Source organism: Hemiscyllium ocellatum, chromosome 21 (genome assembly GCF_020745735.1).
Source record: "Hemiscyllium ocellatum isolate sHemOce1 chromosome 21, sHemOce1.pat.X.cur, whole genome shotgun sequence".
In the NCBI taxonomy this organism is placed as follows: Eukaryota; Metazoa; Chordata; class Chondrichthyes; order Orectolobiformes; family Hemiscylliidae; genus Hemiscyllium; species Hemiscyllium ocellatum.
In genome coordinates, this window is record NC_083421.1 from 51827123 (window position 1) to 51971301 (window position 144179).

The 144179-nt window shown below is 43.2% G+C and overlaps 3 protein-coding genes across 3 annotated transcripts in view; 1 reads left to right on the top strand and 2 right to left on the bottom strand.

Annotated features, from left to right (window-relative positions):
* Positions 1-16218: 16218 nt before the first annotated feature.
* Positions 16219-66540, bottom strand: stom (stomatin). Its single transcript, XM_060841470.1, has 7 exons — positions 66364-66540; positions 56309-56412; positions 54610-54682; positions 30818-30900; positions 30486-30689; positions 26864-26998; positions 16219-19860 (listed from the first exon to the last, which is right to left on the bottom strand). The coding sequence occupies exons 1-7, from the start codon at positions 66509-66511 to the stop codon at positions 19666-19668; spliced, it is 942 nt and encodes a 313-aa protein (XP_060697453.1). The 5' UTR covers positions 66512-66540; the 3' UTR covers positions 16219-19665.
* Positions 66541-100986: 34446 nt separating this feature from the next.
* On the top strand, positions 100987-136318 carry LOC132825700 (torsin-1A-like). Its single transcript, XM_060841097.1, has 5 exons — positions 100987-101154; positions 111993-112258; positions 114020-114195; positions 128612-128739; positions 133827-136318. The coding sequence occupies exons 1-5, from the start codon at positions 101004-101006 to the stop codon at positions 134069-134071; spliced, it is 966 nt and encodes a 321-aa protein (XP_060697080.1). The 5' UTR covers positions 100987-101003; the 3' UTR covers positions 134072-136318.
* Positions 136319-138523: 2205 nt separating this feature from the next.
* Positions 138524-144179, bottom strand: part of LOC132825756 (tetratricopeptide repeat protein 16-like) — a 36257-nt gene continuing 30601 nt past the window's right edge. Inside the window, exons 11-13 of the mRNA XM_060841220.1 lie at positions 143363-143487; positions 139563-139695; positions 138524-138688 (exon numbers count right to left, since the gene is read on the bottom strand). Coding sequence (XP_060697203.1) covers positions 138524-138688; positions 139563-139695; positions 143363-143487 — 423 coding nt within the window. The remainder of the gene's footprint in view (positions 138689-139562; positions 139696-143362; positions 143488-144179) is intronic.

Sequence of the window (144179 nt, forward strand, 5' to 3'; positions counted from 1 at the left end):
ATTACAGGAAGGATGTGATTGCAGGCTGCACAGGAGATTTACCAGGATGCTGCCTGAGCTGGAGGGGCTGAGCTCTGAGGAGAAATTGGAAAGGCTGGGATTGTTATATTTGGTGAAGGTTGAGAAATGATCTGATGGAGAGGTATACAACCATGACAGGTATACTTAGGGTGGTTAGGAAGGCAAGTTTTCAATAGTAGAGCAGTCAATAAACAGGGGTGTAGATTTGAGGTAAAAGATGGAAAGCTGAGAGAGGACATCTCTGCACCCAGGAGGGATGGGAGTCTGGAACTCACTGCCTGATTACATGGTTGAGATGTTTTCCTGGGGTAGAGGAGTCCAGATCTAGAGGGCATAGGTTTAGGGTGAGAGAGGAAAGATGTAAAACAGACCTAAGAGGCAACCTTTTCACTCAGGGTGGTATGTGCATGGAATGAACTGTCAGAGGATGTGGTGGAGGCTAGTGCAATTGCAACATTTAAAAGGCATCTGGGTGGGTATATGAATAGGAAGGGTTTAGAGGGATATGGGCCAGGGGCTGATAGATGGTACTAGATTGGGTTGGAATATCTGGTCAGCATGGACAAGTTGGACCGAAGGGTCTGTTTCTGTGCTGAACATCTCTCTGACTGTGGCACTAATAACTCTTTGCACCTGCCTGGGGCAGGGACGTGCACTGCAGTGAAATGGTTTCATCGATTTTCTCCTGTGTTTGTTGGAGAGACATTAAGAATGCTGTTCATAATTCCCCGCCACCGCAAATGCTGGAGCAGTAATCCCTGGGGTTTGCCGTCGAACTGAACATGCTGATATGTCTAAGGGTCTGCGTCACACAAACCTTCCATTGTCTACTTGTAATAAAACAGCCCAACCCAGCAACTCCCTGTCTTTTGTTCGTTGCTCGCTTACAATCCTTCAATGTACAGCAGGATTGATCAGTAGAATCTACCACTCCACAGAGTGCGGTGAGTACTTTTCAGGAGGAGCAGGACAGATCTTCAATTGGTGATGGGTGCAAGGATTATGGTGAGCAGGCAGGAAAGTGGAGTTGAAGTTGAGGTAAGATTAGCATAATTGTACTCAATACCAGATCACAGTTGGAGATGTGAATTGCCTTCTCCTGCTCCTACTACTGTTCTTTTACATGGAGGTGCAGACAAAGATCTGTATCTGAGTAACGTCCTGTGTATGGGCTGAAAATGTGTTGCTGGAAAAGCACAGCAGGTCAGGCAGCATCCAAGGAGCAGGAGAATCGACGTTTCTAACGTCCTGTATCTGTTCAAAATATGACACACAGGTTGAAGGAGAATATTGTAACTTTTTTTGTTGTTTCAGCCACAATGTATCCCCTCTACCCAGCATAAACAAAACTGATAATGCAACCATTTTCACATTGCTACTTTTGGGATCTTGCTGTTTGTAAATGTGCTGCTTCACTTTTCCCTTTTGAAACAGTAATTACGCTTCATATGTACTTAGATTAGATTACTTACAGTGTGGAAACAGGCCCTTTGGCCCAACAAGTCCACACCGACCTGCCGAAGTGCAACCCACCCATACCCCTTCATTTACCCCTTACCTCACACTAAGGGCGATTTAGCATGGCCAATTCACCTAACCTGCACATCTTTGGACTGTGGGAGGAAACCGGAGGAAACCCATGCAGACACGGGGAGAACGTGCAAACTCCACACAGTCAGTCGCCTGAGTCGGGAATTGAACCCGGGTCTCAGGCGCTGTGAGGCAGCAGTGCTAACCACTGTGCCACCCACCTAGCTGACTGTAAAGTACATAAGGGCCTTAATTAGCATGTCCCAAAGATGTATCATACAAATGCAAGTTGCTTTTAAAAATATTTCTATATAATGCCTTATTTTCAAATCACTGTCACAAGATAATTCCCATGATGGAAAAGAAATCAGCAGAACACCACGTCTGATGTGAGAAACATTCTCCTCATTGCCAAAGGCAGCAGGAAGACCTTTGCATAACTTCAAACAAAGTTTTTTAAACTGATGGAGTCAGAGATTTCCAGCCCAGAAAATTGGAAGTAGTTCCTACACTTGGGTGGTAAAGCTTGCAGAGACAAACACGACAGCTGCTTAAGAGTTGGGCTCATTGAACAGTGACATGTAAATACCACAGCCATTGGAATTCTGCACAGCCATCTCTTGGTAACCAGACATTTTGTTAAAACAGTGACAGAAGGTAGCTCTGTGACAAGCCTAATTTAACTAATTCACCCTTCCCCAGTGTTCAGCACATTACTTTTGGAACTGCCATATGTCACAAATGCATTTAAAAAATGTCTTTTTGCCATGACTGTATAGGGGATGAGCTATAGTGTTGATATTAGTGCCATCTCTGTCTTCTGTTTAAAATGTGAAACTAGTGAATTTGTAAACATTCTCCCCATCCCACACACACAAAACCACCACCTTCCTATTTTAAACTCCAAAGTCATTCTGTCAATTGTTATGGATTTTAGCAATTACAAACATTTGGCTATGTTCAGATGGGTATTGAGGGATATCTTAAATTACTGTGATCTGATATATCTGTAAATATTCAGCTAATGCTGAAGTGCGTGGGTGTTCTGATTTCATCTGTTGCAATTTCATTCAGAAGACTATCCAAAATTCCCCAGATGGTTGACCTGATGGCATTGCTTTGCATGAAGAAATCTGACAACGTTACGAATGTGCCAGGGTGAGCGGTGCCAGTTTGGCCGATTTTCCTGGCAGAATTGGCTGGAGGCCTGGTTCCGGGCAAATGGGTGTGGGCCTGAGCGATGTGGTTCGAGTGAGCCTGAAGTGTTGGTGAGGTTGGTTCCCCCTGTACCTGCAGCATCAAGAGCAGTAAGGCCTTGGATTCTCGGAGAGCGGGCCAGAGCAGAGCAGACTGAGCCCTTGCAGGGAGTGCACTAAAAGTCTGTTCGACTTTAACCATTATGCCATTAGTTCCCAGTTAATACTAGGAAAGACTGTAATGTTAACTTCTAACTTTATTTATTTTTCTGCTTACACTAAGAACGGTAAAATCTTACTTTTAACTTTGATTCTCTACTGGTTGTACCTAGATCCTTTCGTAACTGAGACAGTGCCATATGTGGTGATTTTGTTCACTTTTCACTGTGCTCCCTGAGTACATCTGACAACAAAAGTTTAAAATCTTTCAATTGATAAAGAATTCAGTTTAAACAAGTTTCCATTCACCCCTCAAATCAGTGGCACTTACTACATTACAGCTTGATGGGCACCACTGATTCCTCGTCCAAGCTGTCTCTAGGCTGCAAGCATCTATCATATATTTAACAAAAGGAGAAGAAGAGGTAGAACAATCGAGTTCTTATTCCTTCTCGGTTAATGGCTGTACATTGTGGGCGGCACGGTGGCACAGTGGTTAGCACTGCTGCCTCACAGTGCCGGAGACCTGAGTTCAATTCCCGACTCAGGCGACTGACTGTGTGGAGTTTGCACGTTCTCCCCGTGTCTGCGTGGGTTTCCTCCGGGTGCTCCAGTTTCCTCCCACGGTCCAAAGATGTGCGGGTCAGGTGAATTGGCCAGGATAAATTGCCCGTAGTGTTAGGTAAAGGGGTAAATGTAGGGGTATGGGTGGGTTGCGCTTCAGTGGGTCGGTGTGGACTTGTTGAGCTGAAGGACCTGTTTCCGCACTGTAAGTAATCTAACCTATTGTGTCAGCTCGAGCTCTTTTCTGCAAGCCAGAATGCTGTGGACTCCATCTCAGAGACATGAACACTACAGCTTAGCACAATGCTGAGCGAATACTGTGGTTTCTTTCAGATCAGTCATTGACCTGAACCCCCAACCTGCCCTCTCAGTTAATGTCAAAGTTACATGGTTTAAGTTGAGGTGAAAGATAATATTACTCTTGGTCTCCTCTCTCATTAGGGATCAGTAAATTTAACCTGAGTGTCACTACATCTCAAGTTCTTTATTGTAATCTCAGCTGGTATAGGAACTGACTCCTTGCAGCCCCACCCCACACCCATGCTGTAGGCATTACACTGCATCAGCAAACCAGCTGTCCAGTCAACTGAGCTAACCAACCCCACTCCTATAAACAGTCAAGTTTGGCTGGGCAATCAGTATTTCTCTCACGCAACCGAAAATCAAAATAAAATAATCCAGATGTTGGAATTCTGAAACAAACACAGATTGCTGGAGCAACTCAGCAGATCAGGCAGGATCAATGGAGCAAGAAGCAGAGTTAGAATCCATGCAACACAGAAAGAGGCCATTCAGCCCATTGACTCTACACCAACCTTCCAAAGAGCTCCCAGCTTCCCCCACCCTATCCCCATAACCCTGCATTGATCATGGTTAATCCACCTAACTTCCACATCTTTGGACTGTAGGAGGAAACCAGAGCACCCAGAGGAGACCCACAGACACAGAGAGAACATACAAACTCCACATAGTCACCTAATACTGGAATCAAACCTGAGACCCTGGTGCTGAGAGGTGGTAAGGTTAACCACTGAGCCAGCATACTGCCCAAAGTCAATATTGTCAACGCTTCAAACAGCTGAACTCCTATGATGCCTTCAGAACTGTCACACCAGACTCGAAACTTTAACTCTGTTTCTCTCTCCAAGATGCTGTCAGACCTGCTGAGTTGCTCCAGAATTCTGTGTTTGTTTCAGATTTCCAATATCCGCAGTATTTTAATTTTATACCTGATTGTGTGAGTGAAATTCTGGTTGGCCAGTCAAATGTTGCCTGTAATGAGAGAGGAATCCCTAATGTCTGATCATCCATTAACCAGGAGCAGGAATACTCTTTTGGTAATTCCCTGTCTGCACTGTGTCCCACACCCAGGCAGTCACGCAGACTGTGAGGCAGCTGACCTGAAATACCCTAAGGCGATTGGTTAGTTGTAGTTTTTATTGCTGCAGCACTTACGTGTCAGCTATGGCGGCTGTGACACTCTCCAGGTTCACTTCAGTCAAAAAAATAAGTGAATGATTGGTTTTATTGTCACATGTATTATACAGTGAGAGAAACAGTAACATACAGTGAAACACGCCTCCCCTGTCACCATGATCTGGTGCCATCTTTTAGAATAGAAAGATATAGATTAAAAAGAGTCCATTAGTTCTGAACCAGCTCATCACCAATGATGCCTGCACCACCATCCCTCCTCTACCTCCATACCACCGTGTACACTGGTCCCAACCACCAGTGAAGTTGCTGCTCTTCAGGTGCCATCTTTCATCACTGGGGCCCATTCTCCTCTGCTGCTTCCTGCATCAGACTCACCCACATCAGAGCTGTATCTCTCACTGCTGGGCCCACCTTTATGTCACTCGTGATGTCCTTCTGCCGGCAGTGCTGGGCCCAACTAACAACCAAGTTGCTGATCCTCAGCTGCCATCTGTTGTCACTGGGCCTACCTCGTCAATGTGAAAAGTGAGTAAGGGCTGACTCGTTGCCACCACAGGATTTGCACTGGGCCCACTCGTGTCTGTACTGGGATTCCTTGCTGCTGCCTCTGGTTGGGGAAGTGAGTCAGTAAGTAAAATTAAAAAAAACAAGAAAAGAAAAAACAGTTGGAGCAAATGAGCCCAGGTTCAGGAGCCCCATTCTGCCGCCATCTTGATGACATAAGAAAAACCTGTTGGCGGTCAAAGTCTAGACCAGGGGCTCACAACATCACTCCCAACAGCGGGAGCAAAACACAAGACCTTGACACAGCCCAAACAGTACTGGAGAACAAACCAGAAACCTCACTAACCCACACAAAGTTACACATCCAGACCTGTCTCTATGTATAAACATCTAGAATCCCTATAGTGTGGAGACAGGTCCTTCAACCCAACAAGTCCACATCAACCCTCTGAAGAGAAACCCACCCAGGCCCATTCCCCTACTTCTTTACACTTCTCCTTAATTAATACGCCTAACATCCCTGAACACGATGGGCAATTTAGCATGGCCAATTCACCTACCTGCATATCTTTGGATCGTGGGAGGAAACCCACGCAGATATACGGCAAATGTGCAAATTCTATACAGTCACCCAAGGCTGGAATTGAATCCAAGACCCAGGCACTGTGAGGCAGCAATGCTAACCACTGAGCCACCATATCACATAAGTGGCACAATGCATCATGAGCAGCTACTATGTAGTGTTATATCCGGGCCACCCATTACTGGAGGTGATAGTGTTGTGGCCAAGTTACTGAGCTAGTAATTCAGCAGCCTCAATTGTTATTCTAGTGGTGGGACGGGGTCATATCCCGCCTTGTTGGATGGTGACATTGGAATTCACTGAACACCTGCCATTGAAAGCTAGCCTAATGGTGACCTTGTAATCACTGTTCATGGTTTGTTCATCTCCTTCCCAGCAGGAAATCTGATGCTCCAACCTGGATCTGGCCAGACTTTGAGCAATGGACTTTTAACTGGCCCTCCAGCCAATTAGAAATGTGCACAACACAGCAGCACCCAGCAAAATAAAATGATGGTTAATGTCTCAGATTATTGTGGGTGATTCTACCACATTTCCAATTTTTAGAACATTGCAAATAAATGTGTCTTCCTGTAGTATGAAATGTTTATAATATGAAAATGTCCATTTTGTTATATCTGGCAAGTAACAATGTATGTGTGATAGTTTAAAAAATGCACGTAATTGTATTGCTTTTAGCAAAATAAATGATGATTGTTTCCAAATGTTTCCCATTAATTCGGAACATTGGAAATCAGAGCTGGAGGAATTCATTCAGCCCCTTGAGCCAGTATCAACATTCCATGAGTTTATGATTACTTTTGTAACTTGAAGCCATTTTTCCATATTATCTGCATCTTCCTTGATATCATTGATGTCTAGAACTCTATGGATTTCTGCCTAAAACATTCTCAAAACTGAGCCTCCACGGCCCTTTGGATCAAAGAACTTCAAAGATTCACCACTCGGCAAGTGAAGAAATTTCTCCTCATCTCGATGCTGATTGGTTCCATCCTTATTCGGTGTGATCTTAAACAGGCTCCACTCAAACCAGGCGAAGCATCCTTCCTACATCTACCTCACTGAGTCCATAAGAATATTATATGTCTTAATGAGATCACCTCACATTCTCATAAACTCCAGATAATACCGACCCAGTGTCCTCAATCTCCCTTTCATTTGGGCATTCCTGCTAGCCCATGGATCAAGCTCATTTCACACCATCTATGGTCAGTAATTATATCCCTCCTCAGTGAGCCGGCTGTGGTTACAGTACAATGGGAGTGTCCTTACCTCTGAATTATCAAGGTCTAGTATCACATCCCACTCACTCCAGAGGGGCTTTGTCATTACTGAGCAGATTGGTTAAAGATGCCTATCCCTCTTTAGGAAAACTCTGATGTTTTTGTTTTCACAGTTGTGAGTCAAAGCATGTGTAGCATTTTCTGCATTGGATATTTTACCCCATTTAGGTGATCCATAATTTAAAATAAATGCTTATAATATGAAAATGTCTATAATTTTTATCTGGTATGAAGAAATAATGCATTTATGATAGTTTAAAACAATTAATGCATGTAAATGCATTTAGCGAAAAATATATTTATAATTTCCATTCGTTCTCCTTGCTTAGGACCATTTTTGATTTGGTCTATTTATTGTAACAAAAATATTACAAGTACAGCGTAAAGTGTTGTAGCATTGCCACTCTTTGGCGCCAACTTAAAGCACAGAAAAATAAACCAAAACATAGAATATAAAGGCAGAAGAATAAAGAATTAAAGTTCATCTTTGCAGTCCTTCCTGCTAAGTGCTCAGCTTTGGACTGGAGTGGCCAGCCAAGAGTCCCCTCACCTTCTTCCAGAACATGTCACTAGTCTCCATCTTGCCTCCACCAGCGCTGCAGCCACTGTGACTCCTCGCTGAAGCTCCCCAATGCAGCCACCACTGATGCCTCTGGGTCCCACACTGGCCCAAACCCAACTCCACCATCAATGCCAAGAGCCTCACCAAAGCAGCCACTGCCAATGCCATTGCCATGATCAAATTCTTCACAAGTGGTAAGTAAAAAGAAGAAAAAAGGAGAAAAGGGGGGAAAAAAATCAGACCAGCCCCACTCTGCCGCCAATTGGATAAGCTGTGTGAGATAGGAGCAGAAATAGACCATTCAGCCTGCACCACCTTTGGTCTGGAATTTCTTTTTCCTTATTCTTGTTATGGATGTGGGCATCACTGGCGAGGCAGCCATTTGGTTTCATCTCCAAGTACCCTTGAACTGATTTGTTCTCTGGGTCTTTGGGAGGGCAGTTAATAATCAACCTCAGGGTATTGGTCAGATCAGGTAAGGACAAATTTCCTTTACTGGATGGTTTTTTATGACAATTGACAATGGTCATATGTTGTCATTAGACTATCTTTTAATTGCAGGTTTCATTTAAAAAAATCACCATCTGCCACAATGGGATTCGAGCCCTTGCCACCAGAATATCCTGCTAGGCCTCAGGATTACTAGCCTAGTGACGTTACCACTGTGCCACCACCTCTCTACAAATGAAATAAAGATGATCCAATAATGATTGGCTCCTTGAACAAAGAGGGTATGGGAGACACAATAACCTACAGTGAATCTCTGTCTTACAGGGTAAGATTGCTGTGCATTGCCACCCATTCCTGGAGGTTTCATCTGACACATGTCCCACCCTCCAGTCACTAGTTGTCCAACACATCCATCATTTTGACGAACCTCCTCCTTACGCAAATCGGAAAGCAATATTACTCCATACCCAAGAGAAAGTGAGGATTGCAGATGCTGGAGATCAGAGTCGAAGAGTGTGGTGCTGGAAAAGCACAGCCAATCAGATAGCAACCTGAGGAGCAGGAGAGTTGACGTTTTGAGCATTCCTGATGAAGGGCTTATGCCCGAAACATCGATTCTCTTGCTCCTCGAATGCTGCCTGACTGGCTGTGCTTGTCCAGCACCACACTCGCACTCCTCACCCAATTAAACAACACCAGACAGCCGGCAAAGAGCTGCTCCATCCATTATTGTCAATGTTCTTACGTCTGGCAAAGGGCAATGTGAAAGAAAATGACAAAATAAATCTTTCTGTGGTAGTATTTTTCCGTGGGATTGCACATAGCAGTTTTTGAGTCTCGATTCCTGGAGACTCCAGACCATTCCAAAAGGATTTGGCAACTTTGGAATATGGGATTCTGCAGTTTGATCCAGAGATTGCATTACCCACATGGAAAGTTCATTATCCCAACCAGACCACTGGGGAAGCAATGCGACAACAGCTACTTAATTAGGGAGAGAAGTCAGGAAAGTTGGGAGGTCACCGAGTTGAAATTCCTCTGTGAGTACATTGGTGCACAGAGTTATTTTTAACCAGCGTACAAACACTGCTGAAATACTGGACACATGAACTTGATGTGAATATATTAAATGATGCACTAAAAATAGGGAAAGGAATTCAAAACTCCAAGTTACGCCGGGCTGTTCAGCATTCAAACCTCTGTCCACTTCCAAAAATATGTTGTGGGATCTTCCAGGTCACTCCTGACCAGGCAACAAATGAAGGAAATGATCAAGAAAACAACACAAACATGGAGGCCAGCATAACGCATTGTCAGATTAAACTCAAGTCATCTCATTACAGCCACAGGAAGTTAAGCAAAGTAGATCAATGCCAGAGATTTGTCTTGGCTAGCTTCCAGCTCAATTATCAAACTCAGATTCTGTCAGAGCCAAGAGGGAGGAACACACGGTTAAAATGAGAGTTTTTCAGCTTTGAGTGCACTGTGTGTTGCTTTTTCTGCTCTGAGAGGGGGACAGGGAGCTCTGAAACCTGTAGACAGAAAGGCCACCTGCGGATTAAATGTGTTAAAAAAAAAGCCCATGGTTTCTTGCAATCCAGCTACTGGCAAGCAGCAGCAAGACTAATGAAGAGGAAGCAGACCTGCAATCTAAATCATAATCACCGTCTTGTCGTCCCATGCTGAGTCATATTCAAACACCATACTGCATGCAAAATCAAATTGGGAGAGAGAAATACTCATATAAAGAGACTCAATAATAGGACTGGGTAAAAACAATGACTGCAGATGCTGGAAACCAGATTCTGGATTAGTGGTGCTGGAAGAGCACAACAGTTCATGCAGCATCCGAGGAGCAGCGAAATCGACGTTTCGGGCAAAAGCCCTTCCGAAACGTCGATTTCGCTGCTCCTTGGATGCTGCCTGAACTGCTGTGCTCTTCCAGCATCAATAACAGGACTGGCTTAGTTTATAGCTAGACTGTTGTGTGCCAGGTATGAGTTACAATGCAATGCCTGCGGTTAACATAATTAGAATGCAAGTACAATAATTAGAACAGCAAAATGAAGTGGTAGAATGCAGAACATTGCATTGTAACTCATACCTGGCACACAACATTGATCTAACCAAAAGTTAATAATGAGCATATGTTTAGGGTTGAAGGTGAGAGGCAACTTTTTCCGCACAGAGAATGGTGCATATATGAAATTAGCCAGCCGCCAGAGGAAGTGGTAGAGGCGAGTACAATTACAACATTTAAAAGATATTTGGACAGGTGGGTGGATAAGAAAGGTTTACAAGGATACCGGCCAAACACAGGCAAATGGAACTCGTTCAGTTTAGAAAACCTGATCACCTTGGACGAGTTGGGCCAAATGGTCTGTTTCAGTGCTGTAGGATATGACTCTACAACACCCACTATCATCAGAAGAGGCTCCACATTTACTGTAATCTCTTGTTTAAAATAAGATGTGCCAATGATGTTTCTAATAAGATGAACATTAAAGCAAGATGTGCAGGTAGATGGGTAATCTCCACCATCTACCAGTTCTCTTGCAGGTCACACACCATCCTGCCTTGGAATTCTCTCACTCTTCCTTCACTGTTACTGGGTTAAGATCCTGGATCTCCCTCTCTAACTGAATTGTGAGTACCCCCACATCCCTTGGACTATGGTGGTTCAAGAAGCCTGATTACCACCTCCTTCTCCAGAGCCATCAAGGCTGGGCAATAAGCATTAGCCATATCCAGCGACACCCACAACCCATGATTGAGAAACATTCTCTGCTATACCATTCCAACTTTCTTCAGATTGAGAAATATTGCAATCAAAACGGTCAAATGGAGTCACTCAGAAGGATCACTCCAGTCTGAATTAACTTCTCACCATGGCACATCAGCATTAATTTGAGGAGCACACCCCTGGTATTTTCTAAAATACCAAATTAATTTCTGAACACTCAGGAGAAACAATTGGTACCATAAAAATGGCTAGAATGTGGAACCTGACAGTACATAAACAAAGAGGACTTGAAGCATGGTAGGAGGAGGCTTGGTAGGTGAAGTTGCCATAGTCTTCCCAGACCATATTGCTGCTCTGTCAATACAGACAGTATCTGGTGGTGGTTTAACCTGAGGGACACTATGCATCAAATGTGGGGGAAGTAGAGAAGGAGAGTCCTTCATGGTAAGCTCAGCTAGTGGGGACATTGTGAAGATCACGGGCTGTAATATTTAAACCTCACACTATGTCAATCATCAGATCAGCATAAAACCAACACTAATTCTGGGCCCTCTTTAGGGGTGCCATTGTCTTATGTTTTTCTTTACTCATGGATTAGCTAATCCAAAACTCACAGGATGCAGAAAATAAACACACACAAAGCTTTAATAGCAGGAAACCCAACCAAGCTTTTAATTTTCAAACATCCTCGTTTCCAGAAATGTGAGGTCAACATGCCGAGAAAAATATCAAAACAGTGGAAACCCATCTGCTATGATGTCTCCAGCAAAGTGCTGCAAAATGTGGTCCGTGTAACTTGTGATGCTTTAATCCAATACTGACTCAAACATTGAGTACTAGTTGTCAATTCACTTGAAGTAATAAATTAAACAGGCATGACAGCTCCATCAGTAAAAGAATTAGTCAAAATGGGAGGAAAAGATATAAACTCATTGAACGGTGACTGAGAGATCACAATAGCCCTTGGTTAGCTTGGTCTGTCACACAGAAGTCAAAGTGACATGTCAATCACCTGAAGCACATTGCAACTCATCTCTGACTGTAATAACTTCGGTAGTCATAATTTGGAGACGCTGGTGTTGGATTGGGGTGTTACAAAGTTAAAAATCCAGGTTACAGATGAAGGAGCAGCACTCCAAAAGCTAGTGCTTCCAAATAAACCTGTTGGGGTATAACTTGGTGTTGTGTGATTTTAAACTTTATAATAACTTCAACCAAGCTCAGACTGTTTTGATCGCATATGGTTCCAGATTCTCTTTGGAGGTGGTTCTTCTTTCAGAGGGTTGTGAATCTGTGTGGAATTTTTTACTGTAGAAGGCTATCAAGGCGGGGGTGGTAAGGTATACTCAAGGCTGAGATAGGCGGGTTTTTAATCAGCAAGGAAAGCAAGGATTATGGGGAAAAGACAACTGAAGCAGGCTAGAGGGGCTCAATGGCCTGTTTCTGCCCATATTTCTTATAGTCTTATTGTCTTACGAGGTCCTTTAGCTCAGATGGTTTCCTTGCTTCCTTTCCTTAAAGTACCTCAACATTTTGACACTAAATATCAGCCTTGATACCTTTTGCAGTTCTGCTTGCCCCCAAATGGGTCCTGTGTGACTAGAAGTATCACTTATGGTAGTGACTGACATGGATCCACAGCCACTTCTCAATGTAGCTGAACCTGTCACCTTACATACTGCTTGGGGCAAAGTAGCAGATGTAGGCAGGCAACAGGGAGAGTTGACTTATAAATGGAAATAGTACTTGAAAGTGCTTACTCCTGTCTGCAGAGAGGCTAAAAGAAGATATTTCTTACTGCTGCAGTTACAGTCCCAGCTGTTGGTGCAACTGGACAAGTCAGATCCCAGAATGGAATCTGAAATGATTGCTTTTTTGTTGTTATTTAATGCAATTATTAGTCAGAATCACTCCGGTTCAAGACAGAATGGCTCAACCTGTGGGTGTGGACGAATGCTCCAGCTCCATCTTTAATTACACACCCACTTGCACGGTTGCAACAAGGTTAATTTCGAAAGGCTTACTTCTCATGTGGATTCTTTTCTCCCAGATCCAAATTAAATTATGTTTTAAAAGGAACCAATTTAACCAGGTTTTCTTGAATTAACAAAACTAATGAGAACATTCATTCATACATGAGAATGAATACTAAAACAACACGAAGAATAAAAATGAGGAGAGCTGAAGAGATAAAAGTTGGCAGTGCAGTGTGATTTTCTGAAACAGCTCATTACAGGTTCAATAATGGCAAAATACTGCAGGATACAGCTCAAAATCATTCAGCATTTGCAGCATTTTTCTTTTATTCAAGAGTGTAATTTACTGCCACACCTCTACCTAGTGTTCTCAACTTGAATAAGTTCTGCTCTTCTCCCAACAGGATTTTTGCTTTCATCTTATGGCTCGTTCGCCCTCATTGTGCTTTGTATCTCCTGCATAGTATTGGATACAATATCAACCCCTTCCCCCCACCCGCACCATCCCAAACTCCACCACCTCCCCCCCCCACCCGCACCATCCCAAACTCCACATGCAAAGGACCGACCTCTGCCATTTCCGCCTCCTCCAATTGGATCCACCACCTTCCCCTGCCAGCATTCCACAGGGACCGTTCCCTCCATGGTCCCCTCTTCCATCACATCTTCCCATGCAATCTCTGAAGGTAGAACACTTGCCCATTCACTTCCTCCCTCCTCACTGTCCAAGGCCCCAAGCACACCTTCCAGCATTTCACTTGTACTTCTTTCAATCCAGTCGACTGTATTCATTGCTCACAACGTGGTCTGGGTTATACAGCGTGGAAACAGATGCTTCAGACTAGCCAGTCCGTGTCAACCATGACTAGTCCCATCTGCCTGTGCTTAGCCCATATTTCTCCAAGTATTTCCTATTCATGTCGAGAGTGTGGTGCTGGAAAAGCACAGCAGGTCAAGCAGCATCCGAGGAGCAGGAATGAAGGGCTGCCTGATCTACTTTGCTTTTCTAGTACCACACTCTCAACTCTGATCTCCATCGTCTGCAGTCCTTTATTCTAGTTGATTTATTTCCTATTCATGTACTTATCCAAGAGTCTTTTTAAGGTTATAACTGTACCCGCATCCACAACTTCCTCTGGAAGTTCGTTCCATACATGAACCACCCCCTGTAAAACAAGTTGCCTCTCATATCCTTTTTAAATCCTTTTCCTCTCACCTTAAAAATATGGCTCTTAATCTGGAGCACCCCCATCCTAGGGAAAAGACACCTGCCATTCACCTCGTCTGTGCACCTCATGATTTAAAAAAACCTCTATGAGGGCATCCCTGAACCTTCTATCTCCAGTGAGAAAAGGTCCCAGCCGATCCAACCTCGCCCTATAACTCAAACCCTCCATTCCTGACAACATACTGATAAATCTCTTCTGAATCCTATTCAGCTTAATAAGATGCTTCCCATAACGGAGCAACCAGAACTGCACACAGTACTCCAGAAGCCTTAACATCGGTGAGACCAAACACAGACTGACTGCTTTGTGGAACACCTCTGTGCTGAGTAGGCATTATCCCAACCTTCCTATTGCTTGTCATTTCAATAAACCACCTTTCTCTCAGGCTAACATTTTATCCTGGGCTTGCTGAAGTGTTCCAACGAAAGCTCAATACCTCATTTTCCGCTTAGACACTTTACAGACTGACTGAACATTGTTTTATTTTAGTTTCTCGAGTTCCTGAATTCAAAGAACTGTGGATGCTGGAAATTTGAAACAGAAATTGCTGGAGAAACTCAGCATGTCTGGCAGCATCTAGGGTTACAGGACTGGAGATATTAACTCTGATACAGATTCTGAGTTTCTCCTGCATTGGTCACATTTTCAAGCTCTACTTCAAGTTGAGTACATACGTTAGGCTGACATATATATGAAAGGTGGTAAGGAGAAGCCTTATAGGTGAGTGAGCCTGACCTTGGTGGTGGGCAAGTTGTTGGAGAGAATCCGGAGGGACAGGATGTACATGTTTTGGGAAAGGCAAGGACTGATTAGGGATAGTCAACATGGCTTTGTGCGTGGGAATTCATGTCTGACCAACTTGATCGAGTTTTTTGAAGAAGTAACAAAGAGGATTGATGAGGGCAGAGCGGTCAACGTGATCGATATGGAATTCAGTAAGGTTTTCGACAAGATTCCCCACGGGAGACTGGTCAGCAAGGTTAGATCTCATGAAGTACAGGGAGAACTAGCCATTTGGATATAGAACTGGCTCAAAGAAAGAAGACAGAGGATGGTGGTGGCGGAGGGCTGTTTCAGACTGGAGGCTTGTGACCAGTGGAGTGCCACAAGGATTGGTGCTGGGTTCACTACTTTTCATCATTTTATATAAATGATTTGGATATAAACATAAGAGGTATAGTAAGTTTGCACATGACAACAAAATTGGAGTTGTCATGGACAGCAAAGATTATCTCTAATTACCTCCGACTACAGATGGGCCAATGGGCTGAGAGGGTGGTACGTGTATGGAATGAGCTGCCAGAAGAAATGGAGGAGTTTGGTACAATTGCAACATTTAAAAGGCAGAAGGATGGGTATATGAATAGGAAAGGTTTGGAGGGATATGGGCCAGGTGCTGGCAAGTGGGACTAGATTGGGTTGGGCTATCTGGTCGGCATGGACGAGTTGGACTGAAGGGTCTGTTTCCGTGCTTTTTGTCTCTATGACTTCATATCAATGCAGTGCTGAGGGACCAGGTGTGCTAGACTTTAAATGTGTATTACACAGAACCTCTTTTAACCCTTTTAAGGTAATGCATCCATAAGCATAAAAATGCCATAGCACTACAAGAAAGAAATGCAGAGGAATTTTTTCGATTGCTCAATTTCATACAAACAATACCTGGACAGTTATGTCACTGCTTTTTACAGAATGTTGCTGCATACATTTTGGTCACAATGTTTCCCGCAAACAGTGACTGCCCTTCAGAAATATGACTGCCAGAAATGTCACAATGACTGCCTTACAAATGCAAAGTTGTTTGTCCTGATGTCACATTCATTCCCCCCCCCCCACCAGAAAACATTTCAAGCAGCTTGTTGAAAAGTACTGCATTGTACCGCGATTGTGACTGGGTGCAGCAACTATGTGATGGCTGCAGGCCTGTGTGCATTCCACATTCAGCATCGAAGGAACACAGTTAGAAATAAGGAAAGCAAGCTTGATTTAATAACATTTATTAAATGCATTGCAAGCTTAATTATAAAAGTACACTACACCAGTTATTGAACATGCTTTCCAAAACATATAAATGATAAAATAAAAGCAGATTAATTTCTGGAAGGTCAGCAGTTGGTTATTACATATTGCATACATTCTAAGTTGTTACATTCCCAAACTTCAGCAGGAAAATTATACAGTATGTATAATGAGTTGTAAGGCCTCCAAAACCCTGCCTTGGTCAATGATACCTGGGAAAAGTCTATGCTGATTCAGCTGTCTTGGTTTCTTGAATAGTGAGCTATGTCTTGTTGTCATGCCCAATTCGCACTCAGGCCCAATTTCCAACCAGCTAAAGATTTTACATTTAAAAGACACAAATGAATTGGCAATTTTAAGTGACTGAAGGAAAACTGCTTCTGCAGGGGGTGGGCTGTTTCTGACTCAACAAGTGAACCACAAACAGTAACAACGCAACTATGTAAAAACAATTTTCAGAAATTTTGTTCAGTCAAGTTTTGTTTTTGTACATTTCCATGGTGAAGAATAAGCCAATTCTCTTTGCCAATATTATGTAGCGTATGGTCAGATACAGTTCAAAGCTCCCTTCGCTCTGCTTCAACGATATGGCCCAATTTCCATTTCAAAGCAGCATTTCCCACAATACCAACGTAACTTAGTCCACATGGAAGATAAGTGGGCAACGGAGACAGTGAAGCAGAGACTGCATTTAGAGCAAAGTGATCCAAATCATGTTAAACGCAGCCAGTTACTTTGGTCATAGCCAGCACTCTCAAGTTCAAAGCAACAGTGCACTATGTACAATGCTGCATCCTGTACCAATACTTATTTACCCCATGCCAATACATTTGCTGCCTGTTGACATACACATGATCACACACCATGGCTGAATGAGCTTCAGCAGAGGAGAGTTAAACCAGTGCAGATTGGATCTATTTCAGACCATTAGCACAAAAAATGGTTAGGATCGGAGTTGACTGGATTTGATGCGATTTGACAATTTCCCCTGATGAAAGGTCCACACCGATCTGCCAAAGCACAACCCACCCAGACCCATTTCCCCTACACTTACCCCTTCACCTAACACTATGGGCAATTTAGCATGGCCAATTCACCTAGCCTGCACATTTTTTTTGGTTTGTGGGAAGAAACTGGAGCACACGGAGGAAACCCACGCAGACATGGGGAGAATGTGCAAACTCCACACAGTGAGTCACCTGAGGCGGGAATTGAACCCGGGTCTCTGGTGCTGTAAGGCAGCAGTGCTAACCACTGTACCACTGTGCCACCCACCGCAGGTTACCTTAAGCAGTAAGTTTTTAAATAATGATTGTGTTTTTGGTGCAATGATATAATAAGCCTCACAGTGAAACTGTGTTTACTGTCAGTGAACAGCAAATGATTAAAACCACAAAGTTTCTACAGCAACATTTTATACTATAATTAACAAACAGTTCAAACAGATTTAATTTCTCGAATGAAACTATTAAATGAGTTTCTTAAAAGAAGCAATTCTCCCTTTTCAGTCAGGTCACTGTCTAAGCTTTTAAACTTTCCAAGCTTGACCAAGAACCCAAATAGCTCTATTGTACCATCAACACCTCCACCACACCCCATCCCCTCACAACTGGGCATGGTTGTTTGGTTGTTGTTCTGGTGTTTGCTGAGCACTGGGCAATGCATTTCCCCAGGTACACAGACAGCACTAGTGATGGCAAAGCTGTCTGATGGAGTCTGCTTTGAACTCTGCAGTGTTTATGTTGCTACAGCCTGCCCAGAATTCGGTCAATCCCCATCAACTCAGGGCAGGCATTATTCTGCTCAATGCACAGGCCCATAGGTAGACACCAGTGAGACACTGGGACTTGTTTTGCAATGCATGAAGACCAGCAGAATTGCCCCTACAAAACACACAGGCAGAATGGTGATGTATGTACCCCTTGGAGTGACATTTCTTTCAAATTTCTGCACGTGATGAATTCAGCAACAAAATTTAGATTCTGATACAAAATATCTGACAGCAATTTTTAACATATGTGATGTTTACTTTCTCATTACAACCAAAGTAACAAGAAATAGGTTTCTTGAGCAATGATTTAAACAAATGTGACTTACTCATCAAATTCAATTTATTGTAGCTTGTGTAGATGGCCGGGGACATGTAAAGGGTTACTTTCCTTGTAGAAAGAGTCAGGAATATATAGCCGCAATTTGAAAAGAAGACAATTCCACTTTTTGAACAGACTTAGATTGGTGGGGCGGGGTGGTTGCATGTGGAATGAAACCATTTTTTTTTAAATTGGAGGGTGTCTCATTTGGCTGAGCTAGTAACTGCCCAGTCTAAATCATCAATGAAGAGGCACACAACTGTACTTGATAACTGAGCAAGTGGTCATCCACCAGAATTGAGTTTTGTCAGAAAGTTTAAACGGATAATCTGTTATGCATTTATATTGTGGGTGGGTAGGAGGACCATGATATGATATATAGATCATTTTCCACTCTACAATTCTTTTTTTTTAAGAAAGACCGGAAATACTTAACATTGAAGGCTACAAACATAACTGCCCTCAGGTTGTAAATTTGTGTAGTTTACTTTTAGGATCCTTGGTGCTCCTGCTGGTTTAAACTTAACCATAGTGGTACAGGTACAATAATGGTCACACAATTTTAACACCTCCAAGTTCAAAACAAGTATGTTTTAGAGAATACACATAAATTAAAATGGATTAATACAAAATGATATGTGATACAAGTCTTCTAATGATAAATGTTGCAAAATTGAAGGCTTTTTCAAATGAACAGGAGTACAGGTAGGGGTGAGAAACACCAAATGTAAAAAAAAATCAACATCAAGACATAATTAAATCCTTAGTCAAAGCAGCAGTCCTCACGAGGAGTTTTAACTGCAGAGCTATTGGTTCGATTTAAATTGGTGTAGGTTTTGCTCGGATTGTGGTAGCATTTAGAGATGAAGATTTGACAAAGGCTTCTCTACGTCACTGAGCTACATGAAGCCAGTAAATGCGCAGAGAACATTACTGGCTTCACCGATGAAATTCTAGCAAGCCGTTCTGTTTGGCTAAAAAAAACACATTCAGGCCGACACTACAATGACAGAACTGCGCAAAACACAGTTTGTTCCAGGACTAGTGCATGCATGTCATGAATTTGCCCATCATGGTGTACATGCTATTGTGAATCATTGCTTTAACAAATACAATCAAATTGTTCAGACGTTGAAGCATTGACATATAGTGAAATATTAGTTGATGGAGCTTCTTTGTAGGTCTAGCTGTTAACCCATCGCTAATGTAAACCTTGCTTACTGTTATTACAATGTGGAAAAAAAAGTTATTCTAACCAAAATTGTCTATCATTGGAAAACATACGTAGAAACTGTGGTCAAGATTGGTGTTCAGTAACATCACTTCTTAGCCCCCATTATATTTTGCACCAGGTCCATTGGCAGAGGGAATACAATGGTGGAGTTCTTCTCTGCAGCGATGGTAGTGAGGGTCTGCAGGTAGCGAAGCTGCAGAGCCGCTGGAGATTCCGAGATCACAATAGAAGCTTCTTTCAATGCTCTGGATGCATTCATTTCTCCTTCGGCTGCAATCACCTGCAAGAACAAAAAGGGATCAGTGTTCCGGAAAAGACATTGTACGACCAAGGATGTGCAGGCTAGGTGGACTGGCCATGGGAAATACCCCCTTAGTGCCCAGGGGATGTGCAGGCTAGGTGGATTGGCCATGGGAAATACCCCCATAGTGCCCAGGGATGTGCAGGCTAGGTGGACTGGCCATGGGAAATACAGAGTTATAGGGAGAGGGTAGGGGTCTGGGTCTGATGGGATGGTCTTTGGATGGTCTCTTTATGTACTGTAAGGATTCCAAAACCACGAGAAAGACAAAATTCATTCATTGTTAAAGAAGAAAGCAGAAAATGTGGTTTGGATGTGTTTAGCTGGGAGTACAAAAATTCAAGGGAAGGGGGTAGGAGAGAGGGAGAGGCACAGGGACATTGGGGGAGGGGAGGGTGAGATAGTGATGGTGGGGGGGGAGGGGAGGGGATGATAGTAATGGGAGAGGTGGGGTGGGGAGATAATGGTGGTGGGAGGGGGAGCATGTGACAGGAGGTGGAGAGGAAGGTAGTGATGTTGGGGTGGAGAGAGGGCAATAGTGAGGGTGGGGTGGGGAGGGATGGGGAAGAGTGTGATGGTGGGGGGTGGGGGGGGGGGAAGGTAGTGATAATGGTGGGAGAGGGGCAGGTGGGATAGTGATGGCGAACTGGGATGGGGAAGAGCACTGCAGTAGGTTTGAGGGAGGGAGAAGAGAGCAACAGTGGGTTTGGGGGGGCTGTGGGGAGAGTGACTGTGGGTTTGGGAGGGTGGGGAGAGAGAGTGACTGGGTTTGGGAGGTGGGGGGGAAGAGAGCGACGGTGGGTTTGGGATGGAGGGAGAAGAGAGCGGCGGTGGGTTTGGTGGGGGGGGGGGGAGAAGACAGCGACGGTGGGTTGGGTGAAAGAGAGAGCGACTGTCGGTTTGGGAGGGAGAGAGAGCGACGGTGGGGTGGGGGTAAGGGGGAGGGAGAGCGCGACGGTGGGGTTGGGGGGGGGGAAGAGAGAGAGAAAGAGACGGTGGGGTTGGGGGAAGGGAGAGAGCGACAGTGGGCTGGGGGAGGGGGGGGGGAAGAGAGCGACAGTGGGCTGGGGGAGGGGGGGAATGATGGTAGAGACAGTGATGGCGAGAGGGAGATAGTAAAGTGGGGAGGGGAGATAATGATCATGGGGACAGTCAATGAACAATAAACTTCAAGATGAAGTTGCATCCTCCTTGGGAAAGGATGGGGTCGGGTTGGTACAGATACAGAATGACTAAAGAAGTGACAATGGTGACCAGGGCCTCAGGATATAAAACCTAACACTGACTTCATTGCCAGTGGATAGAACCGAAATGTAGAGATGTGGTGTTAAACATCAAAAAGACCGTACAGAGTATCAGGAATGGCTTTGGCCTTCATTTTATCCTAAAAGCGTATGGAGACATTGAAACGGTACAGAATGACACACTAAAGAATTGACAGGGTATACACGACACAAGATAGAACAGCCTGCCACGTCTTTATTCTAAAGGGAAGGATGGAGGGCTGCAGGTTTCTCCAGGAGTTGGATATGGCTGGACTGATTGAGTATTCAACCCTGAGACTGGAGTCACATGTTGTGGGCAATGGTGATCCCTATTCCTCCTATAGTCCAATTCTCCGGGGCCTACCTCAAATCACTGGGCAAGGCCTGGCCATGGTGACTTCAGGAGTTATACCAGATCCAGAGACTGGAACAGAGCGGGTACCCACAACGCAGGATGATCCCATCGCATACCCACAGGGGAAGTTGGCACATACCACGCAGCAGAGCTGCCAGCAGTATAAGCACAGACGATGCCCAGCGTGGCAGACACAGTGAGGTGCTAGGAGAGGCAGATGGGATGGGAGCCTCCTCCTCCTCCCTCCTACCCGTGGAGAGGCTGCTGAATGGGGTGGCAGCGAAGGGAGGGGATGAATGGAAAACAGACACAGCCCCAGCACTAGCCCATATGCCTCTGGACTTGCTGAGTGGCACAGTGAAGGGCGAGGGCGTGGTGATGCAGCAATAGCAAGGAGGCACAACTGAGGACAGGTCATTCATATGCCTGACACCAAAGAGGCTTTTGTTAACACAAGGGTCTCTGGCTGGGTCCAGCATTTATTGCCCATTTCTAGCTGCTTCTAGCTTCTTGAGAAGGTGGTGGCAAGCTGCCTTCTTGAACCATTGCAGTCCACCTACCGTAGGGTTGACCAGCAATGCCCTTAGGGAGGGAATTCCAGGAGTTTGACCCAGTGACAGTGAAGAAACGGCAATATATTTCCAAGTCAGGATGGTGAGTGGCTGGGAGGGGAACTTGCAGGAGGTGGTGGCCCCATGTACCTGCTGTCCATGTCCTTCTGGACAGAAGTGGCCATGAGTTTGCAAGGTGCTCTCTAAGGAGCTTTGGCGAATTTCTGCACTGAATTTGATATGATCTTAGCTGTGGCTCAGTTAGTAGAAACATAGTTGCAGCTTCACATCCCACTAATAAATCAGTTATCAGTCCAGCAGATGGACAGTGTGCTGTCCTAGCTCAATATTGCACCACCTGAAGCAAATGCTCTACTCAGATGCACAGGTGACTCAAGAGGATAGTGGAAGCACTTTGTGGAGGTTTCTTGCTCCTGTTGAGTCCCTGGCCTGTCATCGACCACAATGCAGTTGGTTCATTTGAGAAGCCACCAAATACAATGAAAAGCTTCATAAGGATCATCTTAACATTGAAACCCTGGAGAAACTATGCAGCCCTCTAAGAGACATTTAGAGGAAAGCTTGATAAATGTGTGAGAGAAGTATGCTGTCTGTCTGCATTCAGTAACTGCAATGGTAAAAAGATAACACTAGATTAAGATGTATCAAAGATACAAGAAAGTGCAGGAAATACACTTGCCAACCCATTCCCCCATTACATCAAATGCCTCAGGCGCTGAAAGTTCTGACACATCAAAACCAAACGCTGCAACATTTCCTCCATTTATAGGGTTTAAAAATTCCTTGTTCTCAATTCTGGAATTAAAATGCTCCTCACATGATTGGCAGACACATTTTTCTCTTGGTTACCAAAATAAAAACAAACCTCTCATTTCTATCATGTTATTCACCACCATAATATCTCTTAGTGCTGTCAGTTACATACTGGTAAAGCTCAGGCACAGTTTTACTGGAGACAACACAGCACCCATTTATGCAAAGCAGACTCCCACAGTCAGCAGTGTGTTAACCTGCATTGCAATGTTGACTGATGTATAATTATTGTCCAAGACTCTGGGGTAACTTCCCTCAGCTACAAAACAGTGCCATAGGATGGTTTACACCCACTTGAGTAGATTGAGGGGACAGGGGGTTCTGGGTTTAATGGCAACTCCAACAGTGTTGTATTCCATCCATACTGCTTGGAGGGTCACGGTAGTTTTGTGCACACACACCTCTGGACTGGAACTTGAACTTACAGCCTTTGTACTTTGACATGAAATGCTCCTGTAGGAGCTATGGTTCATACACATTCCAGATTCAGAGTGTGTGAAATCTCCTTGGCAGTCGTGCTGTGGCTCACTTCCCCACATCCTTCTCCCACCACTTTCAGCATCCAAAACATTTTTGGAATTAAAAATAATTGAGATTTTCTAAAAATCCTTTAGGGGATGTGGCTAGACCGGTGTTTACTATCCCTCCCCAGTTCTCCGGGGGCAGTACAGAGTCTATCACATTACTGTTGTTCTGGAATCACACAGACCAGGTGAGGATGGCAGTTTCCTGCCCTCAAGGAGATGAGTGAATCAGATGAGTTTTAAAACGATCAGTTGACAATGGTTACCTTCCACTGTTCAGCCAGATGTTTACTGAATTTAAATGTCACTGCCTGCTCCAGCAGGATTTGAACCTGTGAACTCACTACCATTAGTTCTGGATCCAGTGATTTCATTACTCCGGTTTGAGACATGACATATGCCGAGTGAAGCAATGGAGGAGCTACAGGTGCCTCAAGACCATTTGTTCTCCAAGTTGAGGTTTGCTCATGTGGTATCTGGGTCAGCTGCAGATTCACATCGAGACGGATCGACGGCTGTGATTGGGCAACCACTCATTACCGGGTGGTGCAGCAGCATGTGATTTCACTGGATCTTTGTCTTTTCTCATCTAGTACTTTCGGTGTTTTATTTAGACTGCAAGTTGGTGTTTGTGGCTATCTATTTATATCCTGCAAGATACTAGAGCAAGTACAGACATCTTCACATGCCTCCCGAATTCAGAGACAGCTTATTAACGAGGTTTGATTTGCTGTCTTTACATCAAAGCCCCAATTAATTGCACTTCATGAATCTATCAAATGTATAAGTGGAAACCAGAAACTCAAATTTTTCATGTCTGTGATATCAAACCTGGAAAAGATTACAAGTGAAGGGTTCAACACAATAGTTTTTGTTATTTGTAGTATACACAAACATAAGTACCAGGAGCAGGAGTCGTCCACTTGGCCCATTCAATGTGATCATGGCTGATCATCCAACTCAGTCCCCTGTTCCCGCCTTCTCCCCATTCTCTTCAATTCCTTTAGTTTCAAGAGTTTCTAGGAGCTACCCTCCTCAGTCTTCTAAACCCCAGGTTATAATCAAATGATTTACACTTGAACGTAGGGGGATGAGAGTAAGAAGTTTACATACAATGCCATGTGGTTGATAAGGTGGAAGGAAGTTATAGACTTGGCTGGGTGATGCACTGGATTGGTGGACAGAAAAAATAGCAAATTGAAATCAATCTGGAGAAGTGGTTTTCCATAATTTGTTCCTGGGTTATGGACAACATTTACTGCTCATCCCTAATTGCCCAGAGGGCAGTTAAGAGTTAGCCACAGTGCTGTGGGTCTGAAGTCACCCGTAAGCCAGACCAAGTGATGACAGAGGATTTCCTTCCCTAAAGGATTGCTAGTGAACTCGGTGGTTATTTAAGGGCAATCAGCATTGGTCACATGTTTTCGTTGGACCAGCTTTCCAGATATGCCGCGGTGAGATTTGAATCCCAATCCCCATTAGGCTGGGGTTCTGGATAGCTAGGCCAGTGACACTCCCACTTTGTCACTGCCCACACCCCTCCAGCCACCTTGTGAAACAGTGTGTCTGGGCGTCAAAGGTAAGGTAAGGGAACGCACAATAAATAACAGGATTGAGAATGGAAGTGGAATAGAGGGAGCTTGATGTACATGTTTACAGATCCACGAGGGGGAACAGGTCAAAGCAACTATGGGATACACCCCTTTATAAGCCAGGGCCTACAGTATACAGCCTGCAGGCTATGCCGATATGTACAAGACACTAGTTCGACCACCCCAGTTACAGTATTATGCCCAGTCCTCATCAGTGCATGACAGGAAGGAAACCATCACAGAGCGAGTACAAGACATTGATGAAGATGTTGCCAGAAGAGGAGAATTCAACTGAAGGAGGAAAGAATGGAAAGGCTGGGGTTCTTTCCTTCGGCAATAAAAGCAGAGGGGAGATTTACATCAGGTTATAACTTGATGAGGGGCATAAAAGGGTGGACAGACTGAACCAATATCCACTGGCAAAGTGTCAATAACCACAGAGCAGAGATTTAAAGGTGTATTGGGGAATTGAGGAAGAATTGTTTTTCCACGCAGAGGGAGGGAGGATGAGGGAATCACTCCTTGAAAAGGGCAGTTAATGCAGTAACCCCACTGCATTTACTGTCCCCTAGGATGTGCCTGTTATGTGCCGTGATCTACAAGACTAAGAGTTGGATACTTGCGTTAGGTACAACAGGCTTGTTTTCACCAAGGACACCATCATGGGACAAATGGGTGCTTTCTGTATTTTAGATTAGGTTAGATTCCCTACAGTGCGGAAACAGGCCCTTCGGCCCAACAAGTCCACAGAGACCCTCCGAAGAGTAACCCACCCAGGCCCATTTTCATCTGACTAATGCATCTAACACTACGGGCAATTTAGCAAGGCCAATTCACCTGACCTACAAATCTTTGGACTGTGGGAGGAAACCGGAGCACCTGGAGGAAACCAGACACGGGGAGAATGTCTATGTGGAGTTTGCACAGTTGCCAGAGGCTGGAATTGAACCCAGGTCCCTGGCGCTGAGAGGCAGCAGTGCTAACCACTTATTGTAATCTTTTTCCATCAAACCGATATTTAATTATTTACCATCGCTTTTTCTACTCTGCAAGTAATCTATTGTGAAATAACTCCTTTGGGCAAATATTTTATCATGCAAATGTTTAGAATTTTGAGACTGGATCCTCGTTAAGGTCCACTTTGGTGATGAGCTACTGTAGAGGGTTTAGTTCTGCTAAGCCAGCACAACCTTTTGTGCAAAACATTGACAGTTCCAGGATCTATTAGCCCTGAACAAAGTTACACCAGTGACTGACTAAGATCTCACCCAACTCCACAGGCAGCAAGAGAAGGCAAGCATTTCAACAAATCAAAACATCAGCATTGACTCCACACCACCTAATGATTTGGGACAACAACAGACCAGCTAATATAGACTGAAGATAGCCCAAGTCAATACAGATATATGATAGTCCTATCAAGTAACCTTGGTGTTAAAGCATCAGCCGTCAAAATAGATTTGCTGATCGCACGCAGACAACTGGATATCCAAATAGAGTATGTGTTATGCAGCAGCATTTATAGCAAGAGAAAGGTTTACTGCAACAATCTGGGATGCAACTAATCACATCTCAGCATTTAGGTGGAAAGGCTGTGTCAGTTCCGGTTCTACCCTTGCTGTTGAGTGTCAGCGCCCACGTACAATCCAACTTTTACTTCACTTATTTATATTAGTGGGAGAAATAAGATGGGTAATTGGTTTCGAAGCTACGCTAGTTTGGAAAGGGTGTTCGATGAAAGTGGACGTGACCTCACCAAATGAAGAGGGCTCATTTAAAACAAAAAGGAGCCAAGTTAAAAATAAAATAAAAAGCCGCAGTATTTTGCCACTTTGGTCCATTTGCTCTGGTTCTCACTGACCTTGGCTCTGGCCTCCCTCGATGCTTCAGCCTCAGCTGCCATGGCTCTCTGCAGTTGGACTGGCAGCTTCACATCTTTGATCTCCACACGCTCAACCTTAATGCCCCATTCATCCGTTGCAACATCAAGCGTCGTCTGAGAAAATTAGTGACAAGGGAAAGTGAGTATCTCCTGATACGTAAGGACCAAACCTTCACCCTCCCCATTGCTCCCCTTCAAAAAAAGATACAGGTTTCCAAAAATATCACCATGTTCTTCCTGATTAGGCACATCAAGGGAGAAGAAAAAAGTGTAATAAAATAAATCAACACGAGTGACTCCTCTTGAAGTATAAATTACACATGAAGGAAATGTGCGAAAGAATCACCCATGCAATGACTGGAAACACATTTGATATGATGGGGATACACAGCAGGAAAAAGCAAGATCTCCTCATCTAAAGGTTACTATTGGAAGTGTAGTTCCTTTACCTAAACACAGGCCAAAGAACCCAGAGCATTGGTCAGTCTTCCCCAGTGCCAAATGCTGGCTGTATTATTTACAAGTTTTGAAGGAAAAAAAACAACAGACGTGAATGAAAGACAACAAAAATAAAGGGAGGATAAATGCAGCTGCGAATAAAAGAAAAGTGATGAGGCAATGGAAAATACACCAGCTTCTTTGGAGAATGCAACTGATCGATCACAAAGATTCTGAAGGCTGCTTGCACAATACAAATGGCAGGCCCAACCTCAAAATACTCTAGTCATAACCAATAAATTCCTACAAGGTCAATGATCAGGGTCAAACTATATGACAAAACTTCTGAATAAAAGTTTTCCATTGCAGGAAATACCGATGTAGCTGCCAGCTAGAAGGTGACATCACATGGTTGTATTCTTCCAGGAGCAGTGTTTCAGCTTTACAGCAAATTTGTTAATGGCATGGATGAAGAATGAGGGGTGGGGGAGAGAGAGAACGAGTACAAGAGAGAGAGAACGAGCGCAAAAGCGTGCGAGAACGAGAACGGGTGAGAATGAACACGAGAGAGAGAGAGCAAACATGAAAGAGTGAGCGCGCGAACACGAGAGCGCGAACACGAGAGTGAGCGAGCGAGCACTAGAGAGAGCGAGCGTGAACACAAGAGCGAGCGAGCACGAGACAGAGAGAGCAAACATGAGAGAGAGAGCGCGCGAGCACGATAGAGAGAGCGGACACGAGAGAGAGAAAGCGAACACGAGAAAACGAGCACGATCGCGAAAACGAGGGAGTGCGAGAAAACGAGCGCGAGCGCACGAGCGCGAGCGCGAGATAGAGAGAGCGCAAGAACAAACGAGAGAGCGTGAGATCGAACGTGAGTGCGAACGAGAGAGAGCGCGCGAATGAGAGAGAGAGAGAACGAACGAGCGCGCGAACGAGAGAGAGAGAACGAGCGCGTGAACGAGAGCGACAGCGGGAGAGAGAGCGAGAAAACGAGAGCGAGAGAGAACGACAATGTGAACACGAGAGAGAGTGAACGAGCGCGAGAGCGTGAACGTGAACAAGAGAGAGAGAAAACGCAAGAGAGAGAGAGAGAGACAGAGAGAGAGAGAGAGAAAACAAGCGTGAACGACAACATGAACACGAGAAAGAGAACGCAGGAGAGGGGGTGAGGGGGGGAGAGAGAGAGAACACGAGAGGAGGAGAGCGTGAGAACGAGAGCGAGAGGGGGAGCACACGAGAGGGGGAGCACACGAGAGCGCAAGAATGAGCGCAAGAACGAGAGCGAGAGAGAACGAGAGCGAGAGAGAACGAGAGCGTGAACGCGAACGAGAGAGAGAGAAAACGAGAGAGAGCGAGAGAGAGAACGAGCGTGAACGACAACATGAACACGAGAGGGGGAGAACACGAGAGCGCAAGAACGAGCGCGAGAACGAGCGCGAGAACGTGAACGAGAGAGAGAGAAAATGAGAGAGAGCGAGAGAGAGAACGAGCGTGAACGACAACATGAACACAAGAGGGGGCGCACGAGAGGGGGAGAGAGAGAACATGAGAGGTGGAGATAGAGAACACGAGAGCACGCGAGAGCGCGAGATGGGGATAGCGCATGAACGAGAGCGAGAGAACGAGAGCGTGAACGTGAACGAGACAGAGAGAGAAAACGAGAGAACGACAATGTGAACACGAGAGAGAGAGAGAGAGAACGCGAGAGAGAGAGAGAGAGAGAACGCTGGCCTTAACGTTGTTGGAACTTGAAACCAAGGAAACTAAGGAAGTGATGCTCCAATTGCACAGACCTCTTGGGAAGCACTATATTATTTTGACATTCATAGGATGAGAGGGCATCACTAGCTCGGCCTGTATTTAAATCCCACCCCAGAGGGCAGTTAAGAGCCAGCCACATTTGCTTGGGTCTGGAGTCTCATGCTGGCCGGACCAGGTAAGGATATGAATGAACCAGATAGGTTTTACCAACAATCCACAATGGCTTAACAAGGCAAGTGTATCAAGTGATCTGCAGCAGTATATAGAGCACGTTCAAGGGACTAAATGGATACTTCATCCTTCTCCCTTAATCACTGCCACTATTTTATTGATCCATCTCCCTTATTGAAAATTCCAAATTGTAAACATTCAATGCTTCCCTAACATATAACACTGACCAGTCTTTCACAGTGTGGCGTATTACTGAAGTGGTCATATTTGGATAGATCTCTCCAAAGGCAGAAGCAAGTTCTAAATTCTAAACATTCTGTAAATTACATGCAGGTAATTTTTTTTATTTGTGGTGGTATTGGGGGTGGAATGGATTGTGAACTGAAGACTTGTGTGATGAGTTTAACTAGTGAAGTTTAACTTTAAAACAAAGACTTGAAATGATGGGTCACAGCTGGAAACAAATACACATTGAATTATTTCCCAAACATCAAGCCAGCCTGTTCGATGTACAGATATGTACAAGCATGAGCCAACCACTTGCATGATAAGTAATTACTTGTTTGGTACAACTGCATCTGCACTTTGGCATTACTCAGTACTTGGAACTGATAACTGCCTTCAAGCACAATTGAGGACAATGATTAACAGGAGAGACTCTCTGAAAGGGATTAAACTGACCAATTCTCTCTTCCCCCCCCCTCCCCCCCCCCCACCCCACCCCTCACAACCCATACCCCAGTGCCTTTATCCAAAAGAAATGCACAGAAATGAAGCCAAATCTGCAAAAACGTATGGGAATAAGAAATAGGACAACACCTAAATGAGGTTAGATGGAGAAAGGGGCTTGAGTGGAGTAGAAATAAGGCCAATGAGGCCAAACAGAATGTATAGCATGGCACAGGCATGTACTCCACAACACGTGTAACACAAAGAGCTGCTGAGGCCCACTTCCAGAGGGTGCACTAAAGCTTGGGATAGCCGCTGCAAAGGCTCAGTGGAAACAGGTCACCCAGCTTCTGCTACCGTACTACACTCCGATCTGGAAAGTGCAAACCCTCCAACGCTACAGGTTTGACACGAAAATAATATGTCACAGCCTGTAACTGTCAGTGTAGTGGGGAACCTCAGAGCACCACACACTGCACTGAAATAAAACGTGTTCAGGTTTTACGCTTTGCGGAAGGTGAAAGTTTGTGCAGCATTACAAATGTGATCTGGTGCACACCTGCATGTTGTGGGCAATTTCCTCACGGTCAGACAGAATCTGAGCCAGATTTTTTGTTCCGAGCACATTCCTTAACGTGGTCTGCGCCAGGAGTCGGGTAGCGGAGTCTGCATTCGTGATGTTCGCAACCGCGAGGATGGCATTCTGAACACGGTAATACACAACCCCATCGACGCTGACCGTCACAGAATCCTTGGTGAGAATCTGGCCAAAAAACAAAATTTAAACAAAAAGGCACATTAATAAATGTACTGGAAAGGGTGCAGCATCTGACAGCTCAATCTGAAACACCAATGTACCAGATGTAACACTGAACATTTCAAACATCATACCTCTTGAGGTGGAATGTCAAAGGAAATGGTTCTCATGTCTACTTTAACAAAGGAGTCAGTGCAGGGCAAGATGAAAAACAGCCCTATGGTAAAAAGGATAAGAAATCCATTAGAAGAGATATGGAAACTTTTCAATTAAACATAAAGCAATAAGTACCGTAGGCTTCACTGGCTAGCACAGAAGTCCTGAAATTGCTCAAAAGGTGAACATTGTCAAACAAGGGTGGGTGTTAAAAACATTTTATTCAGATTCACACTGATTACAGTGACAACTCCTACATTTTTAAAGAAAAGTACACAACTTAATGTTTGCGTTTTTAGTTCTAAACTCTGCTGGCAGCTGAGTATGTTCCTAGTGCCAACTGGTCTCAGCTATTTTTAAAAGCAGAAGTTTTCCCCTCCCCCCACAACACACACATACACAACAGCGTTATGAAACAGACTGGCTCCTACATGTCACTTAACAGTTTGACAAAATAGCCAGAGATAACAGGAGACTGCAGCTCAGAGACTGCAGTCCCAACGGACAAGGTGTCACAGAGAGGTCTCTCTCAGACATGGCCCTCAAACCATCATCAGTTTCGCAAAAGTTTGTTTAATTGATAACTTTTACAAATGCACAAATGTTTACCGTTCCCCTTGGAGCTGCGGAGATTGAGGAACGATTTGATAGAAGCGTACAGCATTATGACAGGTTTAGATAAAAGAAACGCTAGACCTCCACACCAGCTGACTGCATAAGGAATGGAGAGCCCAGATTTACAGAGTTACAGAAGAATGGGAAGATAATTTTATTCCAACATTTGGCCAGAAATAGGAGCATGCTCCTCAGTCCCTCAACTCTGCTCCACCTTTTGATAAGATCATACAATTTCTAAAGGAATTTGGAAATAACACTGCAGGGCTTCATGAAGGAATGGGTTTGCCAGCTTGCTTTGCGAGGTGCCAGAATGGACTCAGTGGGCTGAATGGCCTCCTGCTGTGTTGTACATTACTCTCCCTGGGAAATGTAAGTGCCACAGTGCACAAAGGGTCAGAATGCTGTTCCACAAAGAGACAGCTGATGCTAGATCAATTTTAAATTTTAAATCAGATGACTGTCAGATTTCTGTTCACTAAAATGATTAAAGATAAGGAGCAAAGGCAGACAGATGAAGTCAGGCCAAAGGTCAGACAGGATTTCACTGAATAGTCCACTTGCCCCAGAGCCATGAGGTTATTACTGAATCCCCTTTTGCCCACCTTCCTTCCAGGTATTACACAGCTCTCTAAAATCAGCTATTCACCCTATTCTCTCTCTCCTGGCCCTTCTCCAAAACAACATGTCCAAAACTCCAAAACAGTTTGCAACTGGTCGTGATCTTAAGAGACATCTTATTCCATTTATCTATCTTTAGATACTTCAAATGTGTCTCATGTTTGAAAAGCAATGTGCCTGGAGGCGAATACTTGGCCTGATATATACAGCATGTTCCTTCTTGCTCACTTTCAAGTGCACATCCTTTATTTACATAAACCTCGGGGTCCCCTAGGCAGTGCTTTTACTTAGATAACAGATACGTGTGAGAGAAATGATGCTCACGAGAGTGCACGCGTGACAGTGTGTATGTGAGTGTATGTGTGCACGCATGTGTGAATGCGAGAGCGTGCGTGGGAGAGGGGCGGAGAGACACAGAGAGAGAGAGAGAGAGAGAGAGAGAGACAGAGAGAGACAGAGAGAGACAGACAGCGAGAGACAGACAGATAGCGAGAGACAGACAGATAGCGAGAGACAGACAGACAGAGACGGAGAGAGAGACAGAGATATTAAGGCCCCCTGTGCCCTCCTGCCTCCTAGCTTGTCTCTTCTCTTTGATGGAGAACAGGAAAGAAAGTGGTCAGTGTAGTTCAAATGGTCAGCTCATTTTCACCATGGCCTTTTTTGTTGCTGGCATCACATCGCTATGGTCGTCAAAATGAAGTTGTTAAAAGAGATATATCCCCCTCCATAATAAACAGGACAATCCCCTGAAATGAAGTCATCCGGTGGAAGGGAATATTTCTCATTCAAATGGAGGGGTGCCCATTAGATCCGAATCACTGACATCTTATTCCCATTGATCAAGCCTTCTCCAACCTACACCATGAAGTGCCACCTCGTCATTCCTGCATTGCCCAGTATGCCCCACACTTCTGTCCCAAAGTGAAAGACTTTCAGCTTTAGAGTCAAGTCTACACTGACTAGAAAAAGACAGTGGGGTGAGAGAAAGACGGTGAACAGACAAAACTGGTGACCATGGGTCAAAACTAAAAATCTGAGTCAGACTCTTGGGGCATTGCGAAAACTTACCATCAAAGCAAAATCCATTTTGTAAAACCTACATCTTTCAAAATGTAATTTCTGTCCTGGTTTTACAGGCCAGGAAGCCAGGACCACGCGGCCTGAAAATGAGGAACTGGGAAATATGAAAGCTGCTATAAATAACGGCTTCCCGTGGTTTGAACTGGCAAAAACTGCACAGTTTGTGATAAGAATTCATGCTCAACAGTTGCTAAAAAAGACAAGTGATTTGAAAGTCTGGAAATTTGTGGATAATGGAGCAGAACACTGCCTGCCAAGACTAGACAATTCAGGAATGGAACCTGGCTGTGGGGTGTTTGCATCTGAGGTTTTCTAAAGGGAATCCATCCACCTACACTAATCTGATTAGGGTATGTTTAACAAACCCAATGAACGTAATCAAATCACGACCGGCATCTGGGATCAGAAAGTTATCTAATCCCTTCCAGTTCTCCTTGCGTACTATTTACCCGCTCAGCCTCAGTGCAAGGGTGAGGCAAATTTTGAACACACATTTTCCCTTCCCTTCACATTCAATCAAGAATGAGTCAACAAGCCCGCAGAGAGGGCTAACAACGTCACCCCGGGCTGCTTATCAAAAGCCACTCACAGACCAGGAATACAGTACAACCTGATACAAGAGAAAACAAAAAGGGGAAAAGAAACAAATTCACTCTCTCCAGCTTTTGGGCCACGTGAGCACTACTTCGAGCGGGTCCACCCTGCTCCACACGACACGGAGTAGAAGGCCTCAGGTTAACTGTCCAAGATCACTAACAGCTACACTTTGTTCTCTCCACAACATTTACAAATCAAGCTCAGTTCAGAACGATGATATTAAAAGCTGCCTTTTCACGGCCAAAGCTGAGTTGGAACCAAAGAGAGTGAATCTCTCAGGGTGGCGAGTTTTAGAGGGGCATAGTTTTAGAGTAGGGAGTAGGTTGAAGAGAGGATTTGAGGAATTTCTTTTTATCCCGAGGGTGGTGGGTAAGTGGAACTTACTGTCTAAGGGCAGGTAGAGACAGGAACCGTGAGGACATATCAGAATTATTTAGATGAGAACTTGAAACTCAGTGTGCAGGGGGAAGGGACAAATATTGGAAAATGAGACTAAAATGGATGGATGCTGAATGACTGGCATTAGACTGTGGGCTGAAGGGTGTCAGGCCATGCTGTGAAAACTCTGACTCTTGTATCACCAACTATCAGAAATGTACATTAATTTACAATACATTTGCTCAGGACCTCCATCCAAATTCCTCTAGAAATCGTTGCTGTCTGCATTGTCACCACTCTCTCAGGAACTGGCATCTAGGTCATTATCACTGGCTTCTCTCCATCCCTCCCTCCCTCGCCATTAAAATGTTTTAACCTCCACAGATCGGAGAGATTCGGCAATGGATCGTTCGCAATGCAGCCTCTGAGTCCAGCTGCCAAATGGAGGCAGATTAGGACACTCGGACCGGTGTTGCATTAACAGTGCAATTACGAAGTGAATCTCAGATTAATGTTTATTAGCACAACGATCACAAAGTGAAAGATCTGTGGATGCTGGAAATCGGAAACAAAGACAGAAATTGCTGGTTCTGCAGCAGGTCTGGCAGCATCACCATAACACTAACTGATTTCTTTCCACATATGCTGGCAGGCCTGCTGAGCCTTTCCAGCAATTTGTGGGCGGCACGGTGGCACAGTGGTTAGCACTGCTGCCTCACAGCACCAGAGACCCTGGTTCAGTTCCCTCCTCAGGCGACCCTGTCTGTGTGGAGTTTGCACATTCTCCCCATGTCTGCGTGGGTTTCCTCCGGGTGCTCCGGTTTCCTCCCACAGTCACAAAGATGTGCGGGTCAGGTGAATTAGCCATGCTAAATTGCCCGTGTTAGATAAGGGGTAAATGTAGGGGTATGGGTCGCTTGCGCTTCGGCAGGTCGGTGTGGACTTGTTGGGCCGAAGGGCCTGTTTCCACACTAAGTAATCTAATCTAATTTGTCTTTGTGATCAATTAAAAGAGGACAAGTAACAGCCACAGTGATTCTCTCAACAACAGAAACTTGGGTGTGGTGCCTGTATTTGTATGTCCTCAACAAACAGGACATCTGTTGGGCCTCAGTAGGACTGCGGTGCTTCATCACAGGAAGGTTGTGCATGCATAGGATAGAGAGAGCAGAACTGGTTTACAAGTACGGTTCCAAGAACGAGAAACTCCAGTAGGTGAACAGATTGAAGAAGTGGGGGCCCGTTTTCCTTGGAGGGAAGGCAGCAGGGAGGAGCTGTGTCAGCTCAAAATCACAAACAGGCTGGACAGAGTTGACAGGAAGAAGAAAAAAAGAGCGAGGGGGCACGTGATGTGCAAACAAAGCAAGATGATGGGTGGAAAATAAAACAATGCATCCAGTGAGTAGCTAGGGGTTAGAATACACTGCTTGGAAAGGCAACAGAGCCAGGTTCAATTGAGGCATTGAGGGGGGTACGGGGTGATTCTTCAGCTTCATGGTGACTCAGTGGTTAGCACTACTCTCTCAACGCTAGGGACCTGGATTCGATTCCACTTTCAAGCGACTCTCTATGTGGAGTTTGCACATCCTCCCCGGGTGCGCAGGTTTCAACCGGTTTCCTCCCAAAATCCAAAGATCTGCCAGTTAGGTGGATTGGCCATGTTAAGTTGCCCGGTGTCTCGATGTGTAGGTTAGGTGGTTAACCATAGGAAATACAGCGTTATAAGGCCGGATCTGGATTGATGGCCTTTGGATGGTCAGTGTGGACTCGATGGGCCAAATGGCCTGCTTCCACACTGTAGGGAATTTGATGAAAGGATTGGCGCTGGAGAACAGAACGGGAGCAGGTACAACGTGTGCCTTCTGCACTGTCACCATTTTGTGAAGCTGTGAACTTTAAAATGCTGGACGATTCCGGCACATATCCTCTCCGCTCAAAAACACAACCAGCTCGCTCCCAAAGTATTACCCAGCTGTCCAGCTCCTGGCACACTTCAGACAAGTCAACATGAAGGGGTGTGAGATAAAGACATCAAGATCCATTTTGTAAATACCCAGTTATAAAGGCTTAAGGCTCATTTATGATTGGAAGCAGGTGCTTTTTTTATACACAAAATTGCCAAATGTCCTACCGCACCCCCACCCTCACACCACCCGTTTCAAATCCAGGTTAAGCAGAAACTGGATTTTCTTGCTGCTGTTCGCAGTGGAACCAGTTTTATTGCCTGGGTCAAACATTAAGCATGAGACAGCATAAAACACACGGGGAATACTCACTCACAATCATACCCATGACGGAGCTCAACTTGAAACACCTTTAACAGTCCTGGTCAGAGGCTGCGAATTTACTCAAAAAGGGAGGTTGTTAATCACTTGGGAACCAATGCCCTGTTGTTTTATGGAGGCAAATCTAATTATCAAATTGCAGGGTGGAGCTGAATTTTGGTCAGGGTGATGTCAGCCTGCAAGGGCCGGAGTGGAGATAGAGTAGTGGTAACGTCATTGGGAAACGGGGCCTGAAGTCCAGACAAATACTCCAGGGTCACGCGTTCAACTCTCACCACAGCAACAAGCAGAATGTTAATTCAATCAATTAAAACAGGAATGAAAGGATAGCCTCAGTAAGAGTCAAAATATTATAGAGGAAAAAAAACTGCAGATACTGGAATCCAAAAGGAGATAGGCAGGAGGCTGGAGGAACACAACAGGCCAGGCAGCATCAGGAGGTGGAGAAGTCGGCACTTTGGGTGCAGTTATCAAGGGTCATAAAAATCCACGAGATTCACTAATGCTTTTTAGTGAAGGAAATTTACCATCCTTACCTCATCTCGCTTACATAGATTAGATTAGAGTGTGGAAACAGGCCCTTCGGCCCAACAAGTCCACACTGACCTGCCGAAGTACAACCCACCCAGACCCCATTCCCCTACACTTACCCCTTTACCTAACACTATGGCCAATTTAGCATGGCCAATTCACCTGACCTACACATTTTTGGACTGTGGGAGGAAACCGGAGCACCCGGAGGAAACCCAAGCAGACATGGGGAGAATGTGCAAACTCCACACAGTCAGTCGCCTGAGGCAGGAATTGAACCCGGATCTCTGGCGCTGTGAGGCAGCAGTGCTAACCACTGTGCCACCGGGTTCATGTGGGAGGCTGTTCTCTACTTCCTTTATTCATTCACAGAATGAGGGCATCACTGGCTAGGCCAGCATTTATTGACCATTCCTAATTGCCCAGAGGGCAGTTAAGAGCGAACACATTGCAGTGGATCTGGAGTCACATGTAGGCCATGCCCGGTAAGGATGACAGTTTCCATCCCTAAAAGACATTAGTGAATCACAAGTGCTTTTCCTGATCATTGATGACCATGAATCCACAGTCATCGGTCCCCAGAATGTTATCTGGGTTTCTGGATTAACAGTCCAGCGATAATACCACTAGGCCATCGCCTCCCCCACCACAGGGGAAAGTTATAGGGCAGGAGGTGCCAGGGTATGCCTCCCACTTAAAGCTGCTCTGTCTCACCCATACACACACACCATCTCGCGCTCACTCGTACTCCCACCCACACACACACCCCTTTGCACGTCAAGAAGAAAATAATCACAGATGGGAGTCACAGAATCTCTCCCTAATCCAAGTCAAGGTTTTTTTTTAAAGCATTCAGCAATTTTAAAACTTCCTGCACATCTGTTAATGTAATATTTAGGGTAGTCCATGATAACTTTGTAGCTATGGAGGTTCACCCCCACCCCCCCAATTCAATATCATGAGCACTAACATTCGCTCCTTATCCTACAGGGGGCATTCTGCTATGGGGCAGCTCTCAGCCCTGGCGCCAGAATGGACGACATTCGGATATCGGGCGGAGTACAATCTGGGAAAGCCTCGTTCAACTGTCAGGCTTCCGGTCAAACAGTGCTGCTGTGTTGGGAGCTGCATCTGGTTTAGCTTTTCTGTCATGAGCTGGTGTGCTGGCCCAGTTACTGAACCTGGTTAAATCCGTGCTGACCATGAACAGCACGTACCTCTCCCCGGTTCAAGTGTCAGATCAGGGCCCAGAGCAACAAGTTCACCTCTCGGCTTGGCTCCTTCCTCACTCGGATTCTCCTTTTCCTCTCCCAGTTTAGACACTGGGAGAAAGTCCTCCTCCTTGTTGCCTTCGATCTCTGAGCCTCTCAGCTCCAGGCTTCCATCCCACGTTCCCCAAAAACGCTTCTTGGGTACGACAGACCTAACAACGCTAACCCACAACAACTCAAGGTGCTCTGCTTGCAATGATCACCCTCTGCCTGGACTCCAAACCACAATTAAACCAACCCCCCGATCGATTCTCAACCGCTCCTGCACGTTTCCTTCTCAAAGACCAGCACAGTGGCTCAGTGGTTAGCAGTGCTGCTTCTCAGTGCCAGGGATCTGGGTTCAATTCCAGCCTTGGGTGACTGTCTGTGTGGAGTTTGCACATTCTCCCAGTGTCTGCGTGGGGTTCCTCCGCGTGCTCCTGTTTCCTCCACAGCCCACAGATGGTTAGGTGAACTGACCATGCTAAATTGCCCATAGTGTTCAGGGATGTGTAGGTTAGATTCATGAGTCAGGGGAAATGTAGAGGAATGGGTCTGGGTAGATCACTCTTTGGAGGGTCAGTGTGGACTGGTTGGGCCAAATGGCCTGTGTCCACACTGTAGGGATTCTATGATAAACAAATGGTGCAGTTTAAATTCCATTAACAAAAGCTCAAATCAGTATGAACCCTGAGGACAAAAGTCAATCTGGCTCACAAATGTCTCTTTGGAAAGGAAATCCTAAATAATCTGGCCCACCTAGACACCAGGCGTAGAACAAAGTGGCTGACCATTAACTGTCCTCTAAAAAGGATTCACAAGCTTCCCAGATTCAGGGGCAATTAGGGACAGGCAACAAATCTTGATCCTAGGTGAATTGGCCATACTAAATTGCCCGTAGTTTAGGTGAAGGGGTAAAGGTAGGGGTATGGGTGGGTTGCGCTTCGGGGGGGGTCGGTGTGGTCTTGTTGGGCCGAAGGGCCTGTTTCCACACTGTAAGTAATCTAACCTAAAAAAAACCTTGGCAGAGACAAGGTGATGGGGTGTGTAAAAAGTATTGAAGTGTTCAATCAACCATGATTGCATTGAAAGGCAGGGCAGGTTTGATGGGCTGAATGGCTTATTGTTCCTATGATATACCCATGTTCCATAAAAGAGGTTTTAAACAATTCTTCTAGATACATTATTTAAATGCCATTCTGCTACATATCCTGAGCAACTTACTGAATAGAATGGAGCAGTGCAAGGATTAAATAGATTAGAAAGATAGGGAGAGAATTTTTAACCCATGAGTCATATTACATAGGCATGTTGCCATATCTTGTTTGAAATTCTTTTAATTTTATATCAAAGACACATTATGTAGACATGGTCCATTAATCCTGCCTTATCTCACCTCTGTGCAGGAGCTAAACCATTAACTTGATGTCACAAGGAATTAAGGGCTACGGGGAGAATGCGGGTAAGTGGAGTTGAAGTGCCCATCAGCCATGATTGAATGGCGGAGTGGACTCGATGGGCCGAATGGCCTTACTTCCACTCCTATGTCTTATGGTCTTAACTTCTTGCTGAATTATAAGCACAAGAGTTTAACAGTGACCAGCGAGCTGCAGCCATTGAATTGAAAATTATTGGGGAATCTATGTGTAAAACAATAACAAACACAATTTGTTGTCATAGAACATAGAACAATACAGCACAGAACAGGCCCTTTGGCCCACGATATTGTGCCGAACATTTGTCCTAGCTTAAGCACCTATCCCTGTACCTATCCAATTGCTGCTTAAAGGTCACCAATGATGTTGACTCTGCCACTCCCACAGGCAGCGCATTCCATGCCCCCACCACTCTAGAGATGTACAGCATGGAAACAGACCTTTTGGTCCACCCTGTCCATACCAACCAGATATGCCAACCCAATCTAATCCCACCTGCCAGCACCCGGCCCATATCCCTCCAAACCGTTCCTATTCATATACCCATCCAAATACCTTTTAAATGTTGCAATTGTACCATCCTCCACCATTTCCTCTGGCAGCTCATTCCATACATGCACCACCCTCTGCGTGAAAAAGTTGCCTCTAAGGTGTCTATTATAACTTTCCCATCTCACCTTAAACCTATGCCCTCTAGTTCTGGACTCCCCCATCCCAAGGAAAAGACTTTGCCTATTTACCCTATCCATGCCCCTCATGGTTTTATAAACCTCTAGACGGTCACCCCTCAGCTTCCGATGCTCCAGGGAAAGCAGCCCCAGCTTATTTAGCCTCCTTCTGTAGCTCAAATCCTCCAAACCTGGCAACATCCTTGTAAATCTTTTCTCAACCCTTTCACATTTCACAACATCCTTCCAATAGCACGGAGAGCAGAATTGCATGCAGTTTTCCAAAAGTGGCCTAACCAATGTCCTGTACAGCCGCAACGTGACCTCCCAACTCATGTACTCAATACTCTGACTACAAGGCCAACAACCCCAGAAAGACAATTTCATATTCACTACTTCTCTCTCGGTCAATCACCCCCCAATATAAATATGAAATTCTACACTTTGATGTGAAAAACACAAAGGAAGGGTACTATTTAGTGATGATCTATTGGGAAATGTGTTGATGTCCTCTTACACCAGATAATTAAACAGGCAGGTGCAATAAGCAATTAGGAAAGCCAATAGTATACTGGCCTTCATTGCAATAGGATTGGAGTTTGGAAGTATAGATGTCTTACTGCACTTTTACAGGGCCTTGCTGAGACTGTACCTGGAGTACTGTGTGCAGTTTTGGCCTCCTTCCCCAAGAAAGGTCATAGCTGCCATAAAGGGAGTATAGTGGAGGGTCACTAGGCTGATATTTTCCTGCTCCTCGGATGCTGCCTGACCTGCTGTGCTTTTCCAGCACCACTCTGATCTCAACTCTGATACGAGAGATGGCAGGAATGTCGTATGAGAGTAAAATTAATTTGACTGGGCCTGTAGTTTAGACGAATGAGAGAGAATCTGATTGAAATGCATAAAATTCCGACAGGACTAGGACACACTAGAGGCAGAGAGGATAGTTTCCCTGGTTGGGGGAGGCGAGAACCAGGGACGGAGTCTCAGGATAACAGAGATACCATTTGGCACGGAGATGTAAAAAAGCTCTCTTCACTCAAAGGGTGGTGGACCTGTGGAATTTACCAACACGGAAGGCTGCAGAGGCCAAGTCACTTCTCCAATTCAAGGAGGAGCTGGGAAATTCTTAAACATAAAAAAGCACAAGGGCATCAGGTGAAAGCAGATATTTGGTGTTGAGATAGAGGATCAGCCATGATCATAGAATCCCTACAGTGTGGGAACAGACCCTTCAGCCCGACAAGTCCACACCGACCCTCCAAAGGGTGTCCCACCCAAACCTATTTCCCTACCCTATTACTCCACATTTCCCCTGACTAATGCACCTAACCCACACATCCTTGAATACTATGGACAGTTTAGCATGGCCAATTCACCTAACCTGCATATCTTTGGACTATGGGAGGAAACCAGAGCACCAGGACAAAACCCACAGACACACGGGGAGACTGTGCAGCCTCCACACAGACATTCAACAGAGGCTGGAATCGAACCCGGGTCCCTGTGAGGCAGCAATGCTAATCACTGAGCCACCATGTCAGGGTATCATACTGAATGGCAGAGCAGGTTGGAAGGGCTGAATGGCCTGCTCCTGGTTAATACAAGAAATTTGCCATTGAAAAGCCCAGACCAACTGTCACAGTGCAACATTAACAGTTAACGTGGTTGCCTAAAATACAGAGGCCTTGAGTGGGAAGCACTGGCAGGTGGCAAAAAAGACCCAATGCCCAAGAGTAATGCACATGATCGTCCGGTCACACGGGATTCTGCAACGGCCAAGGCTTGTTTTCGCATCCTCCAGAATCTCAGCTTCACTTCTTTCAGTTGCAAGCCCCAATTTGCCCAGTGGTTGCATAACAGCACAAAGCAAGTGGCAACAAAGCCGACCCTCATTAAAAATAACTGCAACAGCTGGTGCTAAACCAACTATGACAGGCCACAGAGAGAAAAACAAAGAGCTTCGGTGAGCTAATGCTCTGAGTAAAGAGGTGTCTTTGTGCAAAGAGTGGGTGCAAATATGCGGTTATGCTCCCACAGGGAGAGTCTGGAGTCAGCAATAACAATGCATTGAAAACAGGAAGTTAGACTAAGCATTTGAGAGGGAGCTACTTGTAACATTGGATTTTGAGGAAACCTGGAAGGACAGTAGACACCAGTATAAACTTATTGGGCTGAATGGCCTGTTTGAAAGCCCTGTATTATGTGGAACCCTTTGTGTAATGAAGTCCACCATGAATACACAATCTGCAAATACACTGGGGGCCATTATTTAAAATCTATGTTGCACCAGTCAGCAGGGGTATGGGATTTTCTTTCACTCATTTACAGGAATATGAGCACCTGAATCATCATTCATTGCCATCTTCAGAGTCAACCATGTTTCTGTGGATCTGGAGTCACTCACAGGCCAGGGTAAGGGAAAGCAGACTGCCCTCACCTCAGGAACGTTAGTGAAGCAATGGCTTTTCCCTCCAAACATTTCACGGCCATCATCAGACTCTTAATTCCAGACTTTCATCGACTTGAAATTCACCCTACCACGGCAGGAATCCAATCCAGAATATGACCTGGGTTTTCCAGCATAAATAGTCGAATGATAATACCACTAGGCCATTGCTCGAAACTTGCAATTTGTCCAGCTGTCACAAGACGTCACAGAAAGTTTCCCCTCCCACACAAAAACCTTAGACCTGACCACAGATAATGGGGCTTGCAGTAAATTGGCCTCAGATCCATACTGTATACTCAGAACTACCAGATCCGAAAAAACTGCAGTGGGGTTTCCCAGACTGCCTCTCTGAATACAATGAGCAGAGGTAGAAAATTACCAGCTTTAATATCAAAACTAAGGATCAGCTGCTGGGAACTGCTAGCAACCGACTTTCTTTCAGAGGTTCGGTCAGGGAAGAGTGATCCACTTGTAAAATCTGACACAAACTCCACATTTTATTTTGATGATTGCACCGATTTGTACATCGCACATCAAACAATCATGATTTTTCTTTGTCTTAAAAAAAAGATTTCTCTGCCCTCAAAAGGAATGGAACAGTTTCCAAACCTAGTTGTAGCGAGGTCAGGTATAAATGTGGTTAGAATCAAGCGGAGGTTATTTCTCTCTCAGTCCTAACCATAGACAAATATCATTTCCTGCCTCATTGTGATAACTCACATCAACCACACAATTCAGCTTCGAGCTAAGTTGGAGATTTAGTATCAGGGTTATGCCTGGTGTCACTGGTGATTCACAGCTGGGCAAATAGTGTCCCTAAACTGGTGCCATCGTAGGAAAATCCTTACAGTGTCTGCAAAACTTGCTATTATTTCGGCCCAGATTTACTCAGTCCCACCAGTGACAGTCTGGAATCTGAAGCATACTAATGCTCAAGCCATTGGCAACACATATTTTGTTTTGAAGTATTTTAAGGGACAGACGTATTGCTTACAATAATGACTCGCATTGGCTCCTACAGACTCTGCTCTGGAATGAAGTGAGATGCTATGGGGGAGGGAGGAGAAGCAAGAAGATGGGGAGTGGGTAGCCGGCTCTCAATTCCATAGAGTCTCCAAAATAGATCTTTAAAAGCATTTTCAGGGCATTTTTGCAACCCTTAGGCATTTTATAAAGTTGTGCACTTGTTAAAATATTGGCGACCTTACATTCAAGCGCCATTTAAACTGACTGGGACAGAGTCCATGTACCTGTGCATGTGGGCCTGCACAAACATCTCCAGGTTGTTAGACTGAGCTTCAGAGTCAGGCTGCGCTATGCGAGATCATTGGTCCAATCAAACGCAGATCAGAAGTTGGAGGCGGAATGTAATTTCAACTTTGCCATCGTTATCACAACTGATAACATCTTTTCTTCAGGAAGTCTTTGATTCTCCCTGCCAAAGGAGGCCTGTTTCTGTTCAGATTTTGCAAACTAATGGTTTAAAACAAAACCAAACATATGAAGAATTTGTCCAATCCCTCCTTTGCCACTTATGGCCAAGTTGCCATTTATTTTCCACCTCTGCAATACTTATTCTACCCTGTCTCGCTCTCTCTCTCAATCTCTGTAATTCAAGGGAGCAACTTGCACAATACAGACCCAGGGGTGCTGGTCACCCGAATGTACCTGACCCTAGGTAGTCACTCTGCATGTGAGCATTAACCCAGTGAAGGGCAGCACACTATTTGACCTCAGAGGCATCACAACTACGTCCAATCAGACATAACAGAAGGTCAGCACTTCCCAGCGAGACTCCTTGGGTAGAGTTTGGAATCAAGATGCACCATCTCTGGGTAACATTAAGCACTCTCCCACTGGCCTGGCATTAACCTAAGATATCCACACTACATAATACAGTAACCATCCTTGAGCAGACAAGTGCTTTTGCCAAAACAAGTTCATTTGTCCAGACTCGGTAAGATTTATTTTTAACACAGAAAAGGGAGCCTACACCACCATGGAACAAACTTTCACTAAAAAATAACCACCACAGGTGAGGGGTACAGGAACACAGTGGAAATGTTACAGGACCAGTGATCCAAGCAGCTGAACTAACGGTCTAAAGACACGCAAGTTCAATTCCTACTATTGAGGAAGTTTAAATTCACTTAAGTTCAAATCTGGAATAAAACACTGAGTTAAACTGACAATGATCGTGAAGTGGTGTTAAAAAAAAGTTCATCTGTTTCACTAATGGACAGGGAAGGAATCTGCCGACTTTACCTGCTCTGACCTACATGTAATACCAGACGCACAGTAACGGGACTGATTCCGAAACACCTTCTATAAAAGGCAAGAAAGCCAGCAGTTTTATTTTTTATTAATTTGACCAATTTTTCTAATCAACCTGTTCAGTGATGCTATTTCACACCTCTGGAGCAGGTCGGACTTGAACCTACCTCCCAGTCCATGCGTAGGGACCCTCCACTTAACCCCAGAGCCCTCTCTTATCAACACGGTACAGGGGAACAGAAAAACCTCTGTTGGCTGCACCTAATCCACACGGACTACAACAATTCAAGAAAGTAGCTCATGAACATGTTCTCCAGGGTAATTAGGACTGGAAATAAATGTTCTCATTTCAAGAATGAACAATAAAAGAAAGGCAGGACCATTAGCCACTGCTTCAGCATAGCAGCTACACAGACAGGGGAAATTAAAGTAAATTAAAATCAATTGTGGGAAAGTGAGTGGGATGAAGCAGCTGCTAGAGTTTGAGAATGCCTGGCAATTTGCCCATTTCCACTGCTTTTCCAATGGTTCTTCGAATCTAGTTTGCCTCTTGACAGTCAGCACTGAAACCAATGGTCAGTATTTATTGTCATAGTGAGGAAATTCAGATCATTAAATCAATGACCAGGATCACACTGAACTGCAGAGCAGGCTTGAGGATCCAAACAGCCTAGGCCTGTTCCTAATTAATCTGGATGTAACACCATTGACTTCCATGCCTTCAGTTGCCTAGGCCACAATCTCTGGAACTCTCTGCCTAGGTCCTTCCACTCAATCTTACAGACATGCCATTGAATGTGAAGGGTATTACATTTCTGAATTGCCCCACTGACCAGGAAGTAAATTGGACTAGTCACAAACACTATTGCCACCACAGCAGGTCAGAAACTGGATATCCTGTAGTAACCAACTCATCACCTGATTCCAAAAGCCTTCTCACTGTCTACAAAGCCTAAGTGAAGGCTGTGTTGCAATACTCTCAAGTCACCTGATGAGTGCAGTTCAAGTAGTTAACACCAACCAGGAAAAACAAAATCAATCTCTTTGACTAATTTTATTTTATTCTAATGGTGGCTTAACCAGTGTCCTGTACAAACTCAAAATGACCTCCCAACTCTTAGACTCAATGCACTGACCAATGAAGGCAAGCTTACCAATCACCACCTTCACTATCCTGTCTACCTGCGACTCCATTTTCAAGGAACAATGCACCCACGCCTCAAGTTCACTTTGTTCAGCAATACTCACCAGGACTCTACCAATAAGTGTATAAGTCCTGCCCTGACTTGCCGTACCAAAATGCAACACCTCACATTTACCTAAATTAAACTCAATCTGCCTGTCCTCAGCCCATTGGCCCATCTGATCAAGATCCCATTGTATTCAGTGATAACCTTTTACACCGTCCACTACACCATCTATTTTGGTGTCATCCGCAAACGTACTAACAATGTCTCCTATATTCACAGATAAATCATTTATGTAAAAGAAGAAAAGCAGTTGACCCAGTACAGATTCTTGTGACACACTGTTGCTCACAGGACACTGTCTCCTACATGTAAGCTATTTTTATATCTAAATGGCTAGCACCCCATGGATTCCATGTGATCTAACCTTGCAAATCAGTCTACCATACAGAACCTTTTCGAATACCTTGCGGAAGTCTATATAGGCAATGTCTACCGCTCTGCCTTCATCTACCTTCTTTACCATTTCTTCAAACAAAAACTTCAATTAAGTTAGTGAGACACAATTTCCTGTGCACAAAGCTATGTCGACTATCCCTCATCAGTACCTGCCTTTCCAAATACATGCAAATCCTGTCCCTGAGAATCCCCTCCAACAACTTGAAGGGCTTATGCCCAAAACATCGATTCTCCTGCTCCTCAGATGCTGCCTGACCTGCTGTGCTTTCCCAGCACCACAATCTTGATACTGACCACAGATGTTAGGTTTACTGGTCTACAGTGCCCTGGCTTTTCCTTGCCACCTTTCTTAAATAATGGCGCCACATTTGACACCTCCCATTCTCTGTCACCAGATGAGCTGCCAGAGGTGGTGGAGGAGGCTGGAACAACAGTCATTTAAATGGCATCTGAATGGGTACATTAATAGGAAGGCTTTAGACGGATATGGGTCAAATGCTGGCAAATGGAACCAGATCAGTGTAGGAGGTCTGGTCAGTGCAGGAGGTCTGGTCCAACTTGTCTGCACTGACCAAAGGGTCTGCTTCCATGCTGTATAACTCTATGACTGGCACCCAGTTACCACCATAAACATTTATTCTCTCTACCACTGCCTTACAAGATGAAGTGTAGCAGTCCTTCAAATAATTCTCTAACCTCAACTTCCAGACCTACAATCTCACATCTAGCAAGGGAGGGGGTGGGGGGGGGGCGGCACAGATGGCAGGTCACTGGGGATAACCATACCTGCAAGTTCCACTTCAAACTTCCACTCCATCCTGACTTGGCAATCTATTGCCGTTTGTCCATGGTCAAAAGTCCTGGAGCTCGCTAACTCATAGCATGGCATAATCCTTCAGCACAAAGGCTGCAAAGGCTGTAACAGTGATTCAAGAAGTGGTTCACCACCACCTTCCCAAGGACAATTAGGGACTGACAGAGACACACATGAGTAAAACAGGTTGGTCTGCTGGCCTACATTACGTTAGCATTCTTGGCCCACTCAGCAACAACACTGTTAATGCTTGATCTTCAGCTTCCACGCGTTAGGCTGAAGTTCCTCATCTAGACTCAGAATCATACAGCCCTTCAGCCCATCAAGTCTGCAACTTACATGGAAATGAAGATATTCAGAAGATTCAACTGTGATGTTGGCAAATCAGAACTGCTGCAGTCTCACAGAGCCACTTGTTGCAGAGGTGTTCGAGCAGGTTAATTTAAAATAATCTTTCTTTTTGAAAGCAAGATTTCTTGCTCACATCTTCTTGGGCTTCAGGCAGCCACCAAAACACAATCGGTTTCCTATAAAAATGTTGCAGGAGGGAGAAATATTGACGAGGCAACTGGGGCAAAACTGCCCTGAGTACTCTCCTTCAAGCAGTAAGTACCATGGGACTTGAACACAGCTGTCGGATCAGGAGAGTCTGCTCCCAACACGCACGGACACACACACACGTGCACACTATCTGAACAACTTCAGCATCCCATCACATTATGGAAAGGGAGGAAGAAGATAGAAAACAGGTACTTGCTGCAAACAAGCACTGCCTTTGTAATCTTAGAAGTCAATGGGTCCCATCTTAGGTAAAGTCACCATAATGCCACTCTGTCATTATATAGAGGGAGAGATGGCTGCTGGTTGTTTAACCTGAGCGTCGCCATGTCTCGGGCATGGGGATGGGTTGAGATGGAGAGTCCTTCATGGTAATCTCAGCCGGTGCAGGAATTGAACCGGTTCTCCAGAACCAAAGGACAGTGAGTCAGAGAGAATAGGAAACAGCCCCAAAAGGTCACATCAGAACTATTGTGTTTTTAAGAAAAAGTGATGCATGGTTAGAATCTGGAATCTACTGCCTGAGAATAGGCCATAGAGTTGGAGAATTAACTGAAAAGAAATGAAATCCCAATGCTACAGGGAAATGGTATAAGGGTGGTACTAGTGGAGTTGTTCTTACAGAAAACAGCATGGGCCTCATTCTGTGCTGTGCAAAGGTGCGGACTGCAGATGCTGGAAACCAGAGTAGAGGTCAGAGTGGTGCTGGAAAAGCACAGCAGGTCAGGCAGCATCTGAGGAGCAGGAAAATCGACGTTTCAAGCATAAGCCCTTCATCAGGAATGGCTCATTCTGTGCTGCACCTATTTAATTGTTGTTTTGAGGCATTTTGCAGAACATTCCAAATAAGCTCTGAATTTTCACTTGTCCCATTTCACCCAGACAAGTACAAAGAATGAAGAACAGTTTAGCACAGGAGCAGGCCCTTCGGCCCTCCAAGCCTGTGCCAACACATTTTGCCCTTCACTTACAGGATCCCTATCCCTTTATTGCTTTCCTATTCATGTACTTGTCCAGGTGTTTCTTGAATGCTGCTATTGTGTCTGCTTCCGCCATCTCCTCTGGCAGCACATTGCAGGCACTCACCACCGTGTGTGTGAAAAACTTGCCTCGCGCATCTCTTTCAAATGATCCCCCCCGCCTCCCCCTGTACCATGAACCTGTGTCCCCTAGTAACTGATCTTTCCACCCTGGGAAAAAAAAGCCTCATACTTTCCACTCTACCCATGCCATTCACAATCTTATAATAGAGGTCAAAGGAAACTTAGGAAGTATCACCCCAGGGTCACAGTATGGTCACTGATAAATCTGATAAAGAACTCAAAAGAAATATCTCTGCATGCGGTGAAACGGAGGAATTCACTGACATGTAGAAACTGAGGTATATAGTGTGGAAACATTTAAAGGCCAATTAGATCAGTACATGGGGGAGACAGGAATAGAGAGATGTGCTATAAATATGAGATGGAGTTGACACTAAATGTAAACAAGAGCAAATGCTGTGCAGAGACTAAGGCACTAGATTGATAATAACAATCACAGCCTTGTCTGCATTAAAAAAAAGTCCTCCTTTCTAACATCTAGGGGCTACTGCCAGAATTGGGAGAATTATCTCAGACAAGACATGGCATGAGCTTGACATAGTTATACTCACAAAAATCAAACACCAACACTATTCCCTGGATATGTCCTGACCAGCAGAGGTAGTGGAAAAGCGATATACAGTCAAGACAGTGTGGTTCTGGGAGTCCTCAACACGGACTCCAGACCCCCATGAAGTCTCCTGGTTTCAGAGCAGGCATGGGTACAGAAACCTCCTGTAGTAACACATCCTGCAGCTGATGATCAGTCCTCCTCCAGCTGAACAGCACTCGGAGGAAGAACAGAGGGTGGCCAGGATGCAGAAGGTATTCTGGGTGAGGAACTTCAACATCCACCACCCAGAGTGGTTCAGCAGCAGCACTGCAGATCAAGCTGGTCAACTGGGTCTGCGGCAGCTGCTCAGGGAACCAACAAGGAAAAACAGATTTCAGAACCAACAAATCAGACCCAAGCTCTGCACTCCTGCTGCGTCCAATCATAAATGGGGGTGGACAATAAAAAAAACACACTGCAGGAGGAAGCTTCACAAACTGTCCCTTTCTCAATAATGAGAGCACCCAGTACATCAGTCTGAAGCATTTGCAACAATTTGCCAAAAGTACCAAGCTCTACTGATCAACTTCACCTCCTCCAGTGGTCCCCAGCATCCCAGATTTCAGTCTTCAGCCAATTGAATTCACTCCATGTAATATCAAGAAACAGTGAAAGGCACGGGTATCGTAAAAGCAAAGGGGCCCGGACAATATTCCAGCAATTGTCCTGAAGACGTGTTCCAGAACCTGCTGTGCCCCTAGCCAAGCACGTTCCATACAGCTACAACACTGGCATCTACCTGGCAATGTGGTAAATTACCCAGGTATGGCCTGTACACAAGAAAAGGCTAGTTACTATCCCATCAGTCTACTCTCAATCATCAGTAAAATGATGAAAGGTGTCACCAACAGTGCTATCAGGCAGCACCCGCTCAGTGACACCCAGTTTGGGTTCCCCCAGGGCCACTCAGCTCCTGACCTCATTACAGCCTTGGTTCAAACATGGACAAAAGAGCTATATTCCAAAGGCGAGGTGAGAATGACAGCCCTTGGCATCAAGGCCACATTCAACCAAGTATGGCATCAAGGAGCCCTAACAAAACTGGAATTAATGGGTATCAGGGCAGAAAAAAAAATCTCCGCTGGTTGGAGTTATAACTGGCACATAGTAGGATGGTTGTGGTTGCTGGAGATCAGTCATCTCAGCCCCAGGGCATTTCTGGAAGAGTTTTATAGGGTAGTGTCCTGAGCCTCACCATCTTCAGCTGCTTCCTCAATGACCTTTCCTCCATCACAAGGTCAGAAGTGGGGATGTTTGCTGATGATTGCATAATGTTCAGCACCATTCGCGACTCCTCCTACACTGAAGCAGTCCATGTTCAAATGCAACAAGATCTGGACAATATCCTGGCTTGGGCTGACAGGTGGCAAATAACATTCACACCATACAAACGCCAGGCAACAACCATCTCCGACAAGAATGAATCTAACCATCACCTTTTCACATTCAATGGATGTACCATCACTGAATCTCTCACTACTGACACCCTGGGGGTTAATACTGACCAAAAGCTCAACTCGACTCACCATATAAACAGAGTGGCTACAAGGGCAGGTCAGAGGCCAGGATTACTGCGATGATTAACTCATCTCCTGTCCATCACCATCTACAAGGCACAAGTCAGGAGTATGATGGAATACTCCCCACTTGCCGGGGTGGTTGCAACTCTAACACCACTCAAGCAGCTTGACGCCATTTGTGACAAAGCAGCCTGCTTGATTGGCACCACATCCACAAACATCCCCTCCCTCCATCACCGAGATTCAGTAGCAGCAGTGTGAACTATTTAGAAACTGCACTGTGGAAATTGCAGACTGCACCATACCAGGGTGCTGGAGGAGTTCAATGACATTCACTTGGAGATGAGGTTTGCAAAGTAAGCTTTGGATCTGGCTGAGAGATCGAATGAACTGGACAAAACATACAGCTTAGGCTTTCTGAATGATAACATTCTGGCTGGGTTCTGTGATACACAGGCAGGTACAGCCATCAAGTTAAAAGCAGTCAGCTGGAACTGGTTTCTTTGCATTAAGCTAAGCCCATTGGCACTATCCCAAAAAACAAATACATTAAAAAGCTAAAACAAAAGGCTACATTTGACATGCCAACTTCCACTGGTGTCATTAGATTAGATTACTTACAGTGTGGAAACAGGCCCTTCGGCCCAACAAGTCCACGCCGACCCGCCGAAGCGCAACCCACCCATACCCCTACATATACCCCTTACCTAACACTACAGGCAATTTAGTATGGCCAATTCACCTGACCCGCACATCTTTCGACTGTGGGAGGAAACCGGAGCACCCGGAGGAAACCCACGCAGACACGGGGAGAATGTGCAAACTCCACAGAGTCAGTCGCCTGAGGCGGGAATTGAACCCAGGTCCCTGGCGCTGTGAGGCAGCAGTGCTAACCACTGTGCCACCGTGCCGCCCAAACTTGTGCACATACTTGTTTGACCACGGAATTTCCTATAAGCGGTGGATCTCTACAAGTGAATCAGCTGCTTTTATTCTAAACCCACTCATTGAGGGAGGGAAGACAATAATGAGAATTTGTTTCTTTCTTTCCACCATTAACAGAGGAGTTTCTTTCCCCCCTTATACAACTTGCCTCCTCTCTCATACCTTCCCCATGCTTCAGAAACCAGCCCCAGGAGGACAACACTCTAGTTAAAATGTCACACTTCAAACTTACGTCAAAATGCACAGCATCGCTGCTCCTCCCAGCCACCCCGGGACTCACTCAGGGGTAAAATGTCGAGCAGAGGTACCTCTTGTGGAGGGAGATCAGGGAAGCCCCGTTCAGATCCCAAGAACTTCCATGATGGTAGATTTGAATCTAGATGGTTGGGGGAGTTCTCATTTAAAGGAAAAACAGAAACATGGTGGAAACTCCAGCACTTGGATCAGCTGACCCGAGTCAGTCGTAGGGAGGAATGACAGAAGTTGGGCAGGAGACAGAAAAGAAAACGGACAAATCTAATTCACATTTCCCATTGACACCAACAAAAACTGAGGAGCATTTTGATGTCCTCCCCACTAAGGCTAAGTAAAATATTGATCTTCACCTGATATTAAATCTAGTGTTGGCTTTCTCATTTGAACAGGGTGGATGAGAAAGCAGCAATACAGCAGAGGGAAGCAAGAGGCTGGAAGTCAATTTAACATCACCCCCTTCCATCACCTCCAATGATCGCTAACACCACTGCCTGGGGAGGAAATCCCTGGCTCCACTATCTAAAGAATGGCCACAGACCATCCGCCCACTAAAATGAGACTGGGAATAGACGGCTGGGCCACACAGCACAAAGAATAACAGCATTGAAAATCAACAACTGCCGCTTAGGCTGAGGTACCTGCTGAGGCCTGGCTGACAACGCACGTGGAACCAAACCCCAGCGCAAGTCAGTGCCTTGAGAGGAGAGGAGAACATTAAAAAGAAAAGCAGCGTCCATTTTTGTAAGTCACAATGCTGTGAAATTGAACCGGTCGGACGGAAAGAAAAAAGGCAGAAGATATTTTGTCAAAGCCGTGCAACCACTGAGCCTCTTTAGCAAACATGCAGCTTTAAATCGTCAAGACAGACCATCTTAAAAAGCCACATCAACCTACAGAGCCCCCAATACAACATGCATTGGGTCGAGGTTTCCCTAAACTGCACTGAAGTGCCCAACTTCAAAAAGGGCTCTCATTGGGGGTGGCATTGTGTACATTACTGACCCCATCCACTTCTAATAAAAACAAAACCGCGATGACATTAGCAGTGGACGAGCAACAACAACACGAGCACACAGTGCCTTTGACAGCACAAAACCTCACGAGGCACTTCATACTTCATCAAAATGTGACGGCTAGTCGTATTGTTGGGGGGAGGGGTACACTGTCTGAAAGCTGGGTCAAAGAGGTCGATTTCAAAAGGAGATTGCCAAACAGGAGGACAGAGGTAAGTATAAAGGCAGTGAAGTTTAGGGAGGGAAATCTGGTGCTTAAGGTCTCGCCCAGTCACCATTGGTGGAATGATTTGAATGGGAGATGTTCAAAAAGCCAGCCTTGGAGCAGTCTGAGTGTTGAAGGATTGAAGACCTGGAAGAAGCTACACAAATAAGGAGGGCTGGTACTTCAGAGGAATTTGAACACAAAAGATTGAGCATTTTAAAGTTGAGGCATTCCTTATCTAGAAGCAGGGACAAAATTGTTTTCAATATGTATACATGATTTGGCTTTTGAACAGATTTATTAGAACTGAAGGACTTCAGTTAAGTGGGAAGGAGTTAGAGAGGTGTTCAAAATTATGAGGGGTTTGGATGACGTAGATAGAGAGAAAATGTTTTCATTAGATGAACAGGGAGAATATAAAAGACACCAACTTTACCAACAATGACATGAGGAAAATCTTTTCCATGCAGCAAATGTTTAGGATCTGGAATGTACTGAGACTGTAATGGAGGCAGATGCAATTTTGGCTCAAAAGTGAATTGGATGAGTGCCCAGGGAGCGGGAAAAAAAGCAAGGCTTGGGGAGGAAGGATTGCAGAAGTGCTCTTCGAGAGAGACAGTACAGAGAATGGACTAAATGGCCTCCTTTTGTGCTGTAAACATTCTATAATGAGCTAAGAGATTTCAGGACTTCAACAATGTGTAAGGTTATATAATATAAACTAGAATTCCCATTCTTGGCAGTTAAATGAGGACATCAAAGCATCATCCAAATTCATGACAACAGGAAGGACATGCATAAGGAAGATTTACAGAGAAAGACTGTTGATTTTAAAGAATTCAATAAGAAAACCAATTGAAAATTCAAAAGTACAACTTATATTGGTAGTTTGAGTGATAGACTGGTGTTTAATTTTTCCTTGTCCTTACCTGGCCCTTTAGCTCCTCCTGCCAGAATGCGTCCAAGTCTAAATATTATAGCTCGCTCATACTCCTTGACAATCTGTAGTACAAAAGGGGAAAAACATATTCAAGATTTAATATGTCAAATTCCCACTTTGGTTCTGTTTAATAAACTGTACTCAGAAACTACCAAGAGCTAGGGCTGCAGTCAAATGGTGAAATACAAATAACCACTTCATTTTAAGAAATAAAGGACAGTAGAAAATAAAGGCCACACAGTAGCTCAGCAGTTATCACTGCTGCCTCACAGCACCAAGGACCTGGGTTCAATTCCAACCTCGGGTGACAGCCTGTGTGGAGTTTGCATGTTCTCCCCATGTCAGTGTGGATTTCCTCTCAGTCTAAAGATGTGCAGGCTAGGTGGGCTGACTATGCTAAGTTAACCAGAGTGTCTGGTGATGTATAGGTGGATTAGCCATGGGGAATAGTGGCAAGGGTCTGGGTGGGATGTTCTTTGGAGGTCGGTGCAGACTTAATGGACCAAATGGCCTCTTTACACACTGTAGGGGTTCTATGATTTTATCTCTTGCAACACCGTGGGTTGCCGTGACTGTCAGTTAAACAGGGTTAATCGTCACGTAATATTGCAACGAAAACCTGGCCTGGGATTGGGTGACTGACAATCACTTTCTGGCTGCCTTAAAATAAGTTAAGTCACTTTTAAGCAAACGAAGAATCATAATCGGAAGGAAGATCATGTGAATGGAAATTCACATATGGTAGTGTTGTTGCAGGTATGGGTTGGGGGAGAGTGGATTTACATCATTAGGTAATGTAAACATGCCATTGTTCATTGTATACCAGGGTGTATGTGGCGCTGGGAGCAAGCAAGTGCCTGGTTATCCAAAATGGGACAGTATTGCAAATGCCCACACTGATGGCCTCAAGCAGCTCTGAAAGATCCCATTATCTTTACCAAAGCACGTCTGATGGTACAGCCACTGCACTGAAGATGCAAACAGTGCACAACGACCAGTCTGTGTGTGTGACAGTCCCTTCATCTCTATGCAGAGTGCACATTAGGGGGATGAATACAGCTCTTGGCACTGCAACTGAGCTGCTTGAGGCTGTGCAAAACTCTAAAAAGGCAAATGCCAACTCCAAAAATATATTCTTAACAAAATTTCCACTCATAGGGATACAAAATACAAGGCAATTTGTGAAAGACCTGCAGCATTATTCCAAGCTCTTGGTTGTAAGGTATTTTGGCTATGGCACAACGATATGCTTCACAAGCTGAAAAGGTTCTTTGATGATTTAAGAGTCAAACATGAGTAGCATTTCTTACTCAATGGTTGGACCAGGCTGGTTGCAGCAGATAACATTCACTCTCTTTTCATGCAGTTCATACATTGCAACCCAAACTAGCCGGAGCGACATTCATCTGAATTATCAAAACATTGGAACAATAGGGCTAACCAAGCAACCACTGGGGCTACTCCCATTTTATTTTGCTCTTTTATAATTTAAAGCCTCTAGTTACAGAACCCTCGTCTCTCAAGGAAAATAAATCAGTATTAAAGCCATTGCTGCAGGAAGGCATTGAACAAAAGGCATCAATACTGGGCCCTTGCATTAAAAACTGGGGTCGGGCAATCGTACTGCAAGTCCAATTACACATTTCCTTTCTAATCAGTTTGGTCCGGTAATATGTCAATGGCCTTACCTTTATGCATAACCAGATGGACAGGGGGGAACTGATGATCATGAAGAAATAAGACAATATTACCAAGACCCAACCACAACATCCAAGACTGCCGTTGTTCTGATCTGTGAAGTGAAATACAGAATGGACTTGAGTGCTTTCTTATAAAACAGTTTGAAGCTATTTCACCAATACACAGCCAATCAGACACAACATACAAATGATAGAATGGGATTCAAGACAGAAAGCCCCCAAACTCACTGGCACAACAGGGGTAGTGGCATGAAGCTCAGATTAATCCATCTGCAGTAATGTTTAAAAAGGTCTCTGCCAAACCCAAGTGGGATAGCTATCACAAATGGCCCCAGTGCAGTTAGTAATGGTTTAGGTCCACCAAGGCTTGAAGCACAAAAGACCACTCAGCCCATCACATCTGTACTGGGTCTTAGAGACTTCAATCTGTAACCATTCGCTGGTGTTACCCAAATGATCACCCTTGCACTGTGAATAGGCAGAGAGCAAGGTCATGATGGGATTGGTTTTAAAATAGTCACAAGTTTGATTGGTTCTTTAGAAACTCAAACAAGGAACTTGCTCCTAGCAGAATTTTTACAAAACTGGAACTAGTGAAAGGATTAAAATATCCTGGCATTGTCTATCCACATACAACAGGTCAGCGCCTCAATGCAACAGGTACGGTAAAAGTAGCAATGCTGACACTTTATAAAATACTTCAAATCCAGACCTTTAAGGCAGTGGGGTGGAAGCAGGAAATTAGAGAGGGGTTTGATGGCTTGTCTATTCAATTGAGTTGGGTGTGAATACTTTTGTAAGAGGGCTTGTGTTTCAAAGAGTTTTGGAATTTGGAACTGAGGGAATCATGTGAATGTTACACCACGCAAGTACCTGTACAATCCTCCTGCGGTTATTTAACTCCGCAAACCAAGAACACAAGGCAAAGATATTTAATGAGAAACCCATCCCGTCTGGCAATAGATGTACCTTGTTTACTTACCTTTGTTATACAGACATCTGTTTCTGTCCCTCATTAATTATTCACTTTTAACAAACATGAGAACTCAAATGTAAAAGCTGCTTAGATGCATTACTTTAGGCACAAATTAAATTTGTAAGCAATTCGATTTTTTTTTAAAACAAAAACTTAAAAGCTGACGATCCCAGTAAAGAACAGAAAGTATTAGCCTCCTATGTATTAATTAAATTAGCTTGGCAAGTAACATTTGTACTGCACATGACCAGCTCCACTGAGAAAAACCTATCCATCTCCTCTTGATGTTCAGTGATATCGTTATCATTGAATCCCCCCACTGCCAACATCCTGGGAGTTACAACTGATCAGAAACTGAACTGGGGAAGCCATATTAAATATGTGGCTACAAGAGTAGCTCAGAATGGTTAGAGGCTTGAATCCAGATCTTCTGACCCAGAGGTGGGGACATTACCACTGCACCATCAGACCCAAAATGAAGCATGCAGCCAGCACAAAGCTTGACCCTACTGCCCTCTACCAATTGAGCTAGCCATGGTCAAAAAAGCAGGGCAGAGACTGGGAATTCTTTGGCAAGTGACTCACCTTCTGCTATCCCAAAACTTGCCCAGCACCTACGAGGCACAAATTTGGAGTGTGGTGGTGTTGTGGAAGAATCAACTTCCATCATGGAAGTTGCCTGGATGAGTGCAGCTCCAACAGTCTTCATGAAATTCAACACCATCCGGGCCAAAACAGTCTGTTTGATCCTCCCCGCATCCAGCCCATAAAATAGTCTCTCCCTCCAGCACTGACGCACAGAAACAGTGTGTACCACCATCAAAATGCACAGCAGTAACTTGCCAAGACGCGTTCAACAGAACCCTCCAAACCCAGGACCTCTCCCGTTTCGAAGGCTAAGGACAATAACTACAAGGTCTCCTCCATGTCACACACTATCCTGACTCACCCAGTCCTTCACTGTCACTGGGTCAAAACCCACCCTGTGAGCACCTACACCTACAACCACAGCCTGCAGCAATTCAAGAGAGTGTCACCTCACCAATAGCAGTTTGTGATTGGCAGTCAATACTCTCATCCATGAAACTAAATTACTATGTGAACCACAAATATCGATTAAAGTAAAATATATATTCTAAACTCTTCAAAAGCTAAATGCAGCTAGTATTTAAGCCTATTCCTGACTGGATTGTGAAGGATGTGGGTAATCCAACATTTGTTCCTTCTCTATTGCAATACACACATATCTCCCACTTCTGGCTTTGCTCACACAATTAAAAGGAAATATTTTCTGCATTTCTCGTCACAGTCATTCATAGTTATAGAGATGTACAGCACAGAAACAGACCTGTCGGTCCAACCTGTCCATGCCGACCAGATAACCCAACTCAATCTAGGCCCACCTGCCAGCAGCTGGCCCATATCCCTCCAAACCCTTCCTATTCATATACCCATCCAAATGCCTTTTAAATGTTGCAGTTGTACCAGCCTCCACCACCGCCTCTGATGGCTCATTCCATACACAAACCACCCTAAACATAAAAAAGTTGCCTCTTAGGTCTCTTTTATATCTTCCCCTCTCACCCTAAACCTATGCCTTCTAGTTCTGGACTCTCCCACCCCAGGGAAATGACTTTGTCTATTTATTCTATCCATACCCCTCATGATTTTATTAAATCTCTATAAGATCACCCCTCAGCCTCTGACACTCCAGGGAAAACAGCCCTAGCCTGTTCAGTATCTCCCTACAGCTCAAATCTTCCAACCCCTGCAACATCCTTGTAAGTTTTTTCGGAACCCTTTCAAGTTCCACAAAATCCTTCCGGTAGGAAGGAGACCAAAATTGCGCACAATATTTCAACAGTGGCCTGTACAGCTGCAACATGACCTCCCAATTCCTGTACTCAATACTCTGACCAATTAAGGAAAGCATACCAAAAACCAAAAACAAACAAGACTCTCATCAACTTCCATAAAATCTAGTTTGTTGCCCATGGGATTCTATTTGTACCATTTTCAATGTTAAAAACAAATTATTTCAGATTCCTAGCATTGCAGTTAATACTCAACAAGTCAGGCAGCTTCTGTTTAACCAGGTTAAACATTTCAGGCTGATGACCTTCCCATCAGAAATATTAATTCTGTTTCTCTCTCTGCACAAAGGGTACCTTAACTGACCATTTCCTGTTTTTATTTGAATGTTTCAGGAAGGTCTTATAACTAAAGGAGGCAGATTCCCCATCTTCCTCAAGCTTTCTGCTCACTTAAACGAAACCTTAAACTTCCAGTTTACAAATCAGACCATGATAAAAGAAATTAATTTTAACACAAAATTGAGTGTATTTGGACCAATACATTAAAGGGTAAAGCAAAATGGAAAAAAGACACTGTCCTTTGTCAGATTTTTGATTTCTCGTGGCTAAGTCTGCACGGTACTGCCTGTCCCTAATTGTCCTTGAACTTGCTAGGGGCATTTCAGGGGGCATTTACTTAGTGGTAAATCTCTACGTAGTCATGGAATCCCTACAGTGTGGAAGTAGGCTATTTGGCCCATCAAGTCCACACCCATCTTCCCACTCAGACCTTTACCCTATCACTGTAATTCCCATCGCTAATCCACCTAACCTGCACATGCCTGGACTCAATGCGCAATTTAGCATGGCCATATCACCTAACCTACACATCTCTGGATTGTGGGAAGAAACTAGAGCACCCAGAGGAAATCCACGCAGGGAGAAGGTGCATACTCTGCAGAAACAGTCCTCGGAAGGTGGAATCGAACCCAGGTCCCTGGCACTGTGAGGTAGCAGTGCTAACCTCTGAGCTACCATGCCAGTCATTTGAGCTGTATTTATATTTTTGTAAATTGCAAGTGTTTTCTCCGTCTTGCTTCTATATCTTGGATTCCATTTATTGGAGTTTGGGAATAACTAGTGAGCAGGCTTTTTATGTTTGTGTGCTGGCTCAAGTTTTCAGTTCAGCAATAAAAGGTAAATCATTGACCCAAATGGACATTGCACCTACGGAGTAACCTTTCTCTCGGCTTTTCCTCACATGACTCTGCTTAAGCCTTGAAGATAAAGGCTACTAGTATGTACTGTTTGTGCCAGAAATCTGCATCTTGCCTTATATCTGACTCATCAGCAAGGCAAAATCTTCTCATTTCTCTCATGTTTAATTCATGGGCTCCCCCTGCCCTATCTAACTTTGACGTGGAGGTGCTGGTGATGACAACGTAAGAAGTCATGACACCAGGTTATAGTCCAACAGGTTTATTTGAAATCACAAGCTTTCGTAGTGATGCTCTTTCCTTTTGATCTTTCTACCTATAAATTCTGTGCCTGTGTGCTTCCCTTGACTTCACCTGACGAAGAAGCAGCACTCCAAAAGCTTGTGATTTCAAATAAACCTGTTGACCATAACCTGGTGACATGTGACTTGTGACTCTATCTAACCTTCACCAACTCAAATCTCTGTTCCCCTAAAACCACCCTTGTGCTCTCCTCCTCATTTTAGCTTCATCAATGGCTGACATTCCTTAAGTTTTTCCGAAGCCGTCTCTGGTCTCCTGACATCACCCCCACTCCAAGCTACTACTGCTCCTTTAGTCATTTGGTCACTGTCTAGCAACAACTTCTCTCCTCAGCACCTTGGCTTCAAGAGATGCATTGAATTCGCTTCCCTTAATGCTTTTGTCCCCGAGTCCCTCACTTCCTATTTAGATCATTTCCCCTCTGTTCAGTGGCTAACCTGTTTGCCACTCATTAAATGTCAATTGTACAAAATGCAGTGATATATCAAAGAAATGTAGTTGATATTTCTCTCATAATCAAAATAAGTCAAGCTGATATCTGCTCACTAACAAGTTGCTGTCTGTGCACCCTACCATCTTTCCTACGTTCCAAGAGGGACTGCACTTTGCAATAATTAAGATTAGATTAGATTAGATTACTTACAGTGTGGAAACAGGCCCTTCGGCCCAACAAGTCCTCACCGACCCGCCGAAGTGCAACCCACCCATACCCCTACATTTACCCCTTATCTAACACTACGGGCAATTTAGCATGGCCAATTCACCTGACCCGCACATCTTTGGACTGTGGGAGGAAACCGCAGCACCCAGAGGAAACCCACGCAGACACGAGGAGAACGTGGAATTGAACCCGGGTCTCAGGCGCTGTGAGGCAGCAGTGCTAACCACTGTGCCACCGTGCCGCCCAAAATTAACTGACCGTTATGCACTTCACTACTCTTTGGGGTCATCAAAGGTGCAATACAAATGCAAAACTCTTTTTTTTGTCTTGGTCAGCACTTTGATTCCTTTACATAAATGAAGTGAGAGCTGTTTGAAATTAAGAGAATGTCAGCTTTCTGCAGTCCTGTTTGAGGTACTGAGTCTAACTATAATTTCTCTGCTGTGGGTCTTGAAGATGAATACTGCAGTGTTAATTACCAAGTTGAGTAGACAGGGGAATTATGTAACTAGTTGGCATCATTCAATAATTGCAACTAAGCAGTTTGTTGCAGTGTGAGGCTCATTATAAATGCACGGGGAATCCTTCCCATGGTTGTCGTGTTGTTGCTAGTATTTCAGTAAAGCGTAGCAGTGGAATGTGATGTTTTTGTTGTCCACTCTGAATTGCAAAATATCCTGCCATGCAAGCTGTAAATTAACTTGTATACTGAAGGGATAATTATGAGGTGGTAAATTTAAAATCCATATTTAATGCCACTGGATTAGAAACCAAGAAGATAAAGCTCTGTGGATATTTGGTTCCAATGCAGCTAGAACTCATTGAATGAATTAAATTGGAAATCTAGTCTCGGTCCTGGTGACTGCAAAACCATATAAATGAAAATCCTTTTCTGGCTTACTAATGCCATTAAAGAAGAAGATTTGCCATCTCTACCTGTTTGTTCTAAATATGACGCCAGACCCACAGCAATGTGGTTGGTTCTTAAATGCCCCCTGAAATGCCCCTAGCAAGTTCAAGGACAATTAGGGACAGGCAGTACCGTGCAGACTTAGCCACGAGAAATCAAAAATCTGACAAATCTTGAAACTGCAGAAACGACAAGGAATTTTTAAGCCTTTTTCCCCAGCATAGGCATGTGGAATACTGGGGGCCAGAGGTTTAAAGTGAAGATGGAAAGTTTAAAAGATGTGCGAGGTTCTTTTTTTACACAGAGGTTAGTAGGTGCCTGGAACACACTGCCAGGGGAGGTGGTAGAAGCAGATAGGACAGAAGCATGAACAGGCAGGGAATAGAGAGGGATTAGTGCAGGCAAGTGGGATTAGTTTAGAATGGCATCATGGTCAGCACAGACATGGTGGGTTGAAGGGCCTGTTCCTGTGTTGCACTGAGATATGTTAAGAGCATCGGGACATCCTCAGTTTAAAATATTAAATAGGATATACAGGACAGTACGAGGTTCATTCGGTTCAAATGGCGAATACTAGAGTTTATATTCCACACGAACCTGCTCTCCCTCCCTACAAGCATATCCTGCTGCTCGTTTGTCCCCGCTACCCTCCCGTTAAACTCATCTGCACAATCTAACTCAACTGCCCAATGCAGCCGCTTCACATTCTCATCAATTTCTGGGCAAAGAAATCCAACCTGAATTCATCATTGGACTCACTGTGTGACAATGTTATATTGGCAGCCCCCCCCATTCCAGACCCAGGCAAATGGAAACGAACCAGCTAAAATCAGCTATTGTTCAATGCACACTACTCACCAATGTGCTGGGTACCTTGCACTCATCTCCATGCAAAATTCCCCTTTCAGCACATTCTTTATCATTTCCCCTTGAGTAATGGTTAAGAGAAGGTTTGGAACTTCAATCAGTGATAGATTAGGTTGTTTTGAGTTGTCTCCTCTGTGGCATTGCTTTTTCTCTCCGTGTGCATGGATGGAGGAGGTCTAAACTCAGTAGGTCAGACTATTTTGAAATTCCCAACGATTCCAGTGGCCAAGTTTCAATTTTTGGTGATACTTTGTAGGAACATTCCCACAGCAGTTTCACAGACGACGAACAAACTATTGAACAAAGGCCAATTGTAAATTATCAAGAACAAATTTATGTGAAGAAGGCTGACAAAATGCTAAAAAATAAAGGGGGAGGGGAGGTAAGCAAAATTACAACTTTTGTAAACAATAGTTTACAACTTTCTTAGGAGCTAAAATTCAGAGTTGAGTCTAGGCAGTGGAATCACGTGAGGAAAAGCCAAGAGAATGGTTACCACTGAGGTGAACGATCCATTTGGGTCAATGATTTACCTTTTATTGCTGAACTGAAAACTTGCCCCAGCACAAACATGAAAAGCCTGTTATTCCCAAACTCAACAAATGGAATCCAAGATATAGAAGCAAGATGGGGAAAACACTTGCAATTTACAAAAACATAAATACAGCTCAAATGGCCATGTCGCCTTTCAACACTAAGTAACAAGCAGAAAGGCAGGAATGATAGAGTTTTTTCATCTTTTTCCTCAGGGTGAAAATGTCATAGGCTTAAGGTGAAGGAGGAAAGGTTAAAGGTGATAGGTGAGGTAAGTTTGCTTTTATACACAGAAGTTGGTGGGTGCTGAAACATGAAGAAATTTTCACATCATTGAAATCTTTATACCCAGCAGTACACCTATGGATTTTAAGCCAAAGCACTCAAGAAAGATAACACTTTTCTGAAGTACTTGTGGTCACCGTTATGGTTGCAGTAGTGCGAGCGATCAGAGGGGAGGAATTAACAAGTAGCAAGATCACAAACTGAAGTAAACTGGTACAATAATTGTGATCGTACACTCACACCAATGTCAAATACACTTGCACCAGTGTCATAAACAAAGCGATAATGTAACGTAACCACAATTTCCTTTTTCTTTTCCATCTGCCAACTTCCCACTACCCATCCACCCACCCACAATATTTAACACCTCACTGCTGCAGTGACAGTCAATAGGTAATTGTTACCCTCTGCATTCTGCTCATCAGCTGCATGAGTCTAGGCCTGCTATTTGACTGTGAGAAGCATCATGACCAGACCCCAGTTCCACTCTCACACAGGACTGATTCTGGCATTCTCTTAGATAGTGTGACTGGGATACAGCTGGATTGCGAATGTTGGGGAGGGGTGCAGGGAAGAGCTACCTAAGTAAACCACATGGAATAGAATCATCTTAATGAAAATGACAGCCTTTGACAACGTTACTGAGGAACTAGAAGTGTGCAGATGAGTTGAATGAGGTTACTCATCAAGGTTGATTTGTAACAAGACCTTTGTTCAATAATTTTACTTCATGTGCAAAACTACTCTGGAAATGTTCATATAAAGTGATCATATTCTGTTGCCCGAGATTGAAAGCTTGCCATTAGAGTTGTAGGGAATCCCAAAATAGTCTGACCTACTGAATTTACTCGACTGAGGGAACTTTGAACACAGCAGGTCTCAGGATAAGGTTCTTCATTCAAAAGGCTGTGAATTTGTGGAACTCTCCACCCAACAGGGTTATGGATATTCCACCACTGAGTAGATTTAAGGCTGAGACAGAAATGTTGGCACTCAGGGAAATTAAGGGATAGAGGAAGCAGGCAGTAAAATGCTGAAGGCAACGATTAGCTCCTGGCGTATTGAAAAGCAGAGGGGGCTCCAGAACACCATCCTGCTTCCATTTCTTACATTGTGCAGTCAGAAACAATCTTGGCAGCTCCAATACATTGAATTCCTGAAAGAAGCTATAGAAAACGCAGGAATCTGGTTTTTAGCCACCTGCCCAGGCTTGATCTTGTAGCCTGAAAACAGATTGTATCATCTGCTCGATATATAAAGTGGTTCAAGTAGCTGGGGTTGAAAATAAACCGTCAACACACAACCACCCCCATTGTGTACATCAAACTAAATATTGCAGGATAAACAGGATAAACAAAAATTAGAAGCAGGAATACAATTACATACAAAATAAAAGGAAACATTATTGATCTGATTTGCAGGGTATAATTTTCCTTGTCAGCTACTGCAACATTTACTGCAAGGGTCAACAAAAAGCTACCTCCAGTCACGTTCCTCACTTTTAAAGATGTTTTTCGCAAAACAAATGCCTCATACATTAAACAAATACTGCATCTTATTTGGTTTCCATCTCTGTTGGGATCACTGTTTATAGTAATGCAACTGACAAAGAGGAATTATTGTGACGTGAGATTTCTTTCCTGGAGTCTCTCTATGCCCTTACTAAAATTTCATGCGATTAATTGCCTGTCTGTTCCCCACCAACATGCATACTTCGGAAACTAATCTTGTTTCAAACCACCATCTGCATCCTGTAACATTCCCAAAGGTCTCTCCAGCCATTTCTGTACTGTATGGGGAGGGGGCAGTCGGAGAACGACAGGGAGAGATACAGGGGGGAGGGAATGTTAGTGAGGCATGGAGGGAGGGACCAAGACCCCCACCCCTGGTATAAGAGTCTCTCCCTCCCCCCATTACTCTCTTCCCCACCCCACCCCCTCCTCCTCCTCCTCCTCCCCGCCTCTGCTATGGCAGCCTCGAACCTGCTCTCCCCCCTTCATCTCCCCCAGTAATTACAGGGTCTACCCCAACCCCCACCCACACCATTTGTACAGCCCCCTATTTTCACCACCCCATATTACAGGCCCCCCCCCCCCACTGTTACAGCTCCCCCCCCAAACTACAATCATCCCCACCCCACCCCCAAGTATTACAGCTTCCCCCCCCCACTTCCCCAGGTCTAAAGACTCCACACCAACTTCTCCCCCATAAGTCCCCCTCAATGTTACAGTCTCTCCCCCCTCCCCCCCCGTGTTACAGTCTCTCCCCCACCCCCACCCCCCCGTGTTAGTCTCTCTCCCCCTCCCCCACGTTACAGTCCCCCTCCCCCTCCCCGTGTTACAGTCCCCCCCCCCCACGTTACAGTCCCCCCCCCCCCCCACGTTACAGTCCCCCCCCCCCCCCACGTTACAGTCCCCCTCCCCCTCCCCGTGTTACAGTCCCCCTCCCCCCGTGTTATACTCTCCCCCCCCCGGTGTCAGAGAGCGGACGGTGTCACCTTTTTCATCGACGCGCCGAGCTTTGATCTGATCTGATTCATCCGCTTCCATCGCGGCCGGGATCTGCCCGCTCTCCGGGATCACTCTGTTAGACACAAACGGCCGGGAGGAGGGACTCCACTTGCTTTCCTTCTCTGCCAGGGACATTTACTCTCCAACCCCGCGTCACTGCGGGTCCCGCCCTCTGGGCTGGACTTAACCTCTACCTCCTCCTTATCCTTACTCTCCACCTCCCTCCTCCTTCCATCTCCCTTCTCCTTATCCTTATCCTTACACCCCTCCCTCCTCCCTCCATCTCCCTTCTCCTTATCCTTACTCTCCATCTCCCTCATCCTTACACCCCTCCCTCCTCCTTCCATCTCCCACCTCCTTATCCTTACTCTCCACCTCCCTCCTCCTTATCCTTACTCTCCATCTCCCACTTCCCTCCATCTCCCTCCTCCTTATCCTTACTCTCCTCCCTCATCCTTACACCCCTCCCTCCTCCTTCCATCTCCTTATCCTTACTCTCCTCTCTCAACCTCCATGTCCCTTCCCTTCATCCTCACTCCTCCCAATCTTCCTCCTGTCAACCTCAAACACCCTCCCTCACCTCACTCTCCCATCCTCATTCTCTCCCTCATTCTCCTTCTCTCCCACACCCTCTCCCTTACACTCCCCTCTCCCACCCGAGCATTTCTGACATCCTCTCCCTGACCCTCTCTGACACACTGTCCCTTTCCAACACTCTGTCTCAATCCCTGACCCTCTCCAATACATTGTCCCTCTCTAACAGCCTCTTGAGTCACAAGCCCTTAAACAAAGGAAAAAGGGAAAGGAAAATGAATGTGACCCAGCACTGACTGTGTGTGGTAGAGAGAGAGAGAGATGGCAATTGTGGTTTAAGGGCCTGTCATTGCTATGTCAAATATATTTTCCTTTTTTTTGTGTTGTGATCATTATGGTGTCAGCTGATAATATAAGTCACATCCTAATTGTTCTTAAAATACACATTTGATGACATTTAACTGTTCACCTCACCACACACCACTGACATCCACTCCCCCAAAAAGTTCAAAGTTTGTTTTGCTTCACTCCAATTCATGAAAAATAAAGACTTGCATTTATATAGCACCTCATCAGACATTGTATAAGCACTTTACAGCCACTTGCGTATTCCTTGAAGTGTAGTGATAATGTAGGTTATAACAGCAGCTAAAATGCATTCAGTGGACTCAAACAGCAACGTGATCACACTCTGGGTAATCTATGTGGTATTGACTGAAGGATAAATATTGGTCAGGGCACTGGGGGTAACTTCCCTACTCTTCCTCTGTTTAATATTTCAATCCAAACCTCCAACAGTGCAGCACTCCTTCAGTACCATACGTGTAAAAAATGAGGTCTGCAGATGCTGGAGATCACAGCTGCAAATGTGTTGCTGGTCAAAGCACAGCAGGTTAGGCAGCATCTCAGGAATAGAGAATTCGACGTTTCGAGCATAAGCCCTTCATCAGGAATAAGAGAGAGAGAGCCAAGCCGGCTGAGATAAAAGGTAGGGAGGAGGGACTAGGGGGAGGGGCGATGGAGGTGGGATAGGTGGAAGGAGGTCAAGGTGAGGGTGATAGGCCGGAGTGGGGTGGGGGCGGAGAGGTCAGGAAGAGGATTGCAGGTTAGGAGGGCGGTGCTGAGTTGAGGGAACCGACTGAGACAAGGTGGGGGGAGGGGAAATGAGGAAGCTGGAGAAATCTGAATTCATACCTTGTGGTTGGAGGGTTCCCAGGCGGAAGATGAGGCGCTCCTCCTCCAGCCGTCGTGTAGTTGTGTTCTGCCGGTGGAGGAGTCCAAGGACCTGCATGTCCTCGGTGGAGTGGGAGGGGGAGTTAAAGTGTTGAGCCACGGGGTGATTGGGTTGGTTGGTTCGGGCGGCCCAGAGGTGTTCTCTGAAGCGTTCCGCAAGTAAGCGGCCTGTCTCACCAATATAGAGGAGGCCACATCGGGTGCAGCGGATGCAATAGATGATGTGTGTGGAGGTACAGGTGAACTTGTGGCGGATATGGAAGGATCCCTTGGGGCCTTGGAGGGAAGTGAGTGTGGAGGTGTGGGCGCAAGTTTTACATTTCCTGCGGTTGCAGGGGAAGGTGCCGGGGGTGGAGGTTGGGTTGGTGGGGGGTGTGGATCTGACAAGGGAGTCACGAAGGGAGTGGTCCTTGCGGAACGCTGATAGGGGAGGGGAGGGAAATATATCCTTGGTGGTGGGGTCCGTTTGGAGGTGGCGGAAATGGCGGCGGATAATACGTTGTATGCGCAGGTTGGTGGGGTGGTAGGTGAGAACCAGTGGGGTTCTGTCTTGGTGGCGGTTGGAGGAGCGGGGCTCAAGGGCGGAGGGGCGGTTGGAGGAGCGGGGCTCAAGGGCGGAGGTGGCGGTTGGAGGAGCGGGGCTCAAGGGCGGAGGATAGGAAGCCTGGGTTTTCTTTGTGCTGAGGGGAGTGTGAAACCTTGTGATCCCACTGTGGCTGATGGTAGGATGGGATTGCCCTGAAGCCAAATAAGGCATAATGGATAAACTCATCAGTATTTACTCACTGGTTAAAAAAAAACAGCCTCAGTGTTTATTATCAGAAAATGTTGGACATTACACAGCAGACCAAAGAGAAATTTACGTTAACATTTCAAATTAAGAGGCACCATGCCAGATCCACTCCTTTCGTTCTGATTGATATTGCCGCTGTGGGAGCTCCTGTTGTTGAGTTACTGTCCTTATCTCTAGGTCTAGAAGTTCTGAATTCGAGTCCCACACCAGGACTTGTTGGTCAGGAAAGATGCACTTATAGCATAGCTAAGCAGGTTGACTGTCACCCTGTAAATGCTTCCAACATGGCAAGAGAGTTTGCCGCTGTAGAAGGGAATGGCAGCCATATCAGATTAACTCTTTCTCTGTCTCCACAGATGCTGCCAGACCTGCTGAGATTCTCCAGCTTTGTCTACTTCAGGCTTCCAGCATCTGTAATATTTTGTATTTATTCAAATGCTCTTCTCTCCAACAGGATCTCCATTTTAATCTTTTGGTTTGGTCACCTTCTTTGCTTTCTATTTCCCTCCTGGCAAGTGTTTGCTAAAACTTGCTTTCACAGCCTCGGCTCCTTCATCAATGATTTACCCCATCAGGAAATAGAACATAGAAAAGTACAGCACAGAACAGGCCCCTAGGCCCACGATGTTGTGCCAAGGTTTAATCCTAATGTAAAATATAATAACTTAACCTATGCACCCCTCAACCCACTGCTATCCATGTGCATGTCCAGCAGTCGCTTAAGTGTCCCTAAGCTTCCACCGCCACCAGTGGCAACGCATTCCATGCATTCACAACTCTCTGCGTAAAGAACCTACCTCTGACATCTCCTCTACATCTTTCTCCTAATATCTTAAAACTATGACCCCTCATACCAGTCAATCCTGCCCTGGGGAAAAGTCTCTGGCTAGTGACTCTATCTATTCCTCCATCAGGTCTCCTCTCTTCCTCCTTCTCTCCAGAGAGAAAGGTCCGAGCTTTTTCAACCTTTCTTCATAAGGTACTTGCACACCCAGATCCCTCTGTTCCTCCACACTGCCAAGAATCCTGTTTTTAATCCTATATTCAGCATTCAAGTTCGTTCTTCCAAAATGCATCAGTTCGCATTCATCCAGGTCGAATTCCATCTGCCATTTCTCAGCCCAGCTCTGCATCCTGTCTATGTCGCGCTGCAGCCTGCAATAGCCCTCGATACTATCAATGGCACCTCCAACCTTTGTGTCATCTGCAAATTTACTAATCTCCTCATCCAAGTCATTTATAAAAACTACAAAGAGCAGAGGCCCAAGAACAGGGCCCAGCAGGATCCCACCTATCACTGATCTCCTAGCAGAATACTTGCCATCTACAACCCCTCTCTGCCTTCTGTCAGCCAACCAATTCTGAATCCAGATAGCCAAATCTCCCTGTATCCCATACTTCGTGACTTTATGATCGGGTCAAGATTGTATTCCAACTCCTCAAAGTTTTCATTCACAACAAGGCCCCTTTCCTTAGTGAAAACCAAAGCAAAATACTCATTTAGGGCTTCCCTTATCTGCTCAGACTCCACGCACAAGTTCCCTTCACTATCCCTGATTGGCCCTACCTTCTCCCTGATCATTCTCTTATTCCTCACGTATGAGTAAAATGCCTTTGGGTTCTCCCTAATCCTACTTGCTAAGCCTTTTTCGTGCCCCCTCCTGGCTTTCCTCAGTCCATTTCTGAGCTCCTTTCTAGCAAGCTTGTAATTCTCTGAAGCTGTGCTAGATCTTTGCTTTCTCAACCTTACGTAAGCTGCCTTCTTCCTTTTGACAAGAAGCTCCTCTGTTCTCATCATTCAAGGTTCCCTAATCTTACCCCTTCTTACTGGTCTCAGAAGAACAAATTCGTGCATCAATCGCAACAACTACTCCTTAAATAGTCTCCGCATGTCTGCTGTGCCCTTTCTGTGGAACAATTGCTCCCAGTCTGTACTTCGCAATTCCTGTCTGATAGCGTCATAATTTCCTTTTCCCCAATTAAATATCTTCCCTCGGTAACTGCTCCTTTCCCTCTCCAAGGCTATGGTAAATGTGAGGCAGTTGTGGTCACTGTCACCAAAGTGTTCTCCCACTGCAAGATCTGCCACCTGTCCTGGCTCATTGTCGAGCATCAAATCCAAAATGGCCTCTCCCCTCATTGGTCTACATAAGGCAGAAGACAGGTTGATGGTATGGGTGTGTATCCTGCTGTGTCTGAACTATCTGTGCAATCTTTGGGTTCTGTAAGTGCTCATAAATTAGAACCCTCATTAATTAATGCTTTAATGGATTAAAATATCATAAGCTCTCAAGATTTAAATACTGATTTGTGATTTACTGCTACCAATATTATATAAATCACATTAAATTTTGTATCCATTAACTCTTAAAATAAATCAACCTATTATCATGACAAATTCTTCCACTTATTCCCATATCCCACAAAGGTTGGTATTCAAATATCAGCAATATTATTTGTTGTTCATCATATTTGCACCACTATTTTAAATATTGCAGAGTATCAAGATAAAATATACTGCAAAAAGGAAAACTATCAATTAAATAAAACATGTACAAACTAATAATATTTCTAAAACTGGCTTTAATCTCACTCCTCACCTGAGGCATGGTAACCTTCAGGTTCAAGTCATCATCAGTTGTCTCTGCCTCTCATGAGAAAAACAGCCTACCATCTTCTGGGACTATGGCAACTCTACCTTTCCACAAATGATGTTCATCAGACCTTCAAGATTAATCACTAGTTCAGCAAAGGGATAGAAAGTATTGTGCTTTCAGCATGTTGTTGTGCTGTGACCTTCCAATCATGGAGTCAGCATACTATAGCCTGAAAATACTATTGGCAGTAAGAGCAGGTAATGTCCACTGAATTAAGGGAAGTGTAGTGACTGTAATGAGGTCAGCCAGGTGGACCTCATAGAATATGAATTCCCTGATTGGGGCTGTTAATATGGTCCAATAAGACAGCCCTGTTTGACAAAGAAGTACAGGAGTGCTAGAGGTTCTGCTCATGCTGAGAGTTTGCTCTGAGGGAGCTGGATCACTATCAAGGACTCTCCACATGTAGATAAAGGGTAATTTAGTGACGGCATACTGGCTTCTCTGGAGTTATTTCAGTGGCGATGAGAGAAAAGCACGCTCCTGAAGAAACTGGCTCACGATGTCATCTTTATTTGGGAAGCTTGACTTGCTCAATCCTGTTGTGAAAGACTGGGCCTAGAATGTGGAAAGAATGTGCTATTTTTCCTGGCAGATGTCTTTGGCAGAGGCAAAAATGAGTAATTCTCCTGACAGCTTGTGGACCCATAGCCTTTTCGGTTATTAGTAGACTAACTTTCCCTGAAGCAACGAATATTAAAACTAGTCAAGAATTGACAGATATAATTAAGGAATATTATGACCCCAGACTTCCTCTGATTCTGAGAATCGGAGGCAGTTTGAGAAACAGGGGAATCCATATTGGGATTTGTGACTGGCTTACGATCACCGGCAAAGGCAAGTGATTTTAGTTCAACCCTTAATGAGATGCTGAGAGACAGTTTGGATTTATGATGTAATGATGCAAAAGCCCCTATTAGCGAAAGCCCAGCTGGACCTCAAATAGGCTTTATCATTGGGAAATGCAGCAAGTGGAGTGTACGAGTTGCAGAGTATTCCAATGGCACTGGACACCTTCACCAGTCCAACTGAGCTTGGGGAAGACCACTTGATTGAAAGGAATTGCATAGCCTCACTCAGGACTTATCCTGAACAAAGGGAATCTAGGTCAGCCCATAGCAAAACCCGAAGCAAAGCCAAGCCTTGGCCAAATGGTTAAAATTTTCTTCAGGATCCAGGCTGGTGAGCCATTGTATTTGCAACAGCAACAGAGCCCCACTAGATGTAAAGACAGTAAGAGAAATCACAGGCTGGTATCCAGGACAGTGCACACCCTGGAAAGTTCACCTACATCTGGTTTGGAACAGTTAACTTGCTTAGCAACATCCAACTCAAAACCAATCAAAATAAATGTCTGGTTAAATGGTCACCCAGTTCTAATGGAGGGTCATTTCATTGATTGTAGAACAGTCTTTGACAAAGTTTGCTCTGGATTCCAATCCTTTAGTTTACACAAGACCTCAGCTAGGCCGAGAACCTAATACCAGGGAACCATTACAGATTAACGGTACAACTTCTGTTCCGGTCTCTAATGAGAAGCAACAGGTTCAGTTTCCACTGATTGGAGTAAAAGGTTCGGACCCAAGCCTGATGGGACGAAATTGGTTGAGAAACATTCACCTAGATTGGCTTTATGTTTTTCAGTTTTAAAAATTGCTGCCTGAGTGACATCCTAATTAAATACCCAAATGTTTTTCAGGAAAATCCAGGGACTATCAAAGCCACCTCGCATGATGGCCAGGAAGCAATGCCAGGGCTGCCTGATGGATAAAAATCAAAAGGCAGGAAAGCGAAGGAATCATTAAACCAGTCCAAGTTTGTGGAATGGGCAGCACCAGTTCTACCATTGTGAAGCCCGACTGATTATTTTAACTTGTGAGGATTTAAAAGATTTGGTAAATTGGCTTTGTTTGCAGCTGGATAAATATCCAATCCCTTGAATAGAGGATTTATAAGCAAAGCTGGCAGGGGTGCTGTCCTTCACAAAGTCGACATGAGCCATACAATTTCAATTGTGGTTAGATGAGGATTCCCAGAAGTCTGCTACAATTAATACCCATGAGGATTTGTACCAATCAACAACACTACCATTTGGGGTATCGTCAGTCTGTGCAATTTTTCAACAGACAATGGAGAACATTTAACAAGTTCTATGTCAGGTTGCCATTTATCTAGATGATATGCTTATTATTGGGAAGACCAATAAGGAGTACTCAGAGAACTTGGACATGGTCCTTGGACATTTCTCCCATGTGAGTATATGCCTTAGAAGGGAAAAATGTATGTTCCAAGTACCCCAAGTGACCCACTTGGGATACAGAGTTGACAAAACTGGGTTAGACCCATTGGAAGATAAAACAAGGGCAATCAAAAGTGTCCTGTCTCCCACATCTATACCAGAGTCTAGGTTTTTCCTTGGGCTGGTGAATTATTACAGACAGTTCATACATAACCAGGCCTCCCATTCTGGTAACTTTGCATCAACTCTTAAAGAAGTTAAAAATCACACAACGCCAGGTTATAGTCCGACAGGTTTATTTGAAAGTATGAGCTTTCAAAGCACTGTCCTTCGTCAGATAGCTATCGAAAGCTTGCAGTTTCAATTCAACCTGTTGGACTATGACCCGGTATCATGTAATTTTTAACTTTGTCCATCCCCGTATAACACCAGTATCTCCACATTATGACCCTTAAAGAAGGCCCAGCCTTGGAAATGGTTGCGTGCCAAGAAATACCTTTCAGGGAAGTGAAGAAACAGCTGTCATCCTCGAAGGTGTTTGTACATAATGATCCCAAGCGAGACCTGATATTAACATGCGATGCCTTCCCATACAGCATTGGGGTAGTATTAGCTCATAGGTGGCCCATTGGAGAGGAAGATCCGATAGCATATACATCCAGGACTTTGGCTAATACAGAGTGTAAATACACCCAGATAGAGAAGGAAGGTTTGGCAGTCATATTTGTAGACCGGAAGTTCCACCAATACCTTTACAGTTATATTTGTAATCATAACAGATCACAAACTGCTGCTAGGTCTACTCAGGATAAGGCAGTGCCACCCATACTTCAGGCTGAAGTCTGCAGTGGGCTGTAATACTAAAATGCATATAATTACAGATTGGAACACATCCTGGAGGCCAAGTAACAAATGTGGGTGCATTGAGCTGTCTCCAGTTGGCAGATAGACCACCAGTGGTAACGCCACTGGAAGAGTCTGCAATGGTTTTACATTTTCTGGACACACTTCCAGTCACAGCTGACAATATCGAACTTTGGATGCAGGAAGATCCAGTCCTTGCAAAACTGAAACAACTGGTGATAACAGGAGAAACCTGTTGGGGTGGTTGTACTGGTAGGGGGTGCACATTAGATCTAGGGAGGGTAAGAACTATAGGGTAAGAACTATAACTGTAACAAGTGCCTCTGAAATGGTTAAACTGTCATAATTACTGAACTGCAAACTGCTGGCCTCCTAATTTGATCAGAAGCTACCAGGTAGACAGCCTGTTTATTGCTCTTTTAGAATTCGTAACTGGTAGACCTTCTGCTAATAGGATTATGTGAGGTGCCAATTGGGCTATCGATACTACTCCACTTAAATGGAAATGAGCTATTGTTTCTGCTAAACTACTAATTGAATGAGGCTCCACAATGTTTGCATGGCCGATAACACCAAGGCAAACGGACTGACAGCTCAAACCATCCAACCCGAGAGCGGAACGTTTTGCCCGGGAACGAGTAGCCAATAGGAAGGCCGGACGTGGAGACTTGACCGGGAACACTGATCAGCGAAGAGTATAACTGGGGCGAATCTGAGCAGAAGGGTTAGAACGCCTTCTCCAACGAATTGCATGCTGTAGAATTCGTTGTATAGTTTGCCAGTCGTGATTCTGTAAAATAAACGGTGCTCTGCCTCAAACTAAAGAAGCTGGTGCGGTCTCTCCTTCCAAAGAACTCGCAAAGACCGGAATCCCGAGATTCCGGCTTAACAAACCAAAGGACCATCACAACCAGAATTGAAAACCTTTGTGGACCTGGAGGGACGGCAGATTATTATGGGGAGTAAGAATGATTAATCCTGGGCAAATGTCGTCACCAGATACTAGCTGAACTCCACCAGGGTCATCATGAGATTTCTAAAATGAAGATGATGGTGAGAAAGTTGTGGTGGCCAGGATTGGATGCAGACATAGCTGCATTGGTGAGGCAGTGCCCAGAGTGCCAACAAGGATGAAACTTACCACCAGCAGCTCCCCCACAATCATGGGAATGGTCAAGTAAACCTTCAGTTGCGTATTGACTGTATCGGCCCTTTCATGGGCTCAGTGTTCTTAGCCATTGTGGATGCCCATTCAAAGTGGCTGGACTTGCACAGAATTCATTTGTCAAGCACAGAGATGGTGATAGGAAAAACGGCGAGTATCTTTTGCAATACAAGGACTCCTGGAAGTGTTGGTCACAGATAATGGGCCATCGTTTACTAGCAGGGCGCTTGAATATTTCCTAAAGTTGAATGATAATCGACATATAAGGACAGCTCCATACCATCCATCATCCAGAGGTCTGACAGAAAGAGCAATTCAATATTGAAGGCAGGTTTAAAGAAACAGCCTACAGCTTCCCTAAATACCAAACTGTCCCGATTCTTATTTAATTACAGGACCACCCTCCTGCAACTACAGGGATATCCTCAGCAAAGTTGCTAATGGTGAGTAGATTCTGCACCAAGTTAAATCTGGTGTTTCCAGACCTGGAGGGAGGGTGACATGGTATCAGGAACACCAAGGCCAGACACAACTCTCTGCTAAGTGAGAGAGACAGTTTACTTTAAGGGTTGAAGTTTGGTGGAGGAACCACAGGAATGCCCCTGCCTGGGTAAGAGGCATGGTTACTGTGAGATCAGGACCAGGGACATATTAGATTTAGGCAGATGTGACGGGCCTGAACAAGCACATGGACCATCTGAAGGCTGCAACCTCACAAATGGAGTGGGAGCAAAAGCCGGCCCGACTCCTCGATAGCCTTTCTGGCTGTTCCACATCCTGTGTGCTCTCACTTTCCTAGCACTGAAGATACATAGGAATCTGAGTTGGACACAGTGGATATCACTGCCTCTGTCTTTGCTGCCTGAAGAAAAGAATGGATTTCTTCCGGGTGCAAGAGGCCAGCTACTGCTGTATTGGAGGCAGAGTTGGAGGAACCTGACTAGATGCCAAAACGCGCAGGAGGAGCTACAAGGAAAGGAACCTGCCCATGTTCTGGGACTCCAAGGGGGAGAAACATAGTGACTATAACGAGGTCAGTCAGATGGACATGACAGAATGAGTTCCCTGTTTGGGGCTGTTAATCTGGTCCAATCAAAAAGCCCTGACTGATAGGTTCTGTTCAATCTGAGAGCTGGCTTTGAGGGAGCTGAATCAGTGTCAAGGACACTCCATGTGTAAATAAATGGTAACTTGGTGACAGAAAACCAGCCTCTGTGGAGTTATTTCAGGAAGCATTAAAGAAATAAAGACCTGAATTCATATAGCACATTTCAGGACTTTAGGTCATTGCAAAGTGCTTTATCGCCAATTAACAACTTTCAAAGCTGCAGTTGTAATGTAGGAAACACTGCATCCAATTGTGTACAATTCCCACAAACAGCAACATGATAACATTCGGCTTATCTCTTTTTATCACTGATGTTGGTTGATGGATCTGAGAATTTCCCTCCTTTATTGAAATCATGCCATGGAATCCTTTAAGTGCACTGAGGGGACAGGTGGATTTTATTCTAAATCTAATTCTAAGGACAGTGCCTCAAGCAGTACAGCATTCCCTCAGTGGAGTGTCAGCCGAGAATTTGTGCTCAACTCTAATCTTATTTTGTGTAGATTAATGTTATACCAAAATAGCAGAGGGATTCCATACTTTCATCACCAAAAAGTAATTCCAGTCTTATTTAGGGCCTACTGCTGGGCGTAGGTTGTTGTTTTAAAACCTGTAGTATAACTCTGGTTAAAAAAAACTCATCAGGTTGAGTTCACCTCCAGGCTGGTGTAACTGGACGTTTACAGGCTAAATATATTTTATAATAGACCATCTGCTTTGTTGGCAGGAAAGAAACAAATCTTACGGCATTAATGCGAGTCTCCCAGACTGAGTATACAGAGATGGATATATCTTCTCCTTCCAATCCAGGAGATGGATTCATTCAACCAGATTGACCCTCATTTCTGAACATGGGATATTCTTATTGAGGGATATCGAATACCATAAGGAAATCTCTCCAAGTATGAGGCCATGGGCAGCTGAACAAGGTCTGTGGTGAGGGAGAACGGTATGGGTTGCTTCAGAAAGGGAAATAACAGATAGATCTGAGAACAGACAGCAGTAATGGGAAACTGACAGCAAGGGAAAGATTGGCAAGTTTACGGAACTGCTGAACTAGAAGAGGAAGATTTGAGGAAGCAACATTTAGTTTTCCAACCAAGCTCCAGGATGATAATCCTCTTTCTATACTTCCATTCAACATTGGCCTGTAGCCAATGGAAAATTAAGGAATGCTGCAATTTTAGGTTTCACTGCAAAGTAATTTCTGTTTTAGAGCAGCACTGAGATTGGGCACTTTTCCCCTGATTTTGCAATACAATGTAACTCAGAAGAAAGATACGGTGACACATTGCAAAAAAGAGAATGTTTTGTATTTAGCACTGCAAGGTGTACATTCCTGTTTCACTCTGGAAAGCCAATAGGAGACTTGCATTTATTTTCAAAGTGAACAATCACAAACATATCTCACCAAACTCAACCCCACTACAGTTTCAGCAAGTGTCTCACTGGGGGGAAAACATATTTTTATAACAATCTGCTATAAGATTCCCAGGCTGTGGTTGTCATTGAATAGAAGCGCATTTATTGCCTACCCCTAAATTGCTCAAAATTAATAGTCACATGTAGACCAGACCAGAAGATTTCCTTCCCTTAGTGACATTAGAGAACCAGTTAGGATTTACAACAATTGACAACGGTTACACAACCAGCATTAAATCAGCACTCTATTCCAGATTTTTAGTGAATTCAAATTTCACCATCTGCCATGGTGGGACTTGAACCCATTTCCCCGAGAGCTGGAGCTATGGATTATTTGGTCTAGAGATATTACCACTTGACTGCAGACTTCTGCCTCCAAGGTAGAGACACTCCCACTGCACCACAAAATCCTACTTTTTTGTAGGTTTTTGTTTTCATGTTTTGGTGTGACTGCATTATGATACATTTTCTAGGACCATCTATTAGTGCCCCCAAATTAATGTAATTAAACAGATGTCTTCCTGGTTTAAAAATCTATTTGGAATTGGTCTGAACATTTAGACATTAAGGAATCTCTAAGCAAGAGTTCTTCTCTTTCAGCTGGAGTCCCAGTTGAGTAGTACAATGTTGTATGGTTGGAGGCAATGTTGTTTACACTAGCGACAGCAGTGGCTGCAGCTTGCACTAGTACAAGCTTGGCAAGTATCTGAGAGTTCCCCGAAATAATACGCCATTTGAATCTAACGAAGTGGTAACTGTAGGATTGAATGAGCTGTTTCTGTATCCTACATCCTATACAAGTCAATGTAATTGATATGAATATTGTGTCACTAGGACGCAAACAGCAACTATTAATTATGTAGACACTTCAATGCTTCACAAACAGTGGGTATGAGGAGTACTGATCAGAGTTCCTGGTGAGAGTCAAACAAGATGGCTTTGCTGTTACCAAGATTGAGCTGCCAAATGTTCTGACACATTCATAGTTTGATTATCAGACAGTCAGTCACCTGGCAGGAAGTTAGACCTGAAATCGAGGAGGAAAGCATTGAGGTAGTTTTTGATATCTGTATATAAGCGTAACTCACATTTACAGAAAATATTGTCACTGAGCAATATACAGATCACCGAGGGTGCAGCCTTGGCACGTACCAAAAATGATCACATAGTCTGCGAAGATGCATTGTCTGCACTGGACTAAGTAGGACTGAGCTAATACAGGCCAGTGCCAGAGGATGGAAGAGACTGAAGTGATTGACAGGTGACATTAAGCTGAGGATAAAAGTCTGGGATAATGAATCACTGTCAAACAGATTTCAATATGATTTCGACCAGGATGTTCCTAAGTGTTGTGGATGGGACTGGGGCCAAAATTAACTGGTACAAGGAATGCCCAATTGGGGAGGTGGAAACTGTGCCGCCATCATTCTGCTCTATCTAGAGGCTGAGAGAACAAAGGAAGACTGGAGACTGAGCAGGAGGTGAAGAGAACAATCATTAATGGTTTTGGGATGGATAAAATTTCACGTTGAATTAAAGGTGTGTTATTTGTTATTTAATGCAAAGATGTGTGTGTATATATATATATATATATATATGGTACAATAATAAAAATATGTTCACGTAACACACTTAACAGGGAAAATTGACACCAACATTTCACAAAAAGAAAAAAACTAATGAAATCGCACAGCAAGGAAATCACCTCCTGACTCCCCAAAGCCTGTGTACCATTGACAAGGCACAAGTCAGGGATGTGATAGAATACTTACCACTTGCATGGATGGGTACAGCTGTAACAACACTCAGAGGTTGACACCATCCAGGACAAATAACCAGTGTGATTGGTATCATACCCACAAAAGTTCACTCAGTCTTCTAATAGTAGCGATGTATGCTGTCGTGCACTACAGAAATTTACCAAGCCTCCTTAGCCAGCACCTTCCAAATCCAGCACCACTACCATCTCACAGGATGTTCTAGCTAGGTGGATAAAGAACTGGTTGAGCAACAGGAGACAGAGAGTAGTAGTTGAAGGGAGTTTCTCGAAATGGAGAAAGGTGACCAGTGGTGCTCCACAGGGGTCAGTGTTGGGGCCACTGTTGTTTGTGATATACATAAATGATCTAGAAGAGGGCACTGTTGGTATGATCAGCAAGTTTGCAGATGACACAGAGATTGATGGAGTAGCAGAAAGCAAAAGGGACTGTCAGAGAATACAGAATGATATAGATAGACTGGAGAGTTGGGCAGAAAAGTGGCAGATGGATTTCAATCCAGACAAATGTGAGGTGATGTATTTAGGCAAGTCTAATTCTAGAACAAATTATACAATGAATGGAAGAGCCTTGGGAAAAATTGATGGGCAGAGAAATCTGGGAGTGCAGGTCCATTGTACCCTGAAGGTTGCTGCACAGCTGGATAGAGTGGTCAAGAAGGCATTATAGTATGCTTCCCTTCATTGGACGGGGTATTGAGTATAAGAGCTGGCAAGTCATGTTAAAATTGTACAAGACGTTAGTTCGGCCGCATTTAGAACACTGTGTGCTGTTCTGGTCACCACATTACCAAAAGGATGTGGACACTTTGGAGAGGGTGCAGAGAAGGTTTACGAGGATGTTGCCTGGTATGGAAGGTGCTAGCTATGAAGAGAGGTTGAGTAAGTTAGGTTTATTTTCACTAGAAAAAGGAGATTGAGGGGGACCTGATTGAAATCACGAATGGTATAGACAGGGTGGATAGAGACAAGCTTTTTCCCAGGGTGAAGGATTCCATAACGAGAGGTCATGCTTTCAAGGTGAGAGGTGGAAAGTTTAAGGGGGATACACGCAGCAAGTACTTCACACAGAGGGTGGTGGGTTTCTGGAATACATTGCCAGTAGAGGTGGTAAAGGCAGGCACGATAGATTCATTTAAGATACATCTGGACAGACGCATGATTAGGTGAGGAGCAGAGGGATACAAATGCTTAGGAATTGACCGACAGGTTTAGACAGTACATTTGGATCGGCTCAGGCTTGAAGGGCCTGTTCCTGGGCTGTAAATTTTCTTTGTTCTTTGTTCGTTGTTCATCTAAAAGGACAAGGGCAGCAGATACATGAGAATACCATCATTTGCCAAGTCCATCACCATCCTGACTTGGAAATATATTACTGTTCCTTCAGTGTCATTGAGTCAAAATCCTGGAGCTCTGTCCTAACAGCATTGTGGGCCTGCTACACCTGGACTGCAGCAGTTTAAGAAGGCAACCGACTTACCACCAGCTAGCAACATCCACAATCCCTGAAGGAGTCAAAACAAATTGTGTGTAAATAACTACCGCCAAAGTAAATGAAGGTTGTGATTCATTTGGTAGCACACGCTCCTCTGAGTCACATGAATCAAGCTTGTTCCATTCCTTGAGTTCAAAAGTCTAGGTTAACACTTCATTACTGCCAGTAGTGCTGTGCTGTCCTCAGCTTGCAACCAGCTGCCTCCTTCAGTGAAGACAACATACTCCAGAGCACTAGCTTGAAGAAGGGGGAGCAGTTATCCCTCGTGGCCAGTCCATTATTTCTCCCTCACTAACATCACTAAAACATTTAGTCAGCATCACATTATTGTTTATGGAGGCTTGCTGTGTACATATTGATTGTTGAATTTCCTACATTTCAGTGACTACACATCAAAACTACTCATAAGTTGTAAAACACTTTGAGTCACCTGGTGGTTGCAAGAAGTGTTATATCAATACACGTCTAATCTTTTGATAGCGAATGTGAGACTTTTTCCTATTGTACTATTTCCATCTACTGACCATAAATGATTACTGCAACAAATGATGTATTAATACACAATATCTTTTTTCTTTTTAATTTACAGAGCACAATGTTTATGCTTACTCCCTGTGGTATATGCAGCTGAGCAACAAAAAAATGTCAGTATTGCCAATTTATTTTCTCTGCAAAACCACCTGCTGTCAAATTGACATTTCATTGTAAATTTTGACTCATTCTTCACATAGTAATCCTGGAATCATTTTTACTGCTCACTACATCCAGGCTGCGTGAAAACATTGAAAATTGAGTTAAGAAAATAATTCTGCAATGTGTTATTTGAGTTGATTGATGGGTGGAGCAAAATAAGCCCCCATATTTCCCATAACTAATCCAACCCAACATAAATTACCATGAATACTATTGGTAATTTAGCATGGCCAATACACCTAAACAACTGCGGGAAGACACCAGAGCACAGCCAAGCGGACATGGGGAGAATGTGCAAACTCCACACAGTCACCCAAGGGTGGAATCGAACCAGGGTCCTTAGTACTATGAGGCAGCAGTGCTAACCACTGAGCCACTCCATTGCAATTGGGTCTCAAATCCTAGTCATTTATATAGATTGTGAACCTCTGTGGGCTCTAGCACTGATCTTTGTACCATCTTACTAAAAAGATAGGGCAGATGAATCAATGGCTGAAGAGATAGTGCAAACTGCAAGACTTCAGACTTTTGCATCATTGGAATATCTTCTGGGGCAGAAAAGGGACCAATATCTTGGGGGGGAGATTTGCTAGTTCTATTTCGGGAGTCTGTAAACTAGTGGGGGTTTCTAAGTAGCAGAAAGACAAATGAGAATGATTCTGAATCAGAAAAGAGAATATCAAAAAGAAAACACAGACAAGAGCAAGTCAGTGAATGGCGTAACTCTGAAGAATTAAACTGCATTTATTTCACTGCAAGGGGTCCTATATGTAAGGCCGATGAACTCAAGGCATGTATCGAAACATGGGACTGGGACATGATTATCAATGCAGAGACTTGTCTGAGGGAGGGACAGGATTGGCAGCTCCATGTACTGGGTCTTAGATGCTATGGGGACGACAGAAAGAGAGGTGGAGCTGTGGTGTTTTTGATTAAGGTAACATCACTATAGTAATTAAAGAGGATATTTCTGAGGGATTGTCCAGTGTGAAAATATGGGTGCAATTTAGGTGAAAATAAGAAAGGGATGATCATCTTGATGGGATTGCACTATTGGCCTTCTAATTGTCAGAGAGAAATTAAGGAATAAATATGTATACTGACATCTCAGATATATGTCAGAATAATAGGATTGTAATAGGAGGGAATTTCAATTTTCCAAACTTTGACTGCGACTGCCATAGTGTTTAAAGGCTTGGATGATGAGGAATTTGCCAAAGTGCAAACCTTGACCTACTCTTGGGAAATAAAGCAGGGCAGGTGACTGAGGTGTCAGTGGGGGAGCACTTACGACCAGTGACCATTATTCTATTAATTTTAAAATAGTGATGGAAAAGGATAGACCAGATCTCGAACTTGAAATTCTAAATTGGAGGAAGGCCAATTTTGACAGTATTAGGCCACAACTTTCAAAAATTGATTGGGGGCAGATGTTCGCAGGTCAAGGGACGGCTGGAAAATGGGAAGCCTTCAGAAATAAGATAATGAAAATTCAGTGACAGTATATTCCTGTTAGGGTGAAAGGAAAAGCTGGTAGGCATACTGGATGACTAAAGAAATTGAGGGTTTAATTAAGAAAAAGAAGGAAGCATATGTCATGTATAGACAGGATAGATTGAGTGAATCCTTAGAGTATAAAGGCAGTAGGAGTATACTTAAGAGAGAAATCAGGAGGGCAAAAAGGGGACATGAGATTGCTTTGGTAAATAGAGTTAAGGAGAATCCAAAGGGTTTTTACAAATATATTAAGGACAAAAGGGTAACTAGGGAGAGAATAGGGCTCCTCAAAGATCAGGTAAAAGCAATGACTGCAGATGCTGGAAACCACATTCTGGATTAGTGGTGCTGGAAGAGCACAGCAGTTCAGGCAGCATCCGAGGAGCAGTAAAATTGACATTTTGGGCAAAAGTCCTTCATCAGGAATAAAGGCAGAGAGCCTGAAGCGTGGAGAGACAAGCTAGAGGAGGGTGGGAGTGGGGAGAAAGTAGCATAGAGTACAATAGGTGAGTGGGGGAGGGGATGAAGGTGATAGATCAGGGAGGAGGGTGGAGTGGATAGGTGGAAAAGAAGATAGGCAGGTAGGACAAGTCATGGGGACAGTGCTGAGCTGGACTTGTGTGGAGCTGCAGGAGATGGGGGAGATAATAAATGAATATTTTGCATCAGAGTTTACTGTGGAAAGGGACATGGAAGATATAGAATGTAGGGAAATAGATGGTGACATTTTGATAAATGTCCATATTACAGAGGAGGAAGTGCTGGATGTCTGGAAACGCATAAAAGTGGAAAAATCCCTAGGACTTGATCAGGTGTGCCCTAGAACTCTGTGGGAAGCTAGGGAAGTGATTGCTGGGCCTGTTGCTGACATATTTGTATCATCGATAGTCACAGGTGAGGTGCCAGAAGACTGGAGGTTGGCTAACGTGGTGTCACTGTTTATGAAAGGTGGTAAGGACAAACTAGGGAACTATAGACCAGTGAGCCTGACATTGGGGTTGGGCAAGTTGTTGGAGGGAAGTCTGATGGACAGGATGTAAATATATTTGGAAAGGCAAGGAGTGATTAGGGATAGTCAACATGGCTTCATCTCACAATCATGTCTCACAAACTTGATTGAGTTTTTTGAAGAAGTAACAAAGAGGGTTGATGAGGGCAGTGTGGTAGATGGGATCTATATGGACTTTAGTAAGGCTTTTGACAAGGTTCCCCATGGAAGACTGGTGAGCAAGGTTAGATCTCATGGAATACAGGGAGAACTAGCCATTTGGATACAGAACTGGCTCAAAGACAGAGGGTGGTGGTGGAGGGTTGTTTTTCAGACTGGAGGCCTGTGACCAGTGGAGTGCAGCAAGGATTGGTGCTGGCTCCACTACTTTTCGTCATTTATATAAATGATTTGGATGTGAGCATAAGAGGTACAGTTAGTAAGTTTGCAGATGACACCAAAATTGTAGGTGCAATAGATAATAAAGAAAGTTACCTCAGATTATAACGGGATCTTGATCAGATGGGCCACTGGGCTGAGGAGTGGCAGATGGAATTTAATTTAGATAAATGTGAGGGGCCACATTTTGGGAAAGCAAATCTTAGCAGGACTTATACACTTAATGGTAAGGTCCTAGGGAGTGTTGCTGAACAAAGAGATCTTGGAGTATAGGTACATAGCTCCTTGAAAGTGGAGTCGCAGGTAGATAGGATAGTGAAGAAGGTGTTGGTATGCTTTAGTGGTCAGTGTATTGAGTACAGGAATTGGGAGGTCATGTTGCAGCAGTACAGGACATTGGTTAGGACACTTTTGGAATATTGTGTGCAATTCTGGTTTCTTTCCTATCGGAAGGATATTGTGAAACTTGAAAGGGTTCAGAAAGATTTACAAGGATGTTGCCAGGGTATGAGAATTTGAGCTATAGGGAGAGGATGAATAGGATGGGGCTGTTTTCCCTGGAGCGTCAGAGGCTGAGGGATGACCTTATAGAGGTTTACAGAATTATGAGGGGCATGGATAGGATAAATAGACAAAGTCTTTTCCCTGGGGTGGGGGAGTCCAGAACTAGAGGGCATAGGCTCAGGGTGAGAAGGGAAAGATATAAAGGAGACCTACGTAGAAACATTTTCATGCAGAGGGTGGTGCGGGTGTGGAATGGGCTGCCAGAGGAAGTGGTGGAGGCTAGTTCAATTGCAACATTTAAGAGGCATCTGGATGGGTATATGAATAGGAAGGGTTTGGAGGGTAAGGGCTGGGTGCTGGCAGGTGGGACTAGATTGGGTTGGGATATCTGGTCAGCATGGACGGGTTGGACCGAAGGGTCTGTTTCCATGCTGTACATCTCTATGACTCTATGACTCGAAATGTGTTCAAGAAAATTTTCTTTATCAATGTGTAAATGTACTCACTACAGAAGGGGTAAAATGTGACCTCGTGAGAAATAAGGCAGAGCAGTGACTGAAGTGACAGAGCAGTTAGTAGAGGAACACTTTGAGACTCGTGATAATAATTCTATTAGTTTTAAAATAGAATGGAAGAGGTTAAACCTTCCATAAAAGTTAAAGTTCTCAGTTGGAGTAAGGCAACTTTTAATGGTATGAGACAAGCACTTTCAAAAGTTAATTGGAGAAGACTGTCCACAGGTAAAAGGATGACTGACAAGTAATAGATTTTCAAAATAGTGATAACAAGAGTTCAAAGGCATTATGTTCTTGTTGGAGTGTAGGGTAAGGGAGGAATGGATGAATAAAGATATTGAAGTTCTAGTCAAGAATAAGAAAGAATCATATATTAGATATAGCCAACTGGGATCCAATGAATCTCTTGAAGAGTATAAAGAATGTAGAGGCATTGTGAAGGGTGAAATCAGGTGGGCAAAGAGGGGATGTGAGATAGCCTTGGCAGGTAAGGTTAAGGATAATCCAAAGAGATTCTACAAGTACATTAAGAGCAACAAGTGAGAGAATAGGGCCTCATAAAGGTCAACAAGTTCTTATGTGTTGAACCACAGGCGATGGGAGAGATAGTATATGAATATTTGTGTCAGTTCTTAATGTGGAGAAAGAAATGGAGGCAAGAGAAATGGGAAGCTAGGGAAGAAATTGTGGGGCCCCTAGCAGAAATATTTAGATCATTTATAACCACTGATGAAGTGCTGGAGGACTGAAGGGTGGCTAATGTTGCGCCTTTATTTAGGAAAGGCTGTAAGGAGAAGCCTGGGAACTGTAGATCTGTGAGCCTGACGTTGGTGTGGGTTAGTTATTTGAGGTGATTCTAAAAGATTGGGTTTACGTGCATTTTGAGAGGCAAGGACTGATTAAAGATAGTCAGAGTTGTTTTGTGCAAAGGAAATTTTGTTTCATAAACTTGATTAAGTTTTTCGAGGAAGCAACCAAAAAATTGAGATTGTTTATATGGATCTAACCTTGTCAAAGACTTTAGTCATGAAAGTTAGACTAATTAGTAAAATTAGATCATATGGGATTCAGGGTGAGCTTGCTAACTGGATGCAAATTTGGCTTAATGGTAGGAGACAGAGAGTGATGGCGGAGTGTTGTTTTTCAGACTGGAGGCCTGTGATCAGTGGTGTTCTACAGGGATCGGTACTGGGAGCACTTTTGTTTGTCATTTCTACAAATTATTTGTAAGAGAATATAGAGGGACATGGTTAATATATTTGTGGATGATACCAAATTTTGTGGGATAGTGGATGGCGAAGAAGGTTATCTAAGATTACAAAGAGATCTTGATCAATTGGGTCAATGGGGTGAGGAGTGGTAGATGGAGTTTGTTTTGGATAAATGCGAGGTTTTGCATTTTGGTAAAGCAAATAAGAGCAGGACTTATACAATTAGTGGTAGGTAGTGTTGGAGAACAGAGGTTGAGGGGTTCAGATACATTATTCTTTGAAATTTGCGTCACATGTAGAGTCATAGAGTCATAGAAACATGTACAGCATGGAAACAGACCCTTTGGTCCAACCCATCCATATACTTGCCTTCATTGCTCAGAGCTTTGAGTATAGGGGTTGGGATGTTATGTTGAAGTTGTACAAGACATTGGTGAGGCTTCTTCGGGAGTACTATGTGCAGTTCTGGTCACCCTGCTATAGGAAGGATATTAAATTGGAGAGGGTTCAACAAAAATTTACCAGGATGTTGCTGGAAATGGAGGGCTTGAGTTATAAAATACAATAAACTGGATAGATTAGATTAGGTTCACTACAGTGTGGAAACAGGCCCTTCAGCCCAGCAAGTCCACACTAACCCTCCGAAGAGCAACCCACCCAGACACATTTCCCTACATTTACCCCTAACACCATGGGCAATTTAGCATGGCTAATTCACCTAACCTGCACATCTTTGGACTGTGGGAGGAAACCGGAGCACCTGGAGGAAACCCATGCAGACACAGGGAGAATGTGCAAACTCCACACAGGCAGTTGCCCGAGGCGGGAATTGAACCCAGGTCCCTGGTGCTGTGAGGCAGCAGTACGAACCACTGAGCCAGTTACTTTTTTCATTGGAGCATAGGAGGTTGAGGGGTGACTTTATAGAGGTTTATAAAATCATAAGGGGGATAGATAAGGTGCACAGCAAGGGTCTTTCCCGAGGGTGAGGGAGTTCAAAACAAGGGGTATATTTTTAAGGTGAGAGGAGAAAGTTGTAAAAAGGACATGAGGGGGAACTTTTTTACACAGAGAATTGTTCAGCTGTGGAATGAACTCCCAGGTGGAACAAAGAACAAAGAAAATTACAGCAAAGAAACAGGCCCTTCGGCCCTTCAAGCCTGCGGCAATCCAGATCCTGTATCTAAACCTGCTGCCTATTTTCTAAGGATCTGTATCCCTTTGCTCCCTGCCCATTCATGTATCTGTCTCCATACATCTTAAATGACACTATCATTCCCGCCTCTACCATCTCTGCTGGCAATGTGTTCCAGGCCCTCACCATCCTCTGCATAAAGAACTTTCCACACAGATCTCCCCTAAACCTTTCCCCACTCACTTTGAACTCATGATCCCTAGTAATTGAGTTCCACACTCTGGGGAAAAAGCTGCTTGCTATCCTCCCTAGTCTATGATTTAGTAGATCTCAATCAGGTCCCCCCTTAACCTTCGTCTTTTTAATGAAAATAATCCTAATCTATTCAACCTTTCTTCATATCTGGCACCCTCCGTACCAGGCACCATCTTGGTGAACCTCGTTTGTACCCACTCTAAAGCATCCACATCCTTTTGGTAATGTAGCAACCCGAACTGTATGCAGTATTCCAAATGTGGCCAAACCAAAGTCCTATATGGCTGTAGCATGACCTGCCAACTCTTGTACTCAATACCCCGTCCAATGAAGGAAAGCATGCTGTATGCTTTCTTGACCACTTTACTGACCTGTGTTGCCACCTTCAGGGAACAATGGACCTGAACACCTACATCTCTCTGTACATCAGTTTTTCCTGGGACTTTTCAATTTACTGTATAGTCCGCTCTTGAATTGGATCTTCCAAAATGCATCACCTCACATTTGCCCAAATTGAACTCCATCTGCCATTTCTCTGGGCATCTCTCCAATCTATCTATATTCTGCTGTATTCTCTGACAGTCTCCTTCACTATCTGCTCTCCACCAATCTTGGTGTCATCTGCAAACATGCTAATCATGCAACCAATGCCTTCCTCCAGATCATTTATATATATATCACAAACAACAGTAGTCCAAGCACATTTTCCTGTGAAACACCACTGGTCACAGGTCTCCATTGTGAGGAACTCCCTTCCACTACTACTCTCTGATTCCTGCTGCTCAGCCAGTTCTCTATCCATCTAGCTAGAACATCCTAGACCTGTGCAACTTCACCTTCTGTATCAGCCTACCATAGGGAACCTTATCAAACACTTTACTGAAGTCCATGTATATGACATCTACAGCCCTTCCCCCATCAATCAACTTTGTCATCTCCTCAACGAATTCTGTTAGATTTCTAAGACATGACCTTCCCCGCACAAAACTATGCTGCCCATTACTGATAAGCCCATTTTCTTCCAAATGGGAATAGATCCTATCCCTCAGTATTTTCTTCTCCAGCAGCTTCCCTACCACTGACGTCAGACTCACCTGGAGAATCCTTGCTACCCTTCTTAAACAAAGAGACAACATTAGCAATTCTCCAGTCCTCCAGGACCTACCCCATGTTCAAGGGTGATGCAAAGATATCTGTTAAAGCCCCAGCTATTTCCTTTCTTGCTTCCCACAGTAACCTGTGGCAGATCCCATCTGGACCTGTGGACTTGTCTACCTTAACGCCTTTTAGAATACCTAAAACGTCCTCCCTCCTTATGACCTACGAGACTCAAAGATCTATCCCTAACCTCAACATCCGTCATGTCCCTCTCCTTGGTGAATACCGATTCCAAGAACTCGTTAAGAATTTCACTCATTTTCTCTGACTCCACGCATAACTTTCCTCCTTTGTCCTTAAGTGGGCCAACCCTTTCTCTAGTTACTGTCTTGCATCTTCATATATGAAAAAAATCCTTTGGGATTTTCCTTAACCCTGCTTGCTAAAGATATCTTCTGACCCATTTTAGCCCTTTTAATTCCTTGTTTCAGATTGGTCCTACATTCCCGATATTCTTCCAAAGCTTTGTCTGTCTTCAGAAGCCTAGACCTTATGTATGCAGGTGGATGCAGGTATAGTTAGAATATTTAAAAGACATTTGGTTAAGTACTTGAATAGGAGATGTTTGGAGGGATATGGGCCAAATGCAGGCAGATGGAACTAGCTTAGTTTGGGAACATGGTTGGCATGGAATAGTTGGACCAAAAGATCTGTTTCCGTGCTGTATGACTCATAGTCATAACAACCTGCCATCCTGAGAATAATTTGTATATTCTTAATCTCTCTTTACCGTCTGTTAACCAATTCTCAATCAGTAATAGTATACTTTCCCCAATCCCATAGGTCTTCATTTCACACTGGGAGAAATTAATTCTAAATCTGTGCTCAGTTCCTGACAGAGGTGATGTTTATTTTGACAGATATAATCCACAGGGATATTAGTTGTTTATCAAGCCAGGAAAACATATCTGAAATCAAAATAATTGGTGTCTTTGGATCTGCTTATTATTAATGTACTTTTCCATTTTCCTTTTCTCCATCTGTTTGTGTATCCTGATGCACAGCCCTCACCTCAAATCAGGTTTATACTAAGTGCTGGCAATTTCCCCACCATCCCGAACCAGAACACTGTACAAACAGAACAAACAGTTTGATGAATCTAAGGCAGCACGATGACATCCACTGATCTTGACTTTGCCTAAACACAAATGTATGATGGGAAAAGTCCAGTATTAGTGCTGGATTATGCCATAACATGTGACTTGGCTCATGACTACTATTAATCAGCGATGGGAAATAGAGCCTGTTATACCATTCACAATTTCAGTATTAATGTTTAATGTAATCGCTCTAAACAAATACAGGAGCTATTGCTATTGGCACAGCTGCAATAATCAAGTAGATGGAACAATTTTAATAAACGTAAAGATAACCTAAGCATTCCTCTGGAGAGCTGGCAAAGAGAAATAAATCTCAATCATATTCCTTCCATGTAAAACATTCAGTCCTGAAACAAAATTAATTGAAAATTGAACAATGGAAATGATCAAACTTCAATTTTTCTGCACTTTTTGTGAAAGAATAGTATTACTAGTTAGCTTAATTAAACTCTGAGGTTATCACTTTCAATAATGTGCTTTGATTTGATGAAATTCGCCAAATTAGCTAAGGTTTGCAGTTTTGGAAATTAGTATCTCCAATAAAGGACAAGAAATACTAAACTGGCTCATCCAGCCAGGCCCACGTAGAAGCATTGCAGGTAACAGACATTTGAACACCATCCCCACACCTCCCCCCGTCCCCCCCGCCCCACCCCCTCACCCACCATGAAAATAGTGACATTAGTAATAACTTCTGACTCCAGCTTTGCTATCTGCTGGGAAAAAAAATCACAATAAAGAAAAACTGGGAAATTCCCCTCTGCCTCTACCCAAAGAGCTGCATGCAAAGATCAATACAGCATTAAAGGTAACTAACTGGTCCAGCACACTCTTTAGTAAAACCAGCCAATTAATCTAACTGCCCTGCTCTTTCTCTTCACAATGTGAATATTTGTTCCTTTTTAAATGTTTATCCAATTCTCTTCTGGTTATTTCTAATTGAATCTACTTCCACTAATCTTTCAGGCAGTGCATTCCAGATTACAGCAATTTGCTATACGTTAACGAACTGTTTCCTGCCAGTCATTTCTGGTACTTTTACCATTCATGCTAAACAGCATCCTTTGTAACTCACCCTCCTGTCACTGGACATCTTTCTCTTCAAATTTAACTATTTCTGTAAATATGTCCAATTGATGAAATTGAATTCATTACCTGAAAAAGATTGGTTTGTATACTCATAATAAATCACCATTAAAGCCTTCATCATTTTGAAGAGAACATTTAACAGCACTGGACCAGGCCCTTTGGCCTATCATGTCTGTGCCAACTGTGATGCTATTCTAAACTGATCCCACCTACCTGCACATTGTCTGTATCCCTCTATTCCCTGCCTGTTCATGTGACTGTCTAAATACCCCTGAAACATTGCTATCTTATCTGCTTCTACCACCTCTCTGTCTCTACGCAAAAAATCTTGCCTCATACATCTCCTTTAAACTTCCCCCTCTCACCTTAAACCTATGGCTCTTAATATTTGATATTTCCACCCTGAAAAATAGACTCCAACCATACCCATGCCTCTCATAATTTTATGAACTTCTCTCAGGTCACCCTTCAGTCTCTGACACTCTACTGCACACAATCCAAGCTTGTCTAAATTCTCCTTATAGCTAATACACTCCAATCCAGGAAACATCTTGTTAAACTTCTTTTGCACTCTCTCAAAACCTCCACATCCTTCCTATAGTATGGTGGCCAGAACTGCAAACAATATTCCAAATGTGGCATAACTAAAGTCTTATACAGCTCAACATGACAGACCAACTTTTATATTCCATGCCTGAAGAAAAGCATGCCATACACTTTCTTTCAAACACTATCCACTTGTGTTGTCATTTTCAGGGAAGCTATGGACTTGCAGCCCAAGGTCCCTCTGCATATCGATGCTCTGAAAGGTTTTGCCATTTGCTATATTCTTTCATGTTGCATGTGACTTCTAAAACACACTTGTCTGGATTCAACTCCATTTCCTGTTTCTTTGCTCAGTTTTCCAACTGAACTATATACAACTGTATCCTTTGACAATCTTTCTCATTATCCACAACTCCGCCAATTTTCGTGTCACCTGGAAATTTACTAATCAGTTCACTTACATTTTCATCCAAATCATTTATACAAGTGTGTGTGTTTACAAATAACAGAGGTACTACCATTGACCTTTGTAGGACACCACTGGTCACAGATCTCCAGTCAGAAATCACCCCTCCACAACTACCCTCTGTCTTCTATGGCAAGCTACTTTTGTATGCAATTTGCCAATCACCATTGATTCTATGTGAATTAATCTTCTGGACCAGCCTACCTACAGGAATTTTGTAATACGTTTTAGTAAAGGCCTTGCAGACAACATCTACTTCCTTAGCCTCTTCAATCATCTTCATCACTCCTTCAAAGCCTCCATCAAGTTTGTGAGATAAGACATTCCTTCCCCCCCATAAAGCCATGATGATTACCCCAAATAAGGCCATTCTTCTCCAGATGTAAGTCCTGTCTTGAAGAAGCTTCTTCAATAATTTGCCATGTAAGACCCGCTATCTATCATTTGCTGAATTATCCCTGTTTCCCTTCTTAAACAAAGGAACAATATTAGCTTTCCTCCAGTCGTCAGGGACTTGACCTGTGGCTAACAATAAGATATACAACAAGAAGTAAAATTGAGACAGTGTAGATCAGAAGGAGAACACAATGCTAGTCCCTTTGGGCTCAAACCGACTCTGTTCTTTATTTTATTTCAGTAGGGTAATAAACCAGGTTGGGCTCCGATCAGTCTCTTTTGGTACAGAGATTAAAAGGATTTCCAGAGGCCTTTTGTTTATATGTAGACAGATCAGATTTCAGGTCAAAGTGGTCATGTTTTAGAAGTGGCCTGCATAAAGAAAGGGGAGTAATCAGCTCTCGAGCTGAGCTGAGCAGTTTTAGTCGAGTTTTGAACTGGTTGGAAGTTCGACAGGGAGCTGAGTGGAAACTCTCTCTCTTTTTCTGCCCTTTAACCTCGTCCTGTAAGTATGTGTTCCATTCATACTGGCTTTTAAAGGGAGTTTGCTTATAGGAACTGTTATGTATATTCAGCTCAGCATAATTAAGTCTAGTTGGATAGGCTGAGTTCTGTAGGGGTTCTTTATTCTAATCTTTATGTTTCATTGTGTAACTTTGTGAATACATTTTTGTCTGTTTTAAAATCTAGTAGTCAACCTCACTAACTTAATCCGGGTTATTTTCACTGAAACACTTACTAAAACAAATTGCAAAGTTATGCTCTGAGCTGCCTGCTTAAGAATAATTTGAGTGGTCTGGCCTAGTCCAAAACAGATCAGGGGTTCTTTGTGGGATTTTGAACAGCGAGTGGTCGGTGCTAGTGTTTTTATTTCGGGTGTTGGTTTGCTTGGGTAGACATAGCTTGGGATGGGAAGGCTCTTTCAGCCACCAGAAGTTTTCTGGATGTGGATGCGGTGACTTTGGAAGCTTTGCAAAAGGTGGATAAGACCAAGTTGCAAAATTAGCAGCAAAGCTGGAATTGGAACTGCCTGCTTCTGTGAGGAAAGGAGAGATAATTACAGCATTTAAACTTGCTGGAGAAATCATCAGAATCTATAGAAATGGCAAGAATTCAATTGCAAATGAAGCAGCTTGAATTAGAGGTGAGAGATAAGGAAAGGGCAGCAGAAATGCAACAGTTTGAGTTCCTATTATAAACGGAAGAGAAGGAAAAAGAGAGTGGAGAAAGAAAAAGAGAGAGCTTTTGAACTTCAAAAACTGATACTTGAAAAGGAAAGTCAGCTTAAAAGGCTGGAGATAAAGGCTGAAGGTAACCTTAGTGAGGGAGTAAGGTGAACTCATGTGGAAGAGCAGAGAGTTAATGCAGCAAGGTTAGCAGCTGAAGGGGCTGATGATTATGAGCTGGTCCATAAAGGTCAGTTTGGCTTCCAGAATCAATTTCAGTCCATGAGGGATAGAAATTGGGGCAAAGAGAAATCCTCACATGGAAAGGGAAAGGTAGATCTCAGTGAAGACCATCAGGATAATTTATCACAGGGTAAAAAAGAATCCCTTGAGGGGGACAAAGAAGTTAAAAAGCTCAGATGTTTTCATTGTAATAAAGTGGGTTACACAAAATCAGTGTTGGTGGGCGAGTAGAAAGTCAGATGTAGGAAAACCAGAGAAGCCTGCAAGTTTTGTTGGCCTGTAACAAAAAGCACAAGGGAAGTTAGACAACTGCCTCAGAGTGTACAAGATAATCAGTGGTTGAGTAAAGAGGAACTGCCAGATCTGCTTAAAAGTATACATGCAAGGGTAAACTTTATTCACATAGGCCAGGAGCAGTAGGTAAGGAGGTTATAATATTAACAGCCATAGGATCCTCTCAGTCGGTAATGAAGGATGAGGAGATGTGTTCTCCTGAGGGATATTCCAGAAAAGGTGCTGGTAACAGGAATTCATGGTGAGACAAAAAAGTGCTCAATTATGTAAAGTGAGGCAAGAGAATCCAGAGAAGAGTGGAGAACTTGTGGTAGGAGTACTGGACAAACTCTCAGCTCCAGGAATACAATTTGTCCTTGCAAATTATATTGCTGATTCACTGGTAGGCGTGTTGCCTACTCTAGTTGAAAAGCCAGTGGAGATGCAGGCAACTGAAGACATGGAGAATGTTTATCCAGGAATTTTCCCTGATTGTGTGATCACAAGATCACAGAGGCACAAGCTGAAGCAGGAGAGAGTAAAAGGCACAGATAAGGAAACTGACATAGTGCTGTCTAAAACCTCCTTTGATCAGATAATTGGAATAGAGAAGGAGCAAATAGGTAAACAAGCAAGCATCTTTAGCTCTGCTAAGCTGATTAATTACAGCAGAAGATGAGGAGGTAAAACAGTTATATCAAAAGGCATTTACAGAGAAAGAAAGTGAATGCATTTCTGTGTGTTATTACTTAACAAATTATGTTTTTATGAGGAAATGGAGACAATCACACATTCAAGCATTGAGAACTGGGCAGAGATTCATCAAATTGTTGTGCCAGTAGGGTACAGAAAGAAGGTGCTGTGAGTGGCTCATGAGCTACCACTTGGAGGTCATTTAGAGGTGAGGAAAACACAGGCTAAAATAAAAAGATATTTTTACTAGCCTGGACTACACAAAGATGTAGTTGAATTTTGCCAGATGTGTCATACATATCAGCTAATTGGAAAACCCCAGGCAGTAATAACATCTTCACCTTTAATAACTATTCCAGCATTTGAGGAAACTTTCACAAGAGTTTTGGTTGATTTTGTAGGTCCACTACCTCAAACAAAAAGTGGGAATAAGTATTTATTGTTAATAAATGGACTAGGTTTCTAGAGGCAATCCCATTAAGCAACATCACAGCTAAAAGGGCTGTAGAAGAATTACTTAATTTTTTTTTACTAGATATGGACTGCCAATAGAGATCCAGTCAGATCAAGGATCAAACTTCACATCCAAACTATTCAAGGAGGTTATGGATAGCTTGGGAATAAAGCAATTCAAATCTATTGTGTACCATCAGAATCGCAGGGAGCCCTTGAGAGATGGCATCAAAAACTGAAGAGCATGTTCAGGTCTTATGGTCAGGATTATCCAGATGATTGGGATAAGGGAATACCATTTGTACTTTTTGCGATCAGAGACGCACTCAATGAATTCAGTCCATTTGAATTAATTTTTGAGCATGAAGTAAGAGGACTGTTAAAACTGATTAAGGAGAAATTAATAAGTCAGAATTCAGAAACCACCCATTTGGACTATAAAATTTTAGGGAATGATTAAATCGAGCTGGAGAGTTGGCTCGACAGCATTTAAAAGTATCACAGCATACAATGAAACAGGAAGCAGATAAGAGATCAATAAATTGACAATTTTGCAAGTGGGGATAAGGTATTGGTGTTACTTTCAGTAACAGGTGAGCCTTTAAAAGTAACGTTTAGTGGACTGTATCAAATTGAAAGGATATTGAGGGAAGTGAACTAATTGATAAGTACTTCAGCATTTATTGGACTTGCTTGATCGATTTTGGAAGGCGGACTTGGTGGCAAACCTAACTAAAAGTGAATTTGCCAAAACTCAAGTCACCTTCCTGGGCCATGTTATTGGACATGGACAAATGGCCCCACAGGATACAAAAACTAAAGTAACTGGGGAATTCCGACATAGTCAATAAAAAAAGCAATACTATGGTTCCTGAGGTTGAGTGGATTTTACCAAACGTTTGTGCCAAACTTTAGCAGTGTGGCTGCTCCACTAACCGAATTGTTAAAAAAGAGCAAGAAGTTTCAGTAGACAGCGGACTGTCAAAAGGCATTTGACAGCCTAAAAATTGTGTTAATCACTACCCCAGTATTAGCCACACTGGATTACACAAGGTGGCTATCGATGCCAGTGATGTGGGTGTCAGTGCAGTGCTCCAGCAGGAGGATTATGAGGGAATAGAAAGAGTCAAGATTAGAGTGGTACTGGAAAAGCACAGCAGGTCAGGCAGCATCCGAGGAGCAGGAAAATCAACATTTCAGGGAAAAGCCCTTCATCAGAAATGAGGCTTGGAGTCTTGGGGGTGGAGAGATAAATGGGAGGGGGTGGGGATGGGGAGAAGGTAACTGAGACTGCAATAGGTGGATGGAGGTGGGGATAAATGTCGAAGAGGAGGGTGGAATAGAAAGACTCATCGTGTATTTTTCCAGGAAGTTGAACGTTCATCAACAGAAATATTCAATGGTGGAGAAAGAGACTTTAAGCTTGGTGCTGGCCTTACAACATTTCAATGTTGATATTACCAGCAACACATCTGAGACAATCATATACACAGATCACAACCCATTGACATATGTGCAAAAATTTAAGGACAAAAATGCCAGAGCTTGTTGATGCAGCCAATTTGACAATTGAGCTTGCGGCAGGTCACAAAAACATGATTTGTGTGTTATCGAGGCTTGAATGAGATACAGGAGTATTCAGTGGTGAGTGTGCCATGGTCTAAATTTGCATGTGGTTGTGCAAGTTTGCATGTTTATAGTTAGTATAGTGTACATGTGTGTTTAGACTGCAGACTGGGTTTTGAAGGGCTAAAAGTGAAGCCATCTTTTGGCATTGATGGTTCATTTTTTTTAAAAGGGAGGAGGTGTAACAAAGCTAGTCCGTTTTTTTCTAAAAGCTGTTGCTTGGCTCAAGGAGACTCTGTCCCTGGGCTTTTTTCAGAGGGGTAATAAACCAGGCTGGGACCTGATCAGTCTGGTTTGGTACAGAGGTGAAAAGGATTTTGAGAGGCCTTTTGTTTATATGTAAACAGATGAGGCCAAAGTGTTCATGTTTTAGAAGTGGCCTGTATAAAGAAAGGGGAGTGATCAGCTCTCGAGCTGAATTGAGCAGTTTTAGTTGAGTCTTGAACTGGTTGGCAGTTCAACAGGGAACTATGTGGAAAAATAAGTTTTTCTGTTTTAAAATCTAATAGTCAACCTAGTTAACTTAATCTGGGTAATTTTCACTGTACACTTACCGAAACAAATTGCAAAGTTATGATCTGAGCTGACTGGTTAAGAATGTTTTGATTGGTCTGGCTTAGTCCATAACATTTGTGAAACCGTGTGTGTGAAAAATGGGATGGCCGGCCAGCCCAAGGCGAGGTGCAAGTCTCAGAACCAGCAGAAATGGCTGAATTATTGCACAGCAAAATAATCAATCCTGTGAGTTGGAACAATAATAGCTACAGGACAGTGAAATGTTTCCTTGGAGGTAGCACCATGTCAAAACCACATGATCTAAGGTGAAAACAGGTACTTGATTGTCTCAGTTCATGCTGAGAAAACATGACTTTAAAATGGGAACTAAACGTTAGTCCAATTATCCCGATTCCCCAATTCCAATTTCACTTTACCCAAACATTACGCTTGAGTTTGAGACTCAGGGGGTGGTGGGGGGTGAGGGTTGGGGGGTAACATTAACTAGACTCACTGATGGGAATGAAGTGTGCAATAGTCCAGTTCTGCTGGTTTTGAGCACTCCTAGTCTACTGGTGGAAGACCCAGAAGGATAAACCCAGTGAAACCCAGCGATGACTGGCACTAGCCTGAACTGGAGTTCCAGTTTTACAAGATCCATATGCCTAATGATGCCCAGTGAACTCAGCCCTCATGGAGAAAATGAGGACTATAGATGCTGGAGATCAGAGTTGAGGGTGTGGTGCTGGAAAAGCACAGCAGATCAGGCAGCATCCAAAGACAGGAGAATTCAGGCATAAGCCCTTCAACAAGAAGAACAGCAATAGGAAGGAAACTAAAAATTGGTGACCAGTGTAATGCTGGATGTGATGTAAGGTACGTGATTTTATATATATTTTAACATTGTATATTTGGTAGTTGAACTAGTGACGTGAGTTTTGTTTGAGTGAAGCAGTTTAGTGATTAACTTGCCAAGTATTTCTGTAAGCATGTGAACTATTTTAAAACATGGTATGAGAGAGAAGCCTCCTGGAGAGTAATGTGGTTTTGTTTATGAATGAACAGACTGAACAATGATGTGCATTAGGCTTCAGTCAGAAGATCCTGGAATTTCTTTGGCTGAGGGAAACATCCATATCATGTATAATGCCTTTTTGGGTTAGGCAGTTTTCCAGAACTCTAGGCTGACGTTAGATAACAGTTGCTCCTAAATAAGTAAGATATTTTAGAACTGTTAAGAAATAGGTTCACTCAGAGTAAGGAATTTAATTTTAAAATTCTAGGCCAGAAGTGCCTGAAGGCACTATTAGAAGCTGAGAAAGTCTAAGCTCAATTGTATGAAGATTCAAAAAAAGAGGCTATCAGATTCTTAAAATGAGGGTTTGAAATCACAGTTAAATGAAACCATAAAGTAGTAGAGAAGGGAATCTACTTTCTATGGTAAGGAGTGCTGTTGGCATTAACGGGGTTATACATTACCATGGTTTGAAATGTTTATGCTTGTATTATTATATGGTTTGTTTCATTCTATTCTATTTGCATTCACCTCTGTGCAAGCTCAGGCTTTGAGTTTCTTCAAGGTAAAGATTGATAGATTGCGAGTGATATACAGGGTTATAAGGATGGGTTGGGTAAAAGGTACTGAAGTGTTCAATCAGCCATACGAAGTGCTGAATGACCTACTCCTGTTCTTTTGTAATAAACTTCTAATTTACTGTTAAGGCCTGCCCAAACAGCTATGCCCTTCTATTTATATTTTTTTATATAACTGATAAACAATTGAGGGAAAATGGTTTTAAAAAAGTAATAGTCAGAAATGAACATGCTGGTTTTACTAGAACACTGCTCTGAGGGCGACCAGGATGCATTATTCTTAAGTTTTACTGAATTTTCCTTCTGGGCAATTGTCCAAGAAATATTTTAAAAGTATACAACCTTACGATATTTTTATTGTTTCGGGTTTTGTCGGGGAGATAAATCGTTATCTTTCAGCAAGGTTGGAAACCTATTCTTGATTTATGTCTTTCGGAAATTAATACTATTTCAAAACTCATAGAAAACGACCATGACACTGATAGAATGCAAACAAATTTTAAAGGGGGCGGTGAATAGTCTGTATTGACGATTCTTGTTTTCTTTTAAAATAACCTTTACACTCCTCGGGAAAGACGTTGCACACATATGCCAACTTTCGACCAAAGGTCACAATTCAGAGAGCCTGTTGCGAATGGAAACGCTGTCATTTGTTTCGATGAGTCGAGCCACGCTGGAGGAGTCACTCAGTGAGGGATATTCGGCCCATTGAAGGGGCTATCAGCTGACGGTCATTCCGTATCATTTCCACTTTGTTGCATTGCCATTGTGACGTCACTGAGAGCGACCTGCCGCCGCAGTGCGCACGCGCCGGAGCTGGTACGGAAGTGAGATGATGACAAAGCTATGGAGCTGGTGAGGGGGGAATTTCGGCTCTGGCTTTTTTGTCTTTCCTTTCTCCCCAGCTGTTTGTGCTGGGAAGTGACTTTCCCCTTTCGGTCTGTGTATTGTCAGCTATCCGATTCCTGCGATTGCGCTTTCCAGCCCAGAATTGACCGTGAGTAATGTTTAAGAAAAAGGTTTTTAAGCACCTAGCAATAGTCTCGCCCATTGACAGCTGTGACATTTACTTTGTAAAATGAAATGTGGGCTGTGTAAGTATTTTTATTCTTTGAACTGCAGTATGATCATGATTTTTTCCCTTCATTTCGTGCAGTCTTTTTCATTTTGCTTTTGCTAGCACTTCTTCTGGTATGTTCTGAAAGGAGATCAGAATGAGAACTCATAGTGCTTTGGTTGATAGATTCAAGAATTATTACTCAAGAACACCGATCCTATGAAGTAACAACATTTGAGAGTTCCAAAGTTCCAAGGAGAGGGAATCTTTCAACATGGTATGAGCTACACAGCCCTGAAGTGAACTTCAGATCCTACGTCCTACTTATCGCAGTTGTATATTTTCACTTCTGTAATGTTCACCACTTCCACCTATATTTCAGCTGTGCTACTCTGAAAGTCTACCTTGGTTTGAATTTTGCTTCTCAGCACCATTTCTGTAATGTTCTCCTAATTGGTTTCCTAACTGCCACATCACTTGTCCACAGCTGATCCAAATGCACGTCCAGCACAGAAAAAGGCCACTGAACCCACCATATCTGTTCTGGCCTATCATAGAATTCAATCAAGTTAGTCAGAGATGATATGCTGCCTTGATTTTTAACCCATGCTTTTCCAAATAATGGTTTATTTTATCCTTAGTAATGACTTTCACTAACTTGCCCATCATCAATATTGGCCTTTTGTTGTCTACAGATTGTCTACAGCCAGTGGTACAGCATTAGCAACTCACCTGTCCTCTGTATCAAATCAAATACTGTTTGATTGACTATGTATATTCTATGTGAAGGGGAGCGTAGAGCCATAAGACATAGGAGCAGAAATTAGTCTATTCACCCCATCGAGTCTGCTCTGCCATTCAATCCTGGCTAATAAGTTTTGCATCCCCATTCTCCCGCATTCTCCCCATAACCCTTCATCCCCTTGATACTCAAGAACTTATCTATCTCGATCTTAAATATACTCAATGGCCTGGCCTCCACAGCCTTCTGTGACAGTGAGTTCCATAGATTCACCACGCTCTGGCTGAAGAAGTTTCTCCTTCTTTCCATTCTAAAAGGTCTTCTCTTTAATCTGTGCCCTTGGATCCTAGTCTCTCCTAACAATGGAAACATCTACTCTGTCCAGGCCATTCAACATTCTGTACTTTTTAATTAGATCCCCCCCTCATCCTTCTAAACTCCATAGAGTAAAAACCCAGATCCACAAACATTCCTCGTAGAGATGGTGGTCTTTATCAAGGTGTTGCATGTGTTGCATTTTCCTTCGATGTTAGTCATCATGGGGGTAGGAAGGTGCTATTAAAGTAGTCATGATGAGTTAGTGTGGTGTTTCCATGGGTCATGCATACTGCAGCCACAGTGTGTGACTGTGTTGGAGGGGCATAAATATTAACTCAGATGGTGGATGCCAATCTAGTACAAGGGGTGGTACCAAACATTTTGAGTGCTGTTGTTGCATTCTTGATGGCAAGTGGTGAATACGACACCATGGTCTTGATTTGAGCTACATGTCTCCTTTGGACAGGCAACTGGTAAACGACTTTGAGTTCTCCCTGAGCTTTTTTTGAAGTAAGACAAAAGAATCATGAGTGGATGGGTCAGGCTCACACAGACCAAAAGGTCTTTAGTTTTGCTTTCAGTTAGTTGAGTTTTGTTTTGCTGGAGTTGAAAGCTTGAGTTCTCTGTGGCTGGAGTGAAGTCTTAAACAGAGAGGCTTCCTCTTAAACCTCAAATGGGCAGATTGTTTCTTTCTACTGGACTGGAGAGAGACAGCACGAGAGAGGAATAACTGTCTTGCTGAATGCCTTTGCTAAGGGTGCGGTGGTGAGATGTGCCTATATTGGAGCAGTTTGTGGTTAAATAATACAATACCTTATTAAGTATTTCAGTAGAGTTGTTATGCAAATATTTCTTTTTGTTGTATTTAACTCTATTGTAAGAATAAAGTATGTTTTGATTACAGCTTGTAGGTGGACCAATAGAATCATATCTGGGACATAGCACCTTACACTTGCCTTTTAAAAAGATGTAAAAGTTAGGGTCTAGGCAACCTGCTAATCAGAGAGGGTATCACAGCCACAGAAGTTACCATTGTCGAGGTGGGTCTGCCTACTGAGTCAGTATGGGTGGAATTTAGGAACAGTAAGGGAGCAGTCACCTCATTAGGGGTTTACTACAGGCCCCCCCAGTAGCAGCAGGGATATTGAAGAAAGCATAGGTCGGCAGATTTTGGAAAAGTGTGAATGTAGTAGGGTAGTTGTAATGGGTGACTTTAACTTTCCCAATATTGATTGGAACCTCCTTTGAGCAGATGGTTTGGAAGGAGCTGTTTTTGTAAGGTGTTCAGGAGGGTTTCCTGACTCAGTACATTGACAGGCCGACGAGGGGAGAGGCCATTTTGGATTTGGTGCTGGGCAATGAGCCGGGGCAGGTGTCAGATCTTGCAGTGGGAGAGCATTTTGGTGATAGTGACCACAACTGCCTCACATTCTACATAGCTACGGAGAGGATATTTAATTGGGGAAAAGGAAACTATGATGCTATCAGATGTGAGTTGGGAAGCATGGACTGGGAGCAATTGTTCCATGGAAAGGGCACTATAGATATGTGGAGACATGTGTTTAAGGAACAGTTGTTGCGAGTGATGCATAAATGTGTTCCTCTGAGACAGGCAAGAAGGGGTAAGATAAAGGAACCTTGGATGACGAAAGCGGAGGAGCTTCTTGTCAAAAGAAAGAAGGCAGCTTATGTAAGGTGAAGGAAGGAAGGGTCTTGCTCAGCTCTAGGGGATTACAGGCAGGTGAGGAAGGAACTCAAAAATGGTCTGAGGAGAGCCAGGAGGGGGCACAAAAAAAGGCTTGGCAGGAAGGATTAAGGAGATTCCAAAGGCATTTTACACGTGTGAGGAATAAGAGAATGATCAAAGAAAGAGTAGGGCTGATCAGGGATAGCATAGGGAACTTGTGTATAGAGTCTGAGGAGGTAGGGGAAGCCCTAAATGAGTTTTTTTGCTTCTGTCTTTACTAAAGAAAATGACCTTGTAGTGAATGAAACCATTGAGGAGCAGGTAAAGCATGCTGGAACGGATAGAGATTGAGGAAGCTGATGTGCTGAAAATTTTGACAAACATTAAGATTGACAAGTTGCCAGGGCCAGACCAGATTTGTCCTTGGCTGCTTTGGGAAGAGAGAAATGTGATTGCTTCACCGCTTGCGAAGATCTTTGCATCCTCGCTCTCCACTGGAGTCATACCTGAGGACTGGAGAGAGGCAAATGTAATTCCTCTCTTCAAGAAAGGAAACAGGGAAATTCCTGGCAATTACAGACCAGTCAGTCTCACGTCTGTCGTCTGCAAGGTGTTAGAAAGGATTCTGAGGGATAGGATTTATGACCATCCGGAACAGCATGGCTTGATTAAAGAGAGCTTTGTGATGGGCAGGTCATGCCTCACAAATCTTATTGAGTTCTTTGATGATGTTACTAGACAAGTTGATGAGGGTCGAGCTGTGGATGTGGTGTATATGGATTTCAGCAAGGCATTTGATAAGGTTCCCCATGGTAGGCTCGTTCAGAAGGTCAGGAGGAATGGGCTACAGGGAAATTTAGCTGTCTGGATACAGAATTGGCTGGTCGATAGAAGACAGTGAGTGGTAGTGGAAGGAAAGTATTCTGCCTGGAAGTCAGTAGTGAGTGGTGTTCCACAGGGCTCTGTTCCTGGGCCTCTACTCTTTGTCATTTTTATTAATGACTTGGATGAGGAGATTGAGGGATGGGTTAGCAAGTTTGCAGACGACAGAAAGGTTGGAAGTGTCGTTGACAGTATAGAGGACTATTGTAGGCTGCAGTGTGACATTGACAGGATGCAGAGATGGGCTGAGAGGTGGCAGATGGCGTTCAACCTGAATAAATATGAATGATGCATTTTGGAAGGTCGAATTTGAAAGTTGAATACAGATTAAAGACAGGATTCTTGGCAGTGTGGAGGAACAGCGGGATCTTGGTGTGCAGTCACAAAGATCCCTTAAAATTGCCACCCAGGTGGACAGGGTTGTTAAGAAAGCATATGGTGTTTTGGCTTTCATTAACAGGGGGATTGAGTTTAAGAGTCATGAGATCTTGTTGCAGCTCTATAAAACTTTGTTTAGACCGCACTTGGAATACTGTGTCCAGTTCTGGTCGCCCTATTATAGGAAAGATGTGGATGCTTTGGAGAGGGTTCAGAGGAGGTTTACCAGGATGCTGCCTGGACTGGAGGGCTTATCTTATGAAGAGAGGTTGACTGAGCTCAGACTTTTTTCTTTGGAAAAAAGAAGGAAGAGAGGGGATCTAATTGAGGTGTACAAGATAATGAGAGGCATAGATAGAGTTGATAGCCAGAGACTTTTTCCTAGGGCAGAAATTGTTAACATGAGGGGTCATAATTTTAAGCTGTTTGGCGGAAAGTATAGACGGGATGTTAGAGGCGGTTTCTTTACGCAGAGAGTTGTGAGAGCATGGAATGCGTTGCCAGCAGCAGTTGTGGAAGTGAGGTCATTGGGGATATTTAAGAGACTGCTGGACATGCTTATGGTCACAGCAATTTGAGGGTTCGTACATTAAGTTACCTCACATGAGGATCAATGGTCGGCACAGCATCGTGGGCTGAAGGGCCTGTTCTGTGCTGTACTGTTCTATGTTCTATGTTCTAATATACTTTGGGGCGTGGGGTAGCTGGTCTGGCCCATAACAATTGGAATATTGTTATGGACTAGGCCAGGCCACTCAAAACATTCTTAAGCAAACAACCCAGACCATAGCTTTGCAATTTGTTTCGGTAAGTGTACATTGTAAATTACCCAGAGTAAGTTAGCTAAGTTGACTACTAGATTTTAAAACAGGCAAAAATGTATTCACAAATTTACACAATGAAACACAAAGGACAGAATACTGAACCCCTACACAACTAGACATGATTATGCTGTTCTGAATATACACAACAGTCCCAATAAGCAAACTCCCTTTAAAAATCAGTATAAATGGAACACATGCTTACAGGATGAGGTTGAAGGGCAGAAAAAGAGAGAGAGTTTCCACACAGCTCCCCATTGAACTTCCAACCAGTTCAAGACTCAACTAAAACTGCTCAGCTCAGCTCGAGAGCTGATCACTCCCCTTTCTTTATACAGGCCACTTCTAAAACATGACCACTTTGGCCTCATCTGTTTACATATAAACAAAAGGCCCCTCAAAATCCTTTTGAACTCTGCACCAAATCAGTCTGAGTGGAGCCCGGCCTGGTTTATTACCCCCCTGAAAAATATCAAGGACAGAGTCTCCTTGAGCCAAGGAACAGCTTTTAGAAAGAAAAGGGACTAGCTTTGTGACAACACCACCTCCTGCAAATCCCCTCCAAACCACTCACCATCCTGACGTGGAAATACATCGCTGTTCCTTTATTGTCATTGGGTCAAAATCCTGGAATTGTCCCCCCCCCTTCAATGGCATTGTCAGTCAACCCAGATCAGGCAGATTGCAGAAGTTCAGGAAGGCAGATCTCCACCAACTTCTGAAAGGCACTTAGGGGTGGGCATGAAACGTTGGCCTAGCCAGTGATCCCAATTTCCCATAAATGTATTGGAAAAAAAGGATGGTGTCCTAGGATGGCAAGCCCAGCTTTATGTCTGGCATTGCCTCACTAACCAGGAGCTGTTTCCTTTGATTAACCTCAGGTTTCCTAAAGTTCCTCCATGGTTAAAAAATGCCTTGCTATCGAATGCAGTTGCTCTTAGCTCTCTCCTCGCTTTTTCACCTGCTGAATTGATTGATTGAATTCTGGGGAAGTTGCATAGTTTCACATTTTGGTGAGAATGTTTTATTTGGCATTATTCCACCACTTTAATGATCAAGAGAAAGCTGGTGGAACAGTAACTGTCTGGGTTAAATCTGCCACTAAAACAAAACCAGAAACTGTGAAAGAAGGGTCACTGAACCTGAGACGTTAACTCTGTTTCTCTCCGCACAGATGCTGCCAAATTTCTCCAGTGCTATATGTTTTTCATTTAAATTTGTGTAATGTCATCCTTGATTGGAGGGCTAGTGACAGAAAACCAAAGAGAATTGTTGAGTGGACAGTTCTGGCTCAAAACATTTGAAAACAGCTGATCTTTGGGTGATATTTCGAGAAGCTGGGGAATATTCAGACAACGTTGTTCACCTGCTAGTTGCCTGGTTGTCATATGATTCTTGCTGGCATTTAGAGTACTACAGAACTTTGGTCCATTGATGGTAGCACTTATTAGATTTGACATTAGCCTGTTGCTTTCCATATTTGGCATCCAGGTACCCCTATGTAGAGCAAAACCAGAACTTGCTGCTGCAACTCAGGTCTGTGGGGAGAGAGCAAAGTTAACTTGAGCCCAGTGACTCTTCATCATATCTGATGTCCCTAATCCCTGATGTTCCGAGGCCTGATGTTCCTGATACCTCCATACAACAATTTCTCTGTCTTGCTACCTCCTGCCCAGGAATGGTAGGTGCTGTTCCTGTGCCCATGTTATCTTTCAGCAACAATAGCATTAACCTCTTGACTTGCTCTTTTTTTCTGTTTCTCACATAATGGGAATATGGCCAACAAGGCCAGTATTTGTTACCCATCCCTAGTTGCTGTTGAACTCAGGGTAGTTAAGAATCAATAGCGTTGGAGCTGGAGCTTCGTGTAGATCAGACTGGATGAGGACAACAGATTTTCTTCCTGAAAGGATAGGTTTTGTTTTATGAAGCAAAAATCCACAATCATAATCTTGGTCACCATTAAACACCAAGCATTAGCATCAAGCCAGGGATCAACCCTGGTTTAATGGAGGGTTCAGGAGGGCATCCTGGAGCAGCGCCAGGCACACCTAGACATGAGCTGTTAACCTGGTGAAGCTAAAAACAATGGCTGCAGATGCTGGAAACCAGATTCTGGATCAGTGGTGCTGGAAGAGCACAGCAGTTCAGGCAGCATCCAATGAGCAGCGAAATCGACGCTTCGGGCAAAGATGAAGGGCTTTTGCCCGAAACGTCGATTTCGCTGCTCGTTGGATGCTGCCTGAACTGCTGTGCTCTTCCAGCACCACTGATCCAGAATCTGGTGAAGCTATCAAACAGGGTCACTTTCATACCATAGAGCATAAACAGCAAGTGATGGACAGAGTTATCTGATCCCACAAACCAATGGATCAGACTTAAGCTCTGTAGTCCTGCCACATCCAGTCGTGAATGGTGGTGGATGATGAATATCCTCATCCTTAATGATGGAACTTCAGTGCAAAGGATTAGGATGAAGCATTCACAGCAATCTTCAGCCAGATGTGCCAATGGATGATCCATCTCTGCCTCCTCCAGTGGTCCCCAGCATCACCAATGCCGGTCTACAGCCAATTTAATTCACTCCATGCCATATCAAGAAATGGTTGGAGACACTGGAAATAGTAAAGGCTATGGGTCCTGACAATAGTTTGGCAATGATCATAAAGCCTTGTGCTTTAGAAATTGCTCCTCCCCTAGCTAAGCTCTTCCAGTATAATTACATCACTGGCATCTATCTGGCAATGTGTAAAATTGCCCAGGTATGTCCTGTACCTGTAAAGCAGGACCAATCCACCTGCCTCGTTACTAAATCAGTCGACTCTCGATGATCAGTAACATGATGGAAGGTGTCATTAACAGTGCTATCAAGTGGCACTTCTCAGCACTAACCTGCTCAGTGATGTCCAGTTTGGGTTCTGCCAGGGCCACTTAGCTCCTAACCTCATTACAGCCTGGGTTCAAACATGGACAAAAGAGCTCAGTAGTAGAGAGTGACAATCCTTGACATCGAGCCCACATTTGATCGAGTGTGGCGTGAAGGTGCCCTGGAAAACATGGAATCAACGGGTATCGGGGGCAAACTCTCCATGATTTTGAATCATATTTGGCTCAGGGGAAGATGGTTGCGGTTTTTGGAGGTCAGTCACCTCAGCTCCAGGACATATCTGCAGGAGTTCCTCAGGGTAGTGTCCTTGGCCCAACCATCTCAGCTGCTTTATCAATGATCTTTCCATCATAAGATCAGAAGTGGGTATGAACGCCGATGATTTCATAACGTTCAGCACCATTTGTAACTGAAGCAGCTTGTGTCCAAATGCAACAAGATCTGGACAATATCTAGGCTTGGGCTGACAGTAGCAAGTAATATTTGCACCACACAAATGCCACCCAAGAGACAATCTAACCCCTACTCCTTTTCATTCCATGATGGTAGCATCACTGAATCCCATCCCGCAATATCCTGGGGGTTACATTGGCCACATAAACACGTTGGCTGCAAGAGCAGGTCAGAGGCTAGGAATACTGCGGTGAGTAACTCACCTTCTGACTCCCCAAAGCCTGTCCACCATCTACAAGGCACAAGTCAAGACTGTGATGGAATACTGCCCATTTGTCTGGATGGGGGCAGTTCCAACAACTCAAGAAGCTTGACACCATTCAGGATAAAAGCACAGCAGGTTAGGCAGCATCCAAGGAACAGGAAATTCGACGTTTCGGGCCAGAGCCCTTCATCAGGATGTGAAACGTCGAATTTCCTGTTCCTTGGATGATGCCTAACCTGCTGTGCTTTAACCAGCAACACATTTTCAGCTGTGATCTCCAGCATCTGCAGACCTCACGTTTTACCATTCAGGATAAAGCAGCCCACTTTATTGGCAACATCCACAAGCAACCACTCCCTCCACCCCCAATGCTCAGTAGCAGCAAGGTGTACTATCTAAATGTAGCATTGCAGAAATTCATCAAATATCCTTGAGACAACGCTTTCCAAACCCATGATCACTATCATCTTAAAGGACACAGTCAGCAGACACATGGATCACAGTCGTTGATGTATTTTTAACAGGTTGGAGGCTGAGGTCATGTAGGTTTCTTCCTCATGTTGGTTTTCTCACCACCTGGCACAGCCCCAATTTGGCAGGGCTTTGCCTCGATTGATGGTGATAATATTGATCCAGTCTGGTGATGTTTGCTGATTGTCCTTGTTTCTCTGAGCCTTTCTGTGAAGGATGTCCAATATGAAGTTGCATAGGGAGAGTGGTAATCATTGACCAATGGAAATGGTCCGAAATGGTTCTTGCCATGTCCACCAGACCGATTGCTCCCTCACTAAAGCTGACCTGTTCTGACTGTAGATAATTTGTCAATGCTGTTTGACCGTAGATGACCTCCACAAAGGCTAATCCATCCTCAGCTGACAGTTACACCGCGTGCATTCAACTTGGAGATGAGTGCCATGGCCCAACTCAGAGTGTGATGATTGGAGATTCGAGCATCGTTCTAGTGGACCTGACTTCTTCAGATGTAGGCCACTACTCTGATGCTGTGCTGGAGGAGTGCTGCATGGTCAGAGGTGCTGCTTTTCAGATGAGGCATTAAATCGATGCTCTGTCTACTCTCTGAGATGAGAAAGATCCCACTTCTTTCTAATGTGAAATGAGTTCCGGGAGTTATTCCTGATGCCTGGCCAATACTTATCCTTCAATAGGCATTACCGGAAACTGTTTATTATCAAATGACTGTGTTTCTGGGATCTTGCTTTTCCCCATTTTGCTGCCCTGTTTCCTGCAGTACAACAGTAACTGCATTGTGCAAGCGTTTAATCAGCTGTATTTAGGAAGATCCTGGGATCAGGAAGGGTATTATGAATAATTTACAATGAGTGCTCAGTGATTAGGAATAAGTGTCATTAACCTTCCCACTGCTGGCTAGACACCAACTCACTACTTTCGCACCCTTACATTCTCACACACTCACTCTCTCACACTCACACTCTCGCACTTCCATTCACCGTCACTCTCATGCTCCCACACTTACACACTCTCATGCTCTCTCACACCCTCCTTCTCTCACTCACTCACTTGTTCCCTTGCTTGCTCACACCTGCACATGCTCAGACATTCTTGCTCTGACAGACTCACACACGCTGGCACGCTGCCACCGTTAGCAAAACCGCTTTCTGGGCAATTCTTCAGCACAGATCTGAATTAAGCTGGTGACATTTGTGTTCTGTGTGACCTTGCTACTGAATAGATAAACTTTCTGAACCACGTTTGGGATTAATTCCCTTATTTATAATTATATTGCACCTGTAAATTGCAAACCACCTCAATTTTAAACCAAGGGGCAAATATGATTTCCTACAGACATTCCTCCCTGTGCCTTTGTTCAAATTAAACTTGTATTTCATGCAGTGTGTATGTAAGTGTGCACATACTGATCTTTGCTTGACAGAACTAATGCTGGGATGAAATCTGCAGTGTAACACCAGTATCTGCTCTAAAGTAGATATCATCTCCGAGAACTCTCAACAAATGCATCAATCCTCATGGTGTACAGAGCTCGAAAACTCAGTGTCATGCAGATCATCTTTATGAATGTAAAAATATTGAGGTGGGGTGGGGGGTGGGGTTAAACTCCTTTCAATATGTTGAATGTTTACCAACAGCTTCTTATAAGATGAATGGTGTGTATTTCAGAGGGGGAGGGTGTGGTGTTCAGTTTGGAATTTAGCTCACTCATATCTCTGACAGTCAGATGTAAACTGACCCAAAACCATTTGAGGACCCCTTACTTTGATCACAAACTCCTAACCCTTTGATAGTCTTGTCAAGTTTTTAAAGAATATTTAAATATTAATGATGACATTGAGTGGAAAATAAAAGAAGAAAAGGTCATTGAAGCATCGATGATTGAGTGTTGCGTTTGGACTCTGTCTCCCTTCTAGATCTGGAGTTGGATCTGTGCCGCCATGTGTATGGACAGCATGTGGCCAAAGAAGTGATCGTCAAGGCCATCAAGCAGTTCCTGGCGAAGCACTCCCCAGTGAAACCCCTGGTCTTATCGTTCCATGGCTGGTCAGGGACTGGGAAAAGCTATGTTACTGCCTTGTTAATGAGAAACTTGTACCGGGATGGGATGAAAAGCTCTTACGTGCACCAGTTTGTACCCACCCTGCACTTTCCCCATGCCTGCCAGGTTGACACGTACAAGGTAAGGGTTTTGGCCAGGACAGAAGAATGCACCTGTGTTCAGCCCGTTATCTTTGCCGTGAGAAAGCGGTCAACTATTTAAATGTGTAGGTTGTCAGAGTTTGAGTCCTTGTTTCTCAATGGGGCAGCACAGATTTCAACATGAATGCACAGCGAGGAAGGTTTAACATTTTAAAAAAAAAACTAGATGGTCTGAGAGGCAAAAATCCAAGTGAATGTACACATGCACAAACATTCAGAGTTTTTTAATTGTACAGAGGCTGTAACAATGGGCCTTGCTGTTCAGGGGGAGTTGTGGTGTTGCACTTTCACTGTTTGAAAGTCATAAATACTTTTGAGCAGTTTGGAGACACTGACACTGTCCTGTTGTCTGAGCAGACAAAACAGGGCTTCACACCTGTGCAGTTACACAAGGACACATCGAGATGAAGTGAGTTATACCAGAGAGCAACTAAGAGAGTCTATGATCTTACTGGATCTATTTAGAGCTTTGCTTTGGGCCCGGATTAATAACCTTGCTGTAAATTGTAAGATGAGTAATTCTGGACTTGCGTTTCTCCAGTATCCGAGGTATATGTTAGAGAACCTTTGCCTACCTTGGCTCCTCTGCTGTAACCCATGTCCATGATGTAGTTATCTTTGGTGAGGAGAGAGTTGAGAAGGAGATTCCTTCATTGTAATCTCAGCCATGTGTGGGGATTGAAACCACACTGTTCAAATCACTCTACATCACAAACCAGCCATCTAGCCAACTGAGCTAACTGTGTTTTTAACTCATTCATGGGATGAGGACGTCGCTGAATAGCTAGCATTTATTGCCCAACCCAGTGGGCAGTTAAGAGTCAATCACATTGCTGTGGGTCTGGAGTCACATGTAGGCCAGACCAAGTAGGGACAGCAGTTTCCTTCTCTAAAGGACATAATTGAAACCCAATTGATAGTGAACTGATCCCCAGTGGGAGGTGTATAAGGTCATAAGGGTATAAATAGTGGATAGGAAGGTACTTATTCCACTAATAGAGGGGTCAGTACCAGGGATCATAGATTTAAGGTAAGAGATAGAAACCAAAGAGGAGAGTTGAGGAGAAACTATTTCACCCAGAGAGTGATGGGAGCCTGGAACTCAGGGCTAGAAAGAATGGTTTGAGTCATAACGTCTTGAAATATTTGAGCAATATCTAGATGTTCACTTGCATTACTATAGTCTGCAGGGCTATGGGCCAAAAGCTGGAAAAAAGGGTCCGTGGAGTCAGATATTTACTGACTGGCAAGGACACGGTGCACCGAATGGTAAATACTGACTGAATGCTGTACTGTATATCAGTGCTGTTTCAGTTCTGGCCTTGTGAACGTCCCTGATTTTAATCACTGCACTGCTAGCTAGTGTGATTTCAGCTACTTAGGTGCTAAACGATGGAATTTCCTCCCTACTTTGCACTTTTAGGACCCTCATTAAAACCATTGACCAAGCTTCTGAAGAGTTTAGGCAGAGAATTCCAGGACTTGGGATCTAAATAACTGGAAGCCCTTTGGCCAATAGTAGAGTGATTCAAATGGATGATGAACAGGGAGACTTGGTGAGGATAAGCATGAAGAATGTTAATGTGTTTAACCTTGTCTTTGTGAAGTTCAGTAATTAAATTGCTGAGTTGACAGTCAATCCTTTCTTGACATTAGAGTTCCCTGTTGCCATTGCAATCTAACAGGAAGCACTGGTCTGTTACCACTTGTGCACTCTCTGAAGATGTTCTTGTCTTTTCAGGAGCAGTTGGAAAGTTGGATCAGTGGTAACTTGAGTGACTGCAGCAGATCTGTCTTTATATTTGATGAAATGGACAAAATGCACCCAGGTTTGATTGATGCAATCAAGCCCTTCCTCGGTAGTTCACATGTTATGTACGGAACAAATTATCGAAAGGCGATATTTATTTTTGTAAGGTAAGTGACAAGGAACGACAGCCAACACTTGTAAACCTGTAAGACACACAGACAAGATATTAGTCAAAGTTAAATTTGCAACCGGGAAGCAAAGTTTAGGCTTCCACACTTGTACTGGTGCTCATTGCAAGGTGTTTCTGTGCTGACAGTGAATGCTGATTGAAGGAGTGAGTCTGTACCTTGGCACATAAATCAAGGAATTGTTCATCTTTCTCAGTCAGTCGAACAAATGATTGGAGGCTATGTATGTAAAATCTATGGTGAAGAAATCTTTTCCCTGACAAGTGATGAGTTAGACTTAATTTTAAAATGCCCATTTAATACACAGTTATCGTTTGAAAGAGACTTGATGGAGCTCCCTACCAAGGCATCTGAACACTGGTCTTCAAATACATTGTCTTGTGTTAATTAAAATTGGTGCTACACTTCATGCTTTAGTCACGAGAGGTCACGTCTGGTGATTTCAGCTGTGAACACAATGTGCTTTGCAATCTAAAAGACAACTTGTTCACACGTAGGTGCAGGAGATGTCCTCCAGAGTGTCTTGACTGAGTTTAGACACAGAAACAGAGAGGGTGGTGAGGGTGTGGGAATGTCAGTGGACTACTCAGGCTAATACTCAGGGAGTAAAAAATGAGGTCTGCAGATGCTGGAGATCACAGCTGCAAATGTGTTGCTGGTCAAAGCACAGCAGGCCAGGCAGCATCTCAGGAATAGAGAATTTGACGTTTCGAGCATAAGCCCTTCATCAGGAATCTCAGGCACACTGGTTCAAGTCCCAACATCGATTTTATGTTTAATATACAGCTCGTGAACATAAAGCCCGTTTCAGTAATGGTGACTGTTAAACTACCCTTGATTATCATAACTCATTTTGCTTGTTCATGCCATTTAGAGGCATCCCCACTTGGTCTGAGCTGCAAGTAATGTCAGAGCCACAGCAATGTGATGGATTCGGAAATGATGTGCTGAACTTGTCAGTTCAAGGAGAGTTTAGGATGGGTGACGAAAGTTGCCCAGCCAACTACCTTGTAGGTGTACACGGGTGTGCTCTCTCTCTATCTCTCTCTCTCTCTCTCATTCTCTCCTGTGCTCTCATTCCCCCTCTCTTTCTTGATCTCATTTCTCTCCCCCTCTTCTCCTCTCTCATTCTCTCCTTGGCGCGTGCATGTGCTCTCTCTTCTCCTCCTCCTCCCCACCTCACCAGTCTTCTCCACTCTACTCATTAGTTTTCTCACTGTCATTCTCTGCTTAGCTCTTATTTTCTCTCTCTCTCTCTCTCTCTCTCTCTCTCTCTCTCTGCCCCTCCACTCTCATTCTCTCACTCTCCCTTTCCCGGATTCTCATTTTCTCTTGTGCTCTACTTTGCTCTCGCTCTCTCCTACTCTCTTTCTTTTTCCCTCTCTTTCTTGTTTTCTCTTTCTCTCCCATTCTCACTCTCTCTCTTCCTCACTCTCATTCTCTTGCTTGCTCTGTCGTGCACTTCTTGAGGGACTTCAAAGAATTAAAGCAAGTGTGAATTACTATAGTCTGCTTTTCATACTGAAAAGCATTTGGAACTCCAGTATAAAATGTATGTTTTAAAAAGTCCTTTCAAAATTAAAGATGTGGGATGATCCTGATTGCTTAGGGCTGCAGGTTTTGAGGGCGGGGATTTTTTTTCTGTATATGCCTTTAGCATTATATTTAATTGTTCAGAATATCTGGTTCTGTCCTTGGGTTCCTGTCTCTTTATTACATTAGATCACACAACAATACCAACAACTTGTATGTACAGAACAACTTTGATTATCCAAACGTCAATTATCTGAATTTTGGATTATCCAATCAAGGTCTCGAGGTCCCATAAAAAATGCTATCCATTAATGTGAAGAATCAGTTATCCAAACTCTCAGTTATCCAAACAAAATACTCCCCACCCATCTTGTTTGGATAATTGAGGTTGTTCTGTAAATACTACAGTGCCTTCAACTGAATAAACCAAAGTGCTACACAGAGAAGTATTATAAAACAAAATTTAGTATCAATCTCTGTCAACTTGCTTTACACCTTTAAAAGCAGCAATTGGGTTCATTGTGATATGTCCATGTCATAAGAGAATTGTTTTTATTCAAATATTGTCTCTATTTCCACCTGTACATTTGTTTTCAATTAACAAATCTGTACTAGATATGGATTTTAAACTCTTGTTAATTACATAATGTTACCAGAATCTGATCTTGTATTAGTATTATTAATCTCAGTGTATTATCTTATAAAGATTGTTGTCCATATGTGTAAGTTGATTAGAGTAACAATCTTCTAGATTGATAGCAAATTGGTTTTAAAATCTTTAGAAACACAATAATGTTGCATAGAACAGAGAACATTACAGCACAGTACAGGCCCTTTGGCTCTCTGTTGCACTGACCTGTGGAATTAACCTGATGCCCATCTAACCTACACCATTCCATTATTATCCATATGTTTATCCAATGCCCATTTAAATGCCCTTAACGTCAGCGAGTCTACTGCTGTTGCAGGCAGGCCGTTCCACCCCCTACTACTCTGAGTAAAGAGAGTACCCCAATATCTGTCCTAAATCTATCACCCCTCAATTTAAAGCTATGTCCCCTCATGTTAGCCTTCACCATCTGAGGAAAAAGGCTGTCACTGTCCACCCGATCTAACCCTCTGATTATCTTATACGTCTCGATTAAGTCACCTCTCACCCTTCTTCTCTCCGATGAAAACAGCCTCAATTCCCTCAGCCTTTCCTCATAAGACTTTCCTTCCATACCAGGCAACATCCTTGTAAATCTCCTCTGAACCCTTTCCAAAGCTTCCACATCCTTCCTGTAATGCGGTGACCAGAACTGTACGCAATACTCCAGGTGTGGCCTTACAGTGTCTTTTACAGCTGAAGCATGACCTTGTGGCTCTGAAACTGAATCCCCCTACCAATAAACGCCAATACGCCGTATGCCTTCTTAATAACCCTATCAACCTGGGTGGCAGGTTTTTGGGATTTATGCACCTGGACACCGAGATCTCTCTGATCATCTACACTGCCAAGAATCTTACCATTAGTCCAGTGCTCTGCATTCCTGTTACTTCTTCCGAAGTGAACTACCTCTCACTTTTCCGCATTAAACTCCATTTGCCACTTCTCAGCCCAGCTCTGCATCTTATCTATGTTCCTCTATAACCTACAACATAATTCGGCACTATCCACAACTCTGCCTGCCTTAGTGTCATCTGCAAATTTACCAACCCATCCTTCTACATCCACATCCAAATCATTTATAAAAATGACAAACAGCAGTGGCCCCAAAACAGATCCCTGTGGCGTACCACTGGTAACTGAGCTCCAGGATGAACATTTCCCATCAACCACCTCCCTCTGTCTTCTTTTAGCTAGCCAATTTCTGATCCAAACCATGAAAACACCTTCAATCCCGAAACTCCGTATTTTGTGCAATAGCCTTCCGTGTGGAACCTGATCAAGTGTCTTACTGAAGTTCATATACACCACATTAGCTGCTTTGCCTTCGTCCGCCTGTTTTTTCACCTTCTTGAAGAACTCTAAGGTTAGTTAGGCATGACCTACCCTTCACAAAACTGTGTTTACTATCTCTAATCAAATTATTCCTTTTCCAAATGATTATAAATCTTATAACCTCTTCCAACACCTTACCCACAACCGAAGTAAGGCTCACTGGTCTATAATTACCAGAGTTGTCCTGACTCCCCTTCTTAAACAAGGGAACAATATTTGCTATCCTCCAGTCTTCTGGCACTACTCCTGTTGACAATGATGACATAAAGATCAACACCAACGGCTCTGCAATCTTCTCCCTGGCTTCCCAGAGAATCCAAGGATAAATCCCATCCAACCCAGGGATTTTATCTATTTTCAGATCTTCCAAAATTGCTAAAACCTCCTTTTTGTCAACCACAATCCCACCTAATGTAGTACCCCGTATCTCCGTATTCTATTTAACATTCCCCTTTTCCAATGTGAATACTGACAAAAAGTATTCATTGAGCACTTCCCCTATGTCCTCAGATTCCACACACAGCTTCCTACTACTGTCTTTGATTGGCCCTAATCATCCTCTAGTCATTCTTTTATTCCTGATATACCTATAGAAGACCTTAGGGTTTTCTTGATCCTATCCGCCAACAACTTCTCATGTCCCCTCCTGGCTCATCTTAGCCCTCTCTATAGATCTTTACTGGCTAACTTGTAACTCTCAAGCCCCCTAACTGAGCCTTCACGCCTCATCCTCAAAAAAGCCCCCTCCTTCCTCTTGACAAGATCTTCATCTTCTTTAGTAAACCATGGCTCCCCCTCTCACCAACTGGCTCCCCCTCTCACCAACTACCTCCCTGCCTGATAGTTATATACTTATCAAGCACCCACAATAGCTGTTCCTTGAATAAGCTCTACATTTCAAGAGTGTGCAACTCCTGCAGTTTCTTCCCCATCCTATGCATCCTAAACCGTGCCTAATTGCATCATAATTGCCTTACCCGTATTTCCCCCATATTCCCCTTTCCCTGTGGTATATACCTATCCCTGCCCATTGCTATTGTAAACATAACCGAATCGTGGTCACTATTGCCAAAGTGTTCACCTTTCTCCAAACCTAACATCATTCCCCAGTACCAAATCCAATATGGCATCGTCCCATGTTGGATTGTCTACATACTGTGTCAGAAAACTCTCCTGCACACACAAAACAAAAACTGACCCATCTAAACTACTTGAACTATAGTATTCCAAAAGTCAATATTGGGGAAGTCCCCATAACAACTACCCTGTTACTGTTGCTTATATCAAGAATCATCTATCCTATCCTTTCCACTACATCCATGGAACAATTTGGAGGCTGTAGAAAACTCCTTTCTTGTGTCTATCATCAGCCAAACTACCTCAGTGGATGAATCCTCGAACGTTAACCATTCCTGTCCCCCTTCTGGCCATGTCTCTGAAATGGTCACAACATCGAAATCCCAGGTACCAACCCATGCTGCAAGTTCACCCATCTTATTCTGGATGCTCCTGGCATTGAAGAACACACATTTCAAACCAACATCCTGATTGCCGGTGCCCTATCGTGGCCTTGTAAATCTATCCCTGACTTCACTACCCTAAACCTCCTGTACACTGGAACTACAATTCAGGTTCCCATCCCCCTGCAACATTAGTTTAACCCCCCTCTCCACCACAGAGCATTAGCACATTTCCCTCCCCCAGGGTATTGGTACCCCACTGGTTCAGGTGAAGACCATCCTGTTTGTAGAGGTTCCATCTTCCCCAGAAAGAGTTCTAATCATCTAAGAATCCAAAACCCTCCCTTCTGCACCACCTCTGCATTCGCTTCACTAGCATGTGGCACGGGCAACAAGCCAGAGATAACAAATCTGTTCGTTTTAGCTCTAAGCTTCCATCCTAACTCTGAATGTTTGCCTTATGACACAGGGTAAACCCTCCTCCTTAATTGAAACCAGCAACACAAACGATTTTTCCCGTGCAGTAATCTGTGAAAATTCAAGAGACCAAGAACTATTTAAAGTAAAAATTAACAACTTTTATTTCTTAAAATATAACAGAGAATAATTAACTAATAACTATTTACAACTCCTGCCTCTAATCTATCTTTTACTTTCCCTCTACAATACTGTCCAATAAAAATCCCAATTAATATTTACAAAACAAAACCTCTTATCTCAAAACCAGGCAGCTTTTGGTTCTTCTCTGTATTCCTGTCTTCTTTTCTTCTTCTTGGGAATTCTTCTTCACAGGTTACTGATTGATAAAGGTACCTTTTAAGAGAGCTAATTTTCAGGCAGTCCTTCCTTGCTGGTAGCTTGGAGTTCTCCTCCCAACTGTGCAATTTTCCCTGGTCTTATATCCCAAAAGTATTGGATTGTGTCATTGGCTTTTAAGGTTGTCAATATACTGAATTTAAACTTGATTGGAAGTTGGTATTTTAGGGTATAATTTAAACTGATTGTTTGAAATCAAATTTGTTTTTGTCTCAAGGCAACCAGCTAATTGAGTTGTTCTACCAAATGTTACTTTTTTTTGTCAGGTACTTCATTCTGTCAGGTAGTTCTACGAGCTAATAACTTAAAGGTACAGTACACCCACATCTTCATAAGACTTCCCCCTTAAGAAAAAATGAACCATTATAATGAAAAGATGGTTTCATTTTTTCTTCTATTTGTTTTTAACACATTATCCTAACATATAGATAACTTTAATATAAGTTCACCTTAACTTCTTCCCATATACCTCTATAAATAACATTAAATAAGTACAAATCTCATCAAAACTTTCAGTCAAATCTGCGATTATATTCTTATGACCTGCAAAATGTCCAATTTTTAAATTAAAAGATTGTAACATAAGACTCCAACAAAATAGTCTCATATTCTTGTCTTTAAAGCTTTCTAAGAATGTAAGTGGACTGTGATCCATGTACGCCACCATCTCCAACATATTGTTTGTGACATACACATTAAAATGTTGTCAGGCCAGTACCAGACTAATAGTTCCTTTTCGATTGTGGAGAATTTCTTCTGGTGGATGTTGATCTTCTTCGAAAAGTAACTAAATGGCAGTTCAATCTGTAGGAATATAGCTCCAACTCCAATGTCACTAGCAACGATGGCGACTTTAAAAGGTTTTGAAAAGTTTGGTGTAGCTAGAAGTGGTTTGGTGGTTAATTTGGCTTTCAAATGGTTGAATGCCTCCTGGCATGGTTTTGTCCACCGAAACTTTGAAGAAGAACAACAAAATGGTTAGCTGTACCACCACACTGCTGAAGCTTGGAACAAACTTCTAATAGAATCCACTGAGTCATAAGAATCGAAGCAGCTCTTTCTTCGAAGTTGGTCGTGGAAGTTCCTCGATGATCCCATGGAACGCAAAGCCGACCTTCCATGACTGATGTTACAACCCAAGAATATCATCTCTGCCTTTGCGAATTTAGTCTTATTTAAGTTTATCACCAGTATCTGCCAACTGTATTATGTCATCATTCCAGGAATTACTAAAGATGGCTACATCGTCCAAATAGACTGCAAGTTTGTTAATGCAGCCACAACTCTGTTGATGAGTCTTTGGAATGGGTTGGGCGCGTTCTTCACTCCAAAAGGCATCACTTTAAGCTGATATAGCCCATTTGGGGTTATGAATGCAGAATTTTCTTTTGCTGACTCTGTTAAAGGTACCTGCCATTAACCACGCATTAAGTTCAACTTGGTGATGTAACTGGCATGTCCAACTTTCTTGATACATCCTCCACTCTAGGAATTGGATAGGAGTCCAATTTTGTAATAGCGTTGACCTTCCGATAATCCACGCAGATTAGTTGAGTCTCGTCCAGATCGGCGAGTTCCACTCGCTGTGGCTTGGTTCGATGATGTTGAGCATGACTTTCACCTCCATATGGACCTGTCTCACTTTGAAAGGGTTGAGCCGACAGGGGTGTTGTTTTATCGAAGCAGTATTCCCTACGTCTGCTTCATGTACAATAGCATTAGTCCTCCCCATCTGATTTTTACAAACATCCTTATAATGCAGTAACAAATCTTTCAACAGGATTCTATACTCCTGAGACGGATAGCTTACTAACCCACTCCTCAATGACGTCATCATTTTTAAATCTATTTTGAAGCATGTCAAAATCAACATCATCTGGATTCCATTCCTCACTCGGTGGGGGCAGTAACTAACACCTGATTTTCCTGTTCTTTCTCCCTAGTATTATACCTGATACCTTTCTTGTCCTATCTGGCATCTTTACTAAATAGTTTGCCTGACAATTTTTTAAAAAAATTTGATAGGGACCACGAAACCTGGCTTTGAAGGGATCTCCTATCGCTGGTTACAATACTAGCACGTCATCCCCTCAGGAAAACATCCGAGTCTCAGAACTTTTATCTGCCGCCTGCTTCATTCTATACTGTGGCCCTCTTTAGATGCTGTTTAGCTAACTCACCTACACAATTTAGTCTCTCTCTCACCTCCAGTACATAATCTAAGTGTGAGACCTCCAACTTTGATCCTGTCAATTTTTCTTTAATTTCAAAGGGCCTCTCACTTCATGCCGGAATATTAACGTAAAGGGAGTGAACTGAGTAGATTCATTTGGGGCATCTCTAAAGGCTAACAATACAAATGTTTTGTTTATCCCAGTTGTTTGGCTAATCCTGTCAGTATGCTCTCAACATGGTCTTCAAGGTCTGATGCCACCTTTCTGAAGCTCCCTGGAATTCAGGATGATACACACTGGATTTGAAGCTATCCATAACCACCTTAAACAGCCTAGCAGTAAAAGTTGACCCTTGATCCAACTGAATCTCTCTGGGTAGCCCATACCATGTGAAGAAAGCTACTAACTCCTCTACCACCTTTTTTGCCTTGATATTCCGTAATGGAATTGCCTCCGGAAATCTGGTAGACACACCCATTGCGGTTAACAAGTACTGGTTCCCATTTTAGTTCTCGGGAAGGAACCTATACACTCAATTGTAACCCACATGAAAGGTTCTTCAAATGCAGGAATTGGCAACAAATGTGCTGGTTTTATTACAGCCTGTGGCTTACCTACCATTTGGCATGTATGGTATGTTCGGCAAAAGTTAACCACATCCTTGTACATTGCAGGCCAATAAAAATGGTTCTGTACCTTAACCTGAGTCTTTCATACCCCTAGGTGACCTCCTACAGGTAGTTCACGTGCTACCCATAACACCAACTGTCTGTATGCTATCGGCAACACAACCTGGTGCACTTCGGCCCATTTCTCCTCTGCACTAACCTGCCATGGTCTCCATTTCCGTCTTAGGATTCTATCTTTCAGAAAATAACCCACCAAAATATTCTCTGCCTCCTTTTCGGAGTACGCATCCACATACATATCTCTTATTGTCTTGCTGTTTGAAAGTCTCTTAGTCTTTCAGGACGAAACATTCTGTCTGACCCTCTACCTGTTCAGGTTTTTCCTGTACCATTACGTCAAACAGGGTATCTGCTAAATGAACCTCAACTCCTTCATAGAACATAGAACAATACAGCACAGAACAGGCCCTTCGGCCCTCAGTGTTGCGCCGACCTGTGAACTATTCTCAGCTTGTCCCCCTACACTATCCCAAAATCATCCATGTGCTTATCTAAAGATTGTTTAAATCTCCCTAATGTGGCTGTGTTGACTACCTTAGCAGGTAGGGCATTTCATGCCCTTACCACTCTCTATTAAAGAACCTGCCTCTGACATCTTTCTTAAATCTATCACCCCTCAATTTGTAGTTATGCCCTCTCGTACAAGCTGATGTCATCATCCTAGAAAAAAAGTCTTTCACTGTCTACCCTATCCAATCCTCTGATCATCTTGTATATCTCTATCAAATCCCCCCTTAGCCCCCGCCTTTCCAATGAGAACAGACCCAAGTGTCTCAGCCTTTCCTCATAAGACCTTCCCTCTAGACCAGGCAACATCCTGGTAAATCTCCTCTGCACCTTTTCCATGCTTCCACATCCTTCCTGTAATGGGGTGACCAGAACTGTACACAATATTTCAAGTGCGGCTGCACTAGCATTTTGTATAGTTGCAGCATGACATTACGGCTCTGGAGCTCAATATCTCTACCAATGAAACCTAACACACCATATGCTGCCTTAACAGCACTATCCACTTGGGTGGCAATTTTCAGAGATCTATGCACATGGACTCCAAGATTCCTCTGCACATCCACACTACCAAGAATCTTTCCATTGACCCAATACTCTGCCTTCCTGTTATTCTTCCCAAAGTGCATCACCTCTCATTTAGCTGCATTGAACTCCATTTTCCACCTCTCAGCCCAATTCTGCAGTTTATCCAAGTCCCCCTGCAACCTGTAACATTCTTCCAAACTGTCTACTACTCCACCGACTTTAGAGTCGTCTGCAAATTTATTAATCCATCCACCTGTGCCTGCGTCTAAAAATGACAAACAGCACTGTTCCCAAAACAGATCCTTGTGGCACACCACTAGTAACCGGACTCCACACTGAATATTTTCCATCAACCACCACTTGCTGCCTTCTTTCAGAAAGCCAGTTTCTAATCCAAACTGCTAAATCACCCTCCATTCCATGCCTCTGCATTTTCTCCAACAGCCTACCATGTGGAACCTTATCAAAGGATTTACTGAAGTCAATGTATACCACGTCAACTACCCTACCCTCATCTACATGCTTGGCCACCTTCTCAAAAAACTCAGTGAGGTTTGTGAGACACGACCTGCCCTTGACGAAACCATGTTGGCTATCTGAAATCAAATTGTTGCTTGCCAGATGATTATAAATCTTCTCTTATAATCCTTTCCAAAATCTTTCCTACAACAGAAGTAAGGCTCACTGGTCTATAATTACCTGAGTCATCTCTGCTGCCCTCCTTGAACAAGGGCACTACATTTGCAATCCTCCAGTCCTCAGGTACTAAACTAGTAGACAATGACGACTCAAATATCAAAGCCGAAGGCTCTGCTATCTCCTCCCTAGCTTCCCAGAGAATCCTCGGATAAATCCCATCCGGCACAAGGGACTTACACTCCTTCTGGAATTGATAACACCTGTGCGTAACTAACCTCGATCCTTTCTAGTCTAATATTCTTCTCCTTATTTTTTGCTTCGTGCTGTGACTTATAATAGTGGATCTAGTTACCATACAGTCTGGGAAAATACCAGGATATTTCTGTTTTAACTCCTCAGTTTCTTGGTCTTCCTTGAGCTTCTCCACAACAAGGGGTGTCACTCTCACCTTGGATCCTGCCAAATCATTCCCAAGAACAAACTGAATTCCTAGAACTGACTCGCTGTCAATTGTTCCCACTGTAACTTCCCCAGTCTTGAGTTGACACTCCAGCCTGATCTTACATCGAGGAATGCTAAATTTCTGTCCATCTATCCCACAAATTACCATGCTCTCAGGTAACAGATCAGAAAGAGTGCATATTTGCTCATCCCTTACTATTAGTGACTGGTTAGATCCTGTATCTCTCAAAATTATAACTTTGTGTCCTTCTCCCCCATTCTTTCTGAGTAAACTTTACCCTCAGAGGTGAATTCTTTGTCGACATCAAGTACTAACTCCATCCCCAGCCCGTGCCAAGGCTGTGCACTCTCCTGCAGTTCCTCGGCTCTTCTTGAGGTCTCCTTTACTACCTTCACTAATGCCACTGGCTTAGTTTCTTTTACCACATCTTTTCCCACAGCGCCTATCCTTAACGACCAGCGCTGTGACATTACATGTCCCACTTTACCACAGTGGAAACACTTGAGGCCTTCCACCACCTCTCCACCCTCTTGGGCTTTTTTTTTAATCCTGTGGTAAATTCTTACCAGTGCTCTCTACTGTTGGTTTCATAGTCTCCTTCTCCCAAGTTCTGTCCCTCACAGGACAAAATTCTGGCTGGAGGCTTGTCTTATGCACTGACATGTACTCATCTGCTAATTCTGCTGCCCTTCTCACTTCCTGAACTTTCTGTTCCTCCACATGAATTCTTCCCATCTCTGGAAGTGCGTTTTTAAGCTCCTGCAGCAGAACAATCTCTCTTAGAGCCTTTGGAACCTCCCCCCCCCCCCCCCCCCCCCCCCCACCGGGATGCGTACACAGCCCCCTACTGTACTCACTGTATACCCATTATTGCGTCGCCAAATACCAGACTAATGCCATTTACAAGTTCGCTGACGACACTACCATAGTCTGTCGAATCTCAGACAGCGATGAAACAGACTACAGACAGGAGGTGGAAGACCTGGAAAAATGGTGCACTCAGAACAACCTAACTCTCAATGCCGGCAAAACCAAGGCACTCATTATTGACTTTTGACGGGATGTTACTCAAGGTCCCCCTACACATTAACAGCACAGAGGCGGAACGGGTGGACATTGTCAAGCTCCTGGGAGTGGTCATCCACAACAAGCTTTCTGGATTCTTCATGTAGACGCACTGGTTACAAAGACCCAACAACATCTCTTCCTCAGGCAGCTGAGGAAATTTGGCATGACGGTGAATACCCTTGCCAACTTTAATCCAGAGCATTCTGTCTGGATGTATCACTACCTGGTATGGCAACTGTACTATTCAAGATCGGAGATAGTTACAGGGATTGATGAACTCGGCCTGGGCTGATGAACTCGGCCCAGGCAATCACAAAGGCCAACCTCCCATCTATAGAATCCATCTACCAGGCCCAGTGGCAATGTTTTTCTACGACCTCTACCATCAGGGAGAAGTTACAGAAGCCTGAACACACGCACTAGCCAGTTTTGTAACAGTTTCTACCCTACGTTGTTAGAATACCGAAAGGACTTAGAAACTCTTAAGATTCACTTGTACCTGTGTTTTTGTTTTTGCCACTGTTTACCTATTATTTACTTACCAATGCTACTTAACTATATGATCTACCTGTATTGCTCACGAGACAAAGCTTTTCACTGTGCCTTGGTATACGTGACAATAGATTCAATTCAATGTCTTATCTATTTTCAAAGCACAAACCCATCGATCAAAATGACAATGTTTAATTGTTTCGAACTTGAAATAAGTCTGACCTGGTTCTTACTTTGTGTTTCTGAGTCACTGTCTATATGCTTCTGGTACTAATTCATAAGTATTTAAAATAGCCTGTTTAACCTCTTCATAATCTCTTGATACCTCATCTTACAGTGCGTCAAATACCTCACTAGTTCTGCCTACCAGTTTGGTCTGAACTAGCATTACCCATAAATTCTCTGACCACTCCATCTGCCGAGCCAGTTTTTCAAATTAGATAAAGAAGGCTTCAACATTTTTCTCATCAAAAAGTGGCAGAGTTTTGACATATTTTTATATATATCATTTCCTTCTCTTTTAATCTCCATCCTGTTAACTTGACTTTGCTGACTAAGTCACAACTTCTCAAGTTCAAATTCTGTCTCTTTCTCTCTTTCTCTCCTCTCCCTTTCTTCTCTCTCTCTCTCTTTGCTCAGCTAAGAACCTTTTGTCTTTTTTTTCCTCTCTCTCCCTTTGTTTGTCTTCTAACTCTATTTTCCTGAAGTGTAATTTAAGTTTTTCTACCTTGACTGCACTTATTTATTTCTCTGACACACCTAAGAGTTTGAAGTAATTCCCTCACAATTTCAGCTTTACTCTTGTCCTTTGTTAAACCCAAATCTAATTTATTTGTTAATACTAAAACTATGGCCTCTTTCGTTTCTTCTAAGCTTTCTTGGCAAACCTGAGAATCATCTTCAAATCCCAGAACCTCTTTAGCAATTTTAAGAGCCATTTCTCTCACTTTCAATTTAATCAACCACAAGTCACCAAAATTAAACACACTGTCTCACCTATGTTTTATTTAAAGATCTACGACACTAACCTGCAAGTGTTTAAATCTGGGATTTTTTTTGTACACCCAAATCTATTTAAATCTGTCTAAACAAGTTCAAGTCCTTGACGAGCCCCCAAACTGTTATGACAGGTAAACCCTCCTGCTTAATTTAAACCAGCAACACAGAAAAGATGTATCCCGTGCAGTAATCTGTGAAAATTCAAGAGGCCAAGAACTATTTAAAGTAAAAATTAACAACTTTATTTCTTAAAATATAACAGAATAATTAACTAACAACTATTTGCAACTCCTTCCTCTAACCTATCTTTTACTTTCTCCTCTACAATACTGGTCCAATAAAAATTCCGATTAAGATTTACAAAGCAAAACTTTTAAATCTCAAAACCATGCAGCTTTCGGTTCTTCTCTGTATTCATGTCTTCTTTTCTTCTTGGGGATTCTGCTTCACAGGTTACTGATCGATAAAGGTACCTTTAAGAGAGCTTTTTTTTGGGCAGTCTTTACATTGCTGGAGGTTTGGCAGTTCTCCTCCCAACTGTTCAACTTTCCCTGGTCTTAAACCCCCAAAGTATCAGATTGTGTCATTGTCTTTTAAAATTGTCAATATACTCAATTTAAACTTGAGGTTGGTATTTTGGGGTATAATTTAAACTGGTCAAATTTGAATTCAAATTTGTTTTTGTCTCAAGGCAACCAGCTAATCAAGTTATTCGACCAAATGTTACATTTTTTTTCAGAACGCTTAATTCTGTTAGGTAGTTCTACTAGCTAATAACTTTCTTAAAGGTATAGTGCACCCACATCTTCACAACAGTAAAGATCATCAAACATTTGCCTGTTGAATCATAAAGAACCTCTCATGATGGACATATAAATGGAGCATCTGAAGAAAGTATAACTTGACAATTAACTAGCACCAATGAATAACAAACCGCTGACTGGCTTGATGGTAATAGCTGATCATTGTGTGGTGTGTAGCTGTTGATGGCAAAGTTTACTCACTTCACTATCGTTATTTTCATGATTATGTTTCATAACCAGCAACGCTGGAGGTGAGCAGATAAACAACGTGGTGCTACACTTCTGGAAAATTCAAAAGGACAGGGAGGAAATTCAATTGGAAGACTTGGAGTCCAAAATATCCAAGGCAGTTTTCAATAATAGACTCAGTAAGTCATCACTTTTTTAAAGAAGGATTATTTTAATAAACGTCCGTATTGTCGATGTATTGTCTTCATTCGGTAGTGTATGTCCTCATTGAACACAGTCATTATAGTTCTAGCTTTACCAATGTGTTCAGATACTGTAGTTATAATATTCCTATTGCAGAACAAATGAAAAGTAAGGTTATTAGTGCAGTCATTATGCTTTGATAATATGCATCTTGTTTCTGGTTACAGAACATCATCTTTGTTTGTTTTCCCAGTCGGACATTCCAGTTCTGAGACCCCCCTCTAAATTTCAGTGATGTCTAGTTGCACCATCATTCAAAACCATCTAATCTATCCAAGGAAAAGAAAAGATTTTGCGACCTTTGTGTTTTACAGAGCACTTGACTGTTTTCAGTGGAGAAATTTAAATGTCATGGTTTTCACTGTGTGAGGGCCCTTCATATTAGCTGTACAAAGAAGATCTAGGTCATTTTTAGGGAGAAACAGAGTTACAAGTTATGTCTGAGAGCGTTTCTTTAATAAAATTGAGATATGTTCATATTTATACAAACAACATGTTATAACAATGTGATAATTAGCATTTTGTGAAAGAAAATCTTTTATTTCCGAATAGTTTTCAAACTTGTGTTTAGGATCTGTAGGTTCAATATAGGTTCAAGTGAGAAATTCACACTGACAGCTCAATAGCTCTGTAGTACCTTGCGACACTAGCGTTGTGCCAGAATGTATAAATTACAGAACTGGTGCAAGAATGATGGGCTGCATGGCATCCTTCCAGCCCTGTAACAATTCTGTGATTATGTATATAGTCAAGAGGACACGGAGGATTTCATGTTATTAATGTTGAATGTGACCATGGAATCCAGAGGCTGTTGTACTTTGGCTTTTAATAAAACAATGAACCTCCTTCAGATTAGGGTGAAAAATTTGTATTTATTCCTTAACATCATTAAGAGATGAAGGCATACTCATTACCTTCATAAGCTTTTGGAATTGACGACTGGGTGAACATTGCTCATGTGATAAAATGTGATTAAGACAGCTACTTAAAAACAAACCCAAATAGAAATTGTTGGAGAAACTCAATAAGTCTGGCAGCATCTGTGGACAGAAAGCAGAGTTAATGTCTCAAGTCCAGTGTCCCTTCAGGGAAAAAAAAGTAGGAACACTGGTTCCTGAGGATTATTCAGAGCAGAGCAAAACACAAAAGTAAAGCAATAGTAAAACACTGGTCTGAATCCATTTGAAGTATTGTGTTCAATTCTGGGCTTTACACTTTACAAAGGATGTCAAAGACTGGGCAAGGTGCAGAACAGATTCACTGGTAGCTGAAGGAAAGCTGAGGTACTGCACGTTAGAGCAGAGAAGCTTAAGAGGAGTTTAGATGGAGGGGTGCTCAAAATCATGAGCAGCTTTGAGAGTGTAAAAAGGAGAAAATGCTTCCACTGGTGGGAAGGTCAGTAGCTCAAGAAGTCTGATTTAAGTCATCTGCAAAAGGAGTAGCGATAATTTGACAATTTTTCCATAGCCGTTTGTGGGAATTGGGAATATTTTACAAACCAGCACAAAAAAAACACATTCCAAAATTCAATTAGAAGGGAAAGAAAGTTTCAGGCTCTGAGGGTAGGCAGTAATATGGTCTTGGAGTAATCTCTAGAGCCAGGCTAACACTCTGGGCAATGCATTCCTGCTCTACTCTGGTTAATGGTGAAATCTGAATTTGATTAATAAATCTAGAATTAAAAGCTGGTCTCATGGTGACCAGGAAATCACTGTTAGTTGTAAAAAAAAAAGCAAAAATCCCACTTTATTAACGTCCTATAGGGAAGGAAACTGCTGTACTTAGCTGATTATGTGATCATTGTTTCACATGACTCCGGATTGAGCAGCAATGTGGCAGACTGTAATGACGAAGCAAATCCCTCAGGACTTTGCCTGTGATGCCCACATCCCATTAAAGAATAAAACAAAAGGAGTAGAGTAGTGAGACCACTGAGCAAGCTATATCGGGGAGCTGACAGTGGCCTCTTCCTGTACTGTGCTAAACCGTGCACTGCCAACACCTCATTACCTTACTTGACATGCTCCTCATGGGAGTTACTGTTATCGCTGACCAACACGCTGTGACATTTATTTCAAGCCCCAAAGGTTTTACTCCTGGAAGCTTCTGGTTTGTTAGGTACAAACACATGGGTTAGGAGCAGGAGGAGACCATTCTGCCCTTCAGGCTGCTGTGTTATTCAATAAGATTATGGCGGATCTGATTATTTCCAATTCCACATTCCCCTTTAACCTTTCGCACCTTCAGCGTCTCTGCCTTAAAGATATTCCATGGCCTCGCCTCCACCACCTTCTGAGGTAAAGTTCCAGGGTCTCATGACCCTCTGAGAGAAAAGGAATTCTCCCCATCTCTGTCTTGAAAGGGTATGCCCAATTTTAAAACAAACGTCCTGAGTTCTGGACTCATCACTTGTCAAGTCTGTTCAGCATCTTTTATACTTCACTGAAGTCAGCCTTCACTCTTCTGTACCTCCAGTGACCCACTCTGTCCAACCTTTCCTCAAATGACAACACACTCATTCCAAGTATTAGTTCAGGGCAGAAAAACTCAGCAGGTCTGGCAGCATCTCTGAAGAGAAAAACTGAACTAACTTTTCAAGTCCAGTATGAGTTCTGCAGAATATTTTGGATTCAGCATTAACTGAGCTTCTCTCTCCTGAGATGCTGCCATAGAGTCAGAGTCATACAGCACGGAAACAGACCCTTCGGCCCAACACGTCCATGCCGACTGAATTTCCCAAACTTAATGTAATCCCATTTGCCTGCATTTGGTCCATATTCCCTCCAAACCTTTCCTATTCCTGGACCTATCCAAATATCTTTTAAATGTCGTAATTGTACCTCCATCTACCGTTTCTTCTGGCATTTCTTACATAAACCACTCTTTGCATGAAAAGACCTGCCGAGTTTCTCCAGCATGTTCTCTATTTCAGATCACTGGCATCTGCAGTATTTTGCCTTTATTTCAGTGATCAATCTATAAGCCTCCTCTGAACCGCTTCCAACGAATTTACATCTTTCCTTAAATAAGGAGATCAAAGAAGCACACTGATTTCAAGATGTAGTCTCACCAATGCTCCGGACACTGCAGCATAACACTCTATATGTTCAGCTTCTCTTGTATTAAACAACGGCATTCTATTAGTTCTCTGAATTGCTTGCTGTATCTGCAAAACAAGGTTTTGTGACTCATGCACGATAACACGTTATGAACCTGGGAATGCAACAGTTATTACCCATTTTGCTAATATTCAGCTTTTTTATTCTATCTGCCAAAGTAAGCAACTTTAGATTTTACTACGCCATACTCCATCTGCCAGATTTTTGCCCACTCACCATCTATATTTGTCAGCATCCTCCTTATGTCCTTTTCACACATACTTGCTTACCTATCTCTGTGCTGCCTGCAAGTTTAGCCACTAATGCCTTCACTGCCCTCACCTCAGCCATTGATATAAATTGTAAAATGTTGAGGTCTCAGCACAGACCACTGTGGGAACCTGCTCATCACATCTTGCCAATCAGAATCATTTGTGTGTACCCGATTTACTGCCAACCGACCAGTCTTCTATCGTCTGTTGCCCGCCATACCATGCACTTCTACTTTGCACAATAACCTTTTATATGGCAACTTAGCAAATTCCTTCTGGAAATCCATGTGCATCAGTCGGGTCCACTTATCCACAGTGCATGGTATTCCGTCAAATAGTTAACTGGTTAAACACAATTTTCTTTCCACTAAACCATGTTGACACACCACCCAGATCTGGGTGGGATGGTGGCTCAGTGGTTAGCACTGCTGCCTCACAGTCACAGAGTCCCAGGTTCGATTCCAGCCTCGGGTGACTGTCTGTGTGGAGTTTGCACATTCTCCCCGTGTCTGCATGGGTTTCTTCTGGGTGCTTCGGTTTCCTCCCACAGTCCAAAGATGTGCGGGTCAGGTGAATTGGCCATGCTAAATTGCCCATAGTGTTCGGTGCATTAGTCAGAAGAAAATGGATGTGTGTCGGAGGGTCGATGTAAACTTGTTGGGCCAAACAGTCTGTTTCCACACTGTAGGGAATCTAATCCTGATTTTTTAAAAACTGCCCAATTATATCTTCATGCACGGTTGCTCAGTGGTTAGCACTGCTGCCTCACAGCACCAGGGATCCGGGTTCGATTTCAGCCTCGGCCGACTGTCTGTATGGAGTTTGCACATTCTCCCCGTATCTGCGTGTGTTTCCTCTGGGTGCTCTGGTCTCCTCCCAGAGATGTGCTGGTTAGGTGAATTGGCTGTGCTAAATTGCCCATAGTGTTCAGGGATATATAGGTTATGTGCATGAGTCACTGGTACATGTAAGGAAATGGGTCTGGGTGGGTTACTCTTCAGAGAGTCGGTGCAGACTTGTTGGCCCGAAGGGCCTGTTTCCACACTGTAGGGATTCAAATTCTAAACCTTCCTCAGTGATCATTTCCAACAGCTTCCAGTGATAGTTGTCAAGCTAATTGGCTGTAGCTTCCTCTTTTCTGCATCCCTTCCTTCTTGAATAGAGGTGCTATATCTGCTACTTTCTAGAATCTAGTGAACTGTGGAAAATTAACACCAAGGCATCTACTACCTCATTAGCTTCATCTTTAACACCCTAGGATAAAATCCACCCGGACTTGGACTTGTAAACTCTCAGCTCCAATATTTACTGAGTGCCACTTCCCTGGTGATTATAGAAGAAGTTCCTCTTCTTTCACCACCTGACTTACAACTATTACTGGGATGGTTTCTTTTGTATCCTCTACAATGAAGTAAAATGTTTGTTAATTTCATCTGGCATTTCTTTACCTGCTAATAACTCCCTATGCTCACTCTCTAGAGAATCAACACTCCTTTTATTTACTCGTTTTTTGCCTTTTTGGACACCTGTACTTGTGTACAAAGGCTGCTCTGTGTTAGTTTCAGGGAGAGATCTTAAATTGGCCTAATGAGTTTTTTTTAAGTGGTTATGTTTGCCCCCATTGTAATATGTGTTCCTGTGCTTTATTTGTAGGTGGGTTCTGGAATTCCACGATCATAAATGAACAACTTGTCGACTATTTTGTACCATTTCTACCTCTGAAACTCAAACATGTCAAGGAATGTGTGAGAAGTGAGATGGTCTCTAGAGGCATAAAACCTTCAGATGAAATAGTTGCAGAAGTCGCTAAGTCCATGAACTTTATCCCAGAGAGTGAGAAATTGTTTTCTCAAACAGGCTGCAAGACTGTCTCTGCCAAATTGGACTTTTTCTTGTAACTCCAAGGGGATCTTGTTCCAATGTGTGTCAGAAAATAGAATTGTATATCAGGGATTATCAGTGTCTCCTGGGAGAGAATTGTGAAGATCTTACTATTGTTGCTAACTTATTTAATGTGATGATATACAATTAGCCTTCAGACTAATGTCCTGTTTTAGGGATAAACTATTAGGCCAGAAGAAGATGAAAAATCTTTTACTGGACTATTTTTTTAAGACAAAGTGTTTAACCTATCCAAAAGTTTAATTGTTTCAGTAAAGAATTGAGAATCAGAATATTCCTCACCCAAGAGTGAATGCTGAATGCAGGATGCAAATCGACCAGTTGTCAAGTTCTTCAAAGGGGCAGATTTCCAATGCCAGTGCACAGGAGTGATGAGAAGACAGCTGTTTGAGTTGGCATGCTAAACATCTGAATCTTGCTGCCAGTCAGTGCTGACTGTGTAAAGACTTATAGATAAAGATACCTTTTTTTAAAATACAGTGAACTCTTATATTGCACAGGTCTGAGCACTCTGCACTATTTGTAAATTTAATAATCAGGCTAATTTCTTTATTATAACCCTTGATTTTTGTACATGAATTCTGAAAATGGATCCTGAATGGGGGAGACTTCTATGTTCTAAAAGTATTAAATAGAGAAAAAATGAATTCTTGGCTGTGGTTACAGACTATGTTTGCTCAGAGCTGGCTAATAGCTTGGAAAATATTGCGTGGGTTACACAAAGGTGGGCTCCTTTAGGGTGGTATATGTGCATGACTGCTTTTTTTTCGTTTTAACAAACCAAGGGCCCCTGCATTTAAGCAAATGTGCACTGCAAAAAATAAAGGACATTATTATAGGAGAGAAAGGTTTGTAATCATCAGGTGGATCCTAACCATTGTCTGAATAATTGTGATGGGGTTATTATCTGGAAATCATCCCAACTGTAACATTTTCTCTTCAAATAACACTGCCCACATTAGTCAATTATTGCCTGTGACCAGTGTTGGGTGTGGGGACTAGAATTGATCAAGATACAATGCATTGTACTCTCCACTTCAAACAGGATGAAATCACTGAAATAAATAGCTGCAATTTCCACCTTCCACGTAGCAAAACCTCTCTAGGATTTGTATGCAGGGCAGGAATTAGGAAAGTGGTTGGAGAGCTAGATTTTGAGGCTATTTGAAGGTAAAGAGATGGAGCACAGTGCACCCATTTTGAGTAATTCAGGAATAAGTTTGCTAGTGGTTTATTTTTCCCTGTCATTTGACCAGCTAACATGGGGATTGTGACAACACAAAAACAAAATACTGTAGGCACTGGAAATCGGAAATGTAAACAGAAAATGCTGGCTTTGTTCAGCAGGTTTGGCAGCATCAGCTGAGAGAAACTGAGTTAACATTTCAAGTTGATGATTTTAACTCCTTTTCTCTTCGGAGATGCTGCCTGACCTGCTGAGAACTTCCAGCATTTTCCTTTGGGAAATTACAGTTGCCAATTTGTACCTGCCCACTTAGTGGCTGGAAATCCCTGAAGTACGTGGATGTTAATCAATCTTCTTTTTTCCACCAAAAAAAACCCCTAGATATTTCTTCTTGGTCAAGTTTCTGATTTTACACTCCCAGACATTTACAAAACCAAGCCTATCACACAGTATTGGACCTCTGCAGACCAGATTAAATGATGCAATCTATTTCAAAATCAACAGAGACTCGCAAAATGTTTTTTAATGTGAAATGAGTTCCTTAAAATTTTAACTATTTCTTTAATCCCTATCCTAAGTATCATTCTATCCTAACCCATTCCATTCCTTATATTTTGCTTTGGAAGCCCTTCAGAATGTTCATGGCTCGTGATCATCTTCATCTAATACTCTTTTGGTTTCTTATTCGAATGAATGTTGTTTCTCACTCAACAGAGCAGTCAGTAAGGAACTACCTTTTCTATTAAAAACCAAGTCAGGTTGAATGTTCGTTAAATTGTGAAGGGAACTGATGGTCTTTTGTGTTTTGACTTGAGGAAGCAGGTTACTTATTAAACACACAGTAAACCTTTCAAAGCTGGAGCTCACAATTGGAATTTCAAAACCTTCCAACTCTCAAATTTAAATTTGTCTTTTCAGTAAATTGTTCTGTTTTAAACAGCACTGAAATATATTGTATTGTCTGTTTACTGATTTCCAAAAAACTCTTCCAAATAGTTTAATGTGTAAAACTGTATTTCAAAGGAGAAACCAGCAAACTTCATTACTTAACAGTATTTCCTGCAATTTTTAAATATTAAATAAACTATTTGCAAATCGTGAACATGCTGAATGTCTAAGTGATAATATCTGTTTTTTATTACAAAAGATTATGGAATACGTTTGTATAGTTCCTCACTACTTCTTGTTCTTGCAACAAGGATCTGGATCGCCACCTTTGGAATCACCAGTTCATAGATTTGAGGGGGATGAAATACGATAACAGCATAAATTGACTTGCTTCTACGTGTTGGTGTAGTTAGAAATGCTCTACAGCTTTGACAATATTCTGGATTGGCGAGAGAAGGACTGAGAATAAGTATAAACTAAAAGAAAGGAAAATGAGCTGGTGGTTTATGGGATTTGGAATTTTATTTTACCAAGAGGAATACGGTGAAATCTATTGAGCCTAGAACCAAACAAGATTATTTCTCTAAACTTACTTGTCCAATGTCAAGTAGCTCAAGCAATAATACCAAGGTCATAACCTTTGAGGTTCTGCTTGTTTTGATGACTAGCTCCTTGTGATAATGGTGGAGCCTCTTTCCTTGGCTGACTCATGTTGGTAAATCATTAACCTATATTGACTGATGACTGGATCCTCTCCCTCCCACAATGAATGCAACAAACAGTCTTTTGAGTGATTGCACAGTGCAGCGTCAGTCCCTTTCACTATACAGTCCACTACTTACCATAACCTTTCTCTTTTGCACATTCCCCCACTCAAATGGTTTCTGCTACCAAAATGCCATGGTTAGTTTAGCTGATCCACCCTATAGCCATCACTCTCATCCAACCATCTTGAAAGAAGCTCAAAGCTGTTGGGCAATTGCAAAGACTGAGGTTCTTGCACTTCTGTCCCTCAGGTCCCTCTACTAGCCTAAGCTGCAGCCACACTTCCTTGTTTCTTACCAATGATCGAATCAGAGGAATATATTATCCTAAAGTGTGTCTGTATCCTGGAACAAAATGTCCTCATGGCTTTACCCCTTTCTGATGTATTGCAGCGTTTGTAGTGTTGCCATCTGTTCAATCACATCAAGTCAAAGCTTCTCAAGCCACAAACACTTAATAGCGACATGTTAGACAGCCATGACACATCTATCCTGCATCATTGTTCAATTATTTATTTTCCTTTTGACTTATTTTACCAACTTTATCACCGTTCCTATACTCTAGAGTCAGTCTCCTCTTGCCGTAGTTCCTTTATTCACCCAATTCCCAGCCCTCTGTTCAAAGTTGCATTCAGTGCTAAGTTGCACTGAGATGTCTCGGTTTATAGGTTTTGACTTAACTCGGCCCGTGGTGCAGAAATAAATCAGTTTCAACTGGTTTCCTTCGAAAACCAATTTCAGTTCCTCTCAAGTAGAAAGCTTGTAAATCCTGCTTAAAACCTTAATGAAATTTGAATTTAAATGGTAGATTACAGTTAAATGTTGACTGTGAAATTCAAACAAGACCTTTTCAGAAACAACTAAGATTTCACTTATTCCCCCAACTTCTAGCTTTCTGCTCAAAGTCGCACTCCCTTAGCAAATCCCCACATCAATGGCGACTTTTGGGGAAAAAATGATTTCATCTCTCGAAGTATGAAGATGGTTTTGTTTGGATATATCCCAACAGTACTTTCACAGCACAGATCATACAATGTATGTTAGAAGCCTAACAGAGCTTTCATCCCTCTTCAATTAGCAGAGAAAGATTTGTCATGAACAATATCCTACATTATGTTTGTGCATTTTGTTACATTGGGTTTTGTATTTTGTTTCAATAAAATGGGCAGTGGGCTGGAAAGATTTCTTTAGACCTTTAAATTATAAATAAGACAGTTTTGAAAGTCAAATAATTTGCGCTTTTAATAATAGCAAAAAAAAAGTGGGGATACACATCTCACATTCCACATCAGTCTGGCAGTGGAGATGCATTTAAACTGCTCTCGTTTCCATGCAGTTATATGTGTGGATAAGTTGCTTTTTGACTGCGTTTACAAATGCTGGTAGGTACAAACCATTCAATTCTACTGGTGCTTTTTTTTTTGTTATAAAAATCAAATATAAAGCATTTGATGCCAATTCTAATTCTGTGCACAATGTATAGTGCTGTACAATCGTGTGATTTTAAATATCTATTTAACTGTAGTGTATTTGCAAACATTAGTGTTGTAATTTTATTAAATGAATTAGTTGAATTGACTGAAGAAGCATTGAAGGGTTACTTGAATTGCTCAGTTGGTGTCTGTAGAGCTCTTCCACTTGCATGGCTTGTTGGGTGACGCTGCTTCTGAACTTTGGTTGGGGTTAGCTAGCGGTTTTAAAATCATACTGATGTTTGGTCTGTCAATCAGCAGGGGTTTCCTGTAATGAAGAGAGTCTCTGATCTCTTGAGTGAGCTGCATCAACAGAGGAAAAATGTATCATCTGTCAGGCATAGTTACAGACCACAGGTTATGCATGTTAAACAAGCTGTAGTACTCGGCACCATTCTCAACCCACTTCCCATTCACTGAAAAGGAGAGGTAAAGTAGCCCCTTTTTCCAGGGATCAGCTAACACCGAATGGCCTATTATGCCAGTGGGATGTCATTGTATCCAATATTGGTTTCAGTGGACGTGCTCTTGGAAACTCACTTGGGTGGGAAGGGAAGAGTGGGGAGCAAGCCCAGTGTGAAACAGGCCTATCCAAATTTTGTGTCGGTAAACACTGATGGAGGGGTCGATGTAGCTGAAAGCTCATTCTGTTCTGACATCCCTACACATTTCAGAGGGCATTCACATTCTCCCTTCTATCCACACTGTAATCCTACATCTCCTGAACCATTCTGAGAGTACGTTAGCTCAGTTGGCTGGCTAGCTAGTTGATTTGTAATGCAGAGTGACACCAACAGTGTGGGTTCATTTCCCACACCAGCTAAGGTTATTATCAAACTCTCCCTTCGCCTGAGGTGTGGTGATCATCAGATTAAACTCACCACCAGTTGTCTCTCTGTCTCTGATGACAGAGCAGCCCTATGGTTTTCTGAGACAATGGCAACTCTACCTTTATTGCAGGATACGTCTTAACTATCCTCTCCAAAGACTTCACGCTGCTTCTAAAGAGCAGTGCTCAGACTTGGCCCCAATATGACAGCTGTTGTACACTTAAATTGTTTCTTCTCCAAAGGCCTAGGAAGGGAGTCCAAACTATCAAATGGGTGGGGTTTATGGCAATTTTTAGCTATTAATTAATGAAGCCTTCTCAGAGACTGACCGTTCAAATTGCACTCACCATTTTCTTTCTCTCAACAATTTCATTATACAGATTTGCTTCTTTTATACAAGGTGCAAAATTGCTTTCTGCCTTCTGCACATCTTTCTTTCTGTCTACATTCTCACGGGCTTGATTTGTTGTGAGGGTCCTTCTGCGATATTAACAAAGCAGCAAAACTCAAATTAATTTACATGCACATCCCTGAGTTAAGAAAAGAGTTTAACATGATTTTAACAATACCCTGTTAGAACGTGCTATCATTCCATTCTTTTGCTGGTTAGACCGTAAGACTCTAAGGAAAGGAATAGGCCATTTGACCCTTTGAGTCTTCTCCACCATTCAGTAGGATCTTGGCTGATCCAACATTCCTCACAGCCACTTTCCTGCCCTTTCCTCATAACCCTAGATTCCTCTATTATCAAGAATCTACCAATCTCAGCTTTAAATATACACAGTACTTTGCCCCCACAGGCAGAGTTCCAAAGAGACTCAATCTGTGAGAAAATAAATTCCTCCTCATCTCCATTGTTACTGTGTATGGGCATCAGGAATTCATGAATTATGGGAAAAGCAGATTTTTTAAAAATAGGTTTTAATCTCTTTTGAATCTGAATGAGAAGGCAACAAGGAAACAGTGCTTAAGATATACTTTTTAATGATTGTGTGAAGACCAATGTGTATTAAAACTTAAAAATGATTTCAAATTGCATTTTAGGACACAATTAAGGAGATAAGAATGAGGTAATTAATTTGTTTATGCTGGTGATATTGAGAGATAAACACTGACTGGGATACCTCAAGGTGCCATATATTTATCTCTGGTTCAAGCAAAGGTAAACCTGCTTTAGTTTGTGCTTTGTTTTGTTGTAAACCTAACTGACTAGTAGTGGGAGACTGTTTAACAGACCTTCCTACTCTAGAGAGGATACTGAGAGAGTTGAAGAATGCCAGACCAACTCAGCCCTGTTTCCCAATGGGGAGGGGAGTGTTAGAGATGGACCAATCACATGACCCACGCAAGCCCGATATGGCAAATTCAAAATTGTGTCTAAATCCAAACACCAACGAGTCACAATAGAGCATCACCGTTAAAGTTTAGGAAGATTGCAATGTTTCATATTGATCAGGCACTGAACATTTTGATGTGTGTTTGGGAGTCTTTGGGGGCTCCTGACAATTGTAAGGTTTTCTTTGTCTGAGGTGGGTGGAGGCAGATAGTAAAGCTGATGTTCTGGGCAAAGGACCCTGTTAGTAAAGTTGGGAGCAGGCAATGTTCTGGGCCAGCCAGGCAGTACTGGGTCGAGTCTCCATGGATCTGATGTTTAGCTATAAAAGCATCTGGGGTTGGACAGGGGACACTGAGCAGCTGAAAACCAGGTTGCCTAGTATCAAACTGGACAAAATGTCACCTCACACTACACTGAAGGCAGAACTTGTCAGCCTGTTTCATCTTTGTTTCAAACTGGTAAGGAGCCAGTATGATATCATGGTCTGGTCAGAGCAAATACCTTAATTCCAAATGCCCAAAGTAAAATAGAGGATGATTTCTATGCCAAACATGATCAGCCTCTCTGTGGGGTTCTGAAGGGAAACAGCCTTAATTCTTAAAGTCACAGAGATGTACAGTACTGAAACAGACTCTTCAGTCCAACTCGTCCATGCTGATCAGATATCTTTAATTTATCTAGACCCATTTGCCAGCACTTGGCCCATATCCCTTCCTATTCATATCCCCATCCAAATGCTGTGTAGATTAGATTACTTACAGTGTGGAAACAGGCCCTTCGGCCCAACAAGTCCACACTGACCCGCTGAAGCGCAACCCACCCAGACCCATTCCCCTATATTTACCCCTTCGCCTAACGCTACAGGCAATTTAGCATGGCCAATTCACCTAACCTGCACATTTTTGGACTGTGGGAGGAAACCGGAGCACCCGGAGGAAACCCACTCAGACACGGGGAAAATGTGCAAACTCCACACAGTCAGTCGCCTGAGGCAGGAATTGAACCCGGGTCTCTGGCGCTGTGAGGCAGCAGTGCTAACCACTGTGCCACCGTGCCACCTTTTAAATGTTGTTATTATACCAGCCTCCACCACTTCCTCTGGCAGTCCATACACGTACCACCCTCTGCATGAAAAAGGTGTCCCTTAGGTCCCTTTTAAAGCTTTCTCCACTCACCCTAAACCTATGCCCTCTAGTTCTGGACTTCCCCACCCCAGGGAAAAGACTTTGTCTATTTACCCTATCCATGCCACTCATGATTTTATAAACCTCTACAATGACACCCCTCAGCCTCCAACGCTCCAAGGAAAACAGCCCCAGTCTATTCAGCCTCTCCCTGTAGCTCAAATCCTCCAACCCTGGCAACATCCTTGTAAATCTTTTCTGAACCCACTCAAGTTTCATACCATCTTTCTGATAGGAAGGAGACCAGAATTGCACGCAATATTTCAACTGTGGCCTAACCAATGTCCTGCACAGCTGCAACATGATGTCCCAACTCCTGTACTCAATACTCTGACCAATAAAGGAAAGCATACCAAACGCCTTCACTATCCTATCTACCTGCGACTCTACTTTCAAGGAGCTATGAGCCTCTCAACTTCACAGGTGGAAGGCATTCCAATCTGTGTCAATTCAAACAGCATTCCCCTCCTTTCCAAATATGTCGGACATGGACTCATCATTATCACTATCCTGTTCTGCCAGAAGAACAAACACTAATCATCATGGCCCACCTGGTTAATCACATCATCCTGGAAGTGGGAAGATGTACACACCACCAGAGTAATGGTGCTTGCTGGATCCACCAGCAACTTATTCATTTAGTCACGTCCATCAAACTGGCTCAGAAACATGGATACAACAGAAGAATGTCCACAAGCAGCAATGTCAAAGCTCTGAGGGATCCAGTCAAAAGAGACAGATTCCAAATTTCAAACTTTCAAAAGGGAGTGTCTACAGCACTTGGGATGTCCTTAAGTTCAATGTCTTTAATGCCTAAAAGGAGGCACTTAGACTTTCTGTCAGGAAACACCAGAGCTTGATTGATGAAAATGCAGGATATCAATGAACTGATTGTTGGCAAGTGCAAGGTTTTCTGTCCCTGGTGAAATCCAATTGATTCAACTGGAACTGATTACGTTGGATGTTGTTCCCATCACATGGCCTAACTGAAGGAAATACACAATGATAGTCAGGTATAACTTTAATTGAGAGACCCCCACCTGGCGTTGAAAAATATCAGGGAGAAGTCAAGGTAAACCAGGAAGTGACAAAGTGACACTGCGCCTGTATTTCAAAAGCGTAAAGATTGTCAGCTTATTGGCTGATTGAGACAGGTGAGGAGTTTCAGAGCTTTGGGAAAGTTTGCTTCTACTTTGATTTAGTCAGCATTTAGACTAATATCTGGATTCCATTATGAGACCTGATAATGGAAACTTTAAAATAGAAAGGGGCTGGGTCTTGAATATTGTTCCATTATTGGATTGTCCTTTGGAAGAAAGATTGTTGATATGCCTTGGAAGCAAATGATCTTTGTGGTTTGTTTGGATGTCTGCCTCATGTTATGCTAATCCGAAACCGACCCAGGTATAAGTTTCCATTAACTTCCACCAGCCTATTTCAGAACACATTGTCAGTCTACTTTTTTTGACTGTGCTCATTCTCAGTCCAAACCATGGATAAAGGCTTAAGTAGGAAGTAGAGATTCTATCACAATGATGGTACTGGGAAGAGTCTCACAAAACAATGTATCTTGAATTTTGGAATAGCTTCAAGCTACCTGTAACAACGATGAAACCTGGTATTTTACCTTTCCTGAATCTTTTTCCTGACGAGGCTAGCATTTAATGTTGCTCTTGCAGATGCTACAATCTTACTGGCCAAAATCTCATCTCTGGATTTTCCAGGGAAGAGATGCGTTAAAAGTGGAATAACCTAAACAGAAGAGTAGAGAGGAATTAATCCAATTGCCACCATGCATTAGTAATGATAGATAAATGGAAAGTTTTAACCAAAACTTAACTTTATATTATCTATCCTACTGCAGTCAAAGTAATTTCCAAATGTGAATGTAGGAGCCATACAAACACGAAGCTCAAGAAAGAATTTACTAAAATTATTTTAAATACCTTGAATTTGAATTGCAATCTATCTATTCTAGTGCATTAACAAATATCTTACTGTTTTAAGATGATTAGCTGGGCAACTAGCTAAAATCTATGTTATTTCTGTGAGAGAGTGGAGTGAATCCATGATCCAGTCTGGTATACAGGTGCTGCATCGAAGGGATAGGATCACAAGGGTTGGGGAGGAGCCCACTGTACTTGCTTCACCATTTATGTTAGACATGGCAACTCCATCAGTTTTTAATGACATTTTCTTTCCTTCCAGAACACGTTTCCCAATGTACAAAAGTCAATTCTTTCTGTCCTTTGCATGAATTATTAATTTTTAACCTCTGACCTCTGTTTGTGAAGATTGCTTAACATGTGCTGGAAGATACAAAAAGTGAGAGAAATCATGACTATTGGCCTGTAGGCCATCAATCATTCATCAGCATCTGAGTACACCAGACAGTCTGACTGGCACTCTTTCAGATTTAGCATGCCTAAAAATGTATGAGTCAC

Bases quoted from the DNA above. Each gene is read 5' to 3' on its own strand.
- stom (XM_060841470.1), bottom strand. From the start codon at position 66,511: ATGTCCCTGGCAGAGAAGGAAAGCAAGTGGAGTCCCTCCTCCCGGCCG. The intron at 56,413-66,363 runs GTGACACCGTCC...TTCACTTCACAG, and splicing joins TCGGCGCGTCGATGAAAAAG to ATCAGAACAACGGCAGTCTT. The intron at 30,690-30,817 runs GTATGATGTTTG...TTTTTTGGCCAG, and splicing joins TTGACATTCCACCTCAAGAG to ATTCTCACCAAGGATTCTGT.
- LOC132825700 (XM_060841097.1), top strand. From the start codon at position 101,004: ATGGAGCTGGTGAGGGGGGAATTTCGGCTCTGGCTTTTTTGTCTTTCC. The intron at 101,155-111,992 runs GTGAGTAATGTT...TCTCCCTTCTAG, and splicing joins TTTCCAGCCCAGAATTGACC to ATCTGGAGTTGGATCTGTGC. The intron at 128,740-133,826 runs GTAAGTCATCAC...CTTTATTTGTAG, and splicing joins AGTTTTCAATAATAGACTCA to GTGGGTTCTGGAATTCCACG.